The following is a 140783-nucleotide window of genomic DNA, read 5'->3' as shown; positions in this document are numbered from 1 at the left end:
CCAAATGCCTAAGGAGATATGCTAAATCCTTTTCCCCGTGGCATTCTTCCAGACAGAATTTAAGAGACATCAGAGGATGGCACATTTATACTGAGTTTGCAGTTTCCTAAATGTGAAGAAGATGAATAGCTCTCAGTTGAGGAACACAGGTCAGATAGGAGCTTGAAATTGAGTATTTGAGCTGACACAGGAGAGAAACACTGAGAGTGGCTTTGTGAAGTTTGCTGCACCTCTAAGCTTCCTAAGACCCTGTGATTAGAAATAGATTGAGGTCACAGAGTATGGTCCTATTTGAATTAATGAAAAAACAAAATTGTGCAGAATGCTGGTTTCTGTACTGTGTGTCCGGCTGCTGGGTTCTGTGTAGGGGAGGGGGCTCCTTCCCAGGCCTCCTTCTCTCTGGTAATTTGAGATCCCAAATAAGATTTTTTTTGGTGGAGAAAAAGACAAAATGATACTGCTATTACTTCAAAGTGTGTGTGGGGGGGACTGTCAATGAGAATACTGAAGTGAACAATTTAAAAAGAAAATCTCAATTTGTTTACTCCTAAATGCTGGAGAGGCTTGGAGAGTGGGGACTGGGTGGACCTTGTTTCAGAGAGAACTTAGTTGAAACCTAAGCACCCATTCACTAGTCCTGAGACCTTAACCCGGCTGAGCCGCTTCCCTCACCTTCAGTGGAGAGAGAAATTCATACCTTCCAGGGGCCTGTGAGGACCACAGGCAATTACACCCAGAGCTCCCCTGGCTGTGGCTGTGGATGGTCCAGACAAGGGGCCTACCTCAATGCACAAAGGAAGCAAGTGAGGGGAGGTCTTGGTTCCCTACCTTGGGTTCCTTTTGATGGTTTAAGACCCAGATCATTTAGAGTTCTTTGATAACAAGTAACAGAAACCAGCTCTGCTATTTTAAGCAGCAAAGGGATTTCCTAGAAAGCCGCTGGGTGGCTGGTACACAGAAGGGACAGGAATGCTGGGGACTGAGGCTCAGCCACAGGAAAGAAAACAGAGAAGCCCTCAGAACACAGCTGAGCTGAGAGTTGCTGGGCACTGGCGTGTGTTTTACTTTCTTGATCCCAGGCCCTCCAGCTTCGTCTGGGTCACCAGCCTGCTCCTTGTGGGAAGGCAGGGCACCTTCACTGAGATGCCCTAAACCTGAGCACAGGGAGGGTGGTGATGTCCCCCAGGAAATCCACATGTCAGGAGCCAAAATGCTAAATGTCTGTTGCAGGCCTCCTGTGATGTGAGCCTCTTGCCCACCCTGTGTGCCCAATGCCACCCTCCTCCCTCAGGTTTTCCTACTGAAGCCTCCATCCTCTGTCATCTGGGTAAGAAATTATTGTCAGTTCCCAGTCAGCTGCTCCAGCTTGTTTATCTGAAGTCAGGATTTTGCAGAAGCTTCGGCTGCCACTGCAAATCTTCCTGTCATCAAGCAGGCAGGCAGGCAGCAAGTGGCATCTGCTACCATCTTAGGGAGTTTGAGCCTTTCTAATGATGCACTCCAAAACGTGGTCTTAGATCTCAAAAGTTTCCAAGTTAACTAATAGCCAGTGTCCCCAGAACAACATGAGCAAACATTCAATTCTAGTGCCTTCCCGAGGCAGGGCCTGGATGTGTAGGTTTGAGTAAAGGCTGAATAAATGATCAGCATGTGTTATCTCATGCCAATGCTCCAACTCCCGACTTGTTCCCCTGTGTGATGGCTTCTTTAGTATTCTGTGGGGAAATTCCTGTTTCAAAAGTATCTTATTCTGAAAGATGATATAAGAAATCTAGGGGAAAAAAAAGAATACAAGCATATGGGCTAATTTTAAAAAAACCTGGTGAAACTAAGAGAAAAAGCCAGCTTTGAGAGTTTCAGGCTTATGAAGTATTTATCCAGTGGCAAAGAAGACACTGAAGTCAGAAATGAACTTTGCAAAGTAATTCCTTTTGATCCCAGAAAAATGCATTCAAAGCCCTTCAGGTAAACATCATCTTTGATAGGTGGGAGGTGAATTACAAAGTGACATTATGCTTTTAAAGGCAACAAGGAATGAATCAAAGTCAGCAACTTGTCCAAGCCGTGTCAACCATGTTCCTGTGTGAAAGTTTCTAGATGATGCTCCTTGAGTGCAGGGCAGAGCTGTGAATAGGGGAAGATGAGATATGATCAAATGGCAGATGAGAAAAGCCACAGGCAGCAAAACCAGAGTGGATTTTCCTCCTCCTGAAGGTGACTTTAAATAATGCACATGTATTTAAAAATAGAGTATGTGCAGCTAATTTTGATAAAGATCTTTAAATGACATTAAAATGGAAATACACTCAAACTAGGCATCTCCTGGGAAAATGTCACTAGTTATGTTACATTGGTTTTCCATTTTGTTCCAGTGCTGTTGTGAAAATATCTTTATCTTCAGTACTCCCAGAGTGGAAGGAAGAAATTTCAGGGAGAGGAGGAGTGATTTTTTTGGTTTTCCAATGAATTCTCCAGGGAGAGTTTACTCCGTGCCACATACACAAGCTGTCCCAAGGACTGCGTTTATCCAGCGCTGCCTCCAGGGGTGTGTGTTTGCACACATTCTTTTACTTTTAGATTTTTGTTGTTGTTGTTGTTGTTGTTGTTGCTATTTCTTGGGCTGCTCCCGTGGCATATGGAGGTTCCCAGGCTAGGGGTCCAATCGGAGCTGTAGCCACCCGCCTATGCCAGAGCCACAGCAACGCAGGATCCGAGCCGCGTCTGCAACCTACACCACAGCTCACGGCAATGCCAGATCGTTAACCCACTGAGCAAGGGCAGGGACCGAACCCGCAACCTCATGGTTCCTAGTCGGATTCGTTAACCACTGCGCCACGACGGGAACTCCTACTTTTAGATTTGAAGTCTCTGTCACTACAGGCCAGGGCCCACTCCCAGGCTAATTAAGTATTAAGAAAGTAACACCACTGACCAAAGAATCCTGTAAAGATGATCTCGGTTCCCGGGTAATACAGGCTCATCCCTCCTAAGACTTGGTTTTCCTGGGTCCACACTGACTCAGCTGTAGATGATGTGATGACTGCAGAGGATGGGAAGCTCGTCGTGGGGCCAATCTCAGGTTGGTGCAAGCAACCAGCCTTTCTGGGAAGGATGATGCACTGGCACCATTTCATTCCCCTGAATGTCAACTTCGGTGCTAGTGGGAACAGGCTCCCTTCTTTGAGAGCTGTTATGAGAAGAGGATATTTTTATAAACTCCTCATATAAAAAAATAGACAAATGTGAATCTGTCCCTTTGCTTTCATAAAAATCCTGAAACAACTTCTTATAACCCCAATGTCATTTCTGAAACACTATTTCTGGAAGCTTCCTATTGAAATCTTGGGATACTATTTGAAAAAATAAATTTAAAAAATTCCTTCTTGTCCTTAGCTCATAAGTAAAATTTTACCATCCTTGCTCAAAGAAAAGCCTGGAATTGGTCTTTTTCCCCTGTTGGATTATGAGCAGCAGGGAAGGTGAGCAAAGAGTCATTACAGTAATAAAGGTCAGGTCATCCCCCAGAAAGTCTACAGCTTATCTCAGACTCTGTGACTGGAAAAGGGTGGATGTTGAGGGCACGCTTTGGAAGAGCTGGAAACAAAGCAGAAGGTGTTATCTTTGGGATTATCTGATGGGGATGAGCCTCACTGCCCATTGAAGTGGGTGGGATGGTAGGGAAGATTCAAACCTGCAACACAAGCTACCCAAAGCCAGAGACAACCATGCTGGGAGCAGATGAGCTCCTAGAAACCCTCCCAGGAGCTTCCAGTGGAGGAGTGGGACAGCAGGACTAGAACGGCAGAGAGGTCAGGCAAGGGCCCACTGAGGAGGTGACTCCCCAGGGAACTAGGAAGGCTTCTCAGGTTGAGTCTCAAACACCCCACAGTGGTCTGGTTTTGGCTAGGGCTGCCCTGGTGGCTATGAACTCCTGGCACCTATGATCTCAGCAAGTACAGACAAGGGGCTCAGCAGCCAAGCAAAAGCCAAAAGGAAGTAGGGGTTTGCTCAGAAACAGTGAAAGGGATGAGCAGGGATGGGGTGGGGCATCCACAGTGCCCCCCGACCTGCACCACAGGCTGAGAAGCCCCCAGCAGAAGACCATGCCCTTGAGCTCAGTGTTCTCTCAGAAAAGCTCCAGGTGCTGAGCACCTTCTGACTGAGCTCACCTCTCACAGGGGGACATGCTGAGGCTGGGTGGTCAAGCCACTTACCCAAAGGCACTAAACACCAGAGGGGCTTACTCCAAAGCCACTTCCTGGCATCCCATCCCCCTGCCTTTCAACTTCAGCTGAAAGTCCTTAAAGGCCATTTGTTGGAACCCATTTTCTCTCTGAGATTAAAGAGACTCCCTTGCTCGGCCTGCTACTTTGCATGCTTTGTGGAATCCTGGCTTATTTGTCTGACTACACTCTTCTCTTCCACAAGACAGGCCATGCCCCCGCCCCCAGCAGATGTGATGGTATTGCTAAGTGACAGAGAAGAGTAATTAGCACCCCAGTCCCACTGACTGCAAACTGTGTGCAGCGGTTCCCACGTTCCCTGTCAAATGGGCTCCGAGGCGCATTGATAATTCATGGTTACAGCCTGCACGCCTGCAGAGAGATTCTGCTTGAGCTGCCGCTGGAGAAAGAAGCTCAACTTACAGGGAAGGTGGTTTGTCTTTTGAGAGAAGGCCTCCATACACAGAGCTAACTGGCTGATGAGCAGCTCCAGGGGGCTCTTTGGAACACTCAGGGATGCCCCTTCAACTGCCCAAAGCAGAAGCCTGAGGAGGACTGAGTTGGTTTGGGGTTCCCCCTTGAAGGCCCTGCTTGTAGGTTTATTCATTCACTCAGCGAGTCTTTATAGAGCACCACTGAATGAATGAATGAATGAATAAGCCCAGGGCTCTGTCCCTGGTCCTCTGCAAGGACAAGCAGATTGCTGGTGGCTTCTCTTGTCACTGTGATGCACGGGGCAGCCCATGAAGTCAGCTGCACACAGGCTTTCCCTTCATTTCAAATTCAGGATGGAACTATTTCCTAGTATCAGGGGCTGACTTACTAACACACTTTCCAAAATAGGGTCTCAGAAAAGTGGCCAAGCTCTTCCCATGTGTGTGTGTTTCTATGTGCATTCGTGTGTGTGCACATGAGTATATGCATGCTTGTGTATGTGTGTCCACATGTGTGTGCATGAACAAGTGTGTATGTGTGTGTATATGTGATCTTCTGTCCATGTGTGTGTTCACACGAGCATGAAAATATGTAGGCTCATGTGTAAACATCTATGCATGCATTCAAGTGTATGCATGAACATGGGAATTATGCACAGGGGTGCACATGGCATGTATGTGTGTGTGTGAGAGAGAGAGAGAAAGAGAGACAGGAGTGTGTGTGTATGCATGCACAGAGGGCCGAAAATGTCCTTTCTGCTCACCAGTGTCCACACCTGAACTAGAGTCCCAACATGCTCCTGGAGTAACTCATTTTTCTAAATGCACTTCCTTCCTGCCTTCCCAGAAACACGGTGCCTTTGAGACTTTTCTACTCCCACACCTGGTCCAGCCACTTCTGCCAGGCTTCCTGGAAGCCTCAGTGTCCCCTCTGACTCCCCTCCTCTCTCAGACTCAAGTAATAGATGCTGAGCAACGGGGCCCTGCCTTCAAGGTCATTCTCCTCTCCTTCACAGTGCTGCTGCTTCTAGCCTAGGTTAGCCCCTCACTCTTTTTTTTTTTTTAACCTTTTAATGAACTTACTTTGTATTTTAACTAAAATATACATACAAAAAATAAAGAAATCATAAATGAACTGCTTGATGTTTTCAAAAGTAAACATGCATTCAATCACATCCAGGTCAGGAAGTAGACATGGCCACTCCCCTGATACCCCTCTCCCCAGGCACCAGACTCCTTCTCCCCAAAGATAACCCCAGCTAGCCCTGAACACCCTGATCCACTTTGTTTTTGAACTCTGTATAAAGGAAATCATACAGTAGGTTTGCTTTTGTGTGTGGCTTCTTTTGTTCCACATTCTGTTTGGGAGATCCATCCTTATTGCTTATAGCAGCATTTCCTTCCTTTTAATTGCTCTATAGTATGACACTGTGTACATATATACCAAATTTATTTATCCATTTTACTACTGATGGGCATTTGGACTGTCTCCAGATTTTGACTATTTTGAATAATACTTCTATGCATGAGTATCCTTACAGATTTCTTTTGGTAAACACACATACACATTTCTGTAGGGTATAAACCCAGGAGTGGAACTCTGGGCTCCCTCATTATGCTTTTCATGGATGCCTGTAGCAGTTGGGGCCATGTTTGCCTTGTTCTGCCCCAGCCTGGAGTCCTCCTGCCACAGGTACATCTGCAAGAGGCCCAGCTCAGTTCCAGTCAGCAGCTCTCAAAGGTGCTTTGCAGGGCATGTTTCATGCAGCCAACTGAAACACAGGACCACAGGCTCCTCCCATGTGGATTCACACCTCTTGCATTGCGATACTATAGCCCATCCCCCTTTCTCAACCCTTTGCATCTGGGCTGGCCTCCTGATCGGTTTTGACCAACAAAATGTGATGGAACTGACTATAGACTGAGGGCTCAGGATGCTGCCACTTCCCTTCTCTCCCTGGAGCCCTGAAAACAACCAACCTGCCATGGAGAAGTCAAGGAAGACAGGCCACATGGCAGGAAGAAGTCAAGGTGTCCCAGCTAAACCCAGCCATGACCAAGCCACCAGTGGGCTCACAGAATCATGAGAGAGAGGTGGATGTGATGAGTTGTAAGTGCTCCCGGGTTGGTGATGCAGCAGGAGGTTGGTTGGGGAGCCTGTGCCCCTGCCCTTCTCCTTGTGCTCATTTTACTTGATAGCCCTCATCCTCTCCCTGCCTTTCCAGTCCCTCTCCTGCCCTCCAGTCTCTATTCTGGTCCCTCCAGCCTTGGCCTTCCTCCTGCTTCTCCATCTGAGGACATCTCCTCACTGGGACACTTTGCATTGCTCTTTGCTTCTCTTGGGCCACCTCTTCAGTGGTACCTTGTGTCTTAATTACTATTTCTTCCCAAGTGCTGTCCTCTCCAGAACAGGACCATTGACACCATTCATGCCCTGCCATGTCTGACCACAAAGATGCTCATCTTCTCTTGGCAGGGCCCCTCAGGGCACCTCACAGACACCATCTCATTCACTGTGGTCCTCCCTTTGAGGAAGTCCCATCACCCTCCTGAATGGTTTAGAAGACTGAGGCCACACCTGGTAATGTGAAGATGAGATGTGGACTTGGACCCAGGTGTAATTCCTACAGCTGTGGCCTTTCCACCTGCTTCACTGCCTTTCTCTGCATGGCATCCTGCCAGGTACAGAGGGCACACTCAAATCTCTCCTGAGTATAAACAAATCTGAGTTATTGAGCCTCTAAAGGCTAATGTGTTACTCTTTTCAGGTTGGGCGAGATTCAAGCCAACAAAGGAAAACAAGAGTAGAAAACGAAGTGGTTTCCCAGTAAAAACAGCCTGACAGGAAACACATACTGCAGTGTTTTCCAGCTAAACTGGGGGCTCAGGCCACTTCCCTGTCACCAAGCACTGAGCTGGTGCTCCATAACGCACTCTCTACATTCTTTAGTTGGCTAACCCACAAGGTTATGCTGGTGTCATCGCTTTACACACAAGGAAACCGAGGCTCAGGGTACTGAAGCTGCCCTGGGTCCCATAATCAGGAAAGGCAGAACTGATGTTCCTTCCAGGCCTCCCTTGGGCTCTTCATTTATTAACAAACCTATATTGAGCTGATCCTATGTGCTAACTGCAGAGACAATGGGATCAATGCAGTATGAATGCCTCCATTCTTTCTGAGGTGCTAACATTTCCTGCTAGGCTGGGTTTTCTAGTTCTAAAATCAGCTTCACCTGAAGTCAGGCCTTTACTGTGTAATGTGAGTAAGAGATGATGAGCTGAAGGTGTTAGGGATTATTTCTTAGACTTATAGCCTGTTAATGAGTTGGTATAATTTGGAGACTTACTTGCAAGCTTATTGTAAAGTTTACAAGATAAAAACTGATTGTTGTAACATATTTCCAACTCTTTCCTTTCTGTCTTATCACCCCCACATAAATCTGATGCCTGAATTTCCAGAGGTTGTGAGAAAATGCCTCTTTTCTTTTTCAGCATTGTTTCAAGATTATTTAACCACAAAGAGGTATCAAGTAAACATCACCTAACAGAAAAGATGTGGTATGTACACACACACACACACACACACACACACACACACACATAATGGGATATTAGTTATGAAAAAAATGAAATTATACCATCTGCAGCAACACAGATGGACCTAGAGATTATCATACTAAGTAAAGTAAGTCAAACAGAGAAAGACAAATATATGATATAACTTATATGTGGAATCATAAAAATGATAAATATAAACTCATTTATAAAACAGAAATAGGTGCACAGACATAGAAAATGAATGTATGGTTACCAAGAGGAAGAGGGAGAAGGGATAAATTAAATTTGGGATTAACAGATACACACTACTATATACATAGTAGATAAATGACAATGTCCTATTGTACAGCCCAGGGAACTATATTCAATATCTTGTAATAATCCACAATGGAAAAGAATATGAAAAAGAACACACATACTTACAAATGTATACATAGATGTTTATATATACATATATATATAAAACTGAATCACCTTGCTGTACAGCTGAAACTAACACAACATTGTAAATCAACTACACTTCAAAAAGGTTATAAGGTAAATTTTGGTGAAGTGATAATTCATAGCACAGTTATTCTTTCATTGGAAAGGCTTTATTTTTTTCTTTTTTTTTTCTTTTGTCTTTTGTTGTTGTTGTTGCTATTTCTTGGGCTGCTCCCGCAGCATATGGAGGTTCCCAGGCTAGGGGTTGAATCGGAGCTGTAGCCACTGGCCTACACCAGAGCCACAGCAATGCAGGATCCGAGCCGCGTCTGCAACCTACACCACAGCTCACGGCAACGCCGGATCGTTAACCCACTGAGCAAGGGCAGGGACCGAACCCACAACCTCATGGTTCCTAGTCGGATTCGGTAACCACTGCACCACGACGGGAACTCCGTATTCTTTTTGAGATAGGCATTGATAAGGAAAAAAAGGCAGTAAAACATTTCTCCTTAAGATTTTGCTTGGTTGTGTAACATGGGTCACATTCTCAATGAGTCTAAATAAAATTTCCTCCACTTAATGTTCCTCCTCATTGGTTGTTATTTGGAAGAATAATGATAAGAATTTGAGAAGTCTTTCAGGTGGAAGTTAAGAAATCACATTTAATTTTTATGAAGTAGAAAGGCTTGAATTGGAATTTCCAAAGTCAGAGTGTAGGGGAATGTAGAAACTGGTTCTGGGCACTGCTCAACCTGATATAAACCAAACTGGATGCTCTGCTTTAATTGCACATTCCATCAGGATGCACACTGAACGCAGAATACTGTGAATGCTTTGCCCCACTTGCTGACATGAGCAATGCCTTTCATTTATTTTAAAGATTCCAAAATTCACTGCATGGAATTGGAACTTATTTGTGTTGCCCACTACATCACTTATTATGCATTTTCTAGCTCGATGTAAAAAGGCTGAGCCCTTAAGTCATGGGTTCAAATTCTGGTTCAGTTCTTTAAAAGCCCTGTGGGTTACGGACCTTGGAGTGCCTCATTTTCATCATCTGTCAAGTGGGGGTTATAAAGAAAAAGATAATTTTTGGAACGCCCCTGCATCACGCCCAGCCCTAAGCAGGACCTGAATCAAATTGCTATTATTATTTCTACTGTCAGGATTATTTGCAATTTTACTCCTACATAAGACTAGATTTACATAGGGCAAAGAAAAAGTGGGCCACAAAATGCTGGACGTGAGGGGGACTGATCAGTGGACGGACATGAACATTTGGAAAATTATCCCTCAGAGAAGTTGCTGTTTGCAGAGGAACTCCTTGAGGAGTGGGTGGCATTCCTCAGGCAAGCAGAGGAGGTGGGGACTAAAGTCACCTCATTCTGTGGGTCCCCAGACAAAGCAGGGGAGATGTTAGCAGATTTGTATATGCTCTCATCTGCATTTCTCTATTGTGCAGGATGGCTGATTTGTCTAAATGGGTGTTTGTATTGTTTCTGGAGTCGCCCTGCATTTTGGTATGTCTTTCCAGTTGTTTGTGTTCAGGATACAGGGACCTAGTTCCAGGAGGAAATACTATATACTGGCTACTGGTTCAGGACACGCCAGTGCCTGCCACACACTGGAGAATGGACAGTCAGGGCCACTTGGGGTGACCTGAGATGAAGGAGAAAGAGCACAGGTTGTGGGTGCAGATAAGGGTTGTGGTGCTCGGGTCCTGTTCTGGGGGTTGGGGGTGGTGCTACCTTCAGAGTCTGTTTGTTATTCACAGAGGAAAGCAAATTTTGCAGAAACAAGATAAATGTTCCATGCAACTGCACAAGTTTTCTTGTTAAATTAAAAACATGAAGAGTGTAGCAGCAGCTTAAATATTTTCTGCTTCCTTGTGCCACCTCCAGCAAAAAAGAAGGGAAAAAAGCCAGTGGAGAAGATGAAAAGTGGGGTGGGGATTGAAAATCCTGACTCAGGTGAAGCTAGGTTCGTTGGCTTCACAAATCAGCAGACTCTGTACATACACAACTTGGACGGCTGCCAGGAGAGGCATGATGGTGGTAAAACCACTTTTGAGTGTTGTCTGTCACAGCATCTAAGAGCATCTTGGTGCCTCTGCCTTTGTTGTGCTGTTAAAAGGTGAGAAAACCATGGTGAAACTGACTAGCGCCCAGCACTGTGCACATTAGGACTTGTGCAGCCTGGACCTGTCCTCAGGCAATTCAGACAGTAAACAAACAGAAGCATCCCCCCAACCCACAGGTGAGGTCTTCCTCGGGAACATCCTGGAGGTGTCCCGTGCCCTCCACCTTGCACAGGAATATGTGTCAGTCAAGGCAGTTCAAGCAGAGAGGGAACTAGGTGCTTATGGAATTTCTAGCAGGGCTGAGATGTGTGCAAGATCTAGGGAGGAGCTGCTGCCCAGAAACCAGGAAACTGGAGGAACCCACTGGAATCTGCTGCCTGCTGCCTGGAGCAGGAGAAAGGCTGGGCGATGCTTATTTTTTGCCTCCCTCATCTCATTAAGCACCTCTCATAGGTGGAGGTAAGCCAGATTCCTGCTTGAAAGGGATTCTGGAAAATGCCATTCCCAGGCTTCACCAGCACAGATGAATGCGGTGGTGCTGAATGCCAACAGTCCATAGCTGGCAGTCACGTGTATGGTCACTCAGCATCCAAACTCAACATCCCACTGAAGTTAACTTCCAAGTAGCAACTGTAAAAATGTCATCATGCTGCCTCACCTTCACCCCAAAAGAAAATGACCCACAGTCCCATAATTACCATATGCTTCTCTGGCTGACGGTCATTTTCTTTGTTCTGTAAGATTCACCCTTAGACTATGGCCTAAAGTCTGAATTACTGGCTTAACCACAGTTAAGACACTTCTATAACTAGCAGGGGGTGGGGAGAACAGGGTAAGAGACACTGGTTAATGTACATAAACACACATTCAGTAAAACAAACAGGAACATGTGTCTAGGCACCAGAGTCCTCATTTCAGCACCTGGTCACAAAGCCCTGTTTGGTATTTAGAAATGCCCGCTTCACCACACCCTGCCTGTTCTTGATGTTCTCAGCCATCTCTGAGCCTGTAGAGTTCCACCCAAAATGTCATTCCCGAGGGACTGAGCTCAAGGGCTCTTGCCCATTTGAGTTTGCCATGGTTTTCCACGTGCACATCCATGGGTCTCAGGCCTCCTGCTCCCTGCATCACTCTGCAGTGTGGCCATGGTCCTCTTAAAGCAGCACGTCCTGTCACCCTTGCCAGCACAGCAAGCCCTTTCTCTGCCTTGGGAAGAATGAAGCATTCGGATTGTCACACCAAAATATCAACTTCTGGCATTTCTCCCCTGGAAGCCAAGCCCTCCACATCTGCAGGTTTGAAAGTTGTGCAGACGGGAAGAGAAATTCTGTGTGGAGGTTGTTAGGTGTATCAGTGAGGGGAGCCACATGCATTTCTGCCCCTTAGCTCTCAGACTGTGTTATCGGGGCTGGGGGAGAAATAGTACCATATATTGGTCACTGGTCCAGAACATAAACTGCATCCTGTAGGTGCAGACTTTAACTGGCAAGATTCTGTCTCCCTGGGCACCAAAACCAAGTCTTCAGAAAGCCATTCTTGATAGTAAGACTTCCCATATACAGGAATCCAGTCAGTGTAGCACTGGCAGAGAGAGAGAAAGAGAGGGAGGGAGAGAGAGAAAAAGAGAGAGAGAGAGAGAGAGATCAATGGAAAAGAACAGAGAACTCAGTATGCCCAAATGATTTTTTTGACAAAGGTAAAAAGAAATTCAATAGGGGAAGGAAAACCTTTCAACAAACAGTCCTGAAGCAATTTTGACATTTGCAGGCAATTCCCCCTAAAAATAACACAAGAAAATGAACCTCAACCTATACTTCACACCTAGTACCAAAATTAACTCAAGATGGATCATGGACTTAATGTAAAACTAAAACCATATAACTTCTAGAAACAAACCACAGAATCAAATCTTTGGGATCTGGGGCTAAGTGAATAGGTCTTAGAATTGACACCAAGAGCACAAGAGCCAAAAGAAAAAAATTGTTATGTGGGGCCTCATCAAAATTAAACTTTTGCTTTGTGAAAACCTAGGAAAAGACAAGGTTCAGACTGGGAGAAAATATTTACAAACTATTTCTGATAAAGGATTAGTACTTTGAATGAAGAATGCCCAAAACTCATCAGTTAAAAAAAAAAAAACAAAACAAAAAAAAAACAAACAAACAAAAAAACAAAAAACCTCAAACAATCCAACTGGAAAACAGGCAAAAGACATGACAGAAGTATTTTACAGGAAAGACATACAGATGGAAAATAAGCAAATGAAATTGTACTCAATACCACTAACCACAATGAAAATGTGAATGAAGATCACAGTGAGATATCACTATACACCTATCAGAATTGCCAAAATCAAAACAAAATAGTGGTAACACCAAATGCTGGTGAGGCTGCAGAGAAACCAGATCACTCTTGTGTTGCTGGTTGGAATGGAAAATGGGACAACTGTACTGAAAAGCTGCTTGGCCGTGTCCCATAAAACTAAATCTGCAATTACCATACAGCCTACCAATTGCTCTCCTGGGCATTTATCTCAGAGAAATGAAAACTTACGTTCATAATAAACCTGCACATGAATGTTTATGGCAGCTTTAGTCATAATAACCCCAAACTGGAAGCAGCCCGTATGTCCTTTACCAGATTAAGGGTTAGACACACTGTAGTACATCAAACCACAAGGCACTGCTCAGCAATTAGAAGGAACAAACCATGGAGATACAAAAACTCATATGTAAAGTGAAAAAAGCCAATCCCCAGAGGTTATAGACTTTTGTACACAGGGTTCCATTCATATGTTATTTTTGAAATGACAAAGTTGTAGAAATGAAGGACAGATTAGCAGTACCCAGGTATCAGGGAAGGGGCTGGAAGTGAGGTGGGTTTCGCTGTAAGAGAGGCACTAGAGATCCTTGAGACGGATCTGTTTTCTGTCTTGACAGTGGTGGTGGATGCATGAACCTGCACATGTGCTGATGGTAGTGCACAGAATCCCAACACACACACACACACACTCAGGAGTGCAAGGAGACTGAGAAAACCTGAATCATAAGGGTGGATTACATCAGTGTCAGTTTCCTGGCTGTGATACTGCACTCTAGTTCGGCAAGATTTACCACTGGAGGAAATGAATAAAGCCTACACGGGCTCTCTCTGCATTGTTTCTTACAACTGCATGTAAATTTCCAAATAAAAAGCTTGATAAATAAAGAAAGGATGGTGAGGAAGCAGTAAAAACAGTAAACCCCCAGAGAGGCCCCAGTGACTCATTTCTCCTGCTGCAAAAAATTTCCTCGGGCAGAATCAAGGTTTTGGTAGGTATGTGTTTGATGGGTGAATGAGTGATCACAGTATGCCTTCAGCTATCTTGTCCAGTGTCTGAGTCAATCCGATAACCCTGCCTGCAGAAAGATCTTGGCTGCTCTGCTTGAGTTTTAAATTTAAAATAATTTAAGTTTATTTTGACGAAATAAAAACATTTATAAAAACAAACAATTGTATGTATGAAGTTATTACATGATATTTTTCTATCCTGCTACCTTAATGAATTATCTTATGGTTTGCATTTTAAGAAATGGATTTTTTTGTTTTTCATCCTTTTAGCCCCACACCCACGGTATATGGAGGTTCTCAGGCTAGGGGTCTAATCGGAGCTGTTGCTGCCAGCCTACACCACAGCCACAGAAATGCCAGATCCTAGCCATGTCTGCAACCTACACCACAGCTCATGGCAATGCCAGATCCTTAACCCATTGAGCAAGGCCAGGGATGGAACCCACAACCTCTTTGTTCCTAGTCAGATTAGTTTCCACTGCACCATGATGGGAACTCCAGAAATGGATTTTTTGATACAAAAAAAAGTTTGTATGAAAATAATAATGTGGCTAGTGGGAATATGAACATATATAGTTTCCTGGGAGCTGACATACCAACATAAATCAAAAAAAGACCTAAAAGAGGAGTTCCTGTCATGGTGCAGCACAAATGACTCTGACTAGGAACCATTAAGTTTTGGGTTTGATCCTTGGCCTCGCTCATTGGGTTAAGGATTTGGCATTGCTATGAGCTGTGGTGTAGGTCACAGACATGGCTTAGATCTAGTGTTGGTGTGGCTGTAGTGTAGGCCGGCATCTGTAGCTCTGATTCAACCCCTAGCCTAGGAACCTCCATATGCTGCAGGTGTGGCCCTAAAAAAAAAAAAATTGAATAAAGCCCTTAGTCCAGTTTCTATAAGCTCACCCTAAGAAAATAATTGGACAAGTGTGCAAAGATGTGCAAAATATTAACCAAAGTATCAATTATAATAGCGAACAAACATAAACAAGCAAAATATCAAAAACACAGTTAAAATAGGAGTTCCCATCATGGCTCAGTGAAAATGAATCTGACTAGTATCCATGAGGACATGGGTTCAATCTCTGGCCCAGTGTGTTAAGGATCCAGCATTGCCATGAGCTGTGGTTAGGTTGTAGACATGGCTCAGATCTGGCATTGCTGTGGTGTAGGCCGGCAGCTGTAGCTCTGATTTGACCCCTAGCCTGGGAACCTCCATACGCCACAGATGCGGACCTAAAAAGACAAAAGAAACAAAAACAAAGAAAAGAAACTAACATGAGGTATTGCTGTCAATCCAACTCAGGTGTTAGATTTCATGGCTTTTGCACTGTTGTCTTTTTCCTGGTCTGAGATCCCACCCAGGACACCCCAGAGTGTTTAGTCCTCATGTTTCTCGAGCCTCCTCTGGGCTGTGATGGTGTCTCAGACTTCCCTCATTTTTGATGACCTTGAGTCTCTCAGAGCAGTGGCCAGGCATTCTGTAATTCTGTTTGGATTTGTCTGGTGGTGTTCTCGTGGTTGCACTGAGGTTCTAAGTCTGAGGGCAGAAACCCGCAGAGATGAAGAGCCTTCTCATAACAGGGCACATGCTGTCAACGTGACTTGGTCACTCATGATGGGAAACTTCATTGCCTGGACAAATACTGGAGGTGTTTAGTAGGGGAGTGGACCTGATCCATCACATCATTTCCAAAGGTCAAAGGGGTCATGTGGGTAGGGGAACACTAGGACGAGAGCCAAGGTGTGTGGGGGATGGGGTGAACAGGATCCCTGAGGCAGATTCATGGGGGGCGGGGGTTAGTAGTAAGGCTGTGAGGGGTGCTGAATGCCAGGGGAGGGGGGTTGAGTTTTATCCCAGTAGTTTTCAGATGCTGCCCCCTGAATTCTGTCTTCAAAGAGAACTTTCCAAAAAGGAGTGAAAAACGATATAAAACTTAACAATGAATTCCCTGTGATGAAGGGAAGACTTTGAATTCAGAGTCACTAGAGGCTCCCAGGACCCCTGAATGGAGCCCCTTAGAAGCTGAGGGCAAACCGTCAGCCAAGCCCAGCTTTGGGCAAGGTGGGCAAGTGGAGGCCGGCTTGTGGGTCATCACACCCTACATGGGCGAGGCACCTTCCCATGTCCAGGTGGGAAGCACCTGTAGCTGAACCAGGTGGGCAGAAAAGAGAGTAATGCCAGCATTCGGGGGTGTAAGAAGGGAGGGGGGCAGAGAGCCCACATGCCCTTGATCAAATGAAGGGCCAGTCACGCTGATACTGAGGGAGGAGAGGCCAGCCCACCCTCCTGGGGAGGAAGAGGTCTGTTCAGAGGCAAAGGTGGGAAACTACACCCTTGTGGTCCACAGGCTTCATCTCCCCTGGTCCTGGTCTCACGGAGACATTCAGGCAGGACAGCAGGACTGCAGAAGCTGCCTTCCATGTCCTTTGGGGTTTGGCTGCTGGTGAGCAAAGGTGTCCTTGAGCTTAACCTGAGCAGTTGTCTCCCAGACCCGGTTTCTCGCTTGCTTGAGGTTTTGTGATGTGGTGGACAGAGCAGGGTAACGACCACAGAGGACTGCCCAGGAGGAAATCTTGTTTAACCTTTAATGCACACTAATGACTGCAGCCATGGAGCTCCTTCTCCTCAGTGGCCGAGGGGTTTATTGGTTGCGAAGTTCCAATCTGGTAGTGAGGTCATTATAGTCCTGGCTTCCTCTGAAGGATCCCTCAAACAGAGAAGACTTCTCTGAGTCCTCCCCAGCTCCTTCCAGTAGCAAGGCCCACCCTGTGCTCTCCTCATTCCTCACACTCACCCCACTCCTCCTCCTGAAGTGGCTCCATCCTTCCAGGCTTCCTCCGATGCCTTTATCCCACCCCCAAATCCAATGTTGAGCACCTGCTACACACACACACACACACACACACACACACACACACACACTCACTCACTGCTTTGCAGGTGACAGAGGTGGCTCAGGTGGCTTCAGCCCATTAGGATCTCACAGTCCTGCCCTAGTCCTTGTATCCCCAGAGTCTGAAAGAACAGCTGAGCTGCTGGTGAACGTGTACTGTGTTCCAGACCCTGCCTTACACATGCTGGGTCAGAAATTTGGGGGCGGAAACAGGCACTCTTCCTGAATGTGGGGTGGGACCAGTGGCATGGCTCAGGGCTCTCTGCAGCCCTGCACTCTTGGTGTGTTTGGTTATCTCATCCCTCCATAAAGGATCTAGAACTGAGACAATCTGTAAGTGCCTTTCTCTCTCACTGGATTGCCGTGCCTCCCAAGCAGGAGACACTGATCTATATCTGCTAGATGGAGGGTGGGTGAGGGGTTAGTGTGTGGGCTATGAGTCTCCATGGACAAATTTAATGGGACCCCCTGTCTAGCACATGGAGTGGACTGTGTGTCCAAAACAGCAGGTAGGCCTGGCTCTCCCTAAAGTGATGAAAACAACAACGACCACAATACTGGGTGTGTGCATGTGTTCGGGAGTGGAGGGGTGGTCTGCTGCTGCTGGACATGGTGTAGGGCTCTTGGTGTGTCTGAGCTCCAGCTGCTTCCCAACCTGGCAGGACAGATTCTGTAGCCCCGCTGCACAGATGAAGAATGGAGGCCTCAGGAGACAGCAGCTGGAGCTGTGTCAGGAGAATCATTAGAGGCCCGAGCCAGAGGTTTTGAGAGCCATGCAGTTGCCTGGAGAGGGCCTGGGAGGTGGGCCATCCAGGTGCTCACGGTGGGCAGACACCTTCTCTACTGTGCCTGAGGGTGGTGCAAAGGCACAGAGCAAGGGCTCCCACTGGTTTTGGAATCAAAGAACCAGGACCACAGCAAACATGCTCTCTTAGACCCTGGACTTTCCTTTGTCCTTGTTCTGCTCCAAGTCAAATCAATCCACTCTGACTGAGCACTGCCACTGAGTCACGTCTGTGAAGGCAGCATGGCCTTGTTCCTGAAGAGCTCAGAGTCCAGCAAGTGTCACTTTAACAGGCCACACAGGGACAGAGTCATCTGTACACGCCAGACCCGGCACAGCCCTCCTTAGGATAATTGCCCTGCACTATACAAGCCATTAAAGTCTCGTTGTAGGGGGGCACATGCCCCAATTAGTTATGTCCTCTACCTAATACAATGTTAATATTTGACAGCAGTCCTAAAAATGAAACTTAAATAATCATATAAACTGAATTAAGATAGCATACTATTACCAATCAGAGTAATGTGGCTTCATAAGCCAGTGCCATGTCATATGAATCTACCAATTAGGCACCACATTAGAGGGTAAAACCACATCCTTTACTGCCTTGCCTTAAATTATTCAAAATTTCTCTGAGCCATGAGCAAATAGCTGTCTCTTGCGTTTGAGAGTGTGCCTTTCCCCCGGATTAGGCTAACTCAGTGATGCTGCCCTGTGCACCTGCTGGTGTATGGTCCTGGGGCAGAAACATGGGGAAGGGTGGAGGGGAGGATCAGCTGACCACTGAGGAGCACTGCTCAGGAGCACTGAGGAGGTCATGCATATAACTTTTCAGGTGGCCCAGGGACAGGCAATGATCCATGTGAGAAGTCCTAAGATGGCCAGGAAAGACTCTATCCCCTAGAGGGCCAGGCCCTGTTACCCACAGAGCAGCAGCACCTGTGTGCCATGAGGACAGGCGCAAGCATATGTGGACTAGCGTGAACTCAAATGCCTCCAATTTATGCTGAGTATGGAAAGAGGACAATGACATGCCGATCACCAAACTCATGCCTTAGGTTTTCTGATTCAGTTTTTCATGGATTTCATTAAATAATAAAAATGCTAAGCATGAAACTTGGGTACACTGCCACCAGATGGCAGCACTTTTTCAAAAGTACACTTTGTTCAACACCTACTATATGCAAGATGTTTGGGGCATACAGCAGGGACCAAGGCATCGTGGAGCCTGGAGACTAACTGTATGTCATGGGCTTAGATCTTATAATATGCAGTGAGGTATAGCCAGCTTTTAATATGACATATTGATAGTTAACAGAGAGGAAAAGTGCTTAATCTAACTCAAAGCTATAATTTTTATTACAATAACTATTAAATGGAAAATAGTAAATGAGAACTAATATTATGTTTAGTTATAAAATTAAGTAGAGGTTTTCAAATATCTCTAAGTTTTGTGCAACCAAAATTATATGAGGAAGGAAAAACCATGAGTACTGAAGATAAAGAGCTATTCTATTTGAAATGGAAATGGGGATACAGGGCATCCATTCCAATAGGGCCAGATGTTGAGGGCTCAATAGAACACAACTGCAAAAGCCTGACCACAGAAGCATTGTTTCTGGGACTCACATGCCCAAGTTGCTGTTTGCTATGATTTAGTCTTAAGTGCAAACCTCAGAAATCAGGCCTGTTACTTTGTTATTTGTTACTTTGTTACTTTATAGACTTCTGGTCAAATAGCCTCCCCTCCCCCTGCCCCCTTCAGTTCTCTTGGAGACTATTTTTCAGCAAAACAAAGAGGAAAATAAAGCCTCCTAATGGCTAATGCAATCAGGAAGGAGAAAACCCCCCACTATTTATACGCCCCCTTCAACCAGAAGGAGGGCCATCCCCCACTCTCTTTCTTGCTCTAACATTTTCCATTCTGTTAAGTGTTATATGTAACAAAATCTTAGAACATTTGGAAACTAGAGCAAATAAACAACCACAGTCTGCAGTCTTAATGACAACACTGTTATTTTGTTGTAATTCATTTCAGTATTTCCCCCAATGTTTATTATTTGATATTTGCAATTATACTTTAGTAAAATTTTGTTGTAATTTTTAACTTAACATATCTTAATATTTTTATTTTCAGGTAGCTGAATTTCTTCATAAAAAATATTTTAAAGGCCACTAACCACTGAGTCTTTACGATCAATTTATGTAACCATTCTTTGACATCTATTTTGTTTCCACTTGTTTGTAAAGAATGCAATGGCAAATATCACTTCCCTCCTATTTAAAAAACATCCATTAGGACATATTTCCACATGTCTTATTGCAGGGTTTAGTGATTAAAAAAAATTTATAATACCTCCTCAGGTGTGTTGACTAACACTTTGCAATTTATTACGGTTTATTATTATCATTATTCCCATTTGCTTGTTTACCAGATAGTTCTAGAAATATATGAGAATACAAACTTCATTACACTGTTACCAGCACTAGGAATGTCCAATAACTACATTTTATTTTTATTTAAAAATTTTTTTTTGTTTTTATTTTTCTAGTCTTTGCCTTTTCTAGGGCTGCACCCACAGCATATGGAGGTTCCCAGGCTAGGGGTCTAATCGGAGCTATAGCTGCTGGCCTATACCACAGCCACAGAAATGCCAGATCTGAGCCACATCTGTAACCTACACCACAGTTCATGGCAATGCCAGATCCTTAACCCACCGAGCGAGGCCAGGGATTGAAAACACAACCTCATGGTTCCTAGTCGGATTCATTAACCATGGAGCCTTGACAGGAACTCCCCCAATAACTACATTTTAATGCTAGTTAAATAGGCTTTGTGTAATACTCTGGTGGAAGACCCACTCCCCTGGAGAGGGCAGAAGCATCAAGTCTCCAAGAAGACTCCGGTGGCAGCTGCTTTCTTCCCAGCTTCCACAGGAAGCTCCCTTGGCCTCTCCTATCAGAAGAGATTTCCTGTTGATCACCCCCACCATCACTCATGTGCCTTTGTCATGATGGGTTTGTCCCATACTCTGCTTCATCCTAAGCCTGTCTGTACCTGTTCTCTGCCCTGCCCCAATATCAGCTCTGGGAAGGGAGATGAGGATGGAAAGGAACTCTCTCTTAAGCCCCGACCCTGTCTAGCACAGCACTGTGTATGCCTTGGGGGCCCAATTGAACTTTAGGACTAAACTAAAAATGAGGAAACCCAAATTATAAATGGAGAAACTAATTCCATCATGAGACTTCAACATTTGGAAGCTCATGAGTGGAACCAAGACCTGAACAATTGGAAACTCGGTTTTCCTCTGCTCCTGAATCATGGGTGGTTTGAAGTAAGAGAGGGTCAAATCCCCTTGTCCCTGTGTTGGGGAGTCAAACTCATGTCCTCAATGCTAGGCTCACAGGAAGGAGACATCCCACATAGTTTGACACAAGATGCATCTTCTGGATCCCCTCCCTTCCTTGTTGGGTTAGCAAAGTGAATGGAAAGAGCTGTGATCCTCGGGGATGCCTGCAGGGTGTTCATTACATTCATTCACTTGATAGGTACTTGTCAGGAATCTACTCTGTGCCGAACTTTGAGCTGCATCTGAGGAGAGTAAAGGGTGATCAAGAATGACCAGAATGTGGATGTTTAAAATTACTGTCATCTGAACTACTTGGTGATGTTAGAGCCTGACTTGTAGGAAGTTATCAGATCAGGGTTTCCAAGTGAGGAGGCCCTTATCAGTATTTGGCATCACCAGTAATTTCTCAATCCTCGAAAGCAGCAGTTCTCATACTTTAGCAAGAATCAGCATCACCTACAAGACTTTTAAGCCACAGATTACTGGGCACACCCCCGAGTTTCTGATTCAGTTGGTCTGGGGTGAAGGCTGAGAATCTGCATGTCCAACATGTTCCCAGCTGATGCTGATGCTGCTGGTCTGGGGACCACATTTGAAACCGCTGCTTCTACCCATAGAAAATTTACCGTGAGCTAGGTGTTCTGGTAACCACTGAGTCTTCAGAGCATCCTTATAAAGGAGCTATTGATGCTGAATTTCTGAGATGAGGCATCTGAGCGTAAAAGAGGCTAAGAACTTCTTTAAGCTGGTATGGGAGATGAGTGGCAAGTTGGGTCTGAACTCATGAGTCTTTGGCTCTAGGTCTGAGCTCTGAATAACTCTTGCCTTCTTGGTATATCCACTCACATCATTAGGAACCGCTGTCCTTGATAACAACTGAATCCAAGTCCACCTTCAAGTAACACTGCAAGCTCCATGCAGAGTGCAGGTATCCTACAACAGTGTTCTGGTTCTTCACTCATGCTCCTGTGACATCACTGCTGTTCACCTCACTTCTCCATGTGCCATAATCACCCAGGATGCTGTTCATGTTGTCGCTTTTAACAGTGATCTTTTACAGATCAAGGCAATGAAAAATAGATTTTACATTACTGCCAGTGATTCCTTCTTGATGCTTTTCCTTTCTTTATATAGATCCACATTCCTAAAATCTTCCATCTTCCTTCTGCCTGAATAATTTTCCCATTACTTGCAGGACTGGTCTACTGGTAATGGATCCCTTGGTTTTTATTTTCAGAGACTTATTTCTCATTTATTTCTGAAGAACAATCTTTCTGGAAATGGAAAGTTTTTTTTTTTTTCTTTCAGCACTAGATATTTCATTTCATTCTCTTGCCAACATGATTTCTGATAAGAAGTCCACTGTAATTCTTACTCTTGCTCCTTTATCTGTAAGGAGGTTTCTTTGTTTTGTTTTGTTTTTTCCCCCTCCTCTTTCTTGCTGTGCCTTTTTTGTATTTTCTATTTACTGCCACACCTGCAGCATATGGAAGTTCCTGGGCCAGGGTTCAAAATGGAGCTGCAGCTGCAGCCTATGCCAGAGCCACTGAAACATAATATCTGAGCTGTTCTACAACCTATGCTACAGCTTGCAGCAATGCTGGATCCTTTATCCAATGAACAAGGCCGGAGATCAAACCTGCATCCTTACAGTGACACCATTGGGTCCTTGACCAGCTGAACCACATAGGAACTCCTTCTTGCTCTATCTTGTTTCACAATTTTATGTTTGTCTTCAGTTTTCTGTAGTTTGAATATGATATGGCTAAGTGTCAGGGCTTTGGGTATTTACCAATTCTCTGGATCTGGTTTTGGTATTTGTCATTTATTTTGGAAAGTTCTTGGCCATCATTACTTCAAATTTTTCTGCTCTCTTCTGTTTCCTCTGTTCCCAGTAATCCAATAATGCATATATCAAAACTTTTGATGTCATCCCACAGTTCTTAGATATTCCATTCTGTTTTTTGTTTGTTTATTCTTTTCTTCTTCTGACATTTCAGTTTGGGAAGTTTATATTGATATATATTCAAGCTCCCTGATTCTTTCCTCAGCTCTATTCATCAAAGGCATTCTCTGCTTTTTTCAGAGTTTTAAAATTTCTAGTATTCCCTTTTGACTCTTTCTTAGTGTTTTCATCCCTCTGATAACATCACCAATTGGTACTTGCATGGCATCTACTTTTTCTATAGACAGCTTAACACAGTAAGCAGAGATGTTTTAAATTCCTGGCCTGATAACTTGAGGGAACAGGAACTGGAAATAGGAAGTGAGGTAAACAGGCATTACTGTGAGGATGTGTGTCATCTGCTCAGAGTGAGGCTGTAGTTCATGTTTTCAGCAACCACAGATGTTTAAGCCTGCAAACTCCTCTCATGTCCTTGTTTTTGTCTGCTCTCTTGGTTCTGAATTTCTCTAAATCATCCTCCTCAAAGACTGCCTGTGTCCTGTAGCTCTTGAAGCTGTAACCTAGCTATTATACTGGAGCATTGTTGGCATGGCAGAGAGGTGTGGGGGACAGAAGTGTTCTCTACTCTTCAGGTTAAGTCCCAGGGTTTAAGTGGGCCTGTATGTCTGGCCTGTGACCTTCAAGAAGTGTCCCTCTGGTGTCTTCCCTGTGCTTTCTTCTCCAGCTTCAGCATAACCACCCTCTTTCTTAAAGCCCTTTTTTCTCTCTCAGTGGCACAGGAAAGTGGAAGGGCTTATCCCCTTGGGGTAAGTCTTAGGCAGTCTTTCCCTTGGAGAGTGGGCCATAAAAAGGTATTTCACTGGATTATTTTTCCCTTCCCCCTGCCAGAAGCAGGAGAGGATCTTCTTAGGATTTACGCCATGAGAACCTGGTAGGGAGGGTTCCTGGAAACAAAATCCACAACAATTTGGGATCCACCTTAGACTGCAGACCCAGGAGCTTCTCACTTTCAAGATAGAATACATTCATCTAATAACAATTTGTTAAAATTACTAAGTATCTGCTAAGATACACCCAATTTTTAGCATTTTCCAAGTACCTAGTTTCTCCCAGGAAACACTGCATCACTTCTGCATTACTTGCATAGCAAATGAGAGATGGAATTAATTCATAATAGACTAATGGGGAGCATTAAGGGGCAAAGGTCACAGAAATTCTGGGTATCATTTCTTGCTGGGTCATATATTTGAAACACTCTAATGAAAAGGGCCCCAGAAATTTCCGTATTATTTAAATGATCTATTTCTAGCCCCTAGTTTCCATCTTCCCAGAGATGCTATATTAAAACACACACAAACACATTCGAAAATTGGCGTATTTCCTCAACATACTGAGATCAAGATACACTATCATAGAAGGCACTAAAGATTTTTTTCCACTCCTCCTCCTTCCCTTCCCCTCATGGTAACCCCCTCCCTGGCCTCTATAACAGAACCTCTGCCACAAACAGTCATGCAGTCACCAATGCTGGCATCCTGCCAATGCTGTGCAAGCTGTAACACTGCGCCTAGGCTCTCATCAGCCTACTGGGCCTTAGTTACATTTCATTTGGCTGAGAGAAATAAAGCTGTTAAAATCTGGATGTGTTCTGTTTCTATCCAATTTACTGCCATGTCATAGGTGCCTCCTCAGTGTGGGACTGTCCAATACTGAGAGCAGAAAGGGGTAGGTCCTTCCTGAAACCCCTGCTCTGGGTGCAGGGTGAGACCATTAATGGCATCTGGAAGGTTCCCTTCCATCCTCCCTGAATTAAGCACTGTCAGGGATGAGGTCTTCAGCTGACTTATCTGAACAGCTATGTGCAGTGAAAAGTCAGACTGGATTATGGGGTATTAAAAACCTGGTGTTTCAGGAATAAAAAGGAGGCAATTCTAGGTATTGTAGACTTCATGAAATGAGATCAGATGGGACAGTAGCATTTTCTGATGCAAAATTGGCCACTGAGGATGCCCAGGAAACATTTGTTCAGGACTGTGTCTTCCCAGACAGGAAGAATGTGATTTGACTAACTGGTTCCCTCACACAACTCCTGACACATGTCCTCTGGGAAGCCATGTGAAGTGCATGGCTTTGAAATATCCCACGTCTTGGTGCTGATCACTCCACCTGGTGCACCTGCCAGCTTATTCTCCATGCCCCCCCCATCAAATGGCTTGTTCTACACCAGCCAAGCATTATGGCAATGACTGAGACTAGACAGCCAGAGAAAGCCACTTACATTTATCTTGGGTATCTCTGAAGAATGTGCTTTGAGAGGGAATAAATAAGTTGACTTATTATTGAGTTTTCTGCTCTTTTATTCAACTGCTTAACTGACCTCTCCATTTGGATGTCACATGAAGCTCAAATTTATGTGTCTAAAATAAACAAAGGAGGAGCCTGCTCTCTCTGTGCCTTTGGACTCAGACTGGAACTTAAACCATTGGCTCCACAGATTCTCAGGCCACCATACTTGGACTGGGACTAACCACTGGCTTTCCTGGGTCTCCAGCTTGCAGATGCAAGATGATGGGACTTCTTAGCCTTCACACTAATATAAGCCAATTCCTTACAATAAATCTCCTTACACATCACTATAACTATTTATCCCAGCATATTTATCAATCTCTTCTTGCTTCTAATCCTGACTAATACAGTAATTCAGGTTAAATGAGGTCTCAAGGATGCGGTCCTAATCTGATAGGACTGGTGGCCTTATAAGAGGAGGAGAGAGCTCTCCTTCCCACTCTTTGCACATAAACCAAAGAACTTCTGTGTGCACACACAGGGAGAAGGAGGTGATCTATGAACCAGGAAGAGCCATCTCACCAGGAACCAAACCTGCTGGCCTCCTGATCTTGACTTCAAACCTCTAGAACTGGGCGAAAGTAAATTTACTTTGTTAAAGTCACCCAGTGGCCAGTATTCTGAGTGGCAGCCGGAGGGGACCAAGAGACCACCCAACATGAGGCAGCCACAGTCCTCCTCATCCTGGCACCTCACATTTTCCTTTTTGGCACCCACCAGTCTAGGGCATCTTGTGTATGGCCTGACTAGACTGGTATCAGAAGGGCAGGGACAGTGACACTTCCACACCTCATTCATCTCTGATGACCCCTCCACAGTCCCTGGAGAACCAGTGCTAGGCTAAAATCAGGAACAATACATGCTTAATGAAAAAAAAAATAATTTGATGATGTAATTTTTCATTTAGATCATTTTAATGTTAATACTTCCTATGTTTGCATAGGATTGGACAATACTCCAAATGCCACATGATTAGTGGATCCTCTCAGAAACCCTTTGAAATGGTAGACAGGGCATCAGGGCATCCACAGGTATCTCATTTGGGGAGAACATTCGAAGCAACTCAAACCCTCAGTTTTCTGGGTGAAGAGGGAGTTTTGAGGAACTGCTCATGATAAATAGAGAAAGACAAAAATAGATACAGAGATAAACAGGTAGAGACATAATGAGCAAGAGAAAAAAGAGAAAGATCTGTGGAAGAAGACAAGTGAGATAGAACATAGAAAATCAAGACAGCAACTAGCATAGAGGTAGAGAGTAGGGTGGAGAGAGAGGGTGTCTTTGGTGGTGGAATGGGAAGTTCAGAAACCTGCTATGGGAAGGAGCAGGGCCTCTTATAGGAGAATGTCTGGGGCATCAGACTAGAACATGACCTCTAAAGACAGTCTCCACAGTTGTCCACTCTCTGCTAAGACAAAGGTCTAGGGACTATGGCCATAGTCACATCTTCACTTTGGGCTGGACACTCTATAAGCACTTGGTATTTATAGAATGGCCAGCTGGTGCCATGTCCAAGCCCCACACTTCATGACCACAGGGATAATTCTGTATTAAATAGCTTGTCCTCTTAGTACAGTGGCCAATGCCAGGAAGAGGATGCTCCAAGTCAGATGGCCTCCTGTATTTAGGAACTGAGACCACTTGGGTCTGTTCACCCAGTTTGCTCATGGACAGAACACAGACATTCAGAAGCTGTGTGTGAGCTGCAGGACATGCTCCCACTTCCACACCACTTCACGTGTTTTAGTCCTTCTCTATCTTTCTATCTGGCTTCACTGGACAAGGTGCCCCAACATGGAGATCAAATGGACTCCCTCGATGTTCAGTATTCAGGGGGTGTGGGGCATACCTTTACTGCCCAGAGCTATGACCTCACTTTGTGAGTTGTGAAAACACTCATTCTCTTCCTTTAGTTTGACTTTCTAGGGCAATAGTCTTGTAAAGCCCACACAGCCCCAAAGCAGGCTTCCAGAGGATTCTAGTGATCTGGACAGTCAGCCCCAAGGTGAGCCTTCTGGCATTAATCAGGAAGAAATTTTGATTTCCAAACTGGGACAAACACTTTTTATGAGATCACCCATGTGGCGTTCCCAATTCTTTTTGCTTTAAAAACATAAAGAGAATTTGATCTCTTTGTTCAGGCATATTTGCAAGTTATCAAAAAACTGAACATTTTCAAACATTCTCCATGCTGCCTATACCCTGTTAGCAACAGTTTGCTCAGGAAATGAGTCTGATGATTGGCTCCCACTTGGCATAATGTGGAGGTGGCCAGTGGGAAGGAAAATAAAGCAAAAACAGACCCTCTTTGCTGACAGGGACAGAATGATGCTGCAACTCAATGGCATCAAGCCATTTAAATTTTCTTTCTGATTTTTAAACTAGAGCTTGAATTAAAAAGGGGAGCAAATGAGAGAAATCCATTAAGCCAGATTAGTATTGAACTCCAGTCAAGATCATCACCCACAGTCATTAGATTTGGCTGTGGGTAGAACAAAAAGTAAAATAAAGTCTGGTTTCTGCTTCTCACATCTACATTAATCCAAATTACCTGAGAAGATTACAAATAATCCTTTAAGTGGTGTTAGATGGTGGACTTAAGGTAAAGGACAAAGAGCAAGAACTATTCACATGCTTCCTTGACAAGACAGAGCCAAGAAGCTCAGACGTTTTTGTTCTGAGGATTGAAATGGATGTGCAGCTGAATTGAACTGTCCTTGGAAACTCATACTGGAGGTAGTGTGTCTTATGTGGGGGACCATCACAGAGGGTCACTGGGACCATGTGCTAGAGAGAATGTGGTGACTGCTGAACTAATGAATAATGACAATTGTGAAAGCTCATGAGCAGAGAATTGAAGAAAAGGGGAAACTAATATTTAAATGCCCCACAATACGTGATGCTTAATTCTCTGAGCAAAGTCCAGTCTGCAAGCAATAGATTTCAAGAGAAATGAACTCAAATTAGAATAGGACTCAGTATTTCACTTTGCCTTGGTCTTGGGTTAAGTAATTAAATCAGCATCATATTCTGCCTGGAAGCTAGAACAGCTGAGAAGCAGCTAATTGTTAGAGCAGAAAAATTAGCAGAGGATCAAAGAAAATTTTAGAATTTGTTGCACAGAATGAATATGCATGAAATTCTATCCTCTAGTCCTACAAAATGCATACAGGGTACAATTAAATTTAGCTAATGAAATTAGGTATGAATTAATTCATATTTTGTATTTACTAGGCTGCATTAACATTTATCAAGGACTAGTCCTAAAAGTACAGCTTGTATGAGTTGTAGGGACCCTGATGGCAGGTCCCGATTCCTGTTAAATGCCTCACTCTCTCTGTTTTTAATTCCCTGGGCAGAGCATTATCCACTCTCTGCTTGAAGACTCCCAGAAATAAGGACCTCACCACTCGGGCTCTTCCCCTCTGAGGTAGAAGAGGGAAGTACAGTCTTCAGAGTGGAAGGAAAAAAAAAACTCACATGGAGGGAATGGCAGGGCACATTATAGTGATCACAAGTGGGATAAGCCAAGAAAATCGTTGTAAGGAATGTGAGTAAAGGGAGCATGGGGGCTGGCCACACTTAGAGCATCACTGCTCAAAGGGGAAGGGGCTGAGAAGAGGTAGACCTCAATTTTTGAAAGGCTGCTTTTCTTACAATGATTGACTTCCTTTCATTTGCTTTTCAAAGAGGTTGATTCCAAAGGGTTAGAAGGAGGGAAAGCTGCACATCACAGATTCTGCACTGTAGAACAGCTTGAACCACTGCAGCAGTCTCCTACCTTGTCTTTGCCCATCCATTCTGTGACTGCTGTCTTAAATTTTTATCCACTTAAAAATATTTTTATAATCAAGAATTGCTTTAGAAATATCCACAAGACTTAAACTTTAGTTCAATAATTTTATCAGTTGTATGCACTCGTGTAATTATCACCCAAGCATGATATGGAATGTTTTCATCACCCCTCCCTCTAAAATTCCCTGGTCTTCTTTCTGGTTTATTCCCTTAAAAGGCAAGATCTTTCTGATTTCTGTCAATACAGATTCATTTTGTTTTATTCTCAGATCTCATATAAGCTGAATCATGAAGAATGCATTCTTTTGTGTCCAACTTTTATTATTCATCCATGTTGTGTACCGGCAGTAGTTCATTCCTTTTTATTGACAATTAGCATTTTGTTTTTTCACTATACCTCTATGTGTTCATCCATTGTCCTGTTAATGGACATTTGCCTTGTTTCCAGTTATGGGCTATTAAAATTAAGGCCATTATGAATGTCCTTATACAAGTCTTTTTTTCTGGATATGTGTTTTCATTTTTGGGGGTAAATATGTAGGGGCAGAATTGTTGGGTTATAGAGGAGTTGTATATTCAAGTTTATACAAAACTGACAAAAAGGTCTCAAGTACTATTCTCTTCTTTTTTTTTTAAAGACTTATAATTTTTCTATTATGGTTGATCTGAAGTCCTATTCTAACATGCCTGCCAGCAAGGGGTGAGAGTCCCAATTGTTCCACATCCTTGTCAATATTGAGCATGTCAGTCACTCTGACTTCAGTCCTATTGGTTGATGAGAAATGGTATCTTGTTTTAATCTGTTTCCTTGTGACTAATTATGTTAATTTTTCATGTGCTCATTAGCTATATATTTAATTCTCTTTTGTGAACTGTCTGCTCAAATTGCTTCCCACTATTTTAACTGGAGTGTTTGTCTTTTTAAATTATTATTTTACTTTTACTTTTTGCTTTTCACCCCCCCCTTTTTTTTTTGTCTTTTTAGGGCCACACCCAAGGCATATGGAGGTTCCCAGGCCAGGGGTCAAATCGGAGCTATAGCCCCTGGTCTATACCACAGCCAGAGCAACACCAGATGTGAGCTGCTTCTGTGAACTACACCACAGCTCATGGCAATGCCAGATCCTTAACACACTGAGGGAGGCCAGGGATCAAACATGTGTCCTCATGGGTGCTAGTCAGATTCATTTCCGCTGAGCCATGACAGGACACCTTTTGTTTTTTCTAAAAGTCTTGACCCACCTCAAGGTTGTGAAAGTATTTTGTTTTCTTCTAGAAGCTATACGGTTCTAGCTTTTACCATCAGGTCTAGAATCTATTGTTTATTATTTTATTATACAGAACAGGGTAGGGTCAAGGGTTTATTCTTCCTGCCCTGCACAGATACACAGTTGTTCCAGCATTAGTTACTGAAAATGCTTTCCTTTCCACATTGACTTGACTTGGTGCCCTTCTCAAAAATCAATGTAGTGGTCTGTTTCTGGAACTTCATTCTACTCTACTGATAAGTGTCCTAGTCATATAATTTTGGTGCTTGTTTTCCTTATCATTCCATTAATCTTTCTGTCCCCCAACCCCATGACTTATTCTTTGACTCATGCATTATTTGGAAGTCTTCAGCTTACTTTCCAATCATTTTGGGACACTGGCTTCCATTAAAAACAACAACACAAAATTAGAGGTTTTAGTTGACAACAAACTTCAAATGACTGAACAGTGTCACACTAAAGTGGCTGGGTGGAAAAAAGCGAATGCCATCTAAGGTTGCTTGGGGACAGACCCCACCATCCAAGGTGGAGACATCTGCTCGGCCTGAGGACCTCACTCGGAACCCAGGCCTGGAAACACTTGGCCACGTCCTGGTGGGCACGTGGGATACTCGACTGAAACCCATGTTACATGAAGACGGGCCGAAGGGACCAAATAGCTGCCTGAGGAGGAGGCCTGAGGAGAGTCACATGATCTCCATCAGCTACCTGAAGGGCCAATCTTAAGAGAATGGGCTGAACTTACTCTGGGGACCTGGGAGGTGGAATGACGGTCACTTCATCGTGGAAAGGCAGATTTCTGTCTCCAGGATAAGAAAGAACTTCCCAGTGATGGGAGCTGGTCATGAATGAGCTCACTGGAAGTTTCAAACAGAGGATTTTCATACTGGGCAGCAATCTGGGTTAAATGACGTCTGAGATCTTTTGCAAATCTAAGAGCTCATTATTTGTGAAAAAAAATTTCAAAAAAGATGAGGGCAAAGTATGGATATAAATGGCACATCCATGCTGTAGAGAATGCATGCACAGGCAGTGTCAGTGTCTAATCCCATCTCACAGAAGCCTCAACAGTGACAGGGACACTGGGCTGGTGTCAGACAAGACTCTTGCCCTCGCTGAGAACCTGCCTGCCCAGCACCTGAATGAAGGGAGTTCACATCCATCTGACAGGGACACTGGCTCCAGCCCTAGTCCATGGCCGCCTGTGGACTCTGGGGCTCAGGAAGGGGGGCATCTGAGAGGGGCCTTCTTGGGACTGTAGACCTGAAACATCATCCTGTGTGGGAAGGAGGGCCATGGGGTGGCCAGAGCTTCAGCTTCACGTTCAGACCTCAGCTCCAAGAGCAGCTCTGCCCCTTCAAGATGCACACCCTTAGGCCAATCACCACATTTCTACAGCAAGGGGAGGGGACAGCGTGATCATATAGGCACTCTCCAAGGATGCATAAAGCTGTCCTTTCTACCAGGAGAGATCGCTGAGCATCCCCAAACTTACTTTCTCTGAAGCTGTTTGGTCTCTATGTACGTCACATTTAATGATGTCTAGTTACCTTGCAAACCAGTGTGATGATCTCTTGAACCAATTATTTTGCACAAACCCTAATAGGTGGCCATGAGGCATGAGTGTGGTTAATTTCCAAGGCCTAAAATTCCCTCCAAAAGTGGTATTTCTAGCATCTGTGGGGATCTATTTTAGGGAAGGGACTTTCTAATCACCCATGCAGTTGTCTCGGAGGCGGTCACCTCTCCTGTTTCTGTGTGTGTGTACATGTGCGTGTGTGTGTGTGTGGAGGGGCAGTGCTTCTAAAGGGGATTGAGAAATGATACTGGAGCAGAGACAGCATTATCATAACAGTCCCTGCACAGGGGAACTGGCATCTTAACTATACTGGAAAACCAACCTAGGCCACACACTTATTCTCCTCCAAACAAAAACAGCAGATTTAAGAGTGAAGCTGTGGGCCAGACCTTGGCCTGGGCCCATGATGATACTAAAGGCACATGCTTCCTCTTACAAAGGTCTGAAGAAAGACCCAAAGATTGCCTTCCTTGAGAGCATGGACGGATGATTACAGCGTATGTGTCTGAATAAGGGTATGTGTCTGAATAAGGGTATGTGTCTGAAAAACCCACTGAATAAAACTGCTCTTTGTCTTTATTTAATAATCTTGGTAAGTCAGTTCAAGGTATTTAAAAGCTCCATATTAGGTGAAAAGCAACAAAAGTGGACCATCTGTATGTGTGACCCACGGCACTTAGGAAGGGAGCCTGTTTATTTAAAATATGACATGGAAATTGGACCGCTGTAAAAAACATTAGTAAAATATCTGGCAGCTATGAATCTGATGGAATCATGGGGGTTCTTGAAGATACAATATGAGAATGGCCTCCTAGCCTTTTCTCTCCTTCCTGGGTTTTATGGATGTGGAAATTTTCCATGAGGTAAGGGTCTCTGGAAAATCACTGAAACAGCTCAGTGACAGAGAGTCATAGATAAGACTGAACACCAGGAATGAAGGAAGCAACGGACTTAGGTCATGAACTTGGAGTGAAATCAGAGCCTCACTATGGACAAAAGGAGAGAATAGGGTTTCAAAACCAAATCAAATAGGAGAGAACAGAAGGAGAACAGCCAGGAGAATGTCCAGAAGATTTTGTGGATGATTTGGTTCTAGTCATTCAGGAGAGAGCCCGAGGGAGCCAGCCAAGCAGGCCTAAGGAAAGAGCAGCAGCGGAGGAAGCACAGATGGAAGACAGGTTAAGCAAGGCCGGGCCTAACTGTGCCCAGACAGCACTGCTTTGGAGGCTGAGTTGTGTTTGCTCCACAAGGCAAGGTCTTAGGAGAGACCTAAGTGTGTGATCAGCTCTGGGTGACCCCAGGAGGGAGCCAGGCTCTCAGGGAGACCTCCAGCACTCCGGGAAGGCAAGAGGACCATGGGCTACAGCAGTGAAGAGGGCATGGAGGGAGTGGCTGGAGGTCAGGTGGGAGCTCTGGGCATCACCTGAGTGGAGCTCTTTCACCAGGGATGACATGGTGTTGGTGATGGAGTCGGCAGCCACCAGCAAGTCATTGAGGAGGTTTCTCCTTGTACCTGAGGGGAGTCAGAGCAGATGGCACTGCCAGGTGGTGGGTGGAGGAGCGAGCTGAGGGCCAGGCCCTGGGACATTGAATTCTTAAGGGGAGGTTGGCTGAGCAGCTCGGCAGGCTCCCAGGCACAGCAGGTGCACAGGCACCCACACCCATGGCCCTCCTCACTCTCCTCTGTCTGAAGAGCAGGGCCCTGCCAGCTCCATGCATCTCAGCCATAGTCAGAAGAGGTGGATTCCAGAACAAACCCTGGGGCAGGACTTCCTCCCCAGAACCACCTCCCTGCTCTTGTCTCCACCCCAACAAGGCCTCCTGAGTGGCCTCATCTTCCACTAGCTACAGACATGGCTGGCTGTTAGCTCCACAGACCAGGAGCCTTGAGTAAGGGCCTGTCTGGAGTTCCACTCTTTCTCCTCTAAACCTTCCAGGCTGAGTACATGACTTTGGGAATTCCTCCATCCAATTCCTCCAGAGGAGGCAAAAAAGACAAGGCATTTCCCACAGCTTGGCAAAAAGAGCGCAGAATTCCAGGTGGAATTCTTTACTTCACACACACACACACAAAGCCTGCAGCCTTCCTGATGGGTGCTGCCCATGGAATGAGATGAGGCTGGCACTTGACTTATTTTTTTTTACTGTATATGAAAATGCAGTCACTGAAAGCTAAGCACACAAAAGAAAAGAGACAGTAAGCCCTCAGTAGGAATCCTGTTCATGATTCCAACCCCTCCAGCTCTCCAGCACACTCTGCCCCAGAGCTCACTTTGGGCGAAGGCCTCCTGCATGTCCCTGCAGATGCCACTCAGTGGGTCCTGCCAGCAGTGGGTAGAGGTGGAGCTAGTGGAGGTGGAGCACACAGGCATCGGCAGCGAGCGGCTGCCTCCATGCGTGGGCGATATGTGCCATGATGCTATGGCCTGAGCCTGGGAGAATCAGAGATAAAACAGGTCATCTCAGGCACTTTACCTCCTTGAGGAAGGGGGAACTCAGTCCTTTTTCTCAGTCAACCTGAGCCAGCCCTGGCCTTCAGTTCAGCAGTGAAAGCACTGAATGATCACAATCGGAAAGAAGGGTCAGGCTGCCTCCAGGACTGGAGGGAGGAAGAAAAAGAAAAAAAACAAAAACAAAAAAATGAAGGGGAGAGATCAAAGAGAAGATGGGACGTTCCCAGTGCACAGACTGAGCGAGTAGCTGTGCAGATGATCTGGGAAGGCCTGGGGGTCACACCACTGGGAAATTATACACAAACATCTTTCATTTTTGTTCTGTTTGCAAACACATCCATGTGCCTTATCTCATTTGATCCTCAGGAGAACCTGTGAGTAGAAAGGGCACATGTTTTTGACTCCACTTTATAGAAGGGAAATAAGGATTTTGAGAGTATGGGCTCTGTGTCAGGCAGGACAGCTCTTCCGTGGGAGGTGCCACAACAAGCCCTTCTTCTCTGGGGGCGATGGCTTGCACTCTGCACCTTTGTAGCTGCCAGGCCACAGGGAACACGTGCCTGAGTTGGCGTGGCAGGAACCCAGCTGTGGGCTGTTCCAGGAGCCTGGTCATCTGGCTCATCATGCTGCTTTTGTCAAGCACACACAGTGAGGTCTTTTGCAGCCATCCCGTAGGTGAGAATGGACACATATTTAGTGGAAACTGAACTTCCCTTGTGAAGGATCTGCTATAGTTTTGGAGAAAGCTTGGAGCAATGGGCTAAAATTTAAGCCCTCCAGAGAAAGGTGCTTGCTGAGATTTGGGCTCTGCTGCTTTTTAGAGAAAGGGCAGCAGAGGGTGGCATAGAGACTGGGGTTTTCTTTGGAAGCTAAACTGGGAAAATATAAACCAAAGTGCAAATAAGCTCAAAGGAAGATAGTAGTCTTGTGGGATCTGGCTCAGAAGTTCCACATACCAACAGAATCCTCCCCCAACAGGCTGACAGGCCATGTGCACAAAGCCTCAGCTCACAGCTTCACCCAGTGTGAGCACTGGGCCAAACAGAAATGGTCTGTTCTTCACCATTCTTTTTTCTTTTCTTTTCCTTTTTTTTTTTTTCTTTTTGCTTTTTAGGGCCACACCTGCAGCATATGGGCATTCCCAGTCTAGGGGTCAAATTGGAGCCACAGCTGTTGGCCTACACCACAGCCACAGCAACACAGGATCTGAACCACGTCTGAGACCTACACCACAGCTCATGGCAATGCCAGATCCTTAACCCACTGAGTGAGGCCAGGGATAGAACTCACAACCTCATGGTTCGTACTTGGATTTGTTTCTGCTGCACCATGAAGGGAACTCCTGTCTCTATCATTCTTAATTGATTTGTATGATGTGCATGTGTGTGTGTGTGTGGGGGGGTGTGGGTGTGTTTTTTAATTTGATAAATTTAAAAAATACAAAAAACTTTAAAATAGAACATAATTGGGAGTTCCCGTTGTGGCTCAGTGGGTTATGAATTGACTTGTATCCATGAAGATGCCAGTTTGATCCCTGGCCTTGCTCAGTGGGTTAAGGATCCAGTGTTACTGTGAGCTGTGGTATAGGTCACAGACTTGGCTTGGATCTGGCATGGCTGTGGCTGTGGTGTAGGCCAGCAGCTGCAGCTCTGATTCAACCCCTAGCGTAGAAAATTCCATATGCCATGGATGTAGTCCTAACAAGCCAAAAAAAAAAAAAAAAAAAAAAAAGTTGAGCATAATAGACCACTCAAACTGGTAACTGTTAATATTGTGTCAAATTTATCTCAACCTAAAAACACTGCCAACAAGTCTGAAGAAGACCACTTTGACTACCAATTCTTTCCAGTCTCTTTTCCCTTCAGAGGCAATTATTATCAAAGATTTGGATGTGAAACTTTTTACCTATGAGTTTATATGTAATTATGAGTAATATGTGACATTTCATGCTTTCAAATTTTACATGACTGGGGTATCATACTGCACATATCATTTTGCAATTTGCTTTTATCACCTGACATAATTTTTGAGATCTTTCCATGATGCGGATAAATATGAACTTAGACCCTTACCTCACATTGCATACAAAAAACAATGCAAAGTGGATCATACCAAATATAAGAACAAAACTATAAACTTAGAAGGTTAGACAATGACTTTTTAGATATGACATGGAAAGTATATACCACAAAAGAAAAACATACAAATTGAACTTCATCAAAAGTAAAAACTTTTTTCAAAGGACACCTTTAAGAAAGTGGAAAAAACTTAGTGGATTGGAAAATTTTTTGCAAATCATGTATCTATCTGATAAGGGCCTTATATCTAGAATATATAAAGGGCTATGACACTCAGCAATGGAAGGATAGGCAACCTAATTTAAAAATAGGAAAAGGATCTGAATAGACACTCCTCCAAAGAAGATAAACAAATGTCCAACAAGCACATGAAAAGATGCTTGATATTATTAGCCATTAGGTAAATGCAGATCCAAACCGCAATGCTGTACAACTTCATACCCAACACGATGGCTACAATAAAAAAGGCAGATGATATAACAAGAATTGACAAGGATGGGGAGAAACTGGAACCCTCATAAGTTGATGGTATATAATGTAAAAAGGGCAGCTGCTTTAAAAAACAGTCTGACACTTATCAAAAGGTTAAACACTGAATAACATATAACACAGCAATTCCACTCCTACATGTATATACCTGAGATAAATGAAAACATACATATACACAAAAACTTGTACACAAGTGTTCACTGCAGCATTATATATAATAGCCAAAAAGTGAAAACAAATTCAAATGTCCATCAACTGATGAATGATTTAAATATATTTATATATATGGAGCTCCCATCATGGCTTAGCGGTTAACAAGTCTGACTAGCATCCATGAGGATGCAAGTTTGATCCCTGGCCTCGCTCAGTGGGTTAAGGATCCATCATTGCTGTGGCAGTGGTGTAGGCTGACAGCTACAGCTCTGATGGGACCCCAAACCTGGGAAGCTATGCTGTGAGTGTGGCCCTAAAAAGCAAAAAAAAAAAAAAAAAAAACCAACCAAACAAAAAACAAACATCAACAACAATAACCCACAAGCTAAATATATATATATATATGTATATATTTATTAAGAATGAAATATATGTATATATTTCATTCTTATTTATAATAATGGAATATGATTAAGCAATAAAAAGGAATGAAGTACTGATACATGTTACAACATGGATGAACCCTGAAAATATTATACTAAGTGAAAGAAGAAGCCAGATACAAAAGACTACCTACTGTTTGACTCCATTTATGTGAAATATTCAGAACAAGTAAATCCATACAGACAGAAAGTCAATTAGCGGTGTCTGGGGCTGCAGGGTTTGAGGGGAATGAGGACTGAGTGCTAATGGGTATGGGGTTCTTTTTGGGTTGATGAAATGCTCTATAACTCATCATGGTGATGGTTGCACAGCTCTGTAACTGTATTAAAAATCATCGACCTGAACTTTGAAAGGGTGAATTGTGTGGTATATGAATTATGTCTCCATAGAATTACTTTAAAAAAGATACCACTAAGAAAAATAAAATAAGCCACACACTGGGCAAAAATACTTGCAACTTAATTCTGATAAAGGTAGGTTTCCATGGCAGGGAAGTTATGTCAAAATTGAAGTTCTGCTTCTCTCCATATCCCCACATCGGTAAACTGGAATGTGCCTAGGCATCCAGAGGGTTTGGAGTCTGGGACAAAGTGGACCTTGTTTCATTTGGGATGTGTGTGAGAAAGATTATTTACTAACTTTGTGTTTAGTACCGTTCTCTGAAGCCTGCAGTCTGAAATTTTGAAAGGGTATGTAAGGGTATGTAAACACTGATAAATTGAAGGTTATATGTACATAATAATTAATATATTAACTGCTGGAATATTAGTCATAAAAAGAATGATATAATGTCATTTGCAGCAACATGTATGGACTTAGAAACTATCATACTGAGGGAAGTTAGTCAGACAGTGAAAGACAAGTATCATATATCACCTATACATGGAATATTTTAAAAAAAGGATACAAATGAACTTTTTTGCACAACAAAAACAGACTCACAGACTTTGAAAAACTTATGGTTACCAAAGGGGACAGGTTGGGGGTGGGGAGGAGGGATGGAATAGGGGTTTGGGATTGGCATATGTGCACTGATGATTGGCCAATGGGGACCTGCTGTGTAGCACAGAGAACTCTCCCCTATATCCTGTGATAATCTATGTGGGAAAAGAATCTGATCAAGAACGGATATGTGTATATGTATGACTGGGTCACTGTGTTGTACAGAAGAAATTATCACAACCTCATAAATTAGCTATACTTCAATAAAACCTTTAAAAATAAAAAAATAAAAGATATATTAACTGCTTTGTGAAGTCATTGCTGGTGTAAGAGAGAAGAGTCTACTGTCAAGACTCAAAGAAGCCACAGGTTTTGCATGGCACTCAGCCGGTTCTGGATTTGGATGTTTTGACTCAATTGTAATCCTGCCAGAGCATTAGCGATGTTGAATGAAGTTACATGCATTTCCCTTCCTGAGTCTGGAAACTTCCAGTCAACAGGGTCACTAACCTATCGGACCATTAATTAACTGTGATGATGGGAAAACAGTCTCTTCTTAAACCTCTTAAGGGCATCTTTAATTTCCTTTTTCCTTAGAATAAATCAAAGGATTCACCATGGGGGTCACCACTGTGTAGAAGACAGATGCCATCTTATCATAGCTCAGAGCGTTATTAGCACTGGGGTACATATAGACAAAGAGTCCTGATCTGAAGAAAAGAGTCACTGTTGTCAGGTGAGAAGTGCAGGTGTTGAAGGCATTGGACATGCCTTCCGCTGAGCTTATCTTCAGCAATGATATAACTATATGATAGCATGATGATTAAGACAGATGTCACACCAAAAATCACTGCTATCACAAATTTCATGACTTGTAGGAAAAATGTTTCAGAGCAGGAGAGGACTAATAGTTGAGGCAGGTCACAAAAGAAGTGGTTGATAATATTTGGGTCACAGAAATTGAGCTGAAGTAAAGCACACAGTTGTATCAATGAGCCAAGGATACCAGTTTTATAGACTCCAACCATCATCTGCACACACAGGGCGTGTGGGGGACACAATGGCTGTGTAGAGGAGAGGGTTGCAAATAGCAGCATAGCGATCATAAGCCATGGTGGCTAGGAGGCAGCACTAGGTCAGACCCAGGCTAGAGAAAAAGCATTGTATGGTGCACCCTGTAAAGGAGACGAATTCAGGCTTCTGGAAGAAGCTTGAGAGCATTTGAGGGGTTTTGGAGGTAACATAGCAGAAATAGAAGAAGGATAAGATGCTGAGGAAGAGAAGTACATGGGCAGGAGTCCATCCTAATCAGAAGGATGAGGCCCACATTCCACACCACTGTCAAGAGGTAAATCCCCAAGAATACAGCAAAGAGAACAATTCTGAATTTGGGAAAATCTGAGAATCCCAAAAGAATGAATTTTTGACTATTGTATTGTTTCCTCCGCCAGCCATTGTCTTGAGAAATTGCTTCAAACTGCAGAAAGATGCTTGGGTTAATGATTGACTGTTTTAGTATTATGAAACATATTTGTTTTGGATATAGTTTTGTGGTTTTGGAACAAAATTATCCATAGTCAAAATAATATTTTTTGGAGTTCCCATCATGGCACAGCGGAAATGAATATGACTAGGAACCATGAGGTTTTGGGTTCAATCCCTAGCCTTGCCCAGTGGGTTAAGGGTCTGGCATTGCCATGAGCTGTGATGTAGGTCACAGATATGGCTCAGATCTGGCATTGCTGTGGCTGTGGTGTAGGCCAGAAGCTGTAGCTCCAATTAGACCCCTAGCCTAGGAACCTCCATGTGCCTCAGGTACAGCCCTAAAAAGCAAAATATATATATATAATATTTTTTAACCTAGCTACAAAACAGAAACAGACTCACAGACATTGAAAATAGACTTGAGGCTGCCAAAGGGGAGGGGAGAGGGAGTTAGATGGAATGGGAGTTTGAGGTTAGTAGATGCAAACTATTACATTTAGAATGGATAATCAATGAAGTCCTGCTGTACAGCACAGGGAACTATATCCAATCACTTGGGTTAGATCATGATTGAAGATAATATAAGAAATGGAATGTGTGTATATATATATACACATGTATATGTATGTATGTATGACTGGGTGACTTTGCTGTACAGCAGAAATTGCCCCAACATTGTAAATCAACTACACTTTAATTAAAAATTAAACTATAAAAAAGAACATTTTAAAACAGTATAACTCACTATAAAATTTATTTTTAAAAAACATTGGGAATCCCATTTCCCAGTTACACTTGATAGTTTGTGATATATTCTTGCAAATATTTCTGCACACATATGTGTGCACATATACACACACAGATATTGCCAAAATGCTGTCTAAAACTTGGTACTAATTTACACAAGTGTTAAGATTTTATGACAATATACCTTACCATCCCATTATCAATACTCCCCATAGTTTTTTAACTTTATATTTTGACAACCTTACAGGTAAAAAAATATTATTTCATTGGATTTCATTTGCATTGACTTTACTGATTTGCTTATATACATGTATTTTTTAACCCACTTCATTTTATTTATTTTTTATTTTATTTTTATTTTTATTTTTTTGTCTTTTGTCTTTTTAGGGCCACACCCATGGCATAAGGAGGTTCCCAGGCTAGGGGTCTAATTGGAGCTGTTGCTGCTGGCCTACTCCAGAGCCTCAGCAATGCCAGATCTGAGCTGCATCTGTAACCTACTCCACAGCTCACAGCAACCCATTGAGTGAAGCCAGGGATTGAACCTGCAACCTCATGGTTCCTAGTCGGATTCATTTCCACAGCACCGCGATGGGAACTCTTTTATTTTTTTAAGTAGTGCCCAAGTCATGTGGAAATTCCTGACCCAAGCTGCTACAGTGATGATGATGGATCCTTAACCCACAGCACCACAAGAGAACTCCTTTACCCCTTTTTAGTAGGTTGTTTATCATTGCTTTGTATGAGCTCTTAACATATCAAAGATGATCTCTCTCTCCCTCATACATTTTGCTAAATCTTTTCCAAGTTTGTCACTTATTATCAATATTGTTTATACTGAAATTTGTTATACAGATTTTTCTTATTTTTATATCATCAATTTACTATGATATTTATGTTCCTGGCCTTGGTATTATACTGAAAAAGACTTCTTTACACAATCCAAAAGTCTCTTTTACATTTTATTTTAATTCACTTATAATTGTATATTTACATTGAAAATTTCTGAGCATATTAGTATACGGAGTGAGGTATGCACATGAGATGATTTTGGTTTTCTTTCTCCAAACTGTCACTTGTCCTAACACAATTAATTGAATGATTTCTGCATTGATTAAAGTCACTTCTATGATGAAGTTGTTTACAAATTCCCTTCTGCCCAATTTTTTTTTTTTTTTTTTTGGTCTTTTTAGGTCTTCACCCTCAGCATATGGAAGTTCACAAACTAGGGGTCAAATTGGAGTTGTAGCTGCCAGCCATAACACCACCAGATCCAAGCTGCATCTTTGACCTACCCCACAGCTCAAGGCAATGCCATATCCTCAACCCAAGGAGCAAGGCCAGGGACCAAACCCATGTCCTCATGGATACTAGTCAGGTTCGTTACTCCTGAGTCACCACTGGAACTCAAAATCTGCCCAATTTTTAATCTAATAGTCCATGAATCCTATGTCCAGTCCTGCACAACATTTTATAATTACTTATAACTATATTTTATTTTAAAGTAACAGAACATTTTGATAAGTGTTAAGGAAAACATTCCTTCATTGTTTCACTTTGATATCATTTTATAAATATATACATTCCTTTTTAAATATTATTTTCCATCATGGTCAATGCAGGAGATTGTCACAATGTACCTAAAAATATAACTCCTATATCCTGCATGATTTTCTTGATAACAGAAAGATGTCTTGCTGATGGCAAGAATGTACTTGTTCATTGAGAAATAACACCAATTGTCAAGAACTCATAGTAAACTGAGAAGGTCTTCTTTAGAAAGAGGTTCTGAGTGTAACCGTGAATGATATAAAATCAGATAGATTTGCAAGAGGAGGAAGAAAAGTGTTAGAGACTTGGGTCAAATGCACTTACTACATAACCTGGACCAAGTTACTTTAACCTTTCTGAACCTCAGTTTCTTCACTCATGAAATAGAGATATAATGATTTGTTGCAGGGTCACAGTAAGGATATCAAGAGATCATACACTGAGTACCTTGCACAATTCCTGGAAGTAGGTAGAATTTGCTCTGTTTTGATTATGATGGAGGGAAAACATGGCTATATGGATGAAGGAGGCTCTCAAGTTGGGAGTCAGAGTCCTTGAATACCATTACTACGTGCCCCATGCTGCCATTGACCACAGTTCTCATCTAGATGTCTGTGAGGAAGGTGAACCACTGATGTTGTTTATTCCACTGGAGTCTGGGAACTCCAAAGGACCATCCACTGCAGACCCCAATGGAATATCCACTGCCCCTTCCTAGTCTGGACTGTTTCCTAGATTCCTAGGACAGTCACTTACCATCTTTCAACTGTCTTCTAAAGGAACATTCCTGTGGGAGGGCCTTCTCTTCCAAACTCTTCTTTGGCCCTGAAATCTCCTGACCAGCTTTGAGAAGGGAGGCACTTCCACCTGGGGTTCATTTAAATGCCTCCTTAGAATCCAAAGTGGAAAGAGGATGGCTAATTAACCAGGTAATTGCTCTCTAGTGCAATGACAATAGAAAACATGAAAGATTCCCCTGCCGATTCCATTTTCTCTTTGTGGATGATTCAAGTTGAGAAAAACTTTTTTAGACCAATGGATCACTAGAATAGGAACACGTCTCACATATCATCTTTGTCTAAAACCTTTCATTATGGATTGATTTATGTCAGTCTTTGCTGAATATGATATTTTCAGAATATTATAATGTACATGTCTCACTTAACATGTCATAATACATATGTAAGTAAAAATAAAAAATTGATTTATAAGTATTCATTTTTCTTTTTCTTTTTTCCCTAAAATGTTTTTTAAAAAAATCCTTAAACCCCATTACAAACTTAGGTATTAAGTTATATAATGTTTCTCTTTATTTATTATGTATTGAATTATAATTAATTTAAAATATTGTGTTCATTTCATGTGTACATCATAATTTGAAATTTTATATATTGTGAAATGATCACCACTATAAGTCTAGTTACCATCTATCACCATACAAACTTACTAAAATATTGACTACATTCTCTATGCTGTAACATTATATACTATGACATTTATAACTGGAAGTTTGTACTTAATCTCCTTCATTCATCCTCCTACCTCACTCTTCTCCACAACCACCAATTTGTTCTCTGTATCTGAGTCTATTTATGTTTTCTTATGTTTGTTCTTTTTTTTTAGACTCCACAAATAAATGAAAGTATATGGTATTTGTCTTCCTCTGACTTTGTATCACTTAGTATTTTACACTCTAGGCCCATTCATATTGTCACAAATGGCAAGATTCACCTTTTTAATGACTGAGAACTATTCCATTGCAATGTGTGCATGTGTGTATATGTGTGTGTGTATCACATTTTCTTTATCCATTAATCTTTGAGCCACTCTTAAGTTGCTTCCATAACTTGGCTATTATTAATAATGTTATAATGCTGCCATGAACATTGGAGTATATATAGCTTTTCAAATTAATGTTTGTATTTTCTTCAGAAAAATTCCCAGAATTACTAGATCTTTTGGTAGATCTTAATTTTCTGAGGAACATCATACTGTTTCCACAGTGACTGCACCAATTTACATTCCCACCAGCAGTGAACAAGAATTCCCTTTTCTCCAAATACTCACCAACACTTGATATTTGTTGTCTTTTTTTGATAATAGCTATACTGACAGGCATGAAGTGATATGTCATGGTGGTTTTGACTGAATTTCCCTGATGATTACCTGTTGAGCACCTTTTCATGTGCATGTTGCTATCCACATTTTTTTTTGGTCTTTTTTTGGACTTTTTAAAGGCTGCACCCACGGCATATGGAGGTTCCCAGGCTAGGGGTCTAATCGAAGCTGTTGCTGCCAGCCTACACCACAGCCACAGCAATGCCATCTCCAAGCCATGTCTGTGACTTCCTCCACAGCTCATGGCAATGCCGGATCCTTAACCCACTGGGCAAGGCCAGGGATCAAACCCGCAACCTCATGGTTCCTAGTCAGATTTGTTTCCACTGCACCATGATGGGAGCTCTGATTATTGAATAATTTTATATTAAGTTCATTTCTATGATTCAGAATATAACAGGACATGTCATACTCTTTTAGCCAGATCTTTCTTGGAGGTATTTATTTTTTCTTCTTCTTCTAATATTATTTTTGTTTCCATGATTTTTGTTGAAGTATAACTCATATATTATAAAATTCACCCATTTTAAGTGTATAGTGATTTTTAGTAGATTTTATAGAATTGTGGAATCATTCCCACAATCCAATGTTAGAACATTTTTCTCATACACACACAAAAAAATATCCCTTAAGTCCACTGGTAGTTTACTTGCATTCTCAGTATAGTTTTGGTTAGGGTACTACTATCTCAAAACTCCAATCTTTTGTCCGTTATTTGGGATGGTATGAGTCCTTGACCCCCCAAAGAAAGATGCAAGTGTCACAGCTATGAGACAAGCTTATGGAGTTTATAGGTTGGTGCTTTTCCCCCAAGTACTAGTGGTGATGGAGATAGCATCAAGGAAAATCTGAAAAAGCAGGTGCTGCTGCAAATTATGTGTGGTGTCTAATTCTATCGAGTGCAGTATATTACTTCTTTTTAGTAGTTGCCTTTGCCTTTATTTTTCCATCACAATAAAGCCTCTCAGCTTTATTCTGGCTCAGCTCCTAAGTTTACCAGCACCAGTGTTCATCTTTCCATTACTCATGCTTATTTCAAAGAAATAATGCTCTCCTCCCCTCCAAGGATAAAGTCATTCACCTGCAGTCACATGGAGGCTTGGCTCCATCAGTGATTTACTTTCTGCTATTTATTTTCCTAGGCTACCTGTCAAGTCCTATTTTTATCTGTCTGTGAATATACTCACATCACTGACTTCCTTTTTGCCTTCACCCATTCATTCTGGTGGGAGCAATCCTCTTTCACAATGGTAAGCGCAGAGAGAATGAGTTAAGAAAGTGCCTCAGTTACTGCAATCAAAAGGCATATGTATTTATGGATTGAGCCTTTGTGTCTCTTGTACTGTGTGGTTTGGAGGCTTTTCTTCAATCAGCTCTGTCAGTGGTTATTGTTATCCACACCAAATATAAATCTCTCTGGTGATTTTATAAGAGGTGGCCTTTGGTCATTAGTCCAAATATTTTGCATTTTCCTTCTCCATGACTGTCTGGCTCTTTTGATTTATTATCCCTTTCCCACCCCTCCTGGGTTGCATAAGAAAATTTATGATTCTTTCCCATGCCTCTCTGTGGCCACAGAAAACTCAGGAGGATTTTCTCAAGATCTTTATCAGTCTAGGCTTTTCCTGCTGCTCTATACACTCTAGGCTGCCACCTTATATTTATGTGGTAAATGGAAGAGTTCTAGAATCTGTATTACTTTTGCATGCTCCCAGTCAAGGGGCACTCATGAGTGCCTTCTCCTTTGGATTTTTCAAAAGATCTTATTTATCATTCTGGACCCTAGATTTAACCCAAAAAGATTAGGGAGCAAGGGACAAGAATCCCAAAATAATCCACCCAAACTTTCCTGGTTCACACCCAGTTCTTGGCTTTCTCCACTCACCAATATGGAGAATATTTATTTGGCTTGATCAAGTTTATCAGCTGCCAAGTCTTTTTTGGTTTTTCAGTTGAACTGGAGTTTTTGAATTTAAAAAATAGGAATTTTCACCATTTATTCCCTGGTTCTGTGGTGATAACTTTCTATCTCATATGAGTGACTAATGTCTGACTTTCTAGCTTGGAGAAAGACTTTCAAGATTCAAACAAAGGAATTCAATGAAACACAAAGGGGTAAAAATTCACTGGTAAATATCATCCTACCACCATTATAGAAAGACACAAACATGAAACTCCCATTCTAAGGAATAATTAATTCTAGTCAGACTGCCTAGGTTTCAACTATATCTGTACCACGCATGAGCTATTAAGCATTGGGACAGTTACTCCAACTTTTCCTCCAGTTTTTTTTTTTTCAGATTAAAAATGTATATAGCAGTAATGCATCTCTGGTGGAATTGTATGGATTAAATGAGCAAATACATGTAAAGTACAGAGAACAGTGCTTGGCCCTTGGTAAAGGCTCAAGAAGTGTGAACTATTCTCATTATAACTAACTAACATGGCTAGCATTTCATTAGCATTCATTGTCTTGGCCATACTGGTAGTTTGTTGATGTCTTTCATTCTAATAAGTTACTGTTTATCTTGTGTCAAATATCAAGCATTTTCTAGGCAGCAGTATAGTTAGTGGTAGCTGCTAGGTTAGCTTTTCACACTTCAATAGCTTTGGCTAGTAAGAAGACATTGAGCCTGAGTGGATTTAGAGAGAAGGCAGCAAGAGCTTTATGTTTTCATCAGTTCCTGCCCTCTCTCAAGTGCCATGGAGGCAATGAAGAAGCAGACACAGGAAAATCAAGCACACAGTATGGGTTTGTGTGCCACTTGAGGAACATTATTATTTATTGTTTTTTTTTTTTTTTTTTTTTTTTCTCTTTGCTTTCTGTGGCACATGGAATTCCCAGGCTAGGGGTTGAATGGGAGCTGTAGCCACCAGTGCATTCCAATCACAGCCACATAGGATCTGAGCCATGTCAGCAACCTACACCACAGCTCACAGCAATGTTGCGTCCCTAGCCAACTGAGCTAGGCCAGGGATGGAACCTGCATCCTCATGGATATTAATTATTCATTTCTGCTATTCCACAACAGGAACTCCCAAGGAACACTAATGTTAAAATATACCAGTCATATAAAGGGCTGCTGGCAGCCTGCCCATTTCCCCCTCCAGGCATTATCTTTATCATCCTGAAAAATAAGCAAAAATTCTCCATGGTGAAGATGTTTCTATTGCTACTATTCTGGTGGGTTTGACAGATTTCTAAAACATTGCACAGTAGTTTGGTTACCAGAGGTGAAATAGATCATCAGAACAATGAACATGTTGATCTTGGTATAATTCACATAATAATCAAACTGTCAATTTCAATTTGTCCCCAAAGAAAGAAAAATAATTAATTTTATGGTGAGTGTTAGGGATCTAACCAGGCCTGAAAAAATGGAACATTAGATTAAGGATCTTTCAGAATAATTAAATTCTATTCAATACTTTATTTTAAATTACTTTCATTATTTTGACAGGTGAAATGTGGCAGAGATAGCTGTTGTAATTTGCATTTATCTGATTACTTTGACTTTGAGCTATTTTTCATTATTTTCTTAGAGTTATCTTCTCTTTTGTAATTCAGCCTTAAATGGAGTTTGTAATAATTTGATTAATTTTCAAGACAGTGAATAAAAATTCCATCAAATTGTTAACCCTTTGTAGAACATCATTTGTTCCTTTACTTTCTTTTTTATTTTCCTTTTTTTTTTTTTTTTTTTTGCTATTTGGGGCCACCCCCATGGCATATGGACATTCCCAGGCTAGGGATCCAATTGGAGCTGTAGCTATTGGTCTACCCCACAGCCATAGCAACATCAGATCTGAGCCACATCTGCGATCTACACCACAGCTCACAGCAATGCTAGATCCTTAACCCACTGAGAGAGACCAGGGGAAGAACCTGTGTCCTCATGGATGCTAGTTGGATTTGTTTCCACTGAGCCACGACAAGAACTCTCAAACTTATTTTTATATTCTGAAATATTTAATCTCAAAATTGTAAATTTAATAGTCTTTTTCTCAACAATTTGTAGGGGCTTCCTTTATTAAAAGTTAATTTTAATCTATCTAGATTTTTTAAAATAGAGTTTTTGTTCTACTTTTCAACTTGTGTACCATTTCCACATAGTTTAAATTATTGTATAAGTTGACTACCTAGGGACACAAGCCATTACTTATGAGGGTTTTTTTTCCCCCAAAATATTCATGTTATTGTCAACCTTTACTTTCCTAGTGGAACATTAGTATCATTTTACAAAATTCTTTTCACCATTCCCTCTACCACCACCATTGAATGCTGTTGGGAATTGGATTGGAATTAACAAACAAATCACTTGATTAAAACAGGGAAGTTTTCAATATTCTTCAGATCAAAGGAATTATATTTTCTTGGAAGTCAACCATCCTGTTGTCTACATCTGTTTAGTTATTGCCTTCTGAACTTCCTATTATATTACGTTGGATCTACTGAAGCAATTCCTCATGCCTCACCACCTGGCTGATCATAGTCATCTCTTCAGACTTTTTCTCTGAATTCTTAGGAAAGATCCCAAGGTAGTTTTCTAATTTGATGTTTGGTTTTCTGAGACATCCAATTTGCTGCTCATTGCCTCAACCATTTTTAAAATTCTGTGACCTATGTGCCATGCTGTGGTTAAGCCCTTGGATAAAAATGACTCTAATGACTTTCTGAATGTCAGGTGAATATTAATCTTTCTGAAGCTGCTCTTGCAATAAGTATAGCAACCTCTGATCCATTCCTGCCAATGTATCTCAATTTAGGAAAGAGGAACCTTTTTCAAATCCCAGTTTTCTCTTCACTTTTTGACATCTACTTTTATTCATCAAAAATAAAGTATTAGAACACTTATGTAAAGTGGGATATGGGAGTATAGAGCATAATTTTCCAAACTTGAATATAAAATCATTGAAATGTATAGTGACAAACAGAACAATCCATCAGCAATCAATGCTGAATTAGGAGCATTTAGCCTATGCCCAGGGTCCTAGAATCTACCAAACCCCATCCTCTTTTGCTAACACAGCAAGGAAAATGTAACATCTTAAAACATAGGGTTTACTACTCCATAGCTCAGAGCATGTCTGTTCTCAGTCATGGTGCTAAATTCCTGACACAGCCTAGAAACCCAGAAGATACTGCATGAGAGAATTAATAGCTGCAGATTATGTTTCCCATAAAGCAACTCTACACAAGTTACCTCTGTTTCTTTAAAAAGAGCACCAAGATAAAAATGTTAATCTCATATAGTTATAAAAAGAGAAGCAAGCACACAGTACTTTCCCAGAGTCTAATTACTGGGACTCTTTCATGATAAATTAATCTCTGAATCTTTGTCATTCATGAGAAATTCCTCCACAGAGATGTTTATTCTATACATTCATATCTTATATGTAATTTGAAGGTCAGAATAAAAGGGATCTTGGTAGTCAATGTAAATAGGTTCCTCTCAATTCAAGGCCAAATCACTCTTTCTGAGGATTATTTTTTCATAATTGAAGAGATTTTTAATATTCAGTAATTATGGTTAACTATGACATTGTCTGGCTATGACATTGTCTGGCTAGGACATTGACTCAAAGAAGTATTTCTCTTCAGAGACTTTAACTCTCTATGACCATAAAAATATTAAAGATTCAACCAAGAAAATTGTGTGACATTTATGGAGTTATTTTTCTTTCTCAACTCTAGTCCATTCATTTAATGTCTTTTATCATTAGGCTAAAGCTGAGGGCGGTCTGAATGGGATCACAACAGATGTTAGTGCTGAAAAAGACATTAGATGAAATCTAGATTTACAGCCCTATATCCAACTTCCCTTGACAAAAATCTTATCCAATAACTGTAACTCAGCTTTTGTCCAAAAGAACATTCTTTTTCACCTCCAAGTGCCGTGAAATCAGATTCTCCCCCCAGGAATATGGAGTCCTAGAGGTAGGATCTTCAAAGCTATAGTGTCCATAGTTGTACACGGGTTTGCTTTAAGTTCTTAAATAATTCTTGTGAGGATTTTGAATTTTCTCTTCTGAACATAAAAGGGGAAATGTACATGATACCTTTTACCAGGAATACTCTCTTGAATACATCTTTTATTTCTGGCCTAAGATTATAGAAATCAGAATTCTATCAGAAGATAAACAATGGGAGTGTGTTTTTGTCCCAGCCTCAATTCTCCAGTATTTCTCTATTCCTTGCAACAATTCCAACCAAGATTAAAAGGGAAATGGGGAAATCTAGACTTTCTTATGCACCAGAAGTTCATCTTCTTATAGCTGATTTTACCACCTACTTCCCCCTTGTTAGTTATTGAGAAAAAACTTCCTAAAGGAGTCTTGATCTACTTTAAAAGATAAAAAGGAACATGAAGACATTGTTGGAGGTGCCTAAATCAGCTTCTGGATAACCTCACCAACAAAGTACCATTTTCTGATTCCCTTTTCTGGTTACGCAGTGAAGAAGGAAGAACAAAGATGACTCTATAGCAATGAGGGACAAGGAATTGTCTAAGGGTCCCTAATAAGACATTGATCAACCAAACCTTAAATATGACACACAAGTTAAGCATTCTTATTACAACACATTTATTCATATGTGACATTAAAAAAACTTTTGAGGAGTTCCCGTCGTGGCGCAGTGGTTAACGAATCCGACTAGGAACAATGAGGTCGCGGGTTCGGTCCCTGCCCTTGCTCAGTGGGTTAACGATCTGGCGTTGCTGTGAGCTGTGGTGTAGGTTGCAGATGCGGCTCGGATCCCGCATTGCTGTGGCTCTGGCGTAGGCCGGTGGCTACAGCTCTGATTCAACCCCTAGCCTGGGAACCTCCATATGCTGTGGAAGTGGCCCAAGAGATAGCAACAAAAAAGACAAAAAAAAAAAATCTTTTGATCTCATGGGTTTCTTTCTTTTTTTTTGTTTTGAACAAATATGTAAATGAAGAAATTAATTCATAATTTCCAGAGATGAAAGAATAGGTTAAATGTGAGAACTAACCTAATTATTTAGGAAATTCTTCATAAAAATGTCTTTCAAGGGAGTTCCATTGTTAGCACAGCAGGTTAAAGATCCAATACTTCCACCACAGTGGCTTGGGTCAATGTGGCACAGGTTAAATCTCTGGCCTGGGAACTTTCACATGCTGTGGGTGTAGCCAAACAAACAAAAAAAAAAAAGATCTCTTGGTACTAATAATAATTCTTGTCCTACCTAAAGTGAGATGCTATGAGGAGGCTTGCTTTTCTCCTGACAGCCGTGACTACTACTGGCATTGTTGGTCCCTGAGGTAGTACAAGCTCAGTAGGGATGGAATATTGAATTTGAATGGTCACACCATGCTGACCAGCTACAAAAATACTTGTGGATTGCTTGGCCCATTGATGTATTAGATCATCACTGATGAAGGGTGGATATATTAAACTTCTAGATTCTTATACATTTTTCTTGTCCTTGTGCCAGTCCTGGTCTATAATAGAAGGCTATAGCAACTATAATTCAGCCTGAAAGTAGGAGAGTTCATGATCTATGTTTTAGTTGACATTTCTCTTACACTGTTCATCTGAAATAAGTTCCATAATTAGTAACACCAGGAAAAGATTGTCTTCCTCCATCTGCTTAGGGAATCTTGGATTTCCTTGTTCCTTAGACTGTAGATCAGTGGATCTAGCATGGAAATTATAACAGTGTATAAGACAGATACCAACTTGTTTTGGCTCAGGGAATCACCAGAATTAGGATACATATAAATGAAGATACCTGAGCCAAAGAAGAGGGTTACTGCTGTCAGGTGAGAAGCACGGGTATTGAAGGCCTTGGACCTGCCTTCAGATGAAGTGATCTTAAGAATGGTGGCAATGATATAACCATAGGATATTATAATAACCAGGACAGATGTGAGCCCAAAGATCACTGTGAGCACAGATGTCATGACTTGAAAGAAAAAGGTGTCAGAGCAAGATAAGATTAGCAGTTGGGGCAGGTCACAGAAGAAATGATTGGTGACATTTTGTCCACAAAAATGGAGCTGAAATAAGGCACATAGTTGAATGAATGAGCCAAAGAATCCAGTTACACAAGATCCTGCCACCATCTGCACACAGAGGGTGGGGGACATGATGGCTGTGTAGAGGAGAGGATTGCAAATGGCAGCATAGTGATCATAAGCCATGGCGGCCAGGAGACAGCACTCAGTGAGAGCCAGGCTAGAGAAGAAGTATTGCATGGTGCATCCCATAAAGGAGATGAATTTATACTTCTTGAAGAAATCAGAGAGCATTCTGGGGGCTATGGTGGAAACATAGCAGATGTCCAGCAAGGATAGGTTACTGAGAAAAAAGTACATAGGTGTGTGCAAATGAGAGTCCATCCTGATAAGCATGATAAGGCCCATGTTCCAGAACACTGTCATGAGGGAGATCCTTAGGAATACTGAAAAGAGGACAGCAGTGAGCTTTGGAAATTCAGAGAATCCTAAGAGAATGAACTTTGTAATTGTTGTACTGTTCTTTCCCCCAGCCATTGTTCGCTGATCCTAGGATCTACAGGGAAAGAAGAGAATAAATCTCTTAAGTCAAGTTACCCCAATTTCTATTGGAATAAACTGCCTAAAAACACACTGAACACAGAATAAAGAGAAATATTGAATTGTTTTATAAGAAATAACCTTGGTTAACATTGCCCCTAAATAATGGTTCTGTGTGTTGCTTTTCCCACATGTAAAGGAGGGTATTACATTTTTCATTATTAACCCATCAACCTCTCATGAAGGTGAAAGAAAGTATATTAACATTTGGAAAGCCCTTCTTAAAAGATACTTGGGAAATTTTAGGATATTATTAACAGGAAACAACTCCTATATATATTTTAGTGACTAAAAGCATGGCCTTAGATATCACATAGCTATACGGGGATGTGGCTTTGCTGTCTGTGAACTTTATGACTCTAAAGAGATTGTTAGTTTTTTCCTAAGTTATTTCATCTGAAAACTAGTAAAATAATTATAATAGAACATATCTTAAAAGGTTTATTTGAGGTTAAATTAGGCCTGTTTTACATAGACCTTTGGCAGTTGTAGAGCTGGTTTGGAGGGGCTCAATTCTCTTAGCTTTTGATAGCCTAGATCCTGATCCTCTATGCCCTCCATTCCTCATGCTACCTACTTGCTAATATATGAAATTCAATGTTAAATATTTCTCTTTAGACTTAAACACCTCAGTTTCTGTTATAATTCAAATAATCCCATTGGGATAAGGGCGAAGGGACATGGTTACTGTGAGAAAATAAAAAAGGAAAAATAATCATTGAAACTGGATACATGAGGCCTCTGGGTTGAGTGCAGAGGAGTGCATGGTCACAAGAAGCAAAAGGGGGAAAAAAGCCAGTTGTGTCATTATGATTTTACCCACCCAGATATTCTTGTAGGTATTCTAGCAGGAGTGTCCTGATGAAAGCAGGTAGGTGCTGCTGTTATGGCTGCCTTTTCCTGGACCTGGACCTTGATGTCCCTCTAGGTGCCCAGACACAGGTAGAGTTCTTTGAGGAATTAGAGGATATAAACATAACATGAGCATTCAGGATAGAGAGGTTGACTTCCTCGAGGCTCTGCGATTTGGGTCATGGTTCCTGCTACATATTGCTGTAAGAGAGGTGCTTCTAACTCAAGTTTCTCTTAAATGTTTCCTTAGGGTCCCGTGTGGAGAGAGAGAGGAGGCAATTAATAGAAGCTAAAGTTTTCAGTTAATTATTCTCTTGAGTGCTGGATGGAGAAATAAGTGGAGAAATGTCCCTAGCTGATTCTGTTTCTCCACATTATCCTGTGCACCTCATGACATAACTGAATCAAGTTCAAATTTTCCTTTCAAGACTTTTATAAGCATGAGATCTGGGAGGGGCTCTCAATTCAGGGTGATCATATTATTTATTATTGAAACTGGACAACCTTGAGCATGAATATGAGGTAACACTAATCGTATCAGGACAATAAGCCTAAAGTTAGATTGTCCCAGGCTAACCAAATTGTATGGTCACTCAGCATTTGAATTCTTTATCAGAACAGTCATTCAATGAGGTTGTGGTGATTATGTCCTCAGGCTCTGGATGGACCCACTTGGGTTGCATTCTGACTTAATTACTTACCACCTCTGTGTCTTTGATCCTTTCACTTAAACTTTTACTGCAACTGTGCATCAGTTACTTAATCAATAAAATGGATTGCTAATAGAACTTAAATGAGATGATATCTGTACAGTTCCTAGAAGCACTCAATAAATGTTAGAAATTTTAATATTGCTAATAGTATAATCATTGTGATGTCTCCATTTTTTTCTGCTCATATCTTTATAAAAATGAGGACATAGTATATATACAATTCCTGACTTAGCATTTATTACACAATATGATTTTCATATTTTTAAATATTTGCAAGCTCTATTTTAATGGTTGTATAATATCCTATCCAAATTTTTATTTAGTTAATGTTTTTCTTACAATATTGGATCATTACCTTACATTTTGTTTTATTTTTAACAATATAAATGCAACCTAGGTATTTCTGATCTCATCAATCTTGATTATAACATCATCCTGTACTTGCTTTTTATTTTAAAAATTTAACCTTATTGTTAAAAATAATTACATACAGAAAACAACATAAAGATATACAGCTTAATGAATTACATAAGAATACCCTTGTGGCTCCACCAATATGAGAAGATAACACTTTGCTTTCTATTTCAAAAATCTCCCTCATCCTCCATTCCAAACTTAGGCCCCTCCTTCCCACATGCAGGTATCCACTATTCTAATTCAATAATAATCAGTCCTTTTATTTATAGTTTTGTCGCTCAACTGTGCATGTCTAATTGCTAACTTGAGTGCTGTTCTTTTTTAATGTGTTCTTTCTCTCTCCCTCTCTCCCTTTCTCTCTCTATGTGTCTCTATGGCTCTGTCTCTGTAGCTCTTTCTGCCTCTTTCTCTCTCTTCTATGAAATTTGTTTCTTCCTTCCTTTGGAATTTCTTACAGTCTGCATTTTGCTAATTGACTCCCCATAGTATAGTATAATATGTACCTCATATAAATTTTTAGTTGAATGTAGGGGCTTCATATAATTGAGTTTTAAGCATTTTGCAGACTCTTCCATAGGTAATATGGCCCATTTGTTTTTAATTTCCAGATATAGAAGGCACAGGTATCCATCCTATCTCACTTCATAAGTCCACTACTTCACCTGGCTCCCCTTTCTAAGTACTATGGAAGCTATAAGAAATAATTACACGTTCTATGGTTTCATTCTGGTTGTTGCAATGCCATCTCAGTGTGGGTTTTTAAAAACCTCTGCTTCTATTTCCCTCTGCAGTAAGTGAATTTCACAGGAGTTTATTCCAATTGTTTAAATAGAACTTCTAGTTTTAAACTTGTGCATCTTTTATGTGAAATTCTCCTTACCCTAATATTGTTCTTTGCAATGAGATGAGATGGCTCTTGCTAGAGAAAGTGTACACACCTGTTCGAACAACAGAAAAAGAAAAAGCATGTGGTTTTTTCTCTCTTAGGTCAAAGATCCAGCTAATATTATATATATATATGTGTATATATATACATATACACATACAACACTGTAACATATATATATACATAGAACACTGTAAACCAGTTATAATGGAAAAAAATATATGATTTTTATTTTTTCCATTATAACTGGTTTACAGTGGTATGTCAATTTTCTACTGTACAGCATGGTGACCCAGTTACACATACATGTATACATTCTATTTTATCACATTATCATGCTCCATCATAAGTGACCAGACACAGTTCCCAGTGCTACAAAGCAGGATCTCATTGCTAATCCATTCCAAAGGCAATAGTTTGCATCTATTAACCCAAGCTCCCAGTCCATCCCACTCCCTCCCTATTCCCCTTGTCAACCACAAGTCTTTTCTCCAAGTCCATGATTTTCTTTTCTGTGGAAAGGTTCATTTGTGCTGTATATTGGATTCCAGATATGAGTGATATCATATGGTATTTGTCTTTTTCTGACTTAACTTCACTCAGTATGAGAGTCTCTAGTTCCATCCATGTTGCTTCAAAGGGCATTATTTCAGTCTTTTCTATGTATGAGTAGTATTCTGTTATATATATATATATATATATATATATATGTATATATATATATATATATATATATATATATATATGTATATATATATATATATATATATATATATATATATATATATACCACTTATTCCTAATCCAATCATCTGTTGATGGACATTTGGGTTTATTCCAAATGTCCAGTAGACATGGGTTTATTCCATGGCTACTGTGAATAGTGCTGCAATGAACATACAGGTACATATGTCTTTTCTAAGGAAAGTTTTGTCTGGATATATGCCCAAGAGTGGGATTGCTGGGTCATATGGTAGTTCTATGTATAGTTTTCTAAGATACCTCCATACTGTTCTCCATAGTGGTTGCAACAGCTAACATTCCCACAACAGTGCAGGAGGGTTCTCTTTTCTCCACATGCTCTCCAGCATTTATTATTTGTGGAGTTATGAATGATGGCCATTCTAACTGGTGTGAGGTGGTGTCTCATGGTAGTTTTCATGTGCATTTCTCTAATAATCAGTGATGTTGAGCATTATTTCATGTGCTTGTTGGCCATCTGTATATCTTCCTTGGGATGGCCATACTACCCAAAGCAATCTAAAGATTCAATGCAATCCCTATCAAATTACCAATGACATTTTTCACAGAACTAGAACAAACCATCCAAGAACATATATGGAACCACAAAAAACCCAGAATTGCCAAAGAAATTCTGATGAATAAAAAACAAGCAGGAGGTATAACTCTCCCAGACTTCAGGCACTATTACAAAGCCACAGTCATCAAGACACTGTGGTACTGGTAACAATACAGACATACAGACCAATGGAACAGAATAGAGAACCCAGAAATAAACCCAGACACCCATGGTCTATCAATCTTTGACAAGGGAGGCAAGAACATAAAACAGGAAAAAGGCAGTATTTTCAGCAGGTATTACTGGGAAACCTGGACAGCTGCATGCAAATCAATGAAACTAGAACACACCCTCACACCATGCATGAAAATAAACTCAAAATGGCTTAAAAACTTAAATATAAGACAAGACACCATCAAACTCCTGGAAGAGAACATAGGCAAAACTTTCTCTGACATCAACCTTACAATTATTTTCTCAGGTCAGTCTCCCAAAGCAACAGAAATAAAAGCAAAAATAAACCAAAGGGACCTAATTGAATCTTAAAATTATACAAACAACTGATACAACTCAACAGCAAAAAAAAAAAAAACCAACAACACAAAGGAAAAATGGGCAAAAGACCTGAAGAGATATCTTTCTAAAGAAGATATACAGATGGCCAACAAGCACATGAAACAATGCTCAACATCACTAATTATTAAAGAAATGCAAATCAAAACTACCATGAGATACCACCTCACACCAGTCAGAATGGCCATCATTCATAACTCAAACTGACAAGCTTTTGCACAGCAAAGGAAACCAAAAAGAAAACAAACAAACAGGAGTTCCCGTCGTGGTGCAGTGGTTAACGAATCTGACTAGGAACAATGAGGTTGCAGGTTCGGTCCCTGCCATTGCTCAGTGGGTTAATGATCTGGCGTTGCCGTGAGCTGTGGTGTAGGTAGCAGATGCGGCTCAGATCCCGTGTTGCTGTGGCTCTGGCGTAGGCTGGTGGCTACGGCTCTGATTAGACCCCTAGCCTGGGAACCTCCATATGCCGCAGGAGCGGCCCAAGAAATTGAAAGAAAAAAAAAAAAGAAAGAAAAAAAAGAAAACAAACAAACAAAAAAACACATTACAGAATGGGAGAAAATAATGTCAAAATGATGCAACTGACAAGGGGTTTAATCTCTAAAATATACAAATGACTTTTACAACCCAATTGAAAAATGGGCAAGAGACCTGAATAGACATTTCTCCAGTTAATATTTTGTTTGGAATAGGGAGTGAGCATGAGGTAAGATACTATCAGACAGTGCTCAAGTGAAATGTGTTAGGCTTTACAGGTTGGTTGCAACAGAACAACTGGGTTTGTCACAAAATCCCCAGAAACAGGTGGAGCCAAGAGGATCTGAAATATCCTGACACAGGTAATACTTTGCACTGCTCAGATCTTTTCTTTCTCTCTGATTGCATCCAGTTCCAATACTACAATATGGAGGCTACATTTTTGCAGGAACTAGATGTCCCCACTTCCTCCCCATAGGGGGGGTACAGTCAATAGAGTTAGTAAAGCAAATAAATGTCCTTACCACAGCAGCTAGATTGGAGGTTCCAACTGATTAATCTTATCCCTGCACAACTGATTTCAGGTTTCCCTCATTCTTAGCCATTATTTCAGTGGGTCTAGGATACCTGTCTAGAATGTTAGCCCATCCCTACTTCCCTGAAGAGTCTGAGCCCTTATTTGCCTTGTTCTTCATAGTTCTTGGTTACCACCATTGCCTATTAACTGTTCTCTCAGGCACAAATGCTTCAGTAAGTGCCCCTAGTCAATTCCATGTGTTCCAAAAATACTCCTTCCAGCCCCTGTTGTGTAGCAGAAACCTTAACTCCTCATGATATTCAGGTCAATTAAACCCACCAGACAGACAGTGGTCTGCTAGCATCAGGTGAAAGTCTCAGGTTCAGGTTCATTGGAATCCTTCTGTGTTCCCTGATAGAGGGGTTTTCCTCTGGGATCTAGAATGTCTAACTTGGTATAGCCTACATATGTGGGGGGCAGATGGAAGGAAACACAAATTGTAAAATTGGTCACTAGAAATGATGGGGAAGTGGTGAAAATCCTATTCCCATTCTTTGTTTGCTGGAGTCATACAGTCAAGCTCCTGGGAAAAAAACACCACATATTAACTGCTGGTTTAGTGCACATGCAGCTTCCTGTGAGATAGTGCCTCAACTGCCAGGTATTTTTTCTAGCTGACACCTAACTCAGTGTTAAGTCATATACTTCTGCATAATGACTTACAGTAGGAAATCCATGAATCTCAAGGCCATACTCCCATTGGCTCACATCCTTTGCCATAAATTGGGTCCTTGGAGCTGAAGCAACATTATATCAGATAGATTAAGTGATCTGTAAGCCCTTGGTTGGTGGGACTGGCACAGATACCACACACATGGAGACAGACTTTTTCTAAAGAATTTGTCAATTCAGGTGAGCATAAGTCACTCTCCCCTCCAGTGTAGTAGAGTTCACTATAATATATCTATGACCAATTGTTGGCTGGTGTACTTGAGTCATGGTACATTATTGAGGGCCTGGGTTTGACTTACCTCTAGCACTGCATTCGTAGTGTCAGTAGGTTGTTGTTGATGAGAAGGCGCTTGAGCATTGCCTTCAAACCTTCTACCATGGTCACTTTCTGTTCATGGCAGCCATGAATTAAGGTTTACAAGGAGAGAGGTTGAATGATATCCACAGTATTTATTCATCTGTCCATTGAAGTTTTGAGAAATTCCACTGCAATGGATGCTTTCTGATGGGCATTAACATCTGAGGAAATGATCTGCATGCTTTGTGTCCACTTCCATAAGTCCATCCATATCCTTCTTCCTGGATGTTCTTGTCTGCAGTCTTCCAATCTTGCTCCTTCCAGGCTGGGAATCCATGTATGTCCTTAACTCATGTGCCATCTCCCTCAGTGCAAAATGGACAACCAAGTCTCTTTCTTGGGACTCTGACCACCATGAGGATTTCCCTTCACTACTGTTTTTGGTCCACTTTATTAGACAGTGACAAACTGCTTTTTAAAAATGTGCCAGTGTACACTCAAATCAGCAGAGTGTGAGGACTGTTAAGGCATATTCCAGTCAACACTGGATATTGCCTCACTTCTTAGCTTTTACCAAAATGCTGGATGTGAAATTGTATCACTCATTCTATTACCAATGAGGTTTACATCCTTAAATGTTTCAAGATCGTTTGCATTTTTTCATGGAATTCCTATTGATTTACTTAGCCCACTTTAAGACATTTGTCTTTTTCATTCATAGGAGATCATTTCATATTCTAGATACTAATCTTTTGTTAGCTATGTCTGTATTGGTATCTTTTCCAGTTGGAACTATATCTTTGAGGGATTCCTAGAAGTCTCTTAATAATGTGGATATCATTCTTCTTGGTTTGGATACATGTAGGCTAAACAAGTTATGTTTTCCATACACCCCAATATTTAATGGTGAAACATGGATAGGACAATAGCAGTAAACAGAACTCTTTTGAAAGTGAAAGAAGACATATAGCACTCACTGGTCTTGCAATCCCAGAATCCTACTAAGCCTCTCTTAGGAGGAATCCCCATACTGACATTGAAGACTATTCCATGGTTAGCAATGATTTCCACTCTCCCCAGTCCATTATTTTTCACGACGCTTAATTCTGCCTTCTGAAAAGTCCTTACTGGGACATTTATCCTCCTTGGCAACACTTGACTAAGAAACTGAAGAATGTCTCTATTGGGGGCTTTATCAGCTGTCTCAGTCTCTTTCCTGGCCATTGAAGATAGATGGGTCAAGGATTCTTTTCTGTCTCAAATAGTCAAATTTTCATTAGTCCAGATTAATAGGTGACTTTTTATCTACCTATTCACAGATGATGAACCACATTTATATTCACAATTATTTATAGATCTCTAGAACTCAGTAGATAAATAGATACAGTATATAGATATAGATTTCAAATATCTTAGGTATATTGGGATTCTCTGTGAGATTCATACTGTAACTTTCTTGATTTCTTTGACATGAACCACTTTGTCAAATTTAAAAGATTTACTGAGCATAACCTTCAACAATTTAGACTTTATAGCCATGGGATATGATGACCATATCTTTGACCTTGTCCTTGATACAGGGCAGAGTTTCATTGGTCTATTTACTCAGAGTCCTAACTTTTATATTTACTTGTTGAAAATGAAACGTTCTCTTCTAATTTTCAAGTCCTAGAATTTCTTAACTCTTTCTATATTCTCTCTCATTTTTACTTGCAAACTGACAATTTTTTTTTGTGAGTATGACTAAATTTTATGGAAACTTGTTAAATGCATCTGATAGCAAAGAACTGGCACTGGAAACATTCTATTTTCCCATGTAATCTCCATTTTAAATTACTGCAAGTGACTGTTGTATCAAATGTTTTTACTGTGCCAAGCCTGAATTGCTATCCTTCCAGTTGTCAATAAAACATTACTTGACACTGACTGCCAGGCCCTAAAAAAACTTACAAATTTTATCAAATTTTAAAAAAAATCATACCACCACCTGTACAAATGTCTAAAACATAATGAGTAGAATGAATATGCTACAAGAACAAATCCAAAACATTTTTATTTCTGGCCAATATTATATGTTTTATCTTGGGTGAGCTGTGGGGGGTGTTATTCTCCTGTATCATCATCTTATTCCTTATGAATCAACCACTAATGGGAGCCTTGGGAAAGGAGAAGATAAAAAAGGACATAAAGACACACACAGCCTCTGACCAAAAATGAAATATGTCACATCTGCCCACATTTTATTTGCCATAAGAAATCACATAGTCAAGTCTGACTTCAAAGGGATGAAATATAATCTTCTTTCATGGAGCAAAGACAAAGGAGTTATTTACAACTTATACAATCTATTAAAATTCTTATAGGTGCTATTATAGCTACTTTTCATATATTGTTCTATATGATTTTTGTCCTAAGCCCTAAAAGGCACCCCATAATAAACAATTCCAGTTTAATATTTTCTTCTTCCACCTGTTTAGGGCATCTTTGATCCCCTGGTTTCTCAGGTTAGAAACCAGTAGATTAACATGGGGATCAACACAATGTGTGCAATAAAGGCCAGCTTGTTTTGACTCAGAGAATCATCAGAGCTAGAGTACAAATAGACAAATATTCCTGAGCCCTAAGAGAGGGTCACTGCTGTCAGGTGAAAAGCACAGGTGTGGAAGGCCTTGGACCTACCTTCAACTGATGTGATCTTCAAAATTGTGGCAATGGAGTTCCTGTTGTGGCCCAGCAGCAATAGTATCCATGAGGATGAAGATTCAATCCCTGGCCTTGATCAGTGGCTTAAGGATCTGGCATTGCCATGATCTGTGGTGTAAGCTGCAGACATGATTTGGATCCAGCATTGCTGTGGCTGTGGCATAGGGCAGGGGCTACAGCTCTGATTTAACACCTGGCCTGGGAACTTCTTTATGCCACAGGTGCAGCCCTAAAAAGACAAAAAAAAATGTGGAAATGATATAACCGTAGGATATCATTATAACTAGGAAAGACAAATCTAAAGATCACTGTCAGCACAGAGGTTATAACTTATAAGAAAATGGTATCAGAGCAGGGCAGGATTAGCAGTTGGGGCAGGTTACAAAAGAAATGATTGATGACATTTGGTCCACAGAAATGGAGCTGAAATAAGGCACACCATTGAATGAATGATCCAAAATTCCAATTATACAATGGTGGAGATGGTGTAGGCCATGATGGCTGTGTAGAGGAGAGGACTGCAAATGGCAGCATAGCGATCATAAGCCATGGTGGCCAGGAGGCAGCACTCAGTCAGACCCAGGCTAGAGAAGAAGTATTGCATGGTGCATCCCATAAAGGAGATGAATCTATGCTTCTTGAAGAAATCTGAGAGAATCTTGGGAGCTGTGGGAGAAACATAACAAACATCTAAGGAGGAAATTGTATCAATAAAATATGTGGGTGAGTGCAGGTAAGAGTCTAACCTGGTCAGTGTTGTGAGACCCAGGTTCCAGGACACTGTCATAAGATCAGTGCCTAGAAATATTGAAAATAGGATATTTTCAGCCTCACAAATTCAGAGAATTCTGGTAAGATAAACCTGGTAACTGTAATGCTTCCCTCATCCATTGTCATTGTGCTTCTGAGATCTGAAGGGAGATAATAAAAGAAATCTGTTAATGCAATATTCTTGGGCTATTAAAAGTGGGTGATGTTACCCTGCTCTTCAGCCCTCTAGCTTATATATTTCCCTATAAACAATATAACAAGAAAAAAAGAAACTGCCTATATGCATTTTTATTTCTTTATTTTTAAGAAATCTTTTCATTGAAGTATAACCTACATAAAGAAAAGAACATCCAGAAGTTTCCACTGTGTCTTGGTCAGTTAAGAACCTGACTAGTGTCCATGAGGATGTGAGCTCGATCCCTGACCTTGCTCAGTGGGTTAAAGCATCTGGTATTGCTGAAAGCTGTGGTATAGGTCATAGATGAAGCTCAGATGCAGTGTTGCTGTGGCTGTGGCATAGGCTGGCAAGCACAGCTCTGATTTGACCCCTAGCCTAGGAACCTTGACATGCCACACGTGTAGCCCTAAAAAGAAAAAAAAGTTACATCTAATGGAGATAGGGCCCTTTGTGATTCAGAAAGACACCAATGGCTTCTGGGATGATGATAATGCTGTATTTTCTGATGTTACTTATGGTTACAGAATCATTGTCTCTATACCATTATAGTATATATTTATATTTATTTTCTTATTAAAGTATAGTTGTTTTACAATGCCATGCCAATTTCTGATGTACAGCATGGTGACCCAGTCATATATATATATATATATATATATATATATATATATATATATACTCTCCCTTTCTTATATTATCTTCCATCATGGCCTATCCCAAGAAACTGGATATTGTTCCCTGTTCTGTACAGTAGGACCTTATTTCTTATCCATTCTAAATGTAATAGTTTGTACCGTCTACATTTATGCTGCACATATTTTTGTACATATGTAAGAATGCTACAATAAAAAGTAAAAATAAGAAACATTTTAAATATAAGTTAAGTAACATAAATTCTCCCTTATGTAAAGGCCTATTTTGATACTGAAAATCCTAACAAGATGGGGGCAAGTAGCCCAATTCATCCAAAATGGAACTGTATTCACGCTTGTTACTTTGTATGAACACCTCCGATAATCCACACACTCTAGAGAAGAAAGCATGATTCCTGTAAGAATAAACCATCTCTCTCAGAGCCTAAGGGTAGAGTAAAATCTTCCAACCTAAACAAATGGAACAATGTTATGTTTTCTTATTTCTGGAAAATAATATCACATTCCAGGCACTAAATGAGAATTTTCAGAATTCACTTGTCCATCTTCCTGACTTTAAGTAGACTTAAATTAGTATCATTCCAGATTTTCCAGAAAAAGTATACACATTAGACATGTCTGAGATCAAATAATATCTGAGATGTTGATTTTTTAAATTAAGAAATAGTGTAGGATGCAACTACTGCCTTTGGAATGGGTAAGCAATATGATCCTGCTGTATAGCACTGGGAACTATATCTAGTCACTATGATGGAGCATGATAATGTGAGAAAAAACAATGTATATATGTACATGTGACTGGGTCACCTTGCTGTACAGTAGAAAATTGTAAACCAGCTATAATGAAAAAAAAATAAAAATCATTATTAAAAAAAGAAATAATGTAAGGGATCAGAGACATACCAATAATTGGTGAGTTGCCTCCTGCATCAAGAATCATAAGGTTTATTAATTTCCATTACCTATAAAATTGCAATAGAAAGCTATTATCAATATTTCAAAAGTTAGTGGACACACGCACACAGACAAACAGAGTGTATCTTTTAAAATTTTTTTTTCTGTTGGAGTGGCTTTAGTTAATTGTTTTGTTTCTTTTTTAAAAGAAATTATTACTGAAGTTCTGTTTACTCCTCAGCTCTCATCTATTAGTCCTATTCCATCTCTAATTAGAGATCAGGGGAGAATTTACAAAACTCCTCCCTCACTTCCACACAAGACCCTTTAATCTAATATAATCAGTAGAGTGAGATGAGAAACTATTCACATTTCCTGGCAAATGGGTTCTCATTAGCTCTATTGAAGTAGTAATATGGATAATTCACTATTCCTAAATTTTGCAAGTCATTTTGGTGGGAATGTAATTGGGAATGAGCAAGATGTCAGGGTATAATCTTCCATCTTGTCCAGAACTTTCCAACCAAAGTTGGGTTTAAAAAAAAGGCACAATTTCACTTTAAAAAATTACAAAATAACTTAAAAATGTGATGTCAACATCACTGTGTCATGATATTCCTCTTTTCTATCCCTCCTTTTAACAAATAAGCATCAGTGGCTATCCATGGAGCATGGGCTGTGGAAGCAGAAGCCAGAAAACTGGCCCCAATCCCCCTTGGCTGTGGTCAGGGAAAACCACCCATGGATGAGACAGGCCTTGCAAAAGTCCCATATTGCCAAGGTGGGAATCAGTTCTCCGTTGGATTTCAGTACTCTACTGAAAGAAGTATGCCAGTGCTACCCATCCCATGAAGCAACATAGCACAGTACTGAACTACCTGTCAACAATGTCTCCAAAGGAGCAAAAGGAGAGGGCTGAGTAAGTGCCTGGATAACTCTGCTGCATAGAATTCTGTGGAGAAACATGTTCCTCTCTACAGCACCCAGAGTATTGAAGCTGGAACTCAATGATGGGGAGGGGGGTGGGGGGGATATGGGAAAAGTGTCAGATAAAAATATCAAAGGACATCAAAAGGATGTTTTTTCTGCTGATTGTTTTCATGACTTCAACATGATACCCAAACATGACTTGCTGTGAGAACTTCACCCAAGGATCCCTATACCTGGTCTGCAAGAAATGGAATACCCTGAGTTCTAAACTCACTTGTCCCCCAAATCTGTACCAGCACATTGTGCACATGCTCAAGTGTGGCAGGATAATGGACTCTAGTAAATAATAAACACACTCAGAAAATTGGACCATGTCCTGTAGGCAAGGGAAAACCCAAACCTTGAGCAATATTGCAACAATGTAGAAAACAAAAGAAAGTTTGCCAGCAGCCAACCTCATAAGCAGTAAGAACTAAAAAATACCTATAAGTTTAAGAAATCAATTGCAAGGGGAAGCAAGAGGGTGGAGATGGTGTATTTATACAAGGTTGGAGAAAACTTTACCTATAACCAAGACCAATGAGAAAGTCTCCCACCCAAAAACATAAGTAAAGATGAGAGGTGCCTGCTACTTCACATACAAAAGCAGCAACTCAAAACTCCAAGTAACATGCAGTAAAGTTAGCAATAATCCTCCAGTAACTGGACACAAAGACACAGACTTTTGCAGTCAATCTGATAAAGATATCAAAATAGCTGGTTTGAAGAAACCCAAGAATTACAAGAAAACAGAAACACAATGATATCAGGAAAAAATACATGAGCAAAATGAGAAATTTAACAAAGAAGTAGAAATCATAAAAAAGAATTGAACAGAATTCTGGAGCTGAAGAATTCAATAAATGAAATAAAAAATGAAATTTAGAGGATCTAAAGCAGAATATGCCAAATGGAGGAGAGTATCAGTGAGATACAAAATAGGGGCTTTGAGATGACACATTCGGAAAAGAACAAATAAAAAAACGAAAAAGAACAAAGAAAGCCTACATGATCTATGAGAGACCGTGAAATACAAATATTAAAAGAATGGGGGTTTCCGAAGGAGAAGAGATGGAGAAAAGGGCACAAAGTCTATTTAAACATAAGAGAGCCAAGAATTTCTCAAACCTGGGGAGAGATATGGACATACAAATTCACAAACTGATAGATATAACCTCAAAATAACCTTTTCCATAATATATTGTAATAAAACTGTCAAAAATCAAAGACAAAGAAAGGACACCAAGAGCTGAAAGGAAGAAAAAAGAGTGTAGCCTACAAAGAAATCTTCCTTAAGCTTTCAGAAAATTTCTCAACAGAAACCCTACAAGCCAGGAGGGAGTGGAATGATATATTCAAAGTGTTGGCAGAAAAAAAAATCCAATAAAAAATTATCTATCCTGGAGTTCCCTGGTGGCCTAGTGATTAAGGATTTGATGTTTTCACTGCTGAGGTTCAAGTTCAGTTCCTGGCCCAAGAACTTCTGCAAGCTAGAGACACAGAAAAGAAAGAAAGAAGAAAGGGAAGGAAGGAAGGAAGGAAGAGATCACAGTGGTGAAATGGGTTAAGAATCTGACTGCAGCAGTTCTGCTCATTGCAGAGGAGTGGATTCTATCCCTGGATTAAAGGATCCAGCACTGCCACAGCTGCAAAACCAGTTTTAATGTTTCTTCTTTCCTTTCTAATTTTATTTATTTCAGTCCTCTCCCTTATTTTCTTAATGAATCTATTAAAACTATTTGTCAGTTTTGTTCATCAGTTAAAAAAAAACAGATCCTAGTTTCATCATTCTTTCCTATTGTATTTTCACTCTGTGTTATCTTTTTTCCACCCTGATCCTTACTATTTCCTTTCTTCTATTAATTTTGGACATAGTTTAGTTTTCCATTTCTAGTTCCTTGTGTTATAAATTTATGGTGATTAAAGTACCTTTATTATTTCTTAATGCAGGCATTCTTTTCCGTGAACTTCCCTCTTTGAACGGATTTTTCTTCATTCCATAAGTTTTGATATACTGTTTTTCCATTTCATTTGCCTCAAGATTTATTTAATTTCTGACTTTATTTCTTCCTTGACCTATGGTGTTCAGTTTCATTTCCTCATATTTGTGAGTCTTTCAGCTTTCTTCTTGTATTTGATTTCTAGTTTCATACTTTTATGACTAGAAAATGTACTAGATACAATTTCAATCTTCTTAAATTTATTGACTTGCTTTGTAGCCTATCATATGCTCTATCTTAGAAAATCTTCCATAGGCACTACTAAAGAGTAGATATGTTTCTTTAAACAGATATTATGTAAATGTTGGTTAAGTCCATCTGTTTTAATGTAGCTTAATTCCAATGTTTCATTACTGATATTTTTTCTGGATGATCTATATATTGTTAAAAGTTGGATTTGCAATAGATATTATTCAGTCATAAAAAAGAATGAAATCCTGCCATTTGCAGCAATGTAAATGGACATAGAAAATATTATGGTTAGTGAAATAATTCAGATAGGGAAAGATTTAGCCATTTAGCCACTTTGTTAATCTTTTTCCAACTGCTTTGTAATTCCTTTGTTTCTTTCTTCTTCTCTTGCTCTCTTTCTTCATAATTTCCTGGTTTTGTGTAGTGGTATGCTTATATTCTTCTCTCATTATCTTTTTTGAATCTACTACAGATTTTGGTTTTGTTCAAACCATAATTTTTACATTAAAGATCTTCTATGAATGAGAATAGAGATAACCATGCAAAGTGAAGTAAGTCAGACAGAGAAAGACAGATATCATATGATATCACAATATGAGGGAACCAAAACAATGATACAAATGAACTTATTTACAAAATAGCAACAGAATCACAAACTTAGAAAAGAAAGAAAGAAGAATGAAGGAAAGAAGGAAGGATGGAAGAAAGGAAGGAAATGAAAAAAGAAAGAAAGAAAGAAAGAAAGAAAGAAAGAAAGAAAGAAAGAAAGAAAGAAAGAAAGAAAGAAAAAGGAAGAAAGAAAAAGAAAAGAAAGAAAGAAAAGGAAGGAAGGAAGAACTCACCTGTGGTTACCAAAGTTGAACAGCAGGGGATGGAGGGTGGGGGGATGAATTGGGAGCTTAAGATTGGCATATACACACCATTGTATATAGAATGGATGGTCATTGGGAACCTACTGTATATCAAAGAGAAATCTACTCAACAACCTATAATAACCTAGTATATATGTGTAACTGAATCACTTTAGCATACAGCAGACACATTTTAAATCTACTACTTTAACTAAAAAAAAAAGAAATGACAGAAGTGGTTTTAGACAAAAGTTAAATATCTTTGGTACCATAAGCTATCACTACCACTGCATATAGACATATTTCTGTGCTTTCTAATCTTGTTTCAACTCAGTCCTATTGCCACAGATCCTAATGATGGTATGGAGGAAAGACAAATGTATGACCGATATGAGAAGCTTGTAAACAAAGTTTTTGGTAAAAATTTAAAAAGAAAAAAAATACATATCAACCTACTGCAGTGTATTTCAATCCTGACTTGAGAAATAAAAACTGTAAAAATATTTTGTGACAAATAGGAGAGGATGTTTGAACATTGGACATTTAATGATACTAAAGAATTATTATTTTGCTGATGAGAAAATGACATTAAGATTATATATTTTTGGAAAGTTTTTGTCCTTTAAAGAAGCATATTGAAATTTGCAGATAAAACTTTATGACATCTAGGATTTGCTTCAAACTAATCTGTGAAAGTGGGAGAAAGTGGGTAGGAGTACAGATGATGTAAGACTAGCTAAGAGCTGATAATTGTTTAAACTGGATAATGGATACAAAGGAGGTTATTATAATATTCTACTTTTCAGTGCTTAAATTTTTGCATAATAAAAGGGTTTTTTTTTTAAAAAAACGAGAGAGAGACACACACAAAGAAAAAAAAGAGCACAAATGTTGATAAGGATATGAAGGCAGGCAGCTACAGCTCTGATTAGACCCCTAGCCTGGGAACCTCCATATGCCATGGGAGCAGCCCTAGAAAAGGCAAAAAGACCAAAAAAAAAAAAAAAGGATATGAAGTTAAAAGTCTTACACAGTTAGTAAGCATATAAATCAGTTTAGGTACTACAGCTAATCCAATTACATAATGTCCAATCCAATACATAATCTCCAATTATGAAGATTCCTCAAATAATTAAAAATAGATTTACCACATGGTCCATCATTTCTACTATGGGTATGTATCCAATCCAAATAAAATGGGTTATTGAACAGAAACACACTTCCATGTTTATTGTAGCATTAATCACAAAGCCAAGATTTGGAAACAACCCAAGTGCTCATCAGTAGATAAACGACTTCAGGATAAATATACAGTATAATGTTATTCAGCCTTGTTAGTGAAGGCAATCTTGTCATTTGTGGTGATATGGATGAAACCTGGGGGAAATGTGCTAAGTGAGATAAGCCAGACTTAGAAAGAAAAGTACTATATAATGTCACTAATATGTGAAATTTAAAAGAGTTGAACTCATAGGAACAGAAAGCAGAATGATGGTAGGATGAAAATAAACAACCTAAATGTCCATCGACAGAGGAGTGGATCAAGAAGATGTGGTACATATACACAATGGAATATTACTTAGACATTAAAAAGAACGAAATACCGGCATTTTTTGCAACATGGATGGACCTAGAAACTATCATGCCATACAATGAGACACCAACATCAAATGCTTTCACTGACATGTGGAATCTGAAAAAAGGACAGACTGAACTTCTTTGCAGAACAGATGCTGACTCACAGACATTGAAAAACTTATGGTCTCTGGAGGAGACAGTTTGGGGGGTGGGGGGATGTGCTTGGGCTGTGGGATGGAAATCCTGTGAAATCAGATTGTTATGATCATTATACAACTACAGATGTGATAAATTCATTTGAGTAATAAAAAAATTTAAAAAAAGAAAATAATGATGCTCCATGACTTAAAAATACTGTGGGATTGAAATCCTATAAAATTGGATTGTGATGATCACTATACAACTATAAATGTAATAAATTCATTGAGTAATAAAAAATGATGGCTAACAAAAAAAATGTTGTGTTTTTGTGGTTTGATTCAGCTGTTAGTACATTTTGGCATATTATCTTTATCAAATAAAAACTTTTTAATCAAAAGGCAGTGTGATTTTTGTTACATTCCATTTGAATCTTATTGTGTAGGATATTACAGTGTATGAGGATTCCAACACAACAGCTATGCCAGATATCGCAGAATTTGTGACCTCAGCAATACCTTCTCCTCTTTTGCAACCTCTTCAAAGTTTCTTTGATTTCTTTGTTCCTCAGACTGTATACCAAAGGGTTCACCATAGGAATCACCATAGTGTAGAAGACTGATGCAAATCTGTCAAAGCTGGAAGAACTTCCAGTGCTAGAACTTAAATAAACAAAGATACTTGTGGTGTAAAAGAGACTAACTGCTGTCAAGTGAGAAGCACAGGTGTTGAAAGCCTTGGACCTGCCTTTAGCTGAAGTGATCTTCATGATGGAGATGACAATATAGACATAGGATATCATGATAACTAGGGCATTTACTATCCCAAAGATCATAGTTAATACAATAGTTAAAAGTTGTAAGAAGAATGTGTCAGTGCAGGAAAGAATTAACAGTTGGGGCATGTCACAGAAGAAGTGGTGGATGACATTAGGCCCACAGAAGTGGAGCTGAAGCATGGCACACACTTGGGACAGAGAACCAGAGAGTCCAGCCATATAGGACCCCAGCACCATCTGACCATAGAGAGTGGGTGACATGATTGATGAATAGAGGAGTGGGTTACAAATGGCAGCATATAAATCATAAGCCATGACTGTCATGAGACAAGACTCACTCAGTCCCATGGTCAAAAAAACCAAACTCTGAACCAAACAGCCCACATAGGTGATAATTTTTTGATTCTGGAAGAAGTTATAGAGCATCTTGGAAGCTGTGGCGCTCACATAGCAAATATCAATGAAGGACAGATTACTAAGGAAGAAGTACATGGGTGTGTGGAGGTGGGCATATATTCTTATTAAGATGATGAGGCACATATTCCAAGTCAGGGTTGTCATATAGATCAACAGGAATACAACAAAGAGCATTGCTATGATTCTGGGAAAATCTGAGAATCCCACGGAGATGAAAGAGGTGATCTCTGTAGTATTTCCTCCCCTAATCATTGGATTGGTGCTCCTGAAATCAGAAAAAAAAGACAAGGGAATGCATTGTTGACTCAGGTAAAATGGCAGCATTACAATTCTCATATGTGGCATATTTTTCCTCCATTGAATACTGGAAAAATGCAAATGTGTCACTGTCCTGAGAGGAAAACCCCCAGCTTTTCATCTAGAATTTTAAGCAATGCCTTCTGAGTACTTCAGGTTCTCAGTTATTTCATGAGGTCTCATTAAACTTAAAAGGTATATTTTATGAGGAGTTCCCATTGTGGCCCTGTGGTAACAAATCTGACTAGTATCCATGAGGATGAGGATTCAATTCCTAGCCTTGTTCAGTGGGTTAAGGATCTGGCATGCAGTGAGCTGTAATGCAGTTCACAGATGTGGCTTGGATCCTCTGTTGCTGTTGCTGTGGTATAGGCCAGCAGCTGTAGCTCTGATTTGATCTCTAACCTGGGAACCTCCATATGCCACAGGTGTGGCCCTAAAAAGACCCCTAAAAAAAGACTTATTTTATGATAACTTTTGTCCCTCCCTGTGTATATTTATTGTGACTTTATATGTAACATGCATCTTCAAAGTCTTCCTGAAATCCACTATTAAATTTTAACATTTTACACTGCATAAAATGATATGTACACAGTGCAACAAAAAAAGTAAACGTCCTACAGCTGAGCTGTTCTCTGACCAATAAATTTGAACTTCAGCAAAAAGACATATTTTAAAAGTTGATTGAAAATGTTTAAACGAAAATAGAAATCCTGTGAGAACACATATAATGATGATATCATTGATTAAAATAACAAGTTTTTAAGAGACTTCTAATAATTCAATATAGAGCTTCTGCTTTACAATCACTACACATAAGTGCATCATTTTAGAATAAGTTTGAAATAGCTATTCTTTCCCAGATAACCATTTAGACAGATTTTTAATTTAATTTAAGGAAAGACTCCCAAATTCATTCAATGAGGCCACTATTACTCTGATACCAAAATCAGACAAAAACACTACAAGAAAGACAGTTACAGGCCAATAGGTTTGATGAATATAGATGCAAAAAGCATCACCAAAATTAGCAAAACAAATCCAATAATATATGAAAAGGATCACAAACCATGATCAAGTTGGACCTCTTACAGGTCCAAGGAATGCTTCAACATATGACAATCAAGCAATGTCATACACCACATTAACAAAAGGAAAGGAAACATTTGAAATAGCTGTGCTCTCCATGATGGTCATCTAGATAAAATTTAAAAATTACTTTTTTGCTCTTTTTGCTTTTTTAGGGCTGCACCCATGCCATATGGAAGTTCCCAGTTTAGGGAAAGAATTGCAGCTATAGCTGCCAGCCTAAACCACAGCCACAGCAAAGCAGGATCCAAGCCACATCTACAACCTACACCACAGCTCATGGCAATGCTGGATCCCTGACCCACTGAGTCAGGGTAGGGGTCAAACCCACATCCTCATGGATTGTAGACAGATTTGTTTCCATTGTACCACAATTGGAACTCCCTAAAAATTACTCCTTTACTCATAAAAAATTACACCATAAATAATAACTCCTCACATTTTATACAAATATATTCAATACATCAAGTCCAAAATGATGTGGAAAATTACATCTGATTTATAATCCTGATATACACAGAATGGATGCCCAATTAAATTATGAAATAGGCCTTCTTAGGGAAGTCTTTATACACAATTCCAAAATGATGCTAGAAGAACTCACTACTGGCCCCCACTCCTGTCCTGATTTTAAGATATTTTGCCTCCTGGGAAACAGTGTAGTACTCTGTGAAAGGTCAGACGTTAGAGATTTAGTTCTCAGTGATATAATCAAGATAACAACATAGGTCATTCCTGACTTCAGTTCCCGCCACCAAAAAAAAATTTTTGCAGCATTCCCATAGTTGCGCAGTGGAAAGGAGTCCAACTAGGAACCATGAGGTTGTTGGTTCGATCCTTGGCATTGCTCAGTGCGTTAAGGATCTGGCATTGCCCTGAGCTGTGGTGTAATTCAAAGACGCAGCTCAGATGGGGCATTGCTGTGGCATTGTTGTTGCATTGCTATTGCTAAGGCATAGGCCAGCAGCTGTAGCTCCAATTAGACCCCTAGCCTGGGAACCTCCATATGCCACAGGTGCAGCACCAAAAGGACAAAAAATATATATGTGTTAGCAATTATTCACAGACAAGATAACATGTGAAAATCTTAAAACACAGGAATAAGGCAGAAGCACACCCCTAGACCACAGAGATGGAGAAGGCCCACATTAGAAGGGTAGAGGAGCAGCACATTTCACTGCATTGCCCTTCCCCTATGTGACACAGTACTACACCAAGAGGACCCCTCTTGGCCTCTGCTTTCTTTAGTGAGAAAAAGAGAGGCCGATATGTACCTCCAGCTCCCCCAGCATTATGTGTCACTGCTCAGGAGGGCCACTTCAGTCTCATTTCCTAGAAGCTATGTGGTAATCCATGGGGTTTGACCACTGGGAATCAGATTGTGCCAGAGAAGAGGGACAGGATTTGCAATAATTAGTACTTTGAGCAGACTGAGTTCCTGCTTGCAGCAGTTCTGCCTGATATGAGACTCCATACAGTGAGCCTTGAAGCCTATTCTCTTGCATCCCTAATTCCTAATCCTCCCTACTACTGAGGTTATTCTCAAGCACTACCCCTACAGGAAGCATGGCTGGAACACTCAGAAAATTACACAAGCCAGGAGCACATGAGTGGAGTGTCCAGTCAGTGGCTCTGCCCATCTGCAGACCAAAGCTAGTGGCTCCATCAGGCCAGGAAACTTGTGCAGTTACCCAAATATGGAGCCTTGCCAGTCTTGGGGCCTGTTCTATCACCATGCTCAGGCAAGGAAGCTAGTTGCTAGCCTGAACTACTGCTGAATACAGCCTTCAGCCATACATGGTTAAAAGAACTAACCAATGGATCTGGAAAGCTGCATAACCCATCCTACAACTCTGCTTTCAGTAGCATGTGAGCAGAGAGCCCAATCAATGGCTGTGCCTCTCTTAATGCCACTCTTGGCCCAAATACCAAGGCAGAAATCCTATCAACTGTGTCAAACCATTGTCATCTTCTCCCCAACTTCAGAACATGGACAGTGTCCTCACCCATAAATAGACTTTAATAGCTAGCTAGCCCCAGCAGCCCAAGGGTATTACTAGATGACCCATCTAGAACTCCAAGCTGAACTGAATGGGGAATAGCTTTTGTTGCCAAGGCAAACACATGAAAAGACAACTAAGTGAAATTAAGAATGCATTAACAAAATGAACAAAATTAGTTCAACAAAGAAAGAGAAACCACACACACAGAGAGACACACACATACACACACACGAAAGCAGGAGCTCTTGCTGTGGTGGTGGGTTAAGAAAACAACTGCAGTGACTTGGGTCACTGTAGAGGTTCAGGTTCAATCCATGGCCTCGCAGAGTGAGTTAAAGAATCTGTCATTGCTGTAGCTGCAGCTGGGGCTCAGATTTAGTCCCTGGCCCAGGAATTTCCATATGCCATAGGTGTGACATAAACAAACAAACAAACAAAAAAACCCAGAAATCCTAGGGGTTAATAATAAAATGACTGAAATGAAGAAATCAATAGAGTGTTTTAACACTACACTCAACCAAGCAGGAAGAATCAGTGAGATAGAAAATAAGTCATTTTAAATTATTCTGTCAAAGAAAACAAAAGAATGAAAAAAATTTAAGAACTACAAGACTTACTATGGGACACCATCACCATCAAGACAAAAGATATGCGCATTTTGGTATTCCTAGAAGAGAAAGGAATAGAAAGAATACATAAATCATTAATGACCAAAAGCTTCCCAAATCTGGGGAACAAAAGAGACATTCACGTTCAAGAGATCCCTAAGCCCCCAACAAGGTGTCATAAAGGACTACATTGACAAATATTACAGTTAGGCTGTTAAATGTCAAAGGTGAGAATTTTGAAAACAACAAGAAAAAGGCAACCTATCACCTAAAAGGGAACTCCCCCTCATAAAATAATGGGCTGATTTCTCCTCAGAAAATTTTTAGGTCAGGAGAGGGCCCTTTCTTTCTTATTGGAAGAAAAACTATTAACCAAGAATACTATACATGGTAAAGTGTTCCTTCAGAGATAAAACTGTTAAAACCAAAGAAAAGCTGAGGATATTCATCACAGCCAGACCTGCCTTCCAAGAAATGCCAGAAGGTACTTCACAAGGAAATAAACATTTGAATGTAGGTGTAAGATGCACTGGTAAGTGTAATATAGAGTCAAAGTCATATGTTTTAATATTGTACTTGTGGTATGTAATGCACTTATGCTGATTTAAATTTTAAAAATAGACGTCTAAACAAAGCCATAGATACAATAATTCATATATTAAAACTTGTAAATTGCAACATTAATAACATAAAAAGTAAGGGCAGGGGATGAAGCAGTGTCAAATGTAGGAATGACATCCAAGTTAAATTGTTATCAGCTTAAAATTGGATGTTATAAATATATTTCCTGTAAGCCTCATGGTAACCACAAAGGAAAAACCTGTAGTTTCAACACAAAAGATTATGATAAAATGTCAAAGTTTACTGCTACACAAAGACATCACTTCAGAAAAGAAGACAGCAAGATAAGAAGCAAGGAATAATGAGTCTATAAAACAGAAACAATTAACAATTTGTCAGTAATGTCATAAACTATCAATCATTATTTTAAACATCAGCAGATTAAATTCTCCTGACAAAAGACATAGACTGTCTAAATAAATACAAAAGCAATATGCAACAATGCGTTTCTTTCAAGAGTGTCATTTTAGCTTTAAAGATAGAGGCTGAGAATGAAAGTGTAGGAAGATGTTTCAAGCCAATGGTAACCAAAATACTCAATGGAGAGAAGAAATTCTCTTCAATGTGTGGTATAGGGAAAATTGGATATTCATATGAAAAGAATGTGACTACTAGATCTCAATCTTACACCACTCAAAAAAATTATCTTGAAGGGAACTAAGGCTTAAATAAATGGTTCTATATAACCAATGACCATAAAACTCCTAGAAGAAAACAAGGGGGGGAAATTTCTTGATATGGGCCTTGGCAATGATTTTTTTTGAATAAGGAAAAAGCAAAAAAACAAATCTCAAAAATCAACAAGTGGATTTGTATCAAATAAAATAACCTTCTGCACAGCAAAATAATTAGCTTTTAAAAAGAGAGAAAAAGCAACCTATGGAATGAGAGAAAATACTTGCAAACCACACATATGATAAAGGATGAATTAAAAAATATATGAGATATAGAACTCAATACCAAAAATAATTTCAATAGGAACCCAATTAGCAATTAGGCAAAGGGACTGAATACGAAGACAACCAAGTGCCATAGACACATGGAAAGTTGCTTAATATCACTAATCATCAGAAAAATGACGATCAAAATCTTAATGAGCTATGACCTTGCACATGTTATAATGGCTATTATCAAAATGAAGAGATAACAAATGTTAGTGAGAATGTGTAGAAAAGGGAACCCTGTTCACTGCAATGGTAATGTAAGTTGGTGCAGCTACTATGAAAAACAGAGTGAAGTTTACTCAACCAGAAATAGAACTGCATATTCAGCAATTTCACTTCTGTGTATATATACAAATGAAACACAATCACTGTCCAGAATAGATATCTACAGCCCCATGTTCACTGCAGTTTTATTTACAATAGCCAAGACATTTGAATGAATAAAGAAATCATGATATATATACATTTCAGGCATCAGAAAACCTTGAGGGCATTGTGCTAAGTAATATAAGTCACATAGAGAAAGACAAATACTGTATGATCTCACTATGTGTGGGGGAAAAATCATAGAAGAGTTCCCATTGTGGCTCAGTGGAATCGAATCTGACTAGTATCCATCAGGACACAAGTTTGATCTCTGGCCCCACTCCATGGATTAAGGATTCAGCATTTCCAAGAGCTGTGGTATAGGTCACTGACATTGCTCAGATCTGGCATAGATGTGGCTGTGGCTGTAGCCAGCAGCTGTAGCTCTGATTCAACCCCTAGCATGGGAACTTCCATATTCCATAGGTGCAGCCCTAAAAAATAAAAAGAAAATCATAGAAGCAGAGACCAAGTCTGTGGTTCCAAAGAGGCAGAGGATGGAGAATGGGAGAATTGGGAGAAGGTGGTCAAATGTATAAACTTTCAGTTATAAGATAAATGAGTTCCAGGAATGTAATAGTCAACATAATGACAATAATTGAGAATTCTATATTGTATATTTGAGAGTTGTTAATGCTTTGAATTTTTCACCATTGAGAATGATGTCAGTTGTGGATGTGTCATATATGGCTATTAGTATGTTATGGTAGTTTCCCTCTATTTCTTGCTCACTTTCCAGAGAGTTTTTATCAGAAACAGGTGTTGAATTTTATCAAAAGCTTTTGACGCATCTATTGAGATGATCATATGGTTTTTATTCTTCAGTTTGTTGATGTGGCATGTCATAGTCATTGCTCTGCAGATACTGAAAAACCCTTGCATTCTAGCAATAAATCCCACTTGATCATGGTGGGATATAACTTTTTAATTTATTTTTGGATTCAGTTTGCTGGTATTTTGTTGATGATTGTTGCATCTATGTTCATAAGTGATATTGGCCTGTAATTTTCTTTTTCTCTGTGTGATATCCTCTGATTTTTGTATCAGGGTGATAGTGTTCTCATAGAATGAACTTGGAAATGTTCCTTCCTATGCAATTTCTAGAGGAGTTTCAGAAAGGTAGGTGTTAACTTTTATGTGAATGTTTGACAGAATTCGCCTGTGAAGCCATCCAGTCCCTGACGTTGGTTTTTTGGAATTCTTTAACCATAGTATGAATTTCAGTTCTTATGATTGGTCTACTCATATTTTCTATTTCTTTCTGGTTCAGTCTTGGGAGGTTGTACCTTTCTAAGTATCTGTCCGTTTCTTCTAGTTGTCCAATTTATTGGCATATAGTTTGCTTGTAGTAGTCTCTTATGATCCTTTGTATTTCTGTGATGACCATTGTAACTTTTTCTTTTTCATTTCTCATTTTATTGATTTCAGCCCTCTCCCCTTTTTTTCTTGGTGAGTCTGGCTAAAAGTAAATCAAATTTTTAATTTTTTTTAGGAACCAACTTTTGGTTTCATTGATCTTCTCTATTGTTTTCTTTGTCTCAATTTCATTTATTTCTGCTGTGATCTTTATAAGTTATTTCCTTCTAAAAATTTTAGCCTTTGTCTCTTCTTGCATCTCTAGTTTCAGAATGGGGGAAGATCTTTGCAAATGAAGTGCTCAACAAGGGATTAATCTGCTAAATACATAAATATCTCATTGAGCTTTCTACCAAAATAACAAAAAACCCCAACAATGGGCAAAAAATCTAGATAGACATTTCTCCAAAGAAGACAGACATGTGGCAAAAAAAAAAGCACATGAAAAGATGCTCAACATCACTAATTATTAGAGAAGTGCAATTCAAAACTACAATGACATATCACCTCACACCAGTCAGAATAGCTATCATCCAAAAGTCTACAAACAATAAGTGATGGAGAAAGTGCAGAGAAAAGGGAACCCTCCTGCACTGCCTGTGGGAATGTAAGCTGATGCAACCACTATAGAGAACAGTATGGAAGTTACTTTAAAAACAAACTTTAGAATTTCCATATGATCCAGAAATCCCACTCCTGGGCATCTATCCAGGGAAAATCATAATTCAAGAAGATACATGGACTCCAATATTCATTGCACTGCTATTAAAAATAACCAAGACATGGAAGCAACTTAAATGTCCATCAACAGAAGAATGGGTGAATAAGATGTGGTACCTATATGCAATGGGATACTACCCAATCACAAAAGAGAAGGAAATAATGCCATTTGCACCAACATGAATGGACCTAGAGATTTTCATACAACATGAAGAAAGATAGAAAGTCAAATATCACATGATATATGTGGAATCTAATGAAAATGATATAAAAGAACTTCTTGATAATACAGAAACAAACTCAAATTTCAAAACTGATTTTAGGAGTTCCCGTCGTGGCGCAGTGGTTAACGAATCCGACTAGGAACCATGAGGTTGCGGGTTTGGTCCCTGCCCTTGCTCAGTGGGTTAACGATCCGGCGTTGCCGTGAGCTGTGGTGTAGGTTGCAGACGCGGCTCGGATCCCGCGTTGCTGTGGCTCTGGCGTAGGCCGGTGGCTGCAGCTCTGATTGGACCCCTAGCCTGGGAACCTCCATATGCCGTGGGAGCGGCCCAAGAAATAGCAACAACAACAAAAAAGACAAAAAGGCAAAAAAAAAAAAAAAAAAAAAAACCTGATTTTATGGTTACCATAAATGAAACCATTGTAGAGAGGAAACAATGGGGAGGGTGAGAGTAACATATATACACTATGGTATAAAAGAGATGCTTAATGAGAACCTACTGTATAGCATAGGAAAATCTACTCAATGGTTTGTAATAGCCTACATGGGGAAAAATAAGTACATGTATTACTAATTCACATTGCTGTACACCTGAAACTAATACATTTTAAGTCAACTATATGCTAATAAAATTAAATAAAAAGAAAGCTGTTAAGAGAGTAAATTTTAAAAGTTCTCATCCCAAGGAAAAAAATTGTACCTGTAAGAAATATGGACATTAACTAATTTTAATATGGTAATCATTTTGCAATATTTATTTATATCAAATCATTATGTTGTACATCTTAAATGTCTACAATATTATATATCAATTCCATCTCAACAAAACTGTAAAAAAAAGTTTTAGTTCTGATACCTTCTCCCTTTATGTCCCAGTAGGTCAAACACACTTGTCCAATATACTCACAATGAAGTGAGCACAGCCAAACACCCAAATTATAAAGCAAATGGGATATAGATGCTCAGCACAAAATCAAGTACCACAATCCTGCTCAAGAGCTGTTGGTTATTATTATCACTGATGGTTTACAGATAACCATGAATCAATAGATGTGCCCAGGGACAGGAATGCCAGCAGTGCTAGAGTTTTATGGGTTAATTTGTGGAAATACCTGAGGCATCATCAGCCCTGTACACAGTCATGTATCTTTGCCTCAAGGCAGGAGTAGATTCAGACTTCATTTAGAGGCAAGTCAAGTGAGCTGTGGCCATGAAGATACAAATCACCTAAAGCATGTTCAATTTACTTTGCTTGAATTTGAGAACATATGGGTCTATTGAAAATTGGCATCAATCTATGATGGGCCTTGATGTCCGGAGTCAAAGCAAATATTTCAATCTTTAAATACTACAAAGGTATATTTCTACTTTTTGCTGGTACATTCAGCATGTTACAGGTCCCTGACAGATTCATAACAGATTACATCTGACACTGTCCATAACCCAAACTGAGGTGAAAGAGAAAATCAATAGTAACATCCAAGAAAACTCTGGAAATGATTAATAATTGAAAGGAGTTGAACTTTCAGAAAACAAAAAGTAGTATAAATGTTGACAATTAATTGTTCTTGTAAGAATAGATGTGTCAAAAGAGCAAATAGAAATTTAAGAAATAAATTTTGTTATCAGTAAGAATTTAATATCTGATAAAGTCAGTATGTAAAATTCATAAAGGATAAACTCTACCATAAATGGTCTGTGAGACCCAGTTCCCTATAAGTAAAAAGCATTAGGGAAATAAATACATAAGCATTTTTATACTCTTGAGATGGGAAACATTTCTGAAATATAACACCAACACAGAAACAATAAGGAAAATATGATATAACAATTCAAATATGGTTATGGCTAAAATTTCCCTTACATAAAATGCTTTTTAATAATAATTGATGAACTGGTGAAAAATAGTCACAAAATATAAAAATATAATATGGCAAAGTGTTTAATTTAAAAGGCATGAGTTTTTGGGTTGAGTCCTTAGGGTTTTCTAGGTATAGTATCATGTCATCTGCATACAGTGACAGTTTTATCTCTTCTCTTCCTATATGGATGCCTTTGATTTCTTTTGTTTGTCTAATTGCTGTGGCCAGGACTTCCAAAACTATGTTGAAGAGCAGTGGTGAGAGTGGGCATCCCTGTCTTGTTCCAGATTTGAGTGAGAAGACTTTCAGTTTTTCCCCATTGAGGATTATATTTGCTGTGGGTTTATCATAAATGGCTTTGATTATATTCAGGAATGTTCCCTCTATACCCACTTTGGCGAGGGTTTTGATTATGAATGGATGTTGAACTTTGTCAAATGCTTTTTCTGCGTCTATTGCGATGCGTGTACCCGCATGTTCATTGCAGCACTATTCACAATAGCCAAGACATGGAAACCACCCAAATGTCCATCGACAGAGGATTGGATTCGGAAGAGGTGGTATGTATACACAATGGAATACTACTCAGCCATAAAAAAGAATGACATAATGCCATTTGCAGCAACATGGATGGAACTAGAGAATCTCATCCTGAGTGAAATGAGCCAGAAAGACAAAGACAAATACCATATGATATCACTTATAACTGGAATCTAATATCCAGCACAAATGAACATCTCCTCAGAAAAGAAAATCATGGACTTGGAGAAGAGACTTGTGGCTGCCTGATGGGAGGAGGACGGAGTGGGAGGGATCGGGAGCTTGGGCTTATCAGACACAACTTAGAATAGATTTACAAGGAGATCCTGCTGAAGAGCATTGAGAACTATGTCTAGATACTCATGTTGCAACAGAAGAAAGGGTGGGGGGAAAATGTAATTGTAATGTATACATGTAAGGATAACCTGACCCCCTTGTTGTACAGTGGGAAAATAAAAAAAAAAAATAAAAGGCATGAGTAGGAGTTCCTGTCATGGCACAGTGGAAACAAATCCCACCAGGAACCGTGAGGTTGTCGGTTCAATCCCTGGTCTCGCTCAGTGGGTTAAGGATCCGGTGTTGCCAGGAGCTGTGGTGTATGCTGGCACTATGGCTCTGATTGTACCCCTAGCCTTGGAACCTCCGTATGCCATAGGTGCAGCCTAAAAAGACAAAAGAAAAAAAAAGGGGGACGCATAAGTAAATACTGCTGTTGAGTACACAAAATGGTCCTACCTTATTGAGGAAAAAATACTTTATGTAATTTATATAATCTTCTCTCTCTCTCCACACACACACACACACACACACACACACACACACACACACACACACAAAATGTGAGCTGGTTACAAATGCCTAAAATAATCATTGGTATGGAGTTGATGTTCTTCTTTGCACTTGTTGGTTGTTTTTCAATTTTCCACAACTCCTATCTTTATAATAAGAACAAGTTATTAAAATATATTAAACTTTAATCCTAAATAGTAGCTAAGAAGAGAGATAAAAAAGTGGGAAAATGACAGGGAGAGAATGAAAGATAGAGAATGGCAGGGAGAACAGACTCAGACTTTCCTGATTTATTACTGGATGTGTGACCTATAGAAAATTATTAATCCCTCAGACACCTCATTGATACATGGGGCTCTTAATACTTATAGGGTTGTTTCAGGGATTGAATGACATAAAGGCCTTAAAACAGTGAGCAATCAATAAATGTTGGCAATTGTCATTCTTATGGAATTCCTCACTGTAAAGGAAAAAATAAGGGAGAACTAAAACAAAAGGACCAAGGAGTTCTTCCAACTACCATATGCTCCAGCAATCCAATTCCTGGGCGTATATCTCAAGAAAACCATAATTTGCCAAGATACATGCACCTCAATGTTCACTGCAGCGCTGTTTACAATACCCAAGATATAGAATCAACCTGAATGTCCATCTACAGAGGATTTGATAAAGAAGACATTTAGCATATATACAATGGAATATTACTCAGCCATAAAAAAGAACGAAATAATGCTATTTGCAGCAACATGGATGGGCATAGAGATTATCATATGGAGTGAAGTAAGCCAGACAAAGAAAAATAAATATCATATGAGATCACTAATGTGTGGAATCTAATTTAAAATGATGAAAAAATCATTTACAAAATAGATGGAATTCCTGTTGAGGCACAGCAGGTTAAGGATCTGGCATTGTCTCTGAGGTGGTACAGGATCAAACCCTGACCCAGCACAATGAATTAAAGATCTGGCATTGCCACATTTGGGGCATGGATCACAGCTTGTGGCTTCAGTTGGATCTCTGGCTCAGAAACTACAATATCCTGCATGTGCATCCAGAAAAAAAAAAATCTTACAAAACAAAAACAGGCTCAGGTTTTTGAAACCAAACTTATGTTTACCAGAGGGTAAATGTGGGGAGAGGGATAAGTAAGGGGTTGGGACTGATATATATAAACTACCATGTATAAAATAGGTAACAAGCACCTACTGTACAGCACAGGGAAATCTACTCAATACTGTGCCATAACTTGCATGGGGAAAGAAACAGAATGGAAGTATACATATATGTGCAACTGATTCACTTTGCTGCACACCTGAAACTAACACAACCTTGTCAGTCAACTGTACTCTAATTAAATTGTTTTAAAAATGAGTTCCTAAATTAGATGGCCTCTAAACCTAAACTCAGAATATTGTTAATAAATGACTGATTTATTTCCATGCTATTTCATCATCTCTCATTCAGCAAAATTGTAAACACCCGATGCTGCTTTTATGCTCCATCAACACCAACTACAATTGAACTGATGGTACTCTCACTACAAATAATATGTGGACTAGTGGAGATGCTACGCTATTTAATGATAAGCATCTCATGTACTAATATTTATATAATTAAATAAATATATTTTAATACATTAGGAAATGGTTCTTTTACTCCCTTTTGAATATGAAAGTATAAATGTATTTGTTTTATTTCATTTTATGGTTTTACTAAATTTAAAATCTTTCTGTTTACTCTTACAATAGGGTGCTGCTAATATGTTTCTCAGATGATTTGTCCAAGATGAGTAGGAATCAAAAAAAATATTTTGAAAATAAAAACTCTCACACACAACATCTCCAAAACATCAACATAATTATTCAATTCAGTAAAACCACGCAAGATTTTGCCCAATTGCTTGTTAAGAAATTCTTCACTTTGTGAATACCTTTTGAAACAGACTCAGCCACAACTAAGCATTCTGTGTAACCCAGCACTCCCAGAAAAGAATGAAGAGTAGTGCATTGTTTTACTTATTCATGAAAAAAATTGTCATAAAAATTTCTGTTGTTAGACTTTGGTAAACTAGAGGAAAAGCAAATGTATTCTGAATGTATTCACTCTTTTTGATTAAAAATTCTTAACGTGTTCATCACATCTTAATATTTAGAAGAAAAAAAATGACTGAGGTAAATATTGCTTGGAGATTTCACTACGGAGATAGAGCTAATCAAAACTTTGTCCAAAGATGATCTACAAAGGACATGGTCATTTGCCAGGTTGTGCAGGGTACAAAATAATGTGAAGAAAGCCAGGAATGGTGCTGGATGAAGAACAAGATAAGTAAAAGAAATTTAAAGTGACAGCTATACCAACACTACCTGTACTAGGAGCGGGCATGTCTGATGACTGTGTCACCTGTATCATCAGACCCCCAAGGTATTCATCATGAGAGGGGACAGCTATTTGAAATATTTCAAAAGGCCAGTGCAGGAGTTCCCGTCATGGCGCAGTGGTTAACGAATCCGACTAGGAACCATGAGGTTGCGGGTTTGGTCCCTGCCCTTGCTCAGTGGGTTAACGATCTGGCATTGCCGTGAGCTGTGGTGTAGGTTGCAGACGCGGCTCAGATCCTGTGTTGCTGTGGCTCTGGCATAGGCTGGTGGCTACAGCTCCGATTGGACCCCTAGCCTGGGAACCTCCATATGCCGTGGGAGCAGCCCAAGAAATAGCTAAAAAGACAAAAAAAAAAAAAAAAAAAAAGCCAGTGCAATGGTACTTGAGGACTTCGTCATACCATTATGGAGAAACAATGAATCCAAGCTGTATATTGAAATCAACATCAAATTAATTATATTTTTTAAATTAGATTCCTCAGGAAAAAGTAAATCAAAAGAGTCCATGGGATGGATAAAGTTTGGAAACACAGACAGGCATTTTAAATCTTAGGAAATTTCCCTGAATTGAAGTAAATTATTATTTTAATTCAGCACTCGATTAACTTGTACAATGTGTTGGGCTTCGTAGACATGATTTCATTTGATTTTACAGGATCCTATCACCCCCTCGTTTTCAGGGGAAAAAAATGGAAGGAAACAGAGTTCAAGATTACATTCTTGAGAAACTGCAGAACTAGTCCTCAACATTTGTCTCCCACCAGAGTGAGGACCTAAAATTTTAGGGTAGAGATCATCCTTTCACTGAAAGTCATAGAATCTGGGTAAGGAGAAAGAGAACATGAGGAAGAGCTCTATGAGGGGGGTATGGACATGAGGAGGGGGGAAGAGTTGAAGAATGAAAGAAACAGAACTATAAACTTTGCTCCATGAACATCCTCCTAAAAGATTCACATGGCTATAGAGATAGCACAGAACCCACTGTTCTCTCTAAATCTCATCCTCTCACCTTGACTCCGTTCCCAAGAAGACAGAGTTCTTGCCAAAGGTTGACACTGTGTATCTCGTTCTCCCATAAAATTTTTCAGGTGGGCCCTATTGCCCTTCAAGATAGGAACTTTGTCCATGAGCTGGCTGTTCATCACTGCCAGAGAGATTCTCACAGGGGTGTTACTCTTAAATATGGTACTATAGGCAGAGGTGAAAGGAGAAGGACAATTAGAGAGAGGAACCTCTCCAGGTACTTGCTCTCTGGAGTCAGTGTTGTCATGGAGCTTTTGTCCCTGCTAATTTCACGCTCCACTTTGCCATGCCCCTTCTGGATCCATTCCCTACTTTCCAATAGTCCAATCATAATCTTAGGATTATAGCTTTTCTTTTAATGAACTCAAAGTCATTAGAGCTAGAAAGACCCAGGGATTTTTTAGTCCAATACCATCAATATCCAGGTGAGGACCTGAAGCCTGTAGAGCTAAGGGATTTGTCAAGATGACAAAGCAAGTTGGTAAGAATAACTTGAAACAATTATGTTAAGCATGTGCACTTCCTGTTTACTAAGTAGTTTCATTATACACATATACACATACACACATACTCTATTATATGTATACATACAGGAGTTCCCGTTGCGCCTCAGTGGGTTAAGAACCAGACTAGTATCCATGAGGATGCAGGTTTGATACCTCACCTTGTTCAGTGGGTTAAGGATCCTGCTTCATCAAGCTGTGGCATAGGTCACAGATGCAGCTTGGATCCTGTGGCCATGACGTAGGCCTGCAGCTAGTGCTTAGATTCTCCCTCTACCCTGGGAACGTCCATATGCCATGGGTGTGGCCCTAAAAATAATCAATTAAGTAATTTAAAATAAAAATTTTAAAATAGCTATATAGACATGGCTCAGATCCCGCGTTGCTGTGGCTCTGGCATAGGCTGGCAGCTACAGCTCTGCTTAGACCCCTAGCCTGGGAACCTCCATGTGCCATGGGAGCAGACCCAGAAAAAGGCAAAAAGACAAAAAAAAACATATATATATATATATATATATATATATATATATATACACATTTTCTCAAATATGTTATCTGAAACAATTACCACAGCAGCCCTGTGAGGCAGACATAACATGATTTCCCATGATAAGTGAGGAATTTGAAGCAAGAAGACATACAAAAATTGAAAAAGCTAATTCATGACAGGGCCACAAATTATTATGGTTACACCCATGGGTATTGGTATCAACATATCACAAATTGAGGTGGGAGTCTGGCTTTTCCACTTGAGTGCTGTGTGACCTTGAGCAGATTAACCACGCTGAGCCTCAGAATTATCGCTTCAGGTTTTCATAAAATGAAGCTGACAGTAGGAGCTATTTCATTGAGTAGTTCTTCCTAGACAGAATCAAATTAGGGAATGCTCATAAATCATTATGTAGAGTATCTATTACATAGCATGCCTTCTATCAATAGTAGGTGTGAGGTTTTCTGAATTGGATTTCTTTCAATATATTATGCTGCATTACTATTTATTCATTAAAATACCTACCTCAGCTCATTTCCATAAAACTTCTGTGTTTTTTTTTTAATAGTGGTGCTCATCTATTCTGCCCTACTAGGAATGTTTTAGCAAGGTCCCACCCTTGATTTCATCTACTTCAGCTAACCTTAATTCCAGGGAAAATGGGATGGTTGGGGCAAAGAACTAAATATATTCTTTTGTTCTTGCTAATATGCTAGTAGTTTCATATTCCCATGATAAAAGCTAGTCATATAATCATTGAAACCAAACAGATTCTTCTTTTTTTCAAGAGGTAGTTTTTATTTAAACAAAACAGAAAAAAAGAAGTTATTGATCCCCTCGCAAGCACCAGATGCTATCAGTGGTCCCACGGTTACAATGGTTCATAAAACATGGTCTCATCCTCAAGGAATGTGCAGTGTCACTGAGAGTTTCTGATTCATACACAGATACAGTCAGTGATGTAGGTGTCGTGCCAAAGGTCAGAAGAGGCTTCCTATAGGGAAAGCCACCTGACTTCCCTTGAGAAGCATGAGTAAGATGTGGGATGCTGAACCTCTTGAAATGCAGATGCCTCAACTTTGAGGTGAAGAACTTAATAGTCTAACATAAAGCCTTATGAGAATCAAATGTGAGAATTCAAGGAAACCATCCTATCTCAGAGGTTTTTCATACTTGTAAAAGCCAATTGAAGTTATTGAACTAACCCCACCTGCCTCAATAAACATTGCTCCACTTCTTCAGCCTTCTTTCTAGAAGACTATGACTCCTGCTTAGAATTGGAAACCAACAAAATTGATCCCTTTATCTTCACGGAATAACCTTGGTTTGTCTCATATAATACATTGTGTCTTCAAGCCTCTTTAATTTTTCTGATATAAGTATAGCTAACCCAGCTCTCTTTTGGCTTCCATGTACATGAATTTTCTCTTTTTCTACCCCCTCACTTTTATTCCACGTGTGTTCTTAAAGTTGTAATGAGTCTTTTATAGGCAGCATATACTTGGGCATAGCTTCTTTATCCATTCACTACTCAGTGGGTTTGACTGGATATTTTAGGGTTATTACATTTAAAGTAGTATTGATAGGCATGAACTTACAATTTCTGTTTAGTGACTCTTTTTCTTGCTGTTTAATAATTCCTTTATTGCTTTCTTCTCTTTGCCCTTTTCCCTATAATTTTTTGATTTTTTTTTTTTGTGTGTGTGTGTTTGCTATTTCTTTGGGCCACTCCCGCGGCATATGGAGATTCCCAGGCTAGGGGTCTAATCGGAGCTGTAGCCGCTGGCCTACGCCAGAGCCACAGCAAATGCAGGATCCGAGCCGCGTCTGCAACCTACACCACAGCTCATGGCAACACCGGATCATTAACCCACTGAGCAGGGGCAGGGATCAAACCTGCAACCTCATGGTTCCTAGTCGGATTCGTTAACTGCTGCGCCACGATGGGAACTCCTATAATTTGTTGATTTTGAGTAGTGGTATGCTTAGCTTCATTTCTCTTTACCTTGTGTGAATTTACTATAGATTTTGGTTTTGTGCCAACTGTAAGGTTTCATTCAATATCTTGCATGGATGAACATAGAGATTATCATACTAAGTGAAGAAAATCAGACAGAAATGCAAATATCATATGCTATCACTTATATGTGGAATCTAAAAAATGATAAAAATGAATTTATTTACAAAACAGAGAAAACAAACTTATGATTACCTAAGGGAAAAGTGGATGAGAGATAAATTAGGAGTTTGGGATTAAGAGACACATTAATAAATATAAGACAGACAAACAACAATGACCAGCTGTATAGCACAGGGAACTATATTCAATATCCTGTAATAACCTATAATGGAAATGTATCTGAAAAGAAATATATGTATATAACTGAATCACTTCATTATATACTCAAAAACTAACATACCATTGTAAATCAAATACGCTTTGATTTTTTTAAAAGATCTTAAATTATTAATGGTCTACATTAAGATGATAACAAGTTCAAATACACACAAAAACTATATTTTACCCTTCTTTCCCACATTTTATATTTTTGATATAACAATCCACATCATTTTACCTGTGCATCCATTAAATTTATTGTAGTTGTAGTTATTTTTACCTATTTTCTCTTTTAATATTTATACTAGATTTATGATTGCCATATCAGCATGATTACTACATAAGAATGTCCTGAATTTAGCAATATTTACCCCCACTAATCATTTATATTATCATATGTTTCCCGTTATTTATTAGCGAGATTTTATTTCAGCTTGAAAAAATTCCTTTAACACTTATTGTAAAGGCAATCGAGTGGTGAAAAATCCATCAGATTTGCTTTTCTGAAAAACTGTTTTTCACTCCTTTAATTGTGAAGGACAACTTCTCCAGGTAGACTCTTCTTGGTTGGCAAGTTCTTCTTTCAGCACTTCAAATAGATCCTGTCACTTCCTTTGGGCTGGAAATATTCTGATGAAAATGTCCCGATAGCATTAGGGAGGTTGCATTGTTTGTAAGAAATTGTTTTTCTCTTGCAGCTTTTAAGATTGTGTCCTTGTCTTTACCATTTGACATATTACTTGTACTATGTCTCAGCATGGTTCTCATTGTATTCAAATTGCATGGGCATGTAAATTGAAACCACAATGAGATACTACCTCACAACCATTAGACTGATGATCATGAAGGAAAAAAAAAAGTGCAAGAATTGGTGAAGATGTGGAGATAAAGGAACACTTGTACACTGGTAGTGGGTGATAAATTGGCTTCACTGCTATGGAAAACAGTATGAAGTTTCTCAAAAAATTAAATATAGATCTATCATATGATCCAGCAGTTCAACTTATGACTATATATAAAATGTAAATAAAAATATAATATTGAAAAGATAGCACTTCCATATTAATTGAATTCATCACAAGGCCAAAATATGGAAACAACCAAAAAATTCAGCAACAAATGGAAAGTGAACAAGAGATACACATATAAAATAGAATATTATTCAGCCATGAGACAAACAGAAATCTTCTCATTTGTGACTGAAAGGAATGTGTGGAGCTTGAGGGCATTATGATACTTAAGATAGGCCAGACTCAGAAAAAAAAGTACTAAATAATATCACAACTATGTGAAGTTTAAAAAGCCAATCTCATAGAAACAGAATCAGAATGATGATTACCAGGGGATGCAGGAGCAGAAGACATGAGGAGATGAAGTTAAAGGGTACAAACTTGCAATAGGAAGATGAATACATTCTGGAGGTCTAAGGCATAGCATAGTAATCATCACCAACAATATTGTGCTATAAACACACAGCAGAGGCTTATCTCCTACTGAGGCCCCCAGACCGATTAGAAATAGGATTCATGTTATCAAAATCAGGTTGGGCTCTCCATTGCAAGGATAGTTGCTTTTAATCAGAATGCTAGCCATCTAGGGAGATGGTGAATATGGTGTGTCCAAAAACCATCTCTGTAGATTCTGCTTTGCCATGAATGGTTTTAAAGGGAAAAAGGGAAGTAATCTCAGTTAGTCCTTCAGATAGGGAATCAGAGTCATTTTGTTCAGGGGAGGGCCACACATGTGGCATGTGGAAGTTCCCTGGCCATGGACCAAGCCAGGGACCCAAGCCAGTCTAGTGACAACATGGAAACTTAACCCGTCGTACCACAAAGGAACTCCAGAGATCAGATACTTAACCATCTCCCATTGATGCACCTCCTGACATTCAGGCTTGTCAACATCTTGTGACCTTTCCTGAGATGTTCTCTTGTTCACAGTTTATTAATGAGATAACTGAAATGTGGAAGCTAAGGAAGAGATCTGATCATCTTTTAATTTCTTATTCTTCATGTCTACCTCTTTGATCTAGGGAAGGAAACCACAGCTTAGGTGAGATATTGCTTGATCAAAAGATCTGAAAGGTGTGCTTGGGCCTGAGATGAGTAGAACAGGAAGGTGCATGGTTTAAGCTTAGTTATAATAAATCTCTGCTACAATGACAAAACAAAGGGGCTTCCTGCTGAGGACCATTTCCTGCAAAGAGCTTCTTACACTCACACATACATATTTTTAAAGAGCAGTGCTTAAGAAAATGTACCTAAGCCCGGATGGATGTGAGGTGGGCACACAACATTTATTTACATTGCACTATTTTTTGGCATGGGGTAACCCCTCACACACTCTCCCAAGAGATCAACAATTCCTCTTCTGTCAATTGTGTGCAAGTGCAAACTCATGGAGAACTTGGTAAGAGCTTCAAATGTCTCTTCATTTACAGTTGTTTAACAGAATAATTCATGTGACCATTGAAACTGAGACCCCAAAACAACATTAAGAATCCAATGACTCTCCAAGGGCAATATGTAAACTAATAATACACTTTAATCAGTGTGTTGAAGTTGGGAAATCTGGAAACTCAACAGTCAGGAACATGCCTTAGTCCTCTTTTTAACCAAACCACAAGGACCACAAATTTACATCTTCCTTCTGAAGACAAAAGATGGCTAGAATTAACAACACTGCTTAAACCACAGCCTGTTTCCTCTCCTATCCCTTGAGGTTAACTAGAAAATATCAGCATTACAATACCTCTAACCATTCTACTCCAACCATTATACAATCCCTACAAAACCATAAATTTCTAGGACATAAAATGTTGGCCACTTTCAGTAGGAAGGAAAGTATATATGTTTTCTATACTTGGTCTTCCTCTGCAATATTGAATATAAGTAAATAACACCATTATTGCCATAAATTCTCACACAATTCTCATCACACCAAACATGTTGAGATGTTTGAAACAGCAGAAACTTCTTGATAAGAATGATCCTGTTGCCTATGTTACCAATGGTAAATTTTCCAAATTTAATGGGAGAGAGGTTTGAATCCTACAATATAAGAAATTGTTATTGACTGTGACGTGGATTTTTGGATACCATCTCCAACAAAAATCCCCACTGGATACTAGATGCAAAAAATTACACCAACAGATTCATAAGTAAATAGCCCAGAAGGGGCTGCATATATCATTCCATTCCTCTTCATGATTTAAATCACCTCCTCCTTCCTTGGACTACAGCTGCTGGGGATTGGGATGTAGCCAGAGACTTAGATAACAAGCACTGAAAGAAGCCTTACACAAACATACGTTATCCCAGACTACTCTCTGCAGGAGGCACAGTCAGGCCAAATGTATACCTTGTTTCTGACCAATGGTATATCCCCTCTATCTGTTCATGTTCATTCTGGTCAGAAACACAGAGCAAACAATTGTCACCGCCATGTCTAGATTAGGCTGTATCAGAATATTTGGGAGATAAGTTTTCCACAATCCTGGGACTTCTGTCACGTCTCTCCTTTCGGGTCATAAGTTTAAGATTGAACAGACATCATCTCGGAGGCAAAAAGAAAGCAACAAAGTCTGAAACCTTGATGTTTCATGAATACTTGCTGATAAGTGAATAAATGCTGAAGCCACACCGCATGTAGAATGAAAATAATGGGCCACAAGGACTTAAAGATATTTTGATTGTGTGGTAGGATATAGCCGTATGTCCATTTTGGCATATGATCTCTGTCACATTAAACCTTTTTGGTCCAAGGCAGTATGAATTTTGTTATTCTCCATTCATGTGAATATTATTGTGTGTTAAGGTGATTCTAACAGGACAAACATGTCAGACATCACAGTCTGTTGCCTCAGCAACACTCTTTCCTCTTTTTCAATCTCTTCAAGGCATCTTTGATTTCTTTGTTCCTCAGACTATATATCAAAGGGTTCAACACAGGAATCACCACAGTGTAGAAGACTGATGCAAATCTGTCAAAGCCTGGGGAACCACCAGAGCTGGAACTCAAATAGACACAGGTTCTTGAGGTATAGAAGAGAGGAAGAGGGTAACTGCTGTCAAGTGAGAAGCACAGGTGTTGAAAGCCTTGGACCTGCCTTTAGCTGAAGTGATCTTCATGATGGAGATGACAATGTAGATATAGGATATCATGATAACTAGGGCATTTACTATCCCAAAGATCATTGCTGATATAGCAGTTAAGAGTCGTACAAAGAATGTGTTAGAGCAGGAAAGAACCCACAGCTGGGGCATGTCACAGAAGAAGTGGTGGATGACATTAGGCCCACAGAAGTGGAGCTGAGGCATGGCACACACTTGGGACAGAGAACCAGAGAGTCCAGCCATATAGGACCCCAGCACCATCCGACCACAGAGAGAGGGTGACATGATTGATGAATAGAGGAGTGGGTTACAAATGGCAGCATATCGATCATAAGCCATGACTGTCATGAGACAAGACTCACTCAGTCCCATGGTTGAAAACACAAAGTATTGAATGGCACAACCCACAAAGGTGATAGTTGGCTTTTCCTGGAAAAAGTCGTAGAGCATCTTGGGGGCTGTAGAGCTCACATAGCATATATCTATAAAGAGCAGATTACTGATGAAGAAGTACATGGCTATGTGGAGGTGGGGATCCATCTTTATCAAGACAATGAGACACAGATTCCAAGTCAGTGTCAAAATATATATCACCAGGAACACAACAAAGAGGACTGCTCTGATATGGGGAAAATCTGAGAATCCCAGGAGGATAAAGTCTGTGATATTTGTAATATTTTCTCCCCCAGTCATTGTCTTTGTACTCCTGAAGTCAGAAAAGACAAGAGAATGCATTGCTGACTCAGGTGAAATGGTAACAGTACCAATCTAATGCATGCCATATTTTTCCACCGTCGAGCACTGGCAAAGGGAATATCCTTCAGTGTCTTGGGGTAAAGACCTCAGCTTTTCATCTTGAATTGTTGGCAAGAGCCTTCTCAGTGCTTCAGGTTCTCAGTTATGCCATGAAGTCTCATGATAAATTACAAAGATATTTTCAAAGTTGACTGAAAAGTTTTCAAAAAGCAATATGAATTTTGTGATTACTATATAAAAGATTATATCATTGATTAAAATTATAGGTTTAAAAAAGAATGTATATGTATGTATGACTGAGTCACTTTGCTCTACAGCAGAAATTGGCACAACATTATATCTCAAATATACCATGAAATTAAAAAAATTAAATAACAGCTTTTTTAATGACCTCTGATAATTCAGGGGTAACTGCTGCTTAATAATAGTATTGCATAAGTAACACCATTTCAGAATAATTTTGAAATAGCTCTTCTCTCCCAAATGACCTTTTAGATAGGTTTTTATATTTTCTTCTTTTACACATAAGAAAAAAATTACTGTTTATTATAACTTCTCAAGATTTTTGTACATATATTCAACCAAACAGCTCCTAGGTGGCCTAGAAAATTACACCATGATTTATAATCCTGATAATATTTTGGAGGGACAGCCTGTTTGCCCCACTAAGTTATGAAATAAGTCTTCTTAGGGAAGATTTCATACAAAACATTCCAAAGGGAAGCTAGAATGACTCACTACTGGCCCCAACTTTTGTCCTAATTGCATGAATTTTTCATTTTAAGAAGCGACATAAAAGACTGGTTAAGGGTTAAGACTTTCAATTTTTAGTTCTGAGTGTCATAATCAATATAGCAACATAGATTATTCCTGAATTCAGTCCTCCTCACCAGAAAAAAAAAACTGGTAACTATTCATAGGCAAGATACCAATGTTAAAATTCAAAAACAAAGGATGAAGAGCATCATCCCTGGGCCACAGAGACCAAGAAGGACCACATGAAAAGAATAGAGAAGAAGCTATACTCTGACCTCACTGCCCTTCCTCTCTGCTGCTTCAGTGCCACACAAAAATGGCCCCTCATTGCCCATGGTTTTCCACAACATTGAAGAAGCAGATAAATTTCTAGAAATGTATGACTTAGAAAAACTGAATCAGAAAAGAATAGAAAGTCTGAACAGAACAATAACTAGTAAGGAGACTAGTAATCAGAAACCTCCCAACAAAGAGAAGCCCAGGACCAGATGGCTTCATGGTAAATTCTACCAATTTTGACTTGATCCACATCCCAAGATGGAGCCAAATATCAGGAACATTCAACTGGTGGGGGGTAGGGGGTGGATGGGAGGGCGGATTGTGACATGGATTCCATGGGGAGAAAGGGGGATGGGAGGAAGCTGTTCAATCAGATAGGGACAGACACTGCGCTGACTCACTTTGGTGACCAAGCAGACTAAGGGATCCTATCCATGCCCATAGAAAAAAAAAAGTCTGTGAGAAAACAGTCAGCCCTGAGGTGAGGAGGTCCAGGATCCTGCATGAGGAGCCACAGAAACCCAACCACAGAGCCCAGGTTCTGGAAAACAGCCTCACTTTATGCATCAATGCAGAACATGAGATACTGATGATTTTCACCCTCCAACTGTCACCTTCTGGATGACTCTTTATCAGCCTGGGAAACCAGGGAGGAGGGGATCTCTGCTCTTCCCCAGTGTGAACTCTGAATCCCACAGTGTGGGATTTACACAGCTTTCTACAAAGGTGTAAGAATAAAACTCATACCAAACTCAGTATAGAGGGCACGTACCTTAACTTAATAAAAGTCATTCATCGGGCGTTCCCTTCGTGGCTCAGTGGTTAACGAACCTGACTAGGATCCATGAGGATTCGGGTTTGATCCCTGGCTTCTCTTAGTGGGTTAAGGACCTGACATTGCCATGAGCTGTGGTGTAGGTCGCAGACGCAGCTCAGATCTGGCATTGCTGTGGCTGTGGCTGTGGTGTAGGCTGGTGGCTATAGCTCTGATTCCACCTTTAGCCTAGGAACTTCCATATGCCATGGATGAGGCCCTAAAAAGCAAAAAACAAAAACAAAAACAAAAACAAAAAACAGAAAAAACAAAAACAAAATAAAAGTCATTTATGACAAACCCACAGCAAATATAATACTCAATAGAAAAAAGCTGAAAGCCTTTCTGATAAAATCTGAAACAAGACAAGGATGCCCACTCTCACCACTTTCATTCAGCATAATATTGGAAGTCCTAGCAACAACAATCCCACAAACAAAAGAAATAAAAGTTATCCAAATTGGAATAGAAGAGGTAAAATTGTCACTGTATGCAGATGACAAGATACTACATATAAAAAACCCTAAGGACCCCACACAAAAACTACCTGAAGTGATCACCAATGAATTCAGCAAATTAGCAGGGCACAAGACAACATTTGGAAATCCGTTGCATTTCTGTATATTAACAATGAAATATTAGAAAAGGGATACAAAAATACAATACCTTTTAAAATTGCGGCCAAAAAAATCAACTGCCTAGAAATAAATCTGACCGAGGAGGTTAAAGACTTTTATGCTGAGAACTATAAAATATTAATCAAGGGAATTAAAGAGGATTCAAAGGAATGGAGAGATATTCCATGTTCCTGGGTTGGAAGAATTAATATCATAAAAATGGCCTCTATACCCAAAGCAAACTACAGATTCAATGCAATCTCTCTCAATTACCATGATATTTTTCATAGAACTATAACAATTCAAATTTAATATGGAAGCATAAAAGCCCAAAACTTCCAAGGCAATCCTGAGGAATACGCAGGAGGCATAACTCTCCCAGACTTCAGTTAATATTACAAATAAGACAGTATGGTACTGGTACCAAAACAGACATACAGACCAAAGGAACAGAATAGAGAATCCAGCAATAAACCCAGACACCTTCTGTCAGTTAATCTCCCACAAAGGAGGAAAGAATATAAAGTGGGAAAAAAAGACAATCTTTTCAGCAAGTGGTGCTGGGAAAACCGGTCAGCTTCATGTAAATCAGTGCAACTGGAACACACCCTCACACCGTGGACAAAAATAAACTCAAAATGCAGTAAAAACTTAAAGGTAAGACAAGACACCATCAAACTCCTATTCATTCCCTGCACAAACCTATGTGCTGGCCATAACCAAACCTGGCCCTAGAGTGAGGCCCAGACTGTTCCTCAGGGCATCGCTAGATTACCCAGGGCACACTCTAGTCTCCTACCTTGCAGTTGGCTGCTGGAGCTGCAGGAAGATCCGCGATCCAAGGCAGGCAGACCTAGCCCCAACCCAGAGGGGTGGGAATCCTACTACCAAGGCAAGTCAGGTCGAATTTCCACGCTGGAGAATGAGAACTAGCGCTTGTGGGCGTGGCTGTGGGCGGAAGGATATGCTCCCTGTGCTGGGTTCCTGAGATGTGGGAGACAATGCAGTCGTGCGGCGACCATGAGGAGGTGCGGCGACCATGAGGACCAACGGCGGCAATGAGGACCTGCCCGTTCAGTGATGCCCCCTGCCCACCCGACTGCCCTGGAGAGTGCGCTGAGGAGAGAGGAGAGTGTGCCCTGGCTCAGCTTCAGGCCGACTTTAGGGTAAGTTCAAACCAAACCAAATTGGGGTCCAACTGCGGTGGGGGATGGGGGAGGGGTAAGTGGCGAGCTCCTTAGAAATGCCTGGCTGAGCCAGAGTGCTCTGTGCTGGTGGGAGGGGCAACTCGCTGCAGCACGGTGGTGGGCTTTCAGCTCCATGGGGCCTTGCTTCTGCCCAGCCCTGGACAGTAGACCGTGGGAGCTCTGGAAAAGGGATAGAAAGAAAGCGCCCTACCAGATTGCGGGGAGTGCCTAGACGCTGGTCCACTTGGAGAGTTCAGGGCTGGCCCTTGACTCCTCCAGGTTGGTGGGGCAGGAGGCAGAGTGGCAAGAGCAGATAAGTCGGGCATGATCAGAATGGTAATTATTCACCCTGGAGCTGAAGCAAGGAGCAGGCGGTGGTGACCCTGGGCGCACCAGGTTTGGTCCTGGAGCCATTGCTGGAAAGCGGAGAGGTGGCCCCAGTGGGAGAACTTCTGGCACAGAGGAGCTGGGAAACATCACATGCGTGCCCCGCCCCACTTTCTTAGGTAAAAGGCGAATCTTCTAAAGATCCACTGATCTGAATCCGCACTTAATTCTTCCGAGTTGTGAGATATTCAGAATGTAGGTGTGATGTAAAGAGAGGTCAACTGCTAAGGGATAGCATCTTTGCGATGGAGTAAGTGAGTTCCCATGGATGTTTTGTAACCTGAAGGAGTGCTGCCCTGAGGTTAGATTTGGAACTGGTTGAATGTACCTAGAATAGGTGCGGTTGGCTAAATCTCTGGGCTAAACTGTGCTATTAGTTTATTTCTGTATTTTTTGAAGGGAAATTAATAATGTCTTAAAAAAAGAGAGAGAGAAAGAAAAAGAAAGAGATCCTGGTTCTTTCAGTGCTTTTTCTTACTGCAAGTGCTTTCCTCTAGGAAGTTAACTTTCTGTTGTCTCTATAAGGTTTTTTGTTCCCACCGATGTGGATTGTGGGGCTTTGAAAACAAGGACCAATTTTATGCATTAGGAAAGTAAACATAAATATTTCCTATGCAGTTAAAGTTTTTTTTTGTTTTTAATCTGTCTGAACTACACTTAAGATGTAGAACTGCTCAAGAATACCAATTTCCATCATCAACTACTTAAGCTTTTTTTTTATCGTTATTTTCATTATAGCTTATCTATGGTGCTCAGTGTCTCTTTCACAGCAAAGTGGTCCAGTCATACATGCATATACAGATTTGTTTTCTCACAGTATCGTCCAACTGGTTTCCCCAAAAGTGACTAGATATGGTTGCCTGAGCTATCCATCAGGATCACAGTGCTTACCCACTCCAAATGCAAGAGTTTGAATCTGTGACACCCCCCCCCCCACCTCCCAGGCATTGAGACACACACACCCTCCAATCTGGCAATGAGATCCCTGTTGACCCGTCCATGCATTTCCTTTCTGTAGAAAGGTTCCTTTGTGCCATTTGTTAGTTTCAAGAGAGAAGGCAGAACCTGTGGTATTTGTCTTTATCTTGGAATGATGTCACTTAGTGGGAGAGTTTGTAGTTCCATCTAGTTGGCTGCAAAGGGTTTTTTTAATTACTCAATGAATTTATTACATTTACATTTGTACAATAACCATCACAACCCAGTACTATAGGATTTCCATTCCACAACCCCAACACATCCCCCCACCCCCTGAACTGTCTCCTTTGGAAACCATAAGTTTTTCAAAGTCTGTGAGTCAGTATCTGTTCTGCAAAGAAGTTCATTGTGTCCTTTTTTCAGATTCCACATGTCAGTGAAAGCATTTGATGTTGGTGTCTCATTTTATGGCTGACTTCACTTCACATGATAGTTTCTAGGTCCATCATGTTGCTAAAAATGCTGGTATTTCGTTCTTTTTAATGGCTGAGTAATATTCCATTGTGTATACATACCACCTCTTCTTGATCCATTCCTCTGTTGATGGACATTTGGTTTGACTCCATGTTTTGGCTATTGTAAATAGTGCTGCAATGAACATCGGAGTACATGTGTCTTTGCCATAGATGTACCAGGGTGATGGTGGCCTCATAGAATGAGTTTGGGAGTATCACTTCCTCTGCAATTTTTTTGAAATAGTTTCAGAAGGAGAGGTGTTAGCTCTTCTCTAAATGTTTGATAGAATTCACCTGTGAAGCCATCTGGTCCTGGACTTTTGTTTGTTGGAAGTTTTTTAATCACAGTTTCCATTTCAGTTCTTGTGATTGGTCCATTCATCTTTTCTATTTCATCTTGGTTTAGTCTTGGAAGATTGTACTTTTCCAAGAATTTGTCCATTTCTTCTAGGTTTTCCATTTTATTGGTATATAGTTGCATATAGTAGTCTCTTATGATCCATTTTATTTCTGTGATGTCCATTGTTACTTCTCTTTTTTTTTCATTTCTGCTTTTATTGATTTGAGTCCTCTCTCTTTTTTGCTTGAGAAGTCTGGCTAGGGGTTTATCAAATTTGTTGATCCTTTCAAAGAACCAACTTTTCGTTTCATTGATCTTTCCCATGGTTTCCTTCATTTCTATTTCATTGATTTCTGCTCTGATCTTTATGATTTCTTTCCTTCTACTAACCTTAGGTCTTGTCTGTTCTTCTCTCTCGAGCTGCTTTAGATGTAAAGTTAGCTTGTTTATTTGAGCTTCTTCTTGTTTCCTGAGGTGGACTTGTATTGCTATAAACTTTCCTCTTAGAACGGCTTTTGCTGCATCCCATAGGTTTTGGAATTCGTCTCTTCATTGTCATTTGCTGCTGGGTATTTTTTTAATTTCCTCTTTGATTTCTTCAGTGATCCATTGGTTGTTTAGTCTCCACGTGTTTGTGTTTTTTGCAGTTTTTTTCTTGTTGTTGATTTCCAGTCATATAGCATTGTGGTCGGAAAAGATGCTTGATATGATTTCAATTTTCTTAAAGTTAACCGAGGTTGGATTTGTAGCCCAGGATGTGATCAATCTTAGAGAATGTTCCATATGCACTTGAGAAGATTATGTATTCCGTTGCTTTTGGATGGAATGTCCTATAAATATCTATTAAGTCCATCTGGTCTAATGCTTCATTCAGGGCCTGTGTTTCCTTATTGATTTTCTGTCTGGATGATCTGTCCATTGCTGTCAGTGGGGTGTTAAAGTCCCCCACTGTTATTGTGTTATTGTTGATTTCTCCTTTTTAAGGTTGTGAGCAGTTGCCGTATATATTGCGGTGAACCTGTGTTGGGTGCATAGATATTTAAAATTGTTTTATTTTTTCTTGGATTGATCCTTTGATCATTAGGTAGTGACCTTCCTTGTCCCTTAAAATAGTCTTCATTTTAAAGTCTATTTTGTCTGATAGGAGTATTGCTACTCCAGCTTTCTTTTGATCCCCATTTGCATGAAATATTTTCTTCCATCCTCTCAATTTCAATTTGTTTGCATCCCTAGAAGTGAGGTGGGTCTCTTAAAGATAGCATATATATGGATCTTGTTTTTGTATCCATTCAGCCAGTCTGTGTCTCTTGGTTGGAGCATTTAGTCCATTGACATTTAAGGTAATTATTGATATGTATGTTCTTATTGCCATTTTATTAATTGCTTTGGATTTCTTTTTGTTGCTCTTTTTTCATCACTTCTTCTCTTGTTCTCTCCTCTTTTGGTTTGATGACTCTCTTTAGTATTGTATTTGAGTTGATTTTTCTTATTTGTTTGTGTATCAGTTGTAGATTTTTGGTTTGCAGTTATTCTGAAGTTTTGATATCACAATCTATATATATACAAGATTGTTTTAAGTTGTTGCTCTCCTAATTGCAAATGCATCTCCAGTGTCCTGCATTTGTACTCTCCTCTTCTCATGATTTCTGATTTGGGTGGCATAATTGTGCATTGATGATTTTGTATCTTTACTGTACATATAGCTTTACTAGTGAGCCTTGTCATTTCTGGTATTTTTGCTTCCAGTTGTGGCTTTTCTTTTCTGCCTGGAGAAGTTCCTTTAGTATTTGTAGTAAAGCTGGTTTAGTGTTGCCACATTCTCTTAGCTTTTGCTTATCTGTAAAACTTTTGATTTCTCCTTCACATCAGAATGAGAGCCTTGCTGGGTAAAGTAATCTTGGTTGGAAGTTTTTTCCTTTCATCACGTTAAGTATATCTTGCCACTCCCTTCTGGCCTGCAGAGTTTCTGTTGAAAAATCTGCTGATAACCTTATTGGGGTTCCCTTGTATGTTATTTGTTACTTTTCCCTAGCTGCTTTCAAGTTTTCCTCTTTGTCTTTAATTTTGGTCAGTTTGATTAATATGTGTCTCGGGGTATCCCTCCTTGGGTATATTTTATATGGTACTCGTTGTGCTTCCTGGATTTGAGTGAGTGGGTCCTTTCGCATGTTGGGGAAGTTTCTGGCTATTATCTCTTGGACTATTTTTTCTGTCCCCTTCTCTCTCTCTCCTCTTTCTAGCACCCCTATAATACGGATGTTGGTGTGTTTCACGTTGTTCCAGAGTTCTCTGAGACTCTCTTCATTTGTTTTCAATATTTTTTCTCTTTTCTGTTCTGCATCCGTAATTTCCACTAATCTGTCCCCCACCTCGCTTATTCATTATTCTGCCTCCTGTACTCTGCTGTTAGCTGCTTCTAGTGAATTTTTTATTTCAGTTATTGAATTTTGCATCTCTTCTTGTTTAAGTTTTATATCTTGTATCTCTTTGCTCAATATTTCCTGTAAATTATCCATTTTGCCTCCAGTTTATTTCCAATGCCTTGCATCATCTTCAGCATCAACAATCTAAAGTCTTTTTCCTGGAGGCTAAGAATCTCCTCATCACTGAGCTGATTTCTCTCTCTTTTTTTTTTTCTTTCTCCCTCATCTGAGTTATAGTTCTCTGTCTTTTCATTTTTATAGCTTTCGGTGTGGTGATCTTTTTATAGATAATAGAGTCATAGGCTCTCTTACTTCTGATGTCTGCCCCCCCTTGTGGCTGAAGTTGGTATGGGGGCTTGCTGTAGGCTTCCTGATGGGAGGGACTGATGCCTGCCCACTGGTAGGTGTTGCTGATTCCTATCCTCTGGTTTGTGGGGCCCTGTCTCTGGGTGGGATTAGAGGTGGCCGTGTGCCTAGAGGGTCTCTAAGCAGCCAGTTTACTGATGGGTGGGCCTGCATCTCACCTGAATTGTTGTTTGGCCTGGGGTGTCTCAGCACTGATGGGTGGGGCCAGATTTTCCCAAGATGTTCACTTCCAGAGAAAGGCACACCGCTGAATATTCCTAAGAGCTTTGCTTCCAGTTACCTTCCCCTACAACAAGCCACATTCACCCCTGCTTTCCCAGTAGGACCTCCAAGAACTGCAGTCAGATTTGACCCAGATTCCCATGGAGACGTTGCTTTGCCCTGGGACCCAGTGCATGTGAAAGTCCGTGTGCACCTTTTAAGAATGGTGTCTCCATTTCCCCCAGTTCCTTGGAGCTCCTAGCCACAAGCCCCACTGGCCTTCAAAGCCAGATGTCCTGGGGACTCTTTCTCCCAGTGCCAGATCCCCACACTTGGGAGTTTGATGTGGGGCTCAGAACTCTCACTTGTGTAGGTGAGTCTCCATGAAGTTACTTTGCAGTCTGTGGGGCTTCCAACCTAGGAGGTATGAGGTTGCTCATATTGTGTAATTGCCCCTCCTACCTCTTGATGTGGCCTCCTCTTTGTCTTCCAGAGTAGGATACCTTTTTGAAAGTTTCCAGTACCTTTGGTTGAAGATTGCTCAGCATCTGTTTGTAAATTTTGTTATTTTTAGGAGAGAAGTTGAGCTCCAGTCCTTCTATTCCACCATCTTAATTCCATCTCCTAAACTACTTAAGCTTTAAAGATAAATTTTCCAGCAGGAGGGAGACAAAGCACTGCACATTAAGCAGCATATGACTTTGTTGGGTGATATAGCTTGTGGTCATTCTGTAATTGAGGTACAGATCATAGTGCAGGAAACAATGTAAATGGTTAATATTGTGATCTATATTTCTGCATGTCAATCTGGCCCAGTGATGGTCTTACCCCTGGGACCACCCTATTATTAAAGTAGGTGGGTGGAAATTCACCACATTAGGGAGTACCACCTCTGTCAGTGGAGAGTCAGCCTCAAGGGCTCAACTAGAATGATGTAAGTCTGTGCCTTGTGGTAGCTGCTCAGATGGCTCATAGCTTGAGTCCATCACCCAAAGGGGAAGGTTACAGCTGTAATGTAACTTCTAAGAAGCTGAGTGAAAACTTTCTACTTTGATGAAGACTGCAGTCAACTAGGATTCAAAAACAGACCTGAATGATTTGGTGAATGCTGTACTTGGATGCCTTTTAGCAACTGTCCTTAAGCCATCATGAGATTTATTTTAATCTTTTGCCTTGACTAAGTTTATTTCTTTTTATTTCTTAAAATGTTCTGGTTGTTCTTATTTAAATTCAGCTTCTATTATTAAAATTTATAACCTTTAAAGTATGCTGTGTTGTCCAAAGTTAAATTGACCCTGCTTGTCATTGTTTTTTCTAAGTATTTCAATATGTTTTCTTAAGACTCATGGACTCATTGAATCTAACATGAAGGAAATACAGAAGGAGTACATTTTCCAGAAATAAGAACATTCTTTTACATTTCAGATTTAAAGATTAGGACCAGGGATTTAGAAAATGAACACAGGAAGCTCCAAGTCATACCTGAAATTTAGAATACATAGAATTTTTGTGATATAAATCTTTTTTTGACATAAATCTTAAGTATCCTGTACTCTCACTTCAAGTAAGAGAAGATAGAAATAAAAAATAATTATTTATTCGTATCTAGCTGTATGCCAAAAACTGGACAAATCGTTTTATGTGTCCTTATATTCTCCAAATAGCAGCAAAGTCAGTAACAAATTATAAGAGACAAATTGATAAAGTATATTTACAACCCATATACCAGTCAAAAGCATAACTTTCAAGTGTAATTGGATTTCATTTGTCAATCTTAAAAAATACAGTAAAATAAATAATAGGCAAAATAATAGATTTTCAAAAACTGTCTTATTACATATAATAAAGCATATAGAAATATTCTAATTTAACACACAATTAAATACATTCAAATTAAATGTCCAACCAGACAATGTTGGACTAACCCAGGAACTTCCCAATGCCCCGGATGTGGCCATAAAATTAAAAAAAAATAAATAAAAACAAAGAGAGAATGTGCTTTTATTGATAGAACATGTTGATAAAAACCATTGATATAAACAAAGCAGATATACATGCAGTGGTCTCTAAAGTATATTCTAAAGTGAAAAGTAAGAGGACATTGTGTGCTAGGTTGATAAGAGGTAATTAAAAGCAGGGTATTATATATTACACTCCCAGAAAATCATACATAAATGAATTGTATTTGGAAGAATGCCAACAAAACTTGCATTTGTACTCTGTGTATGGGGAAACTGCATTCTTGGCAAGAGATGTATTAGCAGAGCCCCTTTTTTAATGTGCTCTTTGGTCAAATTTGAAAATGTATCACTATCATGTGTTATCATGTAAAAGTAAAGCTTGTGATGGTTTGTTATTCACAGTGGCATATTCCTGAGCCATAATAACTGTCCTGTGATGTAAACAGGAAGGACAGCAATATTTGGTGGGTGTGGGAACAGTAAGTCTCAAGAGCATAAGTAGAGTCAGCTATAGAGATGAGTATGAACTCAGGGCTTCTTAATCCCATCATAAACCATTACACTGCCTTTAACTACAGGTTCACCGACTCTCTGGATGTTTTCCAAAAAAAATCTGGGCAAAGCGCTTCAAAAAACATGAAAAATCATTTGCAGTTTATATCAATTAAGAACATTATAGGGGTTCCTGTCGTGGCTCAGTGGAAATGAATCTGTCATCCATGAGGATGCAGGTTTGATCCCTGGCCTCACTCAGTGGGTTAAGGATCCAGTGCTTCCTTGAGCTGTGATGTAGGTTGCAGAAGACATGGCTCAGATCCCACGTGGGTGTGGCTGTGGTGTAGGTCAGCAGCTACTGCTCCAGTTCAACCCCTAGCCTGGGAATCTCCACATGTCATGAGTGCAACCCTAAAAAGAAAAAAAAAAGAATGTTATAGAACTATCTCTACTTATCTATTTCTGTATATTTATACATATATATCCATATAAAGATAATCACATATGTATAGTTCGCATAACATATCTACATGTCTATGTAGATAGAAATATAAACACATCAGAATTATATTGTATATATATATATATATACACAATTAACACACATTAGAATGACGCATCATAAGAATAGTTTTTATCTATAAACTACTATATTTCAGCATCTAGAATAAATAGGCACTGGAATATTTTTGAGTGAATGAGAAGAACTGAGAAAATATCCTGTGGATACAACCCAATAGTGTCCTACACTTTACTATACTGAGATGCGAGGAGGAAAAGGGAAGTCTGAATTCTACTATATCACTGATAAATCATCATGTCTAAGCATATCCTGAAACTCCTGTAGATAGGCATGATTTCTATATTCTTATCTCTCACACCCTCCATTCCAATACCCCTTACCTAGCAGTGCCCCTTTCTTTCAGGAGAGTCTTTTATTTCCATCATCTCACTTTAGAATGTAGAATACCCCTAAAAATGTCCTGAACTTTCTGTCCTTCCACAAATGCATTCTGTGAATTAGATACTCACATTATCAGATTCACTTTCTCTGAGTATTATATAAAACTAAGTTAATCTCCAGTACAAACCTTAACCAGTTTTGAAAGAGTTCATGCAGAGGTTAGGATGTTTAGTTGCCCTCTTTCCTTCCAAAGGAAATTTGGATACCCTTTACTCAAGTGAGAAAAAAAAATCCTAAAATTCTGTTTGATTATCTAGAACCAGGATCTCTTAAATCTCCCAAGGAGACTTTGCTTCTCACCTACATGCCAGAAGGCAGACCAAGTTGATTCAGATTCATCCCTCACTTTCTGAAATCCACTCTCACACAATTTGTCTTTTCACAGTATGTAGAAAAAAAGGTGGCTTATTTAAAAATAAAGATGTTTCTGTGGGTCATAAATTACATATTTTGACTGGAATAAGAAATTATATTCTCCTAGTACCCCAGACTTGGTTTCTAATACTATACTCCAATAAAAGGAATTAGGGTCTCTTGAAGAAATGACTGATTTTAGGTCTGGGTCAGGGAATATAAAGATGAACAGGGGCAGCTAGGAATGATAGAAAGTAAGGAAGTACTAAGATAAACCTCCCCACATAGTGATGAGGACATGACAGAGGGTCACAGGAGCCAAACCAAAGACCCCCCAAAGTCCAAAGCTGGAAAAAAAAATCAGCAACACAGTGCATAACAGAGAATTGAGGTATAACTCAAAACAGAAAATAAACATTCATGAATTATAATGAAATAAATAATTGAATAAATGACAAAAGAATAGGATAAAATAGATGAACGAATTCCAAATGATTTATGTAGATACTCTGTCAAGTGTGAGCTGAGCACACACTTAAAATTCCTTCTAAGGAATGAGAGAATAGAGTAAATTTGCAAAGGAGAATTATGACAAGTGGTACCTCATTCAGGTTATCAAGATTAAGATCAACAAGGACAATTCATATTGAGAATATATACCCACTTATATGATGTGATAAAAATGGTACTTGACCTCTGTGGCCTTTCTTTCAATAACCTGTAACCCCAGTCTAATCTTGAGTAAAATAACAGACCTTGGTGGAGGGGTTTTTACACAAATTCTGACTGGTCCTCTTCAGAACTATCAAGGTCATCCAAGACAAAAAAAAATTCAGAGAAAACATCACTGTCTGGAGGAGCTCAAGAAAACTTAACAAGTGAATATAATGTGATTCCGGGATCAGATTCTACAGGAGAAAAATGCATCAGTAACAATGAACGAGTCTGGTTAAAGTACTTTTTTTTTAAATAGTGTAATCAGAGCTCCCATTGTGGCTGGGCAGAAATGAATCCAACTTGTATCCATGAGGATGCAGGTTTGATCCCTGGCCTTGCTCAGTGGGTCAGGGATATGGCATTACCATGAACTGTGGTATAAATCACAGATTTGGCTTGGATCACATGTTGCTGTGGCTATGGTATAGGCTGGTAGCTATAGCTCCGATTTGAACTTCCAAATGCTGTGGGTGTGGCCATAAAAAGGAAAAAACAAACCCCCCAAAACAAAAAAGTAATAATGATGGTTAATTGGTTGTGACAAATGCACCATACTAGTATAATAACATGGGAAACTGAATGTGGGGTATATGGAAATTCTCTGTGCTGTTTTTTACAACCTACCTGTAAATATAAACTAGTTATAAAATATAAAATTAATTTAAAAGAACAACTTACTTAATTTAACATTGCTCACATATTATTTCTGTTGTGGCATGCATCTGGTACTACTTATTTTAATGCTGAATAATATTCCATTGTATGGATACCATGTTTTGTTTATCTATCCCTGTGCTGTTGGAGACTTAGGTTCCTCAGCCATTTTGACTGCTCTGAAAAACTTTTTATGAATATGGGTTTACAAATATATCTGTAAGTCCCTGCTTTCAGTTATTTTTGGTTTATGCCCACAAGTGGAAATGCTGGATCATATTCTAATTTTATTTTAAAATTTTTGAAGAATGCCTTAGGGACTTTCATAGTGGTGGCACTATTTATAGCCTCAGGAACAGTGCACAAGTGTGATTAATGATGTTGGGCAACTTTTCATGTACTTATTGACTATTTGTACATCTTCTTTGGAAATACAACTATTCAAGTTGTTGGTCTGTTTATTGGGCATTTACATGTTACTAAGTTGTAAGAATTCCTTGATATTCTGAATATTTTCTTATCAGAGATTTGTGTTTCCTCTAATTCTTTGGTTTGCCTTTTCTCTCTTTTGATGCTGCCCTTTGATGCTTAGAAGCTTATAATTTTGATATCATCCGGTTTACCTGTTCTTGTACTGTCACTTGTGTACTTGATGTCATATTTAAAAATTTATTGCTGAAGTTCCTATCATGGCTCAGTGGTTAATGAACCCGACTAGTATCCTGGAGGATGTGGGTTAGATCCCTGGTCTTGCTCAGTGGGTTAAGAATCTGGCATTGCCATGAGCTGTGATGTAGGTTGCAGATGTGGCTCAGATCCCAGGTTGCTATGGCTGTGGTCTAGGCCAGCAGCTACAGCTCCGATTAGATCCCTAGCCTGGGACTCTCCATATGCCATGGGTGTGCCTCTAATGACCAAAGACAAAAAAAATCAGTGCCTAATCTAATGTCCTAAATTCTTTCCTCCATAATTTTTCTAAGCGTTTTATATTTTTTGCTCTAATATTAAGCTTTGATACATTTTGAGTGTATTATGTATATGGTGTACTTTAAAGGTCCACCTTAATCCTTTGCATGTGGATATCTAGTTATGCCCACTCCATTTGTTGAAAAAACTGTCCTTTCCCCCATGGGAGTTCTTGGCACTTCAGTAGAAAGACATTTGACCATTAATATGATGGGATATTTCTTGGCTCTTTATTCTGTTCTATATGCCTGTCTTTACAGTTAGTACCACACTGTTTTTGAATACTATGTTTTGAAAGCATGAAGGGTGAAATCTCCAACTTTGACTTTTCAAGGTTACTTTGCTTGCAGGTTCCCTTGAGATTCCATGTTAATTTTCAGGTGATTTTTCCCAGTCTCCAAAAAGTGTCCTTGGGATTTTGACAGGGATTGTTTGAATCTGTATTGTTTTAGGTATTATTGATATCTTAAAATATTAACTTTTCTAGTGCATGAAAATGTGATATATTTTGGAACAAATAGTGATTCATAGGAGAGGTTTACTTGGAGGAACTGGCTCATGTGATTATGGAAGCTGGCAAGTGCAAAATCTGAAGGACCAAAGTCCTGATTTGAGTCTAAAGGCCAGAAACTGCTGTATGCTAGTAACAGACAATGTCCCAGTTCAAGTTCATTGGCAGGAAGTTGCTGTAGGATTAGGAAAAGCTAATTTGCCAGCATGCATTCCTTCAGAAGAAAGGGCTGATTTTCAGTTTGAAGGCTCTCAGGCTGAAAAATTCTCTCCTACTCAGGCGAGGTCATTCTTTTGTTACTTTCAGACTTACTGCTGATTGGATGAGGACCACCCACAGCATAGGGAACAACATGCTTTGCTCAGTCCACCAGTTAGAATGTTAATTTTCTCTAGAACAACTACAAAGACACAACCGAAAGCAATGTTTTGGTAAATATGTCTGTGCATCTTGTGGCATAGTCAACACAAAACACTGGCCATCACAAATCAATGGCATGCCATTTTAGTACCTGCATGCACCACATTTAATCATAGTTAATCTCCAAATAAGGACAACACTGAGGTCATAATTCTGCCTAACATGGCACAACTATCCTGTGTACAAGTGAAAATGCACCAAATCTTTCCCCTCTAAGGAGGTAGAGCCCTTGATATCATAAAACTTTAAATGCTGTGATGGAAATTACAATACTTAAATACCGTGATAGAAAGTTAACATCTTATTTTGTGTGACATAGTAATAAGATAAAAAAGATATATATATATATGTATATGCATACCTATATAACATATATGTATGTTTATATGTGTGTATGGGTATATATGTGTGTATATACACATTGTTATGTGTATAACACATACACAAACATTCATAAATTAAAGAGAACATAGAACATAGACATAGAACATGTAATTACATGTCTCATTTCTGTAACTGGTCACATGGCTGTAACTGACCTTTATAACTAATTCCTTCTTTTACACACGCATTTTGCATTCTCTGTGCCTTCAGCAAAACCTGAGTTGATGGTGATCTTTATGTGGTGGGGTGACATAAACCTTTATTGCTGAAAAGTCTGGGCTGTTAATAGTTCTGCCTGGATTGGGTTGTTGCAGTTCCTTTCATTCTTAGTTATCATACATGGTGATACTAAAAGAGGCTCTATAGGAGTTCCTGTCTTTCAGACATAGTTTTCCTCATCACTGCTGCAAAGTAGTAGTGCAGTTTCCCCCTGTAGTCAAGATCAATCACTCCTACCTTCAAAGTACTTCATTCACCTGTTGATTCCGAGGCAGGAGGGTTCTAAAATGGTCAGGCAGAAGACTTAACTCGCAGTTGAAGAGAAACTTTCTGTGTTTCCTGGTGGAAGCACTTCTCCCTTTGGAACTAAAACCTCTAAGTCGTTTCAAATGATGCAACTGACAAGGGCTTAATCTCTAGAATATATAAACAACTTATACAACCCAACAGCAAAAAAACCAATCAATCAATGGAAAAATGGGCAAAAGACCTGAATAGACATTTCTCCAAAGAAGATATACAGATGGCCAACAAACACATGAAAAAATGCTCAACATCGCTGATTATAAGAGAAATGCAAATCAAAACTACCATGAGATATCACCTCACACCAGTCAGAATGGCCATCATTAATAAATCCACAAATAACAAGTGCTGGAGGGGCTGTGGAGAAAAGGGAACCCTCCTGCACTGTTGGTGGGAATGGAAACTGGTACAGCCACTATGGAGAACAGTTTGGAGATACCTTAGAAATCTATACATAGAACTTCCATATGACCCCGCAATCCCACTCTTGGGCATCTATCCAGACAAAACTCTACTTAAAAGAGACACATGTACCCACATGTTCATTGCAGCACTCTTCACAATAGCCAGGACATGGAAACCACCCAAATGTCCATCGACAGAGGATTGGATTCGGAAGAGGTGGTATATATACACAATGGAACTCAGCCATAAAAAAGAATGACATAATGCCAGTTGTAGCAACATGGATGGAACTAGAGAATCTCATCCTGAGTGAAATGAGCCAGAAAGACAAAGACAAATACCATATGATATCACTTATAACTGGAATCTAATATCCAGCACAAATGAACATCTCAGAAAAGAAAATCATGGACTTGGAGAAGAGACTTGTGGCTGCCTGATGGGAGGGGGAGGGAGTGGGAGGGGTCAGGAGTTTGGGCTTATCAGACACAACTTAGAATAGATTTACAAGGAGATCCTGCTGAATAGCATTGAGAACTATGTCTAGATACTCATGTTGCAACAGAAGAAAGGGTGGGGGGCAAAATGTAATTGTAATGTATACATGTAAGGATAACCTGACCCCCTTGCTGTACAGTGGGAAAATAAAAAATAAATAAATAAATAAAACCTCTAAGTCAGCAGAGCATAATATCTCCCTGTTCCTGGAAATAGGAAGCAACATTATTACTAATAGTTACTAAAAATAACCATGAATGGTACCACTCCCATTTTTATACTTAGTGCTGTAAGACACAAATATTTTCATATATTTTGTCCTTTCAGAGAAGTACATAAATACACATCTTCCTCTTTTTTTGGGGGGGGTTACCAATTATCGTCATGTTCCTTCCATATCCCAGGACATCCAGCTAAATCAGTGGTCAAAAAACATGAACCATGGAGTTCCCGTCGTGCCTCAGTGGTTAACGAATCCGACTAGGAACCATGAGATTGCGGGTTTGATCCCTGGCCTTGCTCAGTGGGTTAAGGATCTGGCGTTGCCATGAGCTGTGATGTAGGTTGCAGACGCAGCTTGGATCTCACGTTGCTGTGGCTCTGGTGTAAACTGGTGGCTGCAGCTCTGATTCGACCCCTAGCCTGGGAATCTCCATGTGCCATGGGAGGGGCCCTAGAAAATGGCAAAAAAAAAAATCATGAATCAGTATATATTGCACATCTGGACATTGCTCTTTCCAAGCAAAGGCAACAACCAGGTGCACTACTTGAACTTGTACTCTTTGGGAGGATTTCCATTAATATTGACCTTTAGGAATTTTCCAGAATGGGGCTGCAGCACTGTAGGTTTCCACTTTCAGGTTATTGTTTTGTTTATTTATTTATTTTCTTTTTAGAGCTGCGCCTGTGGCATATGGACGTTCTCTAGTTAGGGACAGAATCAAAGCTTCAGCTGGGGCTACACCACAGCCACAGCAGTGCCAGATCTGAGCCCCATTTGCGGCATACACCAGATCCTTAATCCACTGAGCGAGACAAGGGATCACACCTGCAGCCTCATGGAGTCAGGTTTTTCACTCACTGAGCCACAACAGGAATTCCTCCTCTTTCAAGTTATGGCTGCTTATCATTGTGGAACTATCTGTAAACAAGTCCTTAGTCTTTTCTTCCTCTGTCAACTAACTGTAGTTGATTCCTCATGGCTCCATAGAAGCAGGCAGGGAGAGAACAGGGAGTATAGGACGGGCCAAGACTGTGAGTATTTTTGCCACTTAACAATATGTTTGCCTTCAGGTCTTACTTGTGCCGGTCCATTTGATGATGAAGCACTGTTGTGCATGCCCAAATTTATTTCTTTGATGGGTCAGATAAGAGCAAGTTCATAATGGGCAGCCCAGGTTATATGGTAGCCCTAGTGAAGGCAGTCAGAATCTACTAATGTCCAATAACAGGCCAGGTGCTATTTATCAAAAGCAGAATGTTTAACTGCAAAAGGTGGCAAGCTTTGCTCCAAAATACTAAGTGCCTGCAGTGCAGTTTGCATGTGGAGACTTGCCAAAGGCACTGGCATCCCCATTTGCCACTAACATACCAAGCACCACGGACCCACTGGATCAGAGAAGCTTGCATGATATCCTACAGAGATTTTTTTCCTTTCTTTTTTTTCCTTTTCTTTGTGAGCCATCACAGAGCAATTCATGGATGCCGAGGGCTCTGCTACAAATTTATTTTTCATGATTGTGATGAAAAGTGTGTGTTCTAGAACCTCTCAGGGTAGCTGAGTTTATCTTCAATAACATATCCATTCTGGCCTTCCAGTCGCCATATGCCTTTTTAATCTCTTCCTCTACATTAACCCAAAGCAGGACTGACGTTTCTAAGCTGCTCACTGTGGGCCACCATTTGGTTCATGTGTTAGCTATACCAACACACAAACTTTTAGAGACCTTCTTATTTCCCCCAGTGTCAGTGTCAAAGTCAGAATCTCTTCTTAGTGCCAATCAATAAATCAGGCCTGATCAAAATGTATAGTTTTTCTACAATTATCATGTATTTTTGTCTTAGAACACTCAGGTAGTTACTTGGGAGTGTAGTGCAACTTCCTAATGTATCACATTTTGTATCTCACTTATTTCTATTAAAGTATAGTTGAGTTACAGTGTTGTGTCAATTTCTGGTGAACAGCATAGTGACCCAGCCATATATAAATGTGTGTGTGTATACATACATATCTTCTTTTTGTCATACTATCTTCTATCATGTTCTATCCCAAGAGATTGGATATAGTTCCCTGTGCTGTACAATAGGATATCATATAATATATAGTTATTTTTTGCTTTTTAGGGCTGCACCTCTGGCATATGGAAGTTCCCAGGCTAGGGGTCACATTGGAGCTGCAGCTGCTGGCCTCTACCACAGTCACAGCAACACCAGATCTGAGCTGTGTCTGCAGCCTACATAACAGCTCATGGCAATGCTGGATCCTTAACACAGTGAGCAAGGCCAGGGATCGTAACTGACTGAGCCACAATGGGAAGTCCCTGTAGGACCTCACTTTTAGCAGCTTCCTGGTACCTGTGTCTAGTTATAGAACTAGAAGAAAAGAGGGGTGAGTGCTATGGTTGTGTGGGTCCTGAGGAGAATGGTCTTTCGTGGCAACCATTGCAGGGCAGGGCAGGTCATTACAGTTTCTTCAGGCAATGAAGGGATAATCCTTTAGCCTGAGAGTGAGTTGCCATGTCCACTGGGTGTGAAGAGGCCTTGTCCACTGTCAAAGAATGCTCATCCTCTCTCTCTGTTGCTTCTCCTCAATTTCTTCAAATATTCGGTGATAAAAGCCAGAATCTAGATTTAATCCATGACTCTTTTTCTCACGTCCACATCTTATTTTAAGTTCTTTTTTTTATAACTCCAAAATATTTCTCCTTCTATATTTGCATTTTAGTTTGGGTTTCCTAAATGCAGATGCTGGGATGGAATTTTTATGAAAGTAATTTATAAGAAGGGTTGAGGGAACTGCCTATGATGGGAGAAAAAAGGTGTAGTCTCCATTAGTTTGGTTCCAGCCTGGATACATGGGAACTCATACTTGTAGTATATGTTACAGTATTGCCCAGGTTTCACCCTTAGGCAAGGATACCAGTTCCTTTTACTCCATCTTCAGTCATTAAATGGACATTGGTGGACCTTCAGATGGTGAGCCTAGTCACCAAGTGAGGCAGTTTCAATTCTCTCTTGTGCAATTTTCTGGAAACAATGGGACCTGTGAGCTGTTAGCAGCCCAGACAAACAGCAGATAATCCTGGGAGCACTGGTCCAGTGAATGAGATTTGACCAGGTGCAGCAGTGTCCACAATATTCTCCATCAGCTGGTACTACTAATTAATTACATTAACCTTCTTACTACTCTTTTGCTGCCCACCTTGTCCTCTTCAACTGATTTTCCATTCTGTAGCTAGAGTCATCATTCTATATCTCAAATATAACAGCATCATTTGCTAGATTAAAAAACCTTCCAAAATTTTCTTCACTCTACTTAGCTTTGAGCCTTTAACACAGTTATGAGAGCCTTCTTGGTCTTCCCTGTTCCTTTCTCACACAATGCACATAACTCAAATAAATAGTTGATATGACAACCATAGCTGTATCAAATTTATCAGGATTTCTGCATTTTTATTTTCACCTTCTTGCCTTGGTTATATATTCCATCTCCTAGGAATATCTTTGTCTAACTGATGCCTATTCATTCTATTGATCTTTATATCCTTTGCATCCCTTTTTTTATGTCTTTTCACACTTGAATCTTCTGAATCCCCAGGATATTGTTTTGTGTCCCTCAAACATACTTTCATAGCACCCCCCTGTGCTTCTACTATCTTACTATTTATAACACTGTGTGATATCTCTCTGCTTTCTTTGGGAGTCTCTCAGTGGTTCTAAGCTCTGCGAAGAAATCATTTAGATTAGTCTTTACTCACCACTGAAGCCCTGGTGACTCTTAATGTACTTGATGCATTCTGTGAGTTTAAGAATATCTGTTGCTAAATGAATGAGGAAAGGAAAAAAATGAATGGAATATATTTACCCTGAAATTGCTTTGTGTGCATCAGAAGCTACAGATTTTTAAAAACAGCTTTTCATAATTAAATGTTACCAAAAAGCAAGCTAATTAAAAGGCGAATGGAACAAAAAACATCCCACATTCAGAAAATGATGAAGTCTTGGTAAAAGCAAGGAGAATACCAAAGTAAACTCTTTGTTCATCGGATAAAATACTTGATTTCTATTTCTTTATTTTTCCCAGTTTAAGCAAGACTAAAAACAGATGTGATTTCCCAAAGAAATACAACTAGAATTCTCATGGTTTGAAGGAGATGAAGGCAGAAAAAAATGTCCTAACCTCATTCTTACTTTTTCTGCTCTGCATTTCATTAAATGCATGCTTCTTCCTTATATATTTATTTATCCATTTGGTATTTATCAGATATTGTGCCAGATATCGCATAGCAAATATTATGACACTGGTAGAAACTGTTGTTAGCAGGTAGGCAATTTCTTTATAAATTATGACAATTTATTTAATTAATTTAAATTCCCATTTGTCATTAAAATATACTTTGAAACATTTCTCTGATATATTTTCAGCATAAGACCTTTCCACAATTCTTATAATAGGATTCAGAATGCGACAAAGAATGTTGAAAACATGGTATAACATTGTTACTTCTTAGAAGTTAAATATCCCATTGCTTTTATATTCCTAGAGTAGTTTCATATCACATTCTTAAAGTTATCATATTACCATCAACTATGATATATAAAATGAGCAGAGTTTTTAATGAAAACTATTAGAATCTATCTATATATGATGAAATAATAATACAGTCTATGCAATAATATATATTTAATATATAACATATTAAACATAACAGCATGCATGGGTATGTTATGTAGTATGTATTTGTCTTTCTCTTGCCCTTTCTTATTCTGTGTGTGTGTGTATTCAATATTCTGATTTGGAGTTTTGTGGGGTTTTTTTTTTTTTCCTCGTCTGTAAAATGGAGATAGTAGCTGTGCCCACCTCTATGGATTGTTTTAGAGGTTACCGCTTAATATCAACATGTTTTGTATTTCTTTATTTTTTCATTAAAAGGAAAGCTTATGAATCTATATACATTGATGAGGATGGTAAAACTAAGCTCCAATTTGGTAAAATGTTCCAAATATTCCAAGATTTATCCTGGGCTAGGTTTTTCTTATTTTTCTTACACTCATTTTTTTTTTCTTCTTTCCTTGCAGAGTCTATGATTTATGGCAGTAACTTTTTCCTCTTTATATCATAAACATTCTTTGCTAAGATCATCAACAATAACTTTTTTGAACTTTGCATCAGTTGAATAAATATTAGGCACAATGCACATTTTATTTATCACTTAAAATCACTTGCCTACTACAAAGTTTCCTAATAGAATTTTTCATTTGAGCACTTCTCAAAGTATATATTAAAGGGTATATACATGGAAGTTATCAGAGTATAGAGCATAGCAACTGCTTTATCATTAGGTAAAGTAGCCACAGGTCTCAGGTATACAAATAAATAGGCAGGGCATAAAAATAGGACAACCACCATGACATGGGAGACACAGGTAGAGATGACTTTTTGCCTCACTTCCAAGGTCTTTGTCTTTAGAGCATGCAGGATGACCACACAGAAGCCAGTCAAGAGGAGGAAGTTTAATATACAGATAAATCCACTGCTAAAAGCAACAAAGAGCCCTGTTGTGTGGGGTATCAGTGCAGGCAAGATTGAGCAAAGGGTTCAGATCACACATAAAATGACCTATGATGTTAGGACTGCAAAAGGGCAATCTGATTATGAAGAGGGTCTGGATAAATCCATGAAGAAAGCCTCCCACCGACATAACTCCCACTAGCAGGCCACATAGCTACCAATTCATGATGGTTGCATAGTGCAAGGGCAATCACTACAGATAGTCCAATACTAGGGTTTCTTCATGGATTTATCCAGATCCTTTTCATAGTCAGCCACAGCAACACAGGATCCAAGCTGCATCTGTAACCTCCACCACAGCTCACAGCAACACTGGATCCTTAGCCCACTTAACCAGGCCAGGGAATGAACCTGTATCCTCATGGATGTATACTAGTTGGATTCATTAACTGCTGAGCCACAATGGGAACTTCCCAATAACTTTATAGTATCTAATAAATGTACTTTTCATAATTGATTGCCATGGACATGGCATGATAGCAACCTGTGTGGGTAGTATTATTTCATCCATTTTGCAAATGAGAAACCATCTCAAAGACCAAAATATTAATTATAGTATAAACAAAAATTTCATGAATAATTTTTGTGCTCCAAGTGTATTTGCAAATCATCCTGTGAAACCTGTGAAATAATTAATACTATCATTTTACACATCAGTAAATAGAAGCACAGAAACGTTGAGGAACCTGCCCAAGATCAAGCAGATTTAATAAAGATCAAGAACATAAATTAGATCTAATAATGATCAGAACCAAGATTAGATCAGATTATAATTTTTACTATTTTTTCTCCAAGTTCTTAGCGCATATCCTTTATTGTTATGTTATAGTACACCGTGTTAAACTAGTAAACTCCTTTTGAAAAGACCATAAGAATTATAAATACTTAATAATACTTCAGAGTCAAGTATATATAAAACAATTTCATGAACAGGCACAAAAATACACATATACATGTACACACACAGTATAACATATTGTAATTCCACATTCTTGTCACTTGGCATTACTCTTTTACTTATTCCAGGAGGTATGCTGGTAACTGTAAGTTATATGCAGATGCTTTTGGTCAGTTTGAGCAAATTTATTTCTTTCCTTCATTTGCCAAAGTCTTTTTTTTAGATAAATCTAAATCAAAATTTATCAGTGGAAGAAAGTAGCCTCTTGGAGTTCCCATTGTGTCGCAGTGGTTAACGAATCTGACTAGGAACCACGAGGTTGCGGGTTCGGTCCCTGGCCTTGCTCACTGGGTTAAGGATACAGCGTTGGTGTGAGCTGTGGTGTAGGTCGCAGACTTGGCTCAGATCCTGCATTGCTGTGGCTCTGGTGTAGGGCAGTGATTACAACTCCAATTAGACCCTTAGCCTGGGAACCTCCTCTGCTGTGGGAGTGGCCCTAGAAACGGCAAAAAGACAAAAAAAAAAAAAAAAAAAAAAAAGATAGAGAAGAAAGTAGCCTCTTCAGTAAATGGGGCTGAGAAAACTGGAAAGCTATGTGTAGAAGAATGAAAGTAGAACACTGACACCATAAACAAAAATAAACTCAAAATGGATTAAAGACCTAAATATAAGGCCAGATGCTATAAAATTCCTAGAGGAATACATAGGCAGAATACTCTTTGACATAAAATCAAGCAACATCTTGTTTGATCCACCTCCTAGTATAATGACAATAAGGACACAAATAAACCAATGGGACCTAATCAAACCAAAAGCTTTTGCACAGCAAAGGAAACCATTAAAGAAAAAAAAAGAAAAGATGACTGCAGAACAGGAGTAAATATTTGCCAGTGATGCAACAGACAAGGGCCTGATCTCCAAAATATACAAACAACTCATGCATTCAACAACAGCAAAAAACAACCAACCCAAGTGAAAAATGGGCAGAAGACCTAAATAGACATTTCTCCAAAGAAGAGATATGGATGGCCAACCGGCATATGAAAAGAATGCTCAATGTCACTATTTATTAGAGAAAAGCAAACAAAACTCCACTGAGATACCATCTCACACCAGTCAGAATGGCCATCATTGATAAGACAACATACAATAAATGCTGAAGAGGGTGTAGAGAAAAAGGTACCCTCCTCTACTGTTGGTAGGAAGGTAAATTGGTACAACCATTAAGGAAAACAGTATGGAGGTACCTCAGGAAACTAAATGTAGAACCATCATATGATCCAGCAATCCCACTGCTGGACCTATATCCAGACAAAATTTTCCTTGAAAAAGAAACATGCACCCATGTTTTCATAGAAGCACTATTCACAATAGCCAAGACAGGGGCTTGACGTTTCACAGGCAGTTAACAGCAGAAGGGTATGAGACCCCATATTCTTTATAGAGATGGAAACAAGCGGTAGTACTTTTGGCTCTTAGATGAGGTAGCATAATTGTGCAAAGCATAGAAAATGGCATCAAATACAAGTTCATATCTTAGGTTGCTACTTAATGTTTTAGTGATTTCGTGGAATTAACTTTTTCTACTTCCTCCCATGTAAAATGAGTATCAAAAAATAAGTATTCATGCAAAAGAGTTACAGAAGTTCCAGACCTAAAATATACTCTCCCTAAATTTCACTTGAAATATAATACTGTTACTGTAAAAAAGATTTAAAAAAATAAGTATGAAGTAAATCTTGTATAATCTACATCTTTTTAAATGTATAAATACTCTGAAACTTCAAAAGTTCTATTAAAGATGTATTATGTTCAGTGTAATTTCAGACAAATTAAATTTCTGTTGTTTATGCTGGACACACCCCACCCTCATGGAAAATCAGAGCAATGTCACAAAATTTGTATTTATGAGGCTGTGGGGACATAAGCAAACAGAGCTACTGTTTCTTTTCTTGTTCCTGATATGTTACCTGACAGTCTTGATGTGAAACTACGTCTTTTTAATGGGAAACAGCCTAATCTTACAATCACTGGCAGCCATCTACTCCAACAACCAATGTACTACTTTCTCTGACACCTTCCCTCATAGACCGCTTCTACACTTCTATCGTGGTCCCCAGGCTAATCAGGGACTTAGCTGCAAAAAGAAAAAATATTTCTTATAGCAATGACATTACCCAGCTCTTCGGTGCCCACTTGATGGCAGGTGTGTAAATACTCATCTTGGTATCCTTGGCTTTGACCACTGTGTTGCAATTGTCAAGCCCCTGCAGTACATAGTCATCATGAACCGGCAGAGGTGCATTGTGTTGGTTATCATGGCCTAAGCTGTGTGTTTTGGGTGCTCTATTTTTCTACTGGTGGTGATACTCAGTTTACCTTTCCATGGTCCTAATCAGATAGATCCCTACCTAGGTGATGTGAAGCCACTTTTGAAACTGGTATGCAGCAGTATTCATATTGTGAATATCTTAATGATTGCAAATTCAGGGGTGGTGGTGGTGGTTGTTTTTCCTGCACTAGTAGTTTCTTATATAACCATATTATATAGTCTTAGAACACATTCCTCTCTGGGGTGGCAGAAAGCCCTCTAAACATGCAGTTTTCACATAATGGTTGTGGTTTTATTCTTTGTTCCTGGTATCCACATTTATGTGCTACCTGCTGGGAAAGAAAACAAGGATAAGGAAATCTCCATGATTTCCACTATGATTTCCCCTGTGCTGAATCCTCTCATCTATACTCTGAGAAATGAGGAGATGAAAATTGCCATGAAGAAGGTGTGGTCTAAAATAGCACACTCATAATTGAAGTATATAAGATGGTATTCATTGCACCTCTGATTGGTGTCTCCAGGGAATTTATTGTTTGAGATAGAAAATATGTATGCTTTTTTGGGGAAGTTGGACCAAAGAAACAAATCACTGTTATTCAGATTGCAGTTTGCACTTTGAAGTTTCCAACTAGGTTCTGGGTGTGATCCCATGGCTCTAAGGCATACAGAAATGTCCTTCTAAAGCACATTTCTGATCATATCAGAACACTCTCCGAAAATTGCTATGGAACCCTATTTTGCTTGAGATAAAATCCAACCTTCTGAATTGTTTATCAAATATCGTCCTAAATTGGTCCAAGTTGAATTTACTCATTGTAAAAGTCACAGGATTGGTATAAATTATTACACAGCACTTGCATAAATTACTGTAGTAGGCTTTGTGGTCAGGGAGACCTAGGTGACTACTGACTCTGAGTATTGGCAATTTGCTTTATTGATATGCATCTTTATTTCAAATATCTATGATATGAGTAACATTTGTTTTCCATAAAGAAGTAATATTCCTTTATCTAACACATATGAAGTTTTAGCAGGGCAGATGACAAACTGGAGACTCATGGTTGGTATTTTTGCCTTACCTTAGTTTATTTCTCTGTTTCTCTTTGCTTGGATGCTTTCATCCAGCTAGAGTGGACCCCTCTGCATGCCCCAAACATACTCTAAAATCTTATTCATATGCCTTATTTCTCTCTCCCCTCTGCTTGTTCTACCCCTATGCTTTAGTGTCCATGTCTTAGGTATAATTCACACTCTAATATTTTTATTCAAAAGATTTTACAGCTCCATCCACAGACCACAGATATTTTTTATTCCATCTCTGTTCTTTTTGTTGTTGTTATTCAGCTATATGTATACTCATTTCAAATAGTTTTACGTGCAAATACTGGTATTTCTTATGAATTGTGTTTTTCCAGTTTGCTTGAGACAGAAGTTTATGTACTATATCTTTATTTTTCATGTCTCTCTCTATTGATAAGCAGTGAGCCTGTGCAAATTACGATGTAAATAAATAGTTACTAAATTAAGTTTAAAGACACTATCTTCTTATTTGACTGTATACATTGATCTTATATATCTGGAATTTTCACTTGTGTCTTTAACAATCATGCATTATTTTTAAAATAAATAATATCAGTAAGGCTAAAATGTTAACATATACTACTATGTGTCTATGGGGGGAATGGAATCCAACAGTCTCCCAACCCCCCTAGTGTCTTTTCACTTATTTTATGCAATAAGAAAGTACTGTTTTATCATTTATCCTCGTATCATTTGGATCACATGATCCCATCTCAGCTCCTTGTCTTGGTTCCAATTTTTCGAAATGTCTTTCTCTACCAAGGCTTTTCTAAGTAGAATGACTGCATTGCTTCAATACAGAATTGCCTTGATTGACTTACTCCTGCCCCACAGCAAAAGCAAAATCTAGGAAAAAATGTAGAGGCCATAGTGTTTGTCTTTAATGTCACAAACCCTTCTTTTGCTAATTGACATTCAATAACTTTTACACATCCAATAACATTTTTTTCTTCTTGGAGCCATGGACACCTATAGAATAAATGGGGAAAAAACATTCCATCTATTCTGTAGGAATACATCTGACTAGTTATTTATTCAAAGTTTTGTTTAACTAGGTATAATGTAATAATTTTACAAAGAGAAATATAGGAATGTAGTGTGTACATTTGTGCCTGTGTTTATGAGATGTTTCTGTCTGTGTGGGTATGGTACAGGGGGTTTGGGTGGTCTTGAGGGTGGGTCAGAAGAAATACTTACTTATCCCATCAGAAAGAATGCTGCACAACTACTGTAGCCCAGGGCAGATCACTCTAAAGTGTGCCTCAGTGATATATCAATTATTAAGTTAAAGTAACTTAAGAAATGGCAGATGCAAGTGGGACACTTTGACCATCCTCTCTTGTCCCTGAAAGCAGGAAATAGTCTCTCATGTGACTACTGTACTGGGTGTTGGAAAGATACCCTTATAAGATATCCTTATCTTTCCACTATCCAGGGGGAGAAATTAAGGATCAAGGAGGCTCAACAAGCAAACTTTGTTACTTCTTCACTAATTTCATACCCACATCCAGACTTTTCTTAAATTACTTACTAATTAAACACCCAAAACCTAAGTTTATTTGTTCCATTAAACAATCACTCACCAATTTGTTGTTTTTTCCCATCTGCCCAGTACTGTGGTCCAAGTTCTATGACACTCCCATGTGCACAAATGAAAATCAAGGAGTAGGGGGAAAACACCCTCTCCTGTCACACACACTCAAAAAAGCTCACTCATTTTCACTGTCATTTATTTTCTTTTCTCAAGGGTCTACAAGATTTTATTGGCCAAAAATATGACTACATCACACAGTAATTATATAAAAAAGCATACACTGAAATAAGATTAGTTACCTACTTATTGGATGGTCTTTTTAGAATTCACTTTCCTGCCTATGGCACAGTGCTTAATATTTCAAATAGAGCTGCCAAACTAAATACATAGCATATAAGTCTGAATACAGAATATTTAATAAATATTAATTGTTATAAAATGTATAATTTATGATAGTCTATTTAAATAAGACTTTAATTTAAAAATCCACCATTAATAAATTTTATTAGCAGAATACCTTAACCAGCTAATGAACACTAACATTAAAAGGCTTACTTTTTAAAATCCCATGTGTCAGCAAGTACCAGACTGGAAGATGTTTAGAAGTTTTGGAGGTGACTTAAAGGAAAGATTGGGGAGCCAGATATGGCTGTGTATGATGGAGTTCTATGTGACTTCCTGTTCAGTCACACTCTCCTTATCCCTCATCGTTTTCCTCAACCCTGTATCTGTTTCTAGTCATCAGTCGAGAGGGTCAATTTAGACACTTATGGACTATTCTTGTCTTATCAGCAACGCCAGGTAATGATGATGTCAAATAGCCTAGAGATTTCTAAATAATCTTTTTTTCTTTTGTTGAAAAAAATTCCCCATGCAATTAATTGCACATCCATTATCTCACATAGTTCTCTTTTATTTGATGACAATGTTTAATTTTTACTCTCTTAGCAAATTTCAATTGTACAATACAGTGTTATCTGCTGTAGTCATCATGTTGTATGTTAGAGCCTCAGAACTTATTCATCTTTTAGATGAAAGCTTATATTCTTTAACCAATGCCTCCCTATTTCTTACATCCCCTACCCTAGCCACTGACAAACACTTTTTAAATTTCTATATATATGAGTATGATTTTCCTTTTTTTTTCTTTTTATGGATGTGGCGTATAAGTGTTGCCATTTGGGTATTTAGGCTAGTAGACATTCGGGACTGTCCAAAATTTGGTTCATGCCAAAAGGTCCTTGCAATATGGTTCTATTTTGTCTATGGCAAATGATTTTGGACAGGACCAAATATTGCAGGCCCTTTGGTGTGGACCAAGTGTTATATGGATGTTTGGGGCAGGGCCAAATGTCCTGCAAAGGGTATTTTTTCTTTTTTCTTTTTTTGGTCTAGCCTATTTCATTTATCATAATGCACTCACAGTCCAACCATTTTGTCACAGATGTCAGGATTTACTTCTTTCTCATGGAAGAATAATATTCCCTTGTATAAATATAAACCACATCTTCTTTATTCTTTCTTCATTAATAATGGATGACATTGAGACTGTTTCCATTACTTAGCTGTTAGGAAAAATGCTGTACAAAGTAATTGTAATTTCAAACGATTATTTTTTTTCTCTGTCCCATATCATCAGCTTTCACAGAGCCTTTTGAATGTACTGAACATCTAATAGGTGCTTCATGTTAAAATAGACAATTTTATTTTATTGCACATTATGATATATTTACTACAAAATGTGATATAACATGAAAAGGATCAGCCACAGGGAAAATAGGACTTACAGATAAATACAGAAAAGTCAGGGACACAGCACACACACTGCCTAAAGACTTCCTGAGTCCATAGCTACCTCCAGACGTGCCCCTAGACATGGCCCTGCCCACCAGAGGGCCAAGACCCAGCTCCACCTAGCAGTTGGCAGGCATCAGCCCATTTTACCAGGCAACTTGCACAAGCCACTAGACCAGCCTCACCAGAAGCAGACACCAGAAGCAAGAAAACTATAGTTCTGCAGCCTGCAGACCAAGTCTACAAACACAGGCCAGACACTCCCCTGGGACCAACTGGCTCCTGGCCATTGGAAGATATGTGAGCACACTGGTGGGATACATTGGTTTTCTTCTACAGAGAGACAATTCACCAAGGTTGAGAATCCTAACCAACCTACCACATACGTAAAAATACAAATAGGAATTTAGACAAAATGAAGTGACAGGCATATGTTTCAGAAGAAGGAACAAGATAAAACCCACAAGAAAAAATATATGACACAGAGGTAGGCAATCCAACCAAGAAAGAGTGCAGAGTAATGATCATAAAGATGATCAAAGAATTCAGGAGGAGAGTGGATGCACAGAGTGAGAAATTAGAAGTTTTTAACAAACAGTTAGAAAATATATTCTGTGGTACAGGCCTCTCTGCTAGAGCTCTGTCTTCTACACATGCCACCTATGTGGGCTCCTTGAGGCCTCCTTTTGTGTCAGGATGACTATTGTAAGTAGTCTACTAGGTTTGATTGATCCATCTTTTTATTGGTCACCAGGCCTTACCTTGTGTGGAGGTTGCTGGCTGCTGCTTCTTGGGGCCAGGTCACAAAATGACTGGATGCAGAAGCCTGGGTCACCCTGGGGCTGGTGGTTTGCAGTGTCATGACCCAGGAATCACAGGCCTGGTGTTTGCCAACTGGTGGATGAAGCCAGGTCCTTGGGTTAGTGTTGACTCAATGGCAAACCAAACCAAGTCCTAGTTCTCGCTATAAGCTCCAGGAATCCCAGGCCTGGTGTCTGCCAACTAGTGGATGAAGCCAGGTCCTTGGGTTAGTGTTGACTCAATGGCAGGCCAAGCCAAGTTCTAGTTCTCGCTGTAAGCTCCAGGGGTCCCAGAGCTGATGTCAGACTACTAGTGGATGTTCTTAGTTGCTGACACAATTGACTGTGGGATCCAAGATTATCCTGAAGTTTGTGTTGGTGTATTGGTGTGCAAGGCCAGGGCCCATCTGGTCCCAGGGCTGGTTTTGGCCTGCTTCTGTGTGGGCTGGGTCTGTAGGCTGTGTGAATGTGATTTTTACTGGGGCTGGTATGTGTCTGCTGGTGAATGAGGCTAGGCCCAAGGCTTGCAGCATTATTGCTGGTGGGAGGGCTGGGGATTCTGGGACTAGTGCATGAAGACTATTATATGGAGCTGGGTCCTTGGGTCTCTGGTTACAGGGCCCTGAGGATTTCAGCACTAGTGTCTGCACACTGGTGAATGGGGCCTGCTCTGGTGGGCAGGGCCATGTCCAGGAATAACTTAGGGTTCATGGGACCTTAAGGCAGCCTGTCTGCTGACAGGCAAGTTATTTGGCATGTTAGTCTTTTGGCCTGAGGTTTCTCCTTACTTGTTCCATGGGTTGGTGGGCATGGGTGGGACTGGGTCCTGAGTTTCATAAACTAGAGGGAAAATTTCAATATAGCACTTACTAGCATGAGTCCTTATGAGCTCCCAGAAATGACTGACTCCAGTGCCCATGTCCCTAAGAGTGAGCTTTAATTGCCTCCCACCTCTCTAGGAGACTCTGGAAGATCAGTAGGCAGGTTTTTTTCAATTTACTCTCTTTATCCTGGGTCACAGAGGTATGAGATTTTGTGTGCACCCTCTACGAAGGGAGACTCTGTTTCCCACAGCCTTCTGGGCACCCCAAAATTAACCCCCCCATTTCAATGAAGAGCACTATAGTAGGTTATCTTCATGGCACAGGGCTTGGGACCTCAATGTGAGTCTCAAACTCCTCATTTCTTGGGAAAAATCTCTACCATTGTAATTATTCTCCCACTTGTGGGTTGCCCACCTGGAGATAAGAATCATACTATACTGTGTTTCTTACCTTCATACCTGTCTTGCTGTGGGTTTTATAAATCTCTTTAAGTTGTAGAACTTTTCCAGTTTTTTCAGTAGTAGTTCTATAAATTGCTGTCATTTTCATGTGCCCACAAGAGCATGTAAGTTCAGGGTCTCTCTACTCCTATGTCTTCACTGACCTTACCAGAAATTTTTTGTTTGGTTGGTTTTTGATGTAGTACAATTTGCCCATTTCTTTTCCTCCTTCCATCTGTGCTTTTGGTGTCACATACACACACTCACATGCACACACACACACGCACACACACACACAAACACACACACACAAGATTGCCTTGCCTAATATCTGAATCTTGTGCTCTCTAATTATCCTAAGTGTTTTAAAGTTTTAGCTTTTGTGTTTAGGTATTTGATCTTGAGTTTATTGTGTATGTTATGTTATATGGTATATTGTGTATAGGATTTATAGATCTCTTTCATTCTTCTTCACATGGACATCTAGTTATGTTTTTGTTGAAAAAATTGTCATTTCCCCGTTTTTTGGTCTTTTCACCCTTGTAGAAAATCATTTAGCCTTTTATGTAATGGTTTATCTCTGAGCTGTCTCATCTTTCCTATTGCTCTGTAAGCCTGCCTTTATGCCAGTATCACACTGATTTGATTACTATAGTTTATATTAAGTTTTGAATAAGGAAGTATGAAATGTCTAATGTTCTTTTTTTCTTTTTAAGATTATTTTGGGTGTGGTGTCCCTTGAGATTCCATATGAATTTTCCAGATAATTTTCTACGTTTGCAAAAAGTCTCATGGCAGTTTTGATAGGTATTGCTTTAAATCTACATTGTTTTATTATTCATGTCTTAACAATATTAAATTTTCCAGTGCAAGAAAATGTGTTATTTTCTCAAACCAATCTCTAGTTATTGATTCTGAAAGGTAAGAACTGTAAGGAATTGGATCTTGTGATTAGGCAAGTTGACAGGTACAAAATCTGCAGAGGCAATGTCCAAGTTTTAGTCTAAAGGACAGAAACTGCTGAAAACTGGTAAAAGTCAATGTCCCAGTTCAGATCAGTAGGCAGGAAGCTTCTACAGAATTATGAAGAATTGATGGGTCACCACACAGGTCATCAGACAGGAAGAGCTGATATTTCATTTTGAAGTCTTTAGGCAGGAAAATTCTCTTATACACAGGAGAGGCCAGCCTTTTGTTAATTGCAAATATTCAGTTAATTGAATGAATTGGATGAGGACTCCCTGCAGTAGAGAGGACTATCTGCTTTACTCAGTCTACCAATTCATTTGTTAATACCATCCAGGAAAACCTCAGAGAGAAAGCCCAAAACAATGTTTGAACAAATATTGAGTACCTCATGGCCTAGTCAAGTTAACATATAACATTAGCCACTGCAAGTCTATTACTTGTCAATTTGGCATCTGTATAAATGTTCTTCAAACCTAGTTAATCTCTAAGTAAAGATAATACTAAGATAAAAAGTCTAGCTAACATGACACAGCTCTTCTGTGTACACCTGAAATCACGGAGTCCTTCCCAAGAAGGGAAAGAAAGTAAATCCTTGGATCATGTATACTCTTCTCCTTGATAACCTGTAACCTATGTACTCTGATGGAAAATTAGCAATACTTAAATACTGTGATCGTCAACATAAGGTATTTTACATGATGTAATTAGAGAAAGAAGAAAACAAAGATTTTGTGTATAATAGATAGATACACAGAAATATATTCATAAAATAGAGAATACAACAATTAGAGACATGGATTTAGCTGCTCTTTGGAACAACTTACTTCTGTTACTCATTTTTTCCCCTGTGCCTTGAGAAGGCGTCTAAGCTGGCTGTGTATAATAAACTATATTCTATCATATATAACTAATCATCTATTAATATTATGTGTGTGTGTGTATATATATTTATATATATATATATATATGTTTATAGACAGAAGAATGGATAAATGAATAGTCCAGCACAGTCTCTGTCTCAATAAATGTTAACTAGTATAATCATTTAGCCTTTCTATTATCATTGCTTAGCTGTTTATCACAGCAGTTAAGAACATGGTCTGAGGGGTCTGTTAGTTTCTGGTTGCTAGTTCATCGATATGTCTTTTTCAAAATGCTCTCCTTTCTGTTTGTTTATTCACCTATAAAATGGAGATAATAGCAGGGCCTACCACTTTATATTGTTATAAATATTGCTGCTGAATATTTATTATATTTCATTTTATCGGTATGAAAGCATATAAATCCATGAACAAAGATGAAACTAGTAAAATTAAACTGAAATTTGATAGAACTTTTCCAGTATGCTAAGATTCATCCCCAGCTAGATTTTTCTTTCTTTTCCTACATCTAGTTCTTCTCCCCTCCTTACAGTATCTATAATTTATTATTATTTTTTATCTCACCGATATTCTTTGCTGAGATCACTAACAATGTTCTTTTGACCTTGGCATCAGTTGAATGGACATTGGGGTCCATGCACATTTAATTGATCACCTGGAATCGCTTTCCTAGCATACAATTTCCTAATAGCATTTTTCATTTGGTCATTTCTCAGCATATAGATTAAGGTATTTAAATGGGAATTATAGTATAAAATACAGCAACTGCTTTATCAATAGGTAAAGTAGCTGTGGGTCTCAGGTACACAAATATGCAGGGCCCAAAGAAAAAGACAACTTCTGTGATGTGGGAGACACAGGTATAGAGGGCTTTTTCCTTTGCTGCCAAGCTCTGAGTCCTTAAAGAGTGGAGAATGAGAGCATGGGAGCCAGTCAAAAGGAGAAAATTTAACATGCAGATGAAACCACTGTTGGCAGCAACAAAGAGCCATAGAGCATGGGTATCAGGGCAGGCAAGATTCAACAAAGGATTCAGATCACACATAAAGTGATCTCTGATGTTAGGACCACAGAAGGTAATCTGAAGAAGAAGAGGATCTGTATGGTTGCAAGAGGGAAACCTCCCACCCACACCACTCCCACTAGCAGGCCACACAGCTGCCAGTTCATGATGGTTGTATGTTGCAAGGGCTTGCAGATGGCCACATAATATTGGTTATAGGCCATCACAGTAAGCACAATGACATCAGCCCCTGCAAATAAATGTTCCCCAAAGATTTGGATCATGCATTCACTGAAAGGGCTAATTTTCCTTTCAGAGAGTGAATGTACAATCAGTTTAGTGATATCAACACAGGAATAGCAACCATCAATAAAAGAGAGATGAGCCAGGAAATGGTACATAGGGAACCCCAATAATGGGCCGGCTGTGATGGTGACTGTAGTGAGTGTATTTCCTACCATAGAGATGATGTAGATGATCAAAAACATAACAAACATGACTTTCTAAATCTTTAGATTCTGTCTGGGTCCCAGTAGAACAAACTGTGTCACATTGTTTTTATTTTCCATATTTCTCATGTATGATTAATTATATCACCTGGAAAAAAAAGTCACTTTTTATTGCTCAACTTGAATTCATTAAGTCCCTCCATGTATCAAAAAGAAATACCTAGATTCAGTTGAGTTCTAACTTCCTATAACTTTTTTGAGATAGAAAAAGAAGGGTCTGATTTCTTGAAGATTACTCAAATTCTCTCCTGGAAGAAGCTGATGTTTAAAATATAGCCACAAGGACCATAGTGAACACAGGCAGAAGATGGTCTGTGCACAGTTTATCCTGTGAGATGACTCAGAGTCTCAGGTGAGGCAGTAGAGCTCACAAAGTGTAGCTAAGCCTAAAAAGTGAGGTTAAAAATGCATGCAAAGTCTATGAATTCCAAGCTAAATAATTTTCCCTTCATTTTTAAGAAATTGGAAACCAGGAAAAGTAATTGAGAATAAGAGTGGTAGCGTTTGAAAAAGAGGCAATATTGCATCTAACATTGCATCTAACTCTAGTAAAAATATTTGTGTCATTTAGATGAAGTGGGCTGAGGTTCTGTAAGGATATGGAAGCCAGAGACAGGAACCCCAATACCATACGATTACATTAGCTGACATAAAGTGTCACAGGGCATTGGTGATGGGAAAATAATGAAGGAATACAGGAGTTATTGCAATAGATTTGGTAAAGCATGTTGTCTAAATCCAATAACTTTCTAATAGTTTATAAAAATACTTTTAGTGATTGTTTGCTATATGCATGGCACAATAGCATCCTGTGTGGGTGCTACGATTGCATCCATTTAATTGCGGATAAGAAACAATCTCAGGAACTAACAATCTGAGAAACAATCTCAGTGATAGTAACAGTAATAATAATAACTTACAGAACGGTTACCTTGCTCTTGGTGTTTTTGCAGACATTGGTTCTTTATCTCTCATTATATACTTGTGAGATAATTACTACTGTCATTTTTGTGCTTGTTTTACACAATAAGAAACAGAAGCATAAAGTTAAGGATCCTCTCTAATGTCAAGCAGATAATAAAGATCAGAACTATGATTTGATCTTTTTAACCCAAGATCAATAAACTTATTTTATAATAAACAATGTTTAACTAGGAAACTGCTTTTGATATGAAAGTAATAAGTATAATTACTTTAATCCAATATCAGAGACAAGTATATATGAAGCAAACTCATTAACAGACACACAAATATGCATATGCACATATGAGCAGTATAACATATTGGAATCCCAAATTTTCAATAACTATGTGGTACTTCTTTCACTGAATGTTCATTTTATCTTTGTGTTTTTCTCACCCTCATTTCTTCTCTCCTTGATTTACCTGCAAAGCATAATCCCACTTCTCCTCTGAAAAAATTTGAAAATGAAACCCCAGTGGTGAGGAATGTTATTTTGAGAGTCATAAAGCTCAAATAAGAATCTTGCCTTTTCCCACTTGTAATTTCTTGATCTGGGGTATATTTCTTTCCCCCTTACATTTTGTTTCCTCTAACATAAAGCAAGAATAATACTGTCCACCTCACAGCGAGGTATGAGAATAATTGAGAAAACGTATGAACATATCCACCGTACCTCTCTGGATAAACAAAAGACCTTCATTTATTTTTATGATTATATGAGCCTAGGGGTAGGAAAAATTGACCTTTTGAGCAAAGTCACAGAGAAACATTTAACCATGCAATAAACTATGGAAGAATCATTTACAATTTGACTTATAAAGAAGCCACAGAGACTCATATTACGCATAGCAGTGTGTCCTAGGATAAGTTCTTCATATTTATCTTTGGACTAAAGAGGTTACAATTTATATCATTTAATATTCCTATGTGTGTGTTTTTGTATGTGGAGTGTTATTTAAATTTTGTTTTCATTCCAAAATTAGTCTTTCTTTTATTACTCAAATGAATTTATCACATCTGTAGTTGTGTAATGATCATATCAATCCAATTTCACAGGATTTCCATCCCACAACACAAGCACACCCCCCCCACCTCCCAAACTGTCTCCTCCGGAGACCATAAGTTTTTAAATGTCTGTGAGTCAGCATCTGTTCTGCAAAGAAGTTCAGTCTGTCCTTTTCTCAGATTCCACATGTCAGTGAAAGCATTTGATATTGGTGTCTCATCATATGGCTGACTTCACTTAGCATGATAATTTCTATGTCCATCCATGTTGCTAAAAATGCTGGTATTTTGTTCATTTTAAAGGCTGAGTAATATTCCATTGTGTATATACATATACACATCTTCTTGATCCACTCCTCTGTCGATGGACATTTAAGTTGTTTCCATGTTTTGGCTATTGCAAATAGTGCTGCAGTGAACACTGGAGTACATGTGTCTTTGCGAGTCATGGTTTTCTCTGGATAGATGCCCAGAACTGGGATTGCTGGATCAAATGGCAGTTAAAATATTTTTAGTTTTCTGAGGAATCTCCATACTGTTTTCTACAGTAGTTGCATCAATTTACAATCCCAGTAAATTTATAGTGTCATAGGGTTCCTTTTTCTCCACATTATCTCCAGCACTTCTTGTTTGTAGACTTTTGGATGATGGCCATTCTGGCTGGTGTAAGGTGGTACCTCATACTGATTTTGATTTGCATTTCTCTAATAATGAGTGATGTTGAACATCTTTTCATGTGTTTTTGGCCATCCGTATGTCTTATTTGGAGAACTATTTAGATCTTCTGTCCATTTTTTGATGGTGGTGTGTGTGTGTTTGTTTGTTTGTTTTTTGGTATGGAGCTGCAGAAGGTGTTTATAAATTTTGGAGATTAATCCCTTGTCAGTCGATTCACTTGCAAAGATTTTCTGCCATTCTGTGGGTTGTCTTTTCATTTTGTTTAGGGTTTCCTTTGCTGTGCAGCAACTTTTATGTTTGATTAGGTCCCATTTGTTTATTTTTATTTTTATTGTCAGTACTCTTAAGAGGTGGATCTGAGAAGATGTTGCTGTCGTTTATGTCAGAGAGTGTTAGGCCTATGTTTTCCTCTAAGAGTTTGAGAGTGTCTGGTCTTCTATCAGGTCTTTAATCCATTTGGAGTTTATTTTTGTGTATGGTGTTAGGGAGTGTTCTAATTTCATTCTTTTACACATGGCTGCCCAGTTTTCCCAGCACCACTTATTGAACAAGCTGTCCTTTCTCCATTGTATATCCTTGCCTCCTTTATCATAGGTTAGTTGGCTGTAGGTGTGTGGGTTTAATTCTGGGCTTTCTATCCTGTTCCACTGATCTCTTTTTCTGTCTTTGTGCAAGTACCATGCAGTTTTGATGACTTTTGCTTCGTAGTATAGTCTGAAGTCAGGGAGCCTGATGCCTCCAGCTCCATTGTTCTTTTTCAGGATGTCTTTGGCTATTCTGAAATATGCTTCCAAACAAACTTTAAAATATTTTGTTCGAGTTCTGTGAAACATGTCCTTGGTAATTTGGTTGGGATTGCATTGAATCTGTAGATTGCCTTAGGTAGTATAGTCATTTTGATACTATTTATCCGTGAGCATGGTATATCTTTCCATCTGTTTGTGTCATCTTTGATTTCTTTCACCAGTGTCTTATAGTTTTCAGAGTAAAGGTCTTTTGTCTCTTTAGGTATATTTACTCCTAGGTATTTTATTCTTTCGGATGCGATGGTAAACGGGATTGCTTCCCTAATTTCTCTTTCTGATCTTTCATTGTTATTGTATAGAAATGCCATCGATTTCTGTGTATTAATTTTGTATGCTGCGACTTTGCCAAATTCATGGATGAGCTCTAACAGTTTTCTGGGAGGGTATTTAGGATTCTTTAGGTATAGTATCATGTCATCTGCAAATAGTGACAGTTTTACTTCTTCCTTTCCCATTTGGATTCCTTTTTTTTCTTTTACTTCTCTGATTGCCGTGGCTAGGACTTCCAAGACTATGTTGAAGAGTAGTGGCAAGAGCGGACATCCTTGTCTTTTTTCTGATCTCAGCAGGAGTTCTTTCAGCTTTTCACCATTGAGAATGATGTTCGCTCATAATTAGTCTTAGTCATTCAAGTACTTCAGGGCAAAAACAGGATATCAGGTGTGAGAGAGCTGCATCCTACAAATTTAACATTTGTGAGCTTTTTCATCTGTCAAATTAGGCTAATGATATTTACTATCTTTTGAGGACAGTAGCGAAGATAAAATGCTCTATTGTTAGGACTGTGAAACAGTGATTGCTGTATATGGAAAGTAACTATCTTTAAAAGCAGCAACACTATTGAAAAACCTAACTTCTGGCTTAGATGGCCTTAATGTTCTTTAGGGGTGTTCAAAAATAATCCCATCTTTGAATTAAACTTCTCTTCGGATAAGTATCTTTAATTCTGAAAGTCATGGCACAGATAGAAAAAGACTGTTTAGATAATTCAATATAAAATCAATAGTGGAAAAGTAGCTTTTCTTATAAGTCTAAATCTTTCCTTCTAAAGCCTCCAATAGTTTTCACAGCCTCCAATAATTTTCACAGCCTCCAATAGTTTTCACAGAAAGTCTGGCACTTGAATTCAGAATGGATTCATTTGGAACACTATAGAGAAATGATCATTTATAGATGGCTGTGGTCCCATAGGTAGGAGGCAGAATGTGTGGTGGAAACACATTCAAATGGGTCATTTCCCCCTTGATGAATCTTGCTCTGTAGATATAAACAAAAAAAGAGGTTTACCTGCAATGCATGGATATTTAAAGAGGTTTCCACAAATGTTCAACTACCTTGTCCTTTAGCTACAGTTTTCTCTCTTGGGAATTAATTATTCTTTTTTGATGGAAAAGCTTCATCTTAGAGGCAGGTATTCTGGAGATACTTACTTGAGAAACACTCATTCTTAAGTAGGGAATTTTATTCCCTGCACTTGCACCAAACATGTGAGTCCCCTCTCTCTATATATACCTGAGTTTCTGAGAAAGCTGAATGTCATGTAAATAGGAAGAATTGAATAATTCCAGCATGAGGACCTATGACATAGTTAAATCTCCGTACTCATGTCAGAGAACTGCTACCTTATCCATTTGAAGACATTTAAGTAAACCTAGTACCCAGGGCCAAAGAACCAAAGCAGTGAGGGCATAACCTTAATGGTAGTAATTGGGTCACCATGCTGTACAGTGGAAAAAAATGTATTGGGGAAATAACAATTAAAAAAATACTTGATGCCAACATGTGTTTTTCCAAGGGATATGAAAATAAACAAAAATCTAAAAGGTTCTGGGTAAGTCATTTTAAGACACATGTGCCAGTCATTATGGACTACCAGATGACCTTAAAAATGTGGAGAGCTATCCAAAGCATAAGACTTGGGTTCTAGCACTTATGGTCAACCAACCCATGAAAAAAGAGGCAAGAACATACAGTGGGGAAAAGACAGTCTCTTCAGTAAGTGGTTCTGGGAAAATTGGATGGCTACATGTTAAAGAATTAAGTTAAAACATTATCTTACACCATACACAAAAATAAACTCAAATGGATTAAAGATCTAAACTTAAGACCAGATACTATAAAACTCCTTGAGGAAAATATAGCCAGAACACATTTTGATATAAATTGCAGCAATATCTTCTTTGATCCACCTCCTAGACTAATGAAAATAAAAACAATAATTAACATATGGAACCTAATTAAACTTAATAGCTTTTGCAAAGCAAAAGAAAACATAGGGGAAAAAAAGAAATGGCAATGCACAGAATTGGGAGAAAATCTTTGCAAACAAAGTGCTTTATAAGGGATTGATTTCCAAAATATACAAACATCTCATGGAGCTTTCTATCAAAAAACAACAACAACAAACAAACAATTAAAAATGGCAGGAGGGAGTTCCTCTTGTGGCTCAGTGGTTAATGAATCCAACTAGGAATCATGAGGTTCGATCCCTGGCCTTGCTCAGTGGGTTAAGGATCCCGTGTTGCCGTGAGCTGTGGTGTAGGTTGCAGAAGTGGCTCGGATCCTGCGTTGCTGTGGCTGTGGTGTAGGCTGGTGGCTATAGCTCCAATTAGACCCTCAGACTGGCAACCTCCATATGCTGTGGGAGCAGCCCTAGAAATGGCAAAAAGCCAAAAAAAAAATGGCAGAAGATCTACATATACCTTTCTCCAAAGAAAACAGACACATGGCTAAAAACACATGAAAAGATATTCAGTGTTACCAATAATTAGAAAATGCAAGCCTAACTACAGTGAGGTACTACCTCAAATTAGTCAGAATGTCCATCATCAAAAAGTCTACAAACAATAAATGGTGGAGAGGGTATATAGAAAAGGGCTTCCTCCTACATTGTTGGTGGGAATATAAATTTGAGCAACCATTATGTAGGACAGTATCGAGGTTCTTTAAAAACAATATGTAGAACTACCATATGATCCAGCTATCCCACTTGTGGGCATATATCCAGAGAAATTCATAATTCAAAAATATACATGCACCTAGATGTTCACTGCAGCACTGTTTACAATAGCGAAGACATAGAAACAAATCTAAATATCCACTGACAGTTGAATGAATAAAGAACAAGTGATACATATATACAATGCAATATTACTTAGCCATAAAAAGAACAATATAATGCTATTTTGGGCAATATGGATGGATGTGGAGATTATACTATGTGAAGTAAATAAGACAGAAAGACAAATATCATATGATATCATGTATATGTTAAGTCTAATAAAAATTATTGAAAAAGCTTACTTATAGGACAGAAATAAACTCACAGATTTCAAAACAAATCTTATGATTACCATAGTGAAACGGTTGTGGGAGGGAAAGGAAGAATTGGAAGGGTGGGAATACCATATACACTTTACTATATAAAATAGATGATTAATAATAATCTAATGTATATCACAGGAAAATCAGCTCAATAGTTTGTAATAACCTTTATGGGAAAAAAAGAATGTATATATGCTTATGTTTGTATGACTAATTCACTTTGCAGTACACCTGAAGCTAATACAACTTTGTAGGTCAACTATAATCTAATAAAATTAAGTAAATTAAAAAAAGACTGTGGTTCTAAATTCAAACATAAGAATTGTTCCACATTTTCACTTGGTATTATTTTTTTTTTCATTCTAGGATGTAGGAAGTGGTAAATGTTTGGAATTTATAGTTTGCTTTCCCTGAAGACTAATAACGTTGAACATTTTAAAAAATGTTATTGGCCATTGTGAAACATTTTTTCTGAAAGATTCTTTTCTTTTTTTTTTTGCTTTCTTTTCTTTTTTTTTTTTTTTTTTTTTTTTTTTTTTTTTTTTTTGCTTTTTATTGCTGCCCCCACAGCATATGGCAGTTCCCAGTCTAGGGGTCCAGTTGGAGCTACAGCTGCTGGCCTACACTAGAGCCACAGCAACGCAGGATCTGAGCCATGTCTATGATCTATACAACAGCTCAGGGCAATGCCAGGTCTTTAACCCACTGAGTGAGGCCAGGGATTGAACCCTCAACCTCATGTCTCCTACTCAGATTCACTTCCAATGTGCCATGACAGGAACTCCTGAAAGATTCTTTTCAAGTGCTTTTGCACAAGTTTAAAGTAGGAATTCTGGTATATATATTCACAATGGAATACTCCTCCACCATAAAAAAACAAAAAAATGATGCCATTTCCAGAAACTTGGATGGAAGTAGAGACTCTCATGCTAAGTGAAGTAAGTCAGAAAGAGAAAGACAAACACCATACGATATCACTTATAGCTGGAATCTAATGTAAGGCACAGATGAGATTTTACAAAGAAAAGAAATTCAAGGACATGAAGAGCAAACTCTGGTCACCAAGGAGTAGGACAGGGGGGAGTGAGATGGACTGGGGGCCTGTGCTTAGTAGAGAAAAGTATTGCATTTGGAGTGGATAAGCAACGAACTATACAGCACACGGAAATATATACAGTCACTTGTAATGGAACATGGTGGAGAGTAATGAGAGAAAAAGAATATATATATATACATATATACATATATATACACACAAACATGTATATGTGTATATATATATGTATGTGTGTCTGAGTAACATTGCTTTAGAGTAGAAATAGAACACAGTAAAACAACTATAACGGAAAAAATAAAATCATAAAAAAATAAATGAAAGCAGAAATTCAAAGTTTCCTATTACTAATTTGAGATACTTGTGTATTCTAGATAGAGGTATTTTGTCACATATATTTTAATTGTATCATAAATAGAAAATATATTTATATAGAAATTTTTTGTATATATGTATGTATCCTATAGAAATTTTTTGTATATATGTATGTATCCAATATAAATTTATGCGTGTATGTATGTCTGCGCACAAACACACACAGACTTCTACTCGTGGGGCAGAGAGGAGAGCAGAAGGGAATGCTGAGGGACACGGCCAGCCTGAGGGAGGGCAGCAAAGATGTCAGCGGAGATGCAGCTGACAGGGAATAATATGATTTTTTCTATATTGAAGAGGAAGAGGGTGCTGTGGGTCTTTTTAAAAAGCTAAGGGAAGAGGGCAGGACGTGTGTGTGTGTGTGAGTGTGTGTGTGTGTGTGTCCGCGCGCGCGCACACAGGAACGTGTGCCTCAATGGGTGTCCGCTGGGAGGGAGGAGGGGGGCCGGGACACGCCTGCGTGTGGCGCCTGCGTGGTGTGCGTTGCGTGCGTGGGTGTTGCGTGCGTGGGGCAGAGGTGAGAGCCTAAGGGTATGCTGAGGAACCCCAGGGCGCCGGAGGGAGTGCAGTAAGGATGTCAGGGGAGCTCCAGCTGACAGGTGACAGTGCGGTGTTTGTTTGTCTTTCGGTTGGTTTTTTGTTTTTTTGTCTGTTTTGCTTTGTTTTTGTGTGTGTGTGGGTGTGCGCGAAGCGGGAGAGGGTGGTGGTGCTACCTTTAAAATCCTGAGGAAACACCTCAGGAAGGAGGGCGACGGGGTGAGTGGTGGGAGGGTGGATGTGGGCTGGAATCCACTGGCTTGTGGGGTGTGCTTGGTGGGGATCGCGCGCGCGTGCCTTAGACAAAAGGGAGAGCCTACAGGAATGCTGAGGGACACCTGGAGCCTAGGGGACTGCAGCAAGGATGTCAGCTGAGCTGCAGCTGAGAGTTCATAGTGCGTTGTTTAAGTTTGTTTGATTTTTTTGAGAAGGTTAGAAGGGTGGAGAGGGTTCCTTTAAAAAGCTAAGGAAAGGAGTTCCCTTCGAGGCACAGTGGTTAACGAATCCGACTAGGAACCAAGAGGTTGCTGGTTAGGTCCCTGCCCTTGCTCAGTGGGTTAAGGATCCTGCGTTGGGGTGAGCTGTGGTGTAGGTTG

The 140783-nt window shown here is 39.5% G+C and overlaps 2 protein-coding genes and 4 pseudogenes across 2 annotated transcripts; 1 reads left to right on the top strand and 5 right to left on the bottom strand.

Annotated features, from left to right (window-relative positions):
- Positions 1–39060: 39060 nt before the first annotated feature.
- LOC146399378 (olfactory receptor 5AN6-like) lies at positions 39061–39990 on the bottom strand (annotated as a pseudogene).
- Positions 39991–52011: 12021 nt separating this feature from the next.
- On the bottom strand, positions 52012–52953 carry LOC146399377 (olfactory receptor 5AN6-like). Its single transcript, XM_084980683.1, has one exon. The coding sequence runs from the start codon at positions 52951–52953 to the stop codon at positions 52012–52014; it is 942 nt and encodes a 313-aa protein (XP_084836809.1).
- Positions 52954–62201: 9248 nt separating this feature from the next.
- Positions 62202–63384, bottom strand: LOC146399376 (olfactory receptor 5AN6-like; annotated as a pseudogene).
- A 7835-nt stretch (positions 63385–71219) lies between these two features.
- Positions 71220–98297, bottom strand: LOC146399375 (olfactory receptor 5AN1-like). Its single transcript, XM_084979666.1, has 3 exons — positions 98196–98297; positions 75913–75962; positions 71220–72171 (listed from the first exon to the last, which is right to left on the bottom strand). The coding sequence occupies exon 3, from the start codon at positions 72156–72158 to the stop codon at positions 71220–71222; it is 939 nt and encodes a 312-aa protein (XP_084835792.1). The 5' UTR covers positions 72159–72171; positions 75913–75962; positions 98196–98297.
- LOC110257916 (olfactory receptor 5AN1-like) lies at positions 93921–94867 on the bottom strand (annotated as a pseudogene).
- A 22850-nt stretch (positions 98298–121147) lies between the features above and the next one.
- On the top strand, positions 121148–122083 carry LOC146399374 (olfactory receptor 4P4-like; annotated as a pseudogene).
- Positions 122084–140783: the final 18700 nt, after the last annotated feature.

The sequence above is a fragment of the Sus scrofa genome, chromosome 10 (assembly GCF_054392235.1).
Source record: "Sus scrofa isolate SSC_HxYL_T2T_F1_AM1 chromosome 10, Sscrofa_HxYL_maternal_Yorkshire_Landrace_v2.0, whole genome shotgun sequence".
NCBI lineage: Eukaryota > Metazoa > Chordata > Mammalia > Artiodactyla > Suidae > Sus > Sus scrofa.
Note: the sequence above shows the minus strand (reverse complement) of the source record. Positions and strands in the feature narration are given on the sequence as shown.

Bases quoted from the DNA above. Each gene is read 5' to 3' on its own strand.
- LOC146399375 (XM_084979666.1), bottom strand. From the start codon at position 72,158: ATGATTAGGGGAGGAAATACTACAGAGATCACCTCTTTCATCTCCGTG.
- LOC146399377 (XM_084980683.1), bottom strand. From the start codon at position 52,953: ATGGCTGGGGGAAAGAACAGTACAACAATTACAAAGTTCATTCTCTTA.